The following is a 128,826-nucleotide window of genomic DNA, read 5'->3' as shown; positions in this document are numbered from 1 at the left end:
GATACACCATATTAACTAATTGAAGGAGAAAAACCATATGATCATCTCAATAGACGCAGAGAAAGCTTTCGACAAAATTCAACACCCATTTATGATAAAAATCCTGCAGAAAGTAGGCATAGAGGGAACTTACTTCAACATAATAAAGTCCATATATGACAAACCCACAGCCAACATTGTCCTCAATGGTGAAAAACTGAAAGCATTTCCATTAAGATCAGGAATAAGACAAGGTTTCCCACTCTCACCAGTCTTATGCAACATAGTTTTGGAAGTTTTAGCCACAGCAGTCAGAGAAGAAAAGGAAATAAAAGAAATCCAAATCGGAAAAGAAGAAGTAAAGCTGTCACTGTTTGCAGATGACATGATACTATACATAGAGAATCCTAAAGATGCTACCAGAAAACTACTAGAGCTAAAAAATGAATTTGGTAAAGTAGCAGGATACAGAATTAATGCACAGAAATCTCTGGCATTCTTATACACTAATGATGAAAAATCTGAAAGTGAAATCAAGAAAACACTCCCATTTACCATTGCAACAAAAAGAATAAAATATCTAGGAATAAACCTACCTAAGGAGACAAAAGACCTGTATGCAGAAAATTATAAGACACTGATGAAAGAAATTAAAGATGATATAAATAGATGGAGAGATATACCATGTTCTTGGATTGGAAGAATCAACATTGTGAAAATGACTCTACTACCCAAAGCAATCTACAGATTCAATGCAATCCCTATCAAACTACCACTGGCATTTTTCACAGAACTAGAACAAAAAATTTCACAATTTGTATAGAAACACAAAAGACCCTGAATAGCCAAAGCAACCTTGAGAACGAAAAACGGAGCTGGAGGAACCAGGCTCCCTGACTTCAGACTATACTACAAAGCTACAGTAATCAAGACAGTATGGTACTGGCACAAAAACAGAAAGATAGATCAATGGAACAGGATAGAAAGCCCAGAGATAAACCCACACACTTATGGTCACCTTATCTTTGATAAAGGAGGCAGGAATGTACAGTGGAGAAAGGACAGCCTCTTCAATAAGTGGTGCTGGGAAAACTGGACAGGTACATGTAAAAGTATGAGATTAGATCACTCCCTAACACCATACACAAAAATAAGCTCAAAATGGATTAAAGACCTAAATGTAAGGCCAGAAACTATCAAAATCTTAGAGGAAAACATAGGCAGAACACTCTATGACATAAATCACAACAAGATCCTTTTTGACCCACCTCCTAGAGAAATGGAAATAAAAACAAAAATAAACAAATGGGACCTTATGAAACTTCAAAGCTTTTGCACAGCAAAGGAAACCATAAACAAGACCAAAAGACAACCCTCAGAATGGGAGAAAATATTTGCAAATGAAGCAACTGACAAAGGATCAATCTCCAAAATTTATAAACAGCTCATGCAGCTCAATAACAAAAAAACAAACAACCCAATCCAAAAATGGGCAGAAGACCTAAATAGACATTTCTCCAAAGAAGATATACAGACTGTCAACAAACATATGAAAGAATGCTCAACACCATTAAACATTAGAGAAATGCACATCAAAACTACAATGAGATATCATCTCACACCTGTCAGAATGGCCATCATCAAAAAATCTAGAAACAATAACTGCTGGAGAGGGTGTGGAGAAAAGGGAACACTCTTGCACTGCTGGTGGGAATGTGAATTGGTACAGCCACTATGGAGAACAGTATGGAGGTTCCTTAAAAAACTACAAATAGAACTACCATACGACCCAGCAATCCCTCTACTGGGCATATACCCTGAGAAAACCATAATTCAAAAAGAGCCATGTGCCAAAATGTTCATTGCAGCTCTATTTACAATAGCCCGGAGATGGAAACAACCTAAGTGAACATCAACAGATGAATGGATAAAGAAGATGTGGCACATATATACAATGGAATATTACTCAGCCATAAAAAGAAATGAAATTGAGCTATTTGTAATGAGGTGGATGGACCTAGAGTCTGTCATACAGAGTGAAGTAAGTCAGAAAGAGAAAGACAAATACCGTATGCTAACACATATATATGGACTCTAAGAAAAAAAAAAGAAAAAAATGTCATGAAGAACCTGGGGGTAGGATGGGAATGGAGACGCAGACCTGCTGGGGAATGGACTGGGGATATGGGGAGGGGGAGGGGTAAGCTGTGACAGGGCGGGAGTTGTGGCATGGACATATATACACTACCAAGCGTGGAATGGATAGCTAGTGGGAAGCAGCCGCATAGCACAGGGAGATCAGCTCGGTGCTTTGTGACCACCTAGAGGGGTGGTGGTGGGGGGTCGGGGGGAAGGGAGATGCAAGAGGGAAGAGATATGGGAACATATGTATATGTATAACTGATTCACTTTGTTGTGAAGCAGAAATTGGCACACCATTGTAAAGCAATTATACTCCAATAAAGATGTAAAAAAAATTATAGATGAATACCATGCACAGTTGTAAATGAATACATTTTATGGCTCAAGAAAAGATAATTTAAAGCTAAAGGGCAAATGTACAATTGATATAACAAAAAGAAACTAAACAGATTAATAAATAAGGAAGAAATGTAAAAAGTTATTAGCAATCTACTCAAATTAAGGGATCAGGTCATTTTCTTTAGGTTTACTGGGTAAACAATTTCTGTAGAATTAAAGCTATTTTGGAGAAGGCGGGGGAATGACACCATTTGAGGGTCACACTGGTTTAACCCTCATCCTGACTTGCAACAAAATGGCAACATTAAATACATTGATATTAGTTAACCATCCTGAAGTTGAGTTTTCTGGGTTTTCTGTAGTGGGGTTAATCATATGTGCCTCACAGGTTGTAAGGTTGAAATGGGGCAGCTAACAAATCCCCGGAGATCACCCAGCACAGTGCTGATCCACAGGGGCTCAAATGTCAGCTCCCTGCCTACACTAGATCATGGCCCAGGGAAGAGAAAAATTTTAAAAGAAAGCTATCAGAAGGACTTTTTCTTACTATTATTAAAATTAAGTGTCTTCCTAAACCAAGAGTGATTGATGCAACAATGGAAAAGTTCTAGATCCGATCCTTTGAAAAATCAGAGATAAACCTACTATCATTGTTCTAAATGGTTTTTGAAGTCCTAGCCAGTCATTAAGAAGTGAAACAGAAATAAAAAACTATACTAAAAATAATTCAGTGAACACTTTAAGAATAAGAATTGGAGAGTGACAAGGGGAATAAATATTTGGAAATGACTACCACTTCTTTACAGCAGCAATTTCCAGTTGAAAAACAAGGAGGTAGTTCTATTAAAAAACAGCACTATAATTTTAATAGGAAATTGAAAGAACAACTATAAAACTTTACTGGGGGAATTCCCTGGTGATACAGTGGTTGGGACTCTGTGCTTCCACTGTTGTGAGCCTGGGTTCGATCCCTGGTCGGGGAACTAAGGTTGGGGCACTAAGATCCCGCAAGCCGCATGGTGCAGCCAAAAAACAAAAACAAACAAACAAACAAAAAAAACCCACCAAACAAACAACAACAACAGCAACACAAAACCCCAAAAGTTTATTGGGAAAAATAAGATTTCTTTCCATGTCTGACTGGCTGACCACTAATCATCCTTCGTGAATCAGCTCACAGCTTAGGGTGTCCAGGAAACAAGAGGTGCTGGAACAGAGGATTGTGAAAGGCATCTGGGAAGGACTGAACCATGACCTCATGGTTTTTCATGTCATTACTCATACCTGACTATAAAATCCCTTCTAGGCATAAAAGTCCTCTTCATCTTCACAATTCCCCCTCAAAAGTGCAATAAAGAATTAGTGTCAATGATGAATAATGGAAGAATAAATGATGTTAATAGGCCAGAGTACTGAGACAGTGGATTAATTTCTTTTAATTCCCATCCCTTGTCTTTTTTTGTTATAACACTGCTTGTATAATATAATACTGAGTGAAATATTAAAAATGCCTTAGTTTGGGTGTAATAGAACATACAAATTCAGAATGCTATTGGGGTAAGTTAAAAGATTTTTTTGATAACTGAGTTTTGGAGTTAAGACATATAAATTCCATAACAGATTAGATCCTAGACATTCTAGTAAACAGTTACTTACTGTAGGATATAAAGTCCTGCCTACTTCATTGGGCTCCTGTGAAAAATCAGTAACAAAAGGTTTTTAAAAATATTTTACAATTGGCCAAATGCTGGCAGAAAGTGAAATGTAATGTCTTGAACATGCCAATAGCTAAAATATTGGGGGGTTTAGGGAAAGGCACCCCTGCTCCCGTTCTTAAGCTACCAGATCCAATGGGTTCCTCAAAACAAGTAACAGCCACTAAACTGTCGTGTTCTCTGTATCCCCAGGCAACAAGTCTTTGCCAATTACTAGGTGCCAAGCACTGTGCTGGGCATGAGCAATACAGCAAAACGGGCAAAAAATCTGGCTGTGCTCGTATGGTGCTTACAGCCCAGTGCAGCACCAGCAGAAGGTGGAGAATAATTAAATGCTGAATGTAGGTACACGTGGATGAACAAATATGAAGGTGGTTGAAGAAATGTGCAATGTTTAGCTAGAAGAGCTGCCTCAGTAGGCACATGGTGACTGGCCCTGAGGACCAGAAGCTGCTCAGCTGTGTGTAACCTATGCTGTTCCTCCTCACTGGAGAAGTGTGAGTGGAGACTGCACGGTCAGATGCTGAAGGGAACAACAGGACACACAAGCACAGTGGGGAGCTGTCCATCTATGCCAAATAGAGAGAGAAGAAAAATCATGGGGAGGAGGATCCAGGGAGGCACAAACTGCCACAAGAAAGGAGTGCCACATGCACGTGGGGACAAATATGGCAACAAGGTATTGAGGTGAACATGAAGGGAAAAGATGCTCGTTTCTCAGTCCACAGGCCTGGCGCACGTGCTGTGTTCCTCCCAATGCCTCCCACATGCAGCATGCTTACCAAGACAGAAGCCTCCCAGGGAGTCCTCCGGCATCCATTCTTCCCCCTTTCCGAGCTGGGAAAACATATCTGGCTTGGGTCCTAAGAGTCCTGTTTTTGAGGGGGAAAGAAAAATGGGCCATATCTGTTCATACCAGAGATAAAATCATTGCAAGGATGAGGTATGGTCCATAGAACTTCCTGGAAATGGTGACCTGATAGGGGCCCAGGGTAGACAACAGTTCCCAGAAGGAGGAAAAGATGGTTTGGGCCTGACACAGAGAATCTGTTCCCGTCTTCCTCTCTGCTGGAAGGGAGGGAGGATTCGACCTCTAGTCACCTTTGAGACATCTGCACTTAGACTCCAAAGAACCCTGTGCCCAGGACACAAAGGATAGGCACTGAGATAACATCCTCAGAACAGCTCACTCCCAACCCAAACTTCTGTATGGAACCAGTTTACGGGTCCCAAAGAAATCTCCAAATATGAAGATGAGACTTCAGAGGCTCCCACTTACCCAGGGACACCAGGTTGCTGTAGTTCTCCAGCATTACATCCCTGTACAGGGCTCTTTGAGCAGGGCTCAGCTGCGCCCATTCATCCTGGGTGAAAAGCACGGCCACATCCTTGAAGGTCACTGATTCCTGTAAGGGCAAACCCATCCCCGTTGACTGGTGGCTACTCCCTCACATGACTCTCTGGGAAATGCTGTGACCGTCTGCAGGGCTGTTAGCACAGAAGGGGGATGGTGTTCTGTGACAAGGGAAGCACTTCCTCAGGGTCTCCTAGGGGTCAAGCTTTTATCAGACTTCGTTCCCCTGAAGAAAAATACCTTGTGGAGAGGACAGGCCTCCTCAGCACTGGGACTTCACACTGGCTGTTCATCTTGCCCAAAACATTTTCTCCCATCTCCATCAATCTGCACAGCCCTGCCTGTACCCCCACCCCTATGACCAATCCTACCCAGGTCTTGGCTTCAGCATTACCTCTTCAGCACCCCTCCTCAACTGCTCCCATATCACCTGTGCAGGGCCATCCAAGCACTGTCCCACTTGCTGAGTTTTGGTTTACTTTTGGTTTCCCCCACTAGACTGTTAACTCCAAGAAGCTATGGACCATTTCCACATCTCCCTTGTCTTCCCATCATGTCTTCTAGAACATGGGCCATGTACCCAGCACCTGTTACAAATGTGTTACTCAGCAACTCCTGCTTTTCTTCAGCTGAACCCAACACACATACATGGTTCCCATGGAAACAGTCCTTCTGGACAATGTGACCTTGTTCCCTCTGATCACAGCTGTACCTTCTGTGGAAACACTTGGCTGAGAGGCCAAGAGAGCTGGTGTGAACTGAGAAGGAAGAGTTAGGTAGAAGCCCAGAGAAGAAAGGCAAGGGTCCAAGAGAAAGGACTTTTAGATTATTCTAGACCCCACTTGCCTAGCTGAAGTACAGGTGCATTTTGGCCTTTGGATTTTGGGCAATATCCCAGTATCCTTCCAATAAAGACCTGCTTTTGCTTAAGGTAGTCTGAATTAGGTTTCTGTTACCTGCACCCAGAGCCTTGCACAAAGTAGGCTGAACCAAGGAACATTTGTTGGACTGAACCCATGAACCAATCTGTCAGGGAACATTGTTCACCTTTCTTTCATGGGCATAGATCTAATACCTGGCACATTTTACATCCCTAATACAGGTCTGCTGAATGGCAACCAAAATTATGGCAGCCTGTAAACACAAGATAATTGTGTGACACCAACAATGAATTTGAGGAAAAGGCTAGGGAAGAGAAATATCACAGTGGACTGGCACTGTGAAGACAGGTTTCAAAACAAGAGTGGTGCCTGAGATGGGTTCTAAAGGACAAGCTAGAAACCAAGGAGAAGGGTGAGCAACCAGTGAGCTGGGACTGGGTTGACATGGCACTTTCAATCGGCTGCTCAGCCCTTCCAGTGATTTCTGCCACAGATTCCTGCCCTGGACAGGTTTAAGTGTGAATGAATTAGAACAAATTTACCAAATTCATCAGAATTTGTACACTCAAATGAACGTTGTCTCCTTCAAAGTGGAGTCCATACCCTTATTCTAATGAAGTTAGCACTGCTCAAAGCTTTTCAGTAATTTATTGAAATTGAAAACATACCACTTGAATGATTTCATTTGTACCCAATATTCCTCTGAAGTAAAAAGCCAAATATAATTTTTTTTAAAGCCCAGTAAATCCCACCTTTCTAAGAAAGCATTCCAATTTCTCTCTTCTATCACTCCTATGTTAGGTACTGCCTTTACCACTTTAGACTCTTATTTTACTTGCTAGTGGAAAGAGTGCAGGTTTCCACTTTGGACCAACCTGGGTTTCACTTCCAGTTGTGTCACTTAGGTGAGCTTTAGCAAGTTCCTGAGCTCTGACACCCACCAGGATGTGCCCAAGATGGGGGGTGGGCAGGAGCGGGTCAGGCTCCTGAGTGAGACTGGACTGGGAGAAAAGCTCCTGGTCAGGGTAAAGAAACAGGCCCACCCTCCTCAACTACTACATTCAAATCTCCTAAGGCAATTTAGAGGGGGAAGCCCACAGCAATCCCTCACTCACCTGGACCACGGTTGGCAGGCACCTGACTGCCATTCCTTCTTCTCTGATGAGCCTCAGGCTGGTAACACCTTCTACTGTTTATGAGGAGAGGACTGGGTCAAAAGATACCACACAGCAGTCCAGAGTGGGGCTTTGAGCATTCACACCCTGGGAATCCTCCAATACTCCAGGTAGTGAATTCTTAGTCCCTATTTGCTCCCAATCCTCTCTCCTCCTGGAGGGTCTTTCTGATGGCCTCCCCTGTAAAGGGAATAGCTCACCTTGCAGCTACTCCCAGCACCCCCCACCAATTTTCCCCCTAGCAATCTGAGTCAGATCCTCCATATCTTCCCTTCTGTATTTAAATACTTTGACTTTTCTTGAAGAAAGCACCCTCCAGCCCGTTTTCACACTTTCTACACACTCTCCAGCCTTTTGCCCTTAAATTATGCTGAGAGATCTCAAGAAAAGTGTGTCTCCTGCCTGGACGGCTGCCTAATCCTTGGGCGGGGAGTGAAAGAAGTAGAGAAGGAGGGTCGTCTTCTTTCTCCTAGAAAAGAAGCTAAGAAGGCTGGATTTTCATTGTCGAGACGTCTCTCAAGGCCATGCCGTTCTCTGGCCTCAAGCCTCTCCTTCTCTGGCGCCCAGTTTGGGAGACCTGGAGTCAAAGGTGGGAGAGAAGCTATGTATTTGTGCGGGGTGGGGGTGGGAGTGGGCGTTGGGCGCCACGAATGTTAATCGTACAACCCACCCTCCCGCCCTCTGCCAGGTCCCCTGGGAAGCTGCTGCAGGGGCTGCGCAGCTGCTGACCCGGCCTTAGCGAGTTCCGGATACTGTGATCCGGACCACACCGGGAGCATCTACCACAGAGCGTAAATGGGCTTCCCGGAGTCGTTTCCAAAACACACGCCAGAGGCCCTGACCGCATCCTTTTCCACATGCACCCGCAGATTCGGACCCTAAACCCGAGAGCTCACACCTGGCCTTTTTGTCTTTGGAATCAAACCTTAGCCATACGTCCCGGGAAGTTTGGGGCATCAGATTACCGTCCTTCAGAACGGACCACGACCCAGACCTACTCGGTTTTCATCCGCCCTTCCCACCGGGCTCCACCACCCCAAGGCTGCTCCCGCTCTCCCGATGCGGCTTCGGCCACCGTGTCTAGTCACCACTGGGTTGCCCTTCGAGGAGCCTCTGCCCGCGGCGAGAGACCGCCACCGCCACATCGCAGGCAGAACACAATGAAGTGGAGTCTGCAGTCCGAATCCGAACTGCGCTTGCGCGTTGCCGGGAGACCCGCCGAGCCGGATTCCCTCAAGTCAGAGAGCTGCAGCGCTTCTGCTTCGCAGACTCCACTTCCCAGAGGGCGAATCGGCGGCAAACGCCCGCACCAGCGCCGGGCGGAGAAACTGATACTGCGCGCCTGAGCAGATTAGGGCCCCGCCGCTCAGCACCCCCACCCCCCACCCCACCCAGGCCAAGGGGGTTTCCTTGCAGAAACTACATTTCCCAGGGACCTCGGCGGAGGCGTCACGGTTCCCTAGGCAGGTAACCACCCGCGCGCTAACCCGCACGTGAGGATTTGGTTCCGTTTGGGTCAGACTAGGGAAGGCAGAGACCAACGAAAAGTTAACAAAGGGATGAGGAAGGTCAGTCCGAGGAAGTGGCACCTGATCCGGTGAGTAGAGCTGATCCAGGACGGCCCCCAAGGACTCAGAAGGAGGCGACAAGTCGAAAAGGAGCGTTCCCGACGGAGGACCGCGCGGAGATGACTTGAGAAGGCAGCGGGACTGTGCCTCGGCCACGGGGATGCAAAAAAAGCTAACAGTGTGGCCTGGCGTTGGTGCTGGGGCGTGGTTCGGGCGATGAGTGGGGCCCGGGGACCGGGAGGACGGAGGTGCGGGCAGAAGGCCTGCGGACCAGTGAGGAGGCTGCTGCGGCAGTTCAGGACCCAGCGGATAGTGGCTGGGACTAGAGTGGTGGCCACGGGACCAAGGGCACGGCGCGAGAAACGTCGACAGGTAGAATAAACTTGGTTCTCCACGACTTATCAGGAGGAAGGAGCTGGATGCCAAGGAGTCTGTCTTGTACAACTGGGTGGTATTTAGTGAGGTGGTATTTATTTTTGTGGACAGTATTTTGCGGAGGCGGGCACGGATGAGGTAAAATATAGAAAGATCCGACTGGAGATACTTAGTTGCCTTTGAATTTTCACGGAGCTCGGGAAGGAAAGATGAGAGAGTTTTAACTTTGTCGGTGGCGGAAAAAAAGCCAAGAATGGACCTCTCAGTGAGCAGTGTCAGTGACTTTACTTACGTAACACTATGGCATTCTGTTTTGGCTTTTACTGAAGATTTCATTCCATAGACACTTTTGGAGCATTTATGTGTCAGGCATTGTTCTAGGGGCTGGAGAAATAGTGAAACCCTGAACTTATGCAGGTGGAATTCTACTAGAGGGGGTACTCAATAAACAGAAAATATTGATGAGGTAGTGATGACACATTGAGGCTGTGTTACGGTTTAGAGTGTGACGGGGGTGGGGAGGTGGGAATTATTTTCAGCAGCGTTTTGAGAAGTTCTCTTTGAGGAGGTAACATTTGAGCAGAGATTTGAATGTAGTGAGGAAGGAAACCATGTGCATATCTGGGAAGAGAACAGAAATGCTGACCAGAGATAGAAGTGTGCTTGGTGAGCCTGTGGTTTAGCAAGGCCAGTGTGACAGGAGAGGGCATAGTGAACAAGGGAGAGTGGGAGAGGAGGTTGGAAGGGTAATTAGAGGGCTTGAAGGACATCGTAAAAAGTTTGCATGTATTCTCTGTGTGACAGAAAACCACTGAAGGGGTTTGAGCAAAAGAGTGGCTTGGCTGAACACATTTTGACAGAATCACTGGTCCGCTGTGGGGCGAACAGGCTGTGGTGCGGCTAGAGGGAATACAGGGAAACCAGTTAGGAGGCTGTTACACCAGTGGGGGTGGGGTGGGGGGAAGAGAGCCTCCTACAATTATATCACCTTCCTACAAGGCATTTGCTTTGAGAGCCTAAGATAATTAAGGGTTGTGGATGCCATGCTAAGGAGTTTGGATATTGTTCTGTTTTCAGATATATAAGGATAATAATAATAAAATATTTATTGAGCACTAAATAGGTGTTGGGCACTTTCATAAGCACTTTACATTAGTATTGAATGTAATCCAAAGCTATGAGGTTTGCACTGTTAACAAATAAGAAAACTGAGACAGCGATATATTAAGTGCCTTGCCCAAGGTCTCATGTCTAGTAAGTGGGACCAGGAGTCCTGCTCCTGCTGATAGAGGAAAGGTGCAGAAGTTTCCTCCTGACTTGTTGCCCAGAATGGCTGAGCACTGACATACAAGGGCCCGAAGCTTCCAAAACTCCTGAAAAAGTAGTGAAACCTTCTACTGACCCATTTATCGGACCCATTTCTCCTGCTGCTCCCTCTAAGTGTTAATATTTTACCAGTTTGGGGTTATTGCATCCATCTTAGGCTTCAATACATTTTATTCTTCCTATCCCCCTTGTCTTCTGCCTTCTTTTGAGCCTTTAATTTTGCTACTGTCTTTATAATCTTCCATCTGTTTTCTACCCATCTCTCTGCCTCCTTCTTCCCCTCCATTTCTGTCCCGAGATCAGGTGGGGAACAAGAATATACATGAAGAGAAAGGAAGAAGCTGGATGCAAGGGAGAGACATTATTTAAAATCTTAAGTTTCTGAGGTTACAATTAATTCAGTGTTTCATTCCTCCTTAGTCCTTGCCTTTTCTAATCCCATAGAGGTCCTGTAGCCCAAAGAAACCAAACTGCTCAAATTCCAAACACTCAGAGTCCATGGGGAACCTCCTCCACTGCCACCCACAGATATCTTCTGTACCCATCGTTTCTTGATTCCCACCTCTCCCAGTGGAAAGTTTCCTTCCTCCTGTTGAAAAAAGATCCCTGCAGCCTCCACCTGTGCCCCAAATCTTATTTTCCCACTTTGAGCTGCACATCCCCTCCTTTCTGCACCTTCAGACTCTCCCATGCAGTGATAAACATGCTCAGTTCTTCTACCTTAAATCATACAAATGCTCTTGGCAGATTATTCGTTGGCTAAATCAACACCTTTCTCAATCCCCCCTTTTCCTTGCCTACCTCCTCTATAGAGGCTGGAAGAGCTAAGTACTTATTTTTTTCAGCCTCCTTTGCTCCTAGCCTCCATGCAACACAGCTGTGGTCAGTGAGGTTTAGGCAGAAGTCTGCTGAGGGGCTTCTGGGAAAACCTTTTCTGATAAAAGGCACAGATGTTGCTGGTGCTACACACCCCCTTTCTTCCTGCTCTGAATGCAGATATTTTACCTGAAGCTATAGGAGCCATCATGTGACATGATGAAAAAGTCATGAAACTCAAGGCATTGAATTATTTTGTCTGAACCAATGCCAACCACCTCCAGATTTGTTATGGGAGAAAAACAAATCCCTATTTGCTTGTAAGCCATTGTTATCTGGGCTTTCTATTATTTGTAGCCAAAAGCTCTTCTGATATATACACCCTCTCTCAACCACAATCTCTCTCTAGTTATCTTCCTAAATCTCTCCTTTCTCAAATTACTAAGTCCTTTCAACCTTTAAGTCACTCTTCAACCCACTAAAATTTATAGAGGTTATCAATAACCAAAACCAAAGGCCATTTTCTATTTTTATCTTACTTTAATTGTCTGTGGCATTTCAAAATATGAAATATTCCTATCCCTATGCTAAAATTCTTTTTTCTATGCCACCACCTTCTCCTGATTTTTGTTTTTCATTTTTCTTTTGCCTGTTGTTTCCCCTCAGCTTCTACTGATGACGCCTTCCACTTACTGCATTCAAAGACAGTACTTCCAGAAAACCCTTTATCACTGCCCCTTCTACTTATTCTACTGCCTATCAGGAATCTTCACTTGGATACCCACAGACTCATAAAATACCCCCAGACCAAACTCATCATTGCCCCACAAAGTCAGTCAACGTTTTGTGTTAATTATGGCACCCATCCACCCAAATAAATTCAAGTGCTCACATTTAATTGATTACATTACCTAGATTCTGCCTTATTATTGCTTGAATTCTTCCCTTCCTCTCCCATCCCACTGCCAGTTTCTCGGTTCAGCCCTTGGAAAACAAAACAATCTTATGCAGTTTGATTTCCTAATCATATTTATCACCTATTTAGCACTTATTAAATGTGTATAAAATAAATTGCCTTAACTATTCTCATAACTATAGATGTATAAAATCTTTCTCTATGATTGTTTTGAGTATGTTGTGAGTAGCAAAGATTTTGTTAATATGTCAAATTTTCATGTCTGTTAGTGTTCAGCCTCTTCTGCTTTCCACTTTGATAGAGTACAACACAAAGATGTATTTGAATCCTGTGTACTCAAAGACTATATTTGTTATATTGTTTTTTAAGTAATTAGCTTATTTAACAATAGTTTAATGACTGTTGATTGAGAACTTAAAACAGCATGCTATTGCATTAAGATTTGCACAATTATTCTACCATCTGGTAGCAAGCAGCCAATATTTCAGAGGAGAAAATAACAGGGAGAGGGGGAAGGACATGGAGGGATAATAGAAGTTGGTAGAGGTAGAGAATTTTGACTCAAAACATTCAGGAAAACCAGATTGTGGAATAGGAGCATCTAGATAACATATATAACATGGTGAAAAATCAAGCATATTTATGTTTGTAGCATTTTAGATCTTATAGCGATCTTGGAGCCTTCTAAATCTAAAATCCCTCATTTACCAAATAAGGACACTGGGACCTGGTGAAAGTAGGTGACTTGTCCAAGTTAGTGGCAGATCAGGACTACATACCAGGTCTTTGGGCTATCCAGTTAAGCACTCTCACATTTCCTCTCCAGTGTGAAGTCTCTGATGTCCAAAGGAGAATCTGCAGTATAATACAATAGAACTTATCTTCAGCATGAATCCTCATTGCTTAGAACATTAGCTACTTAAACCTTCTGGTATAAAGTTTTACTTTCTGAATCAAGATTTCTCCACTTTTATATGGTTTCTCTGCAGTGGTCTGTATTTTCTGATATGGTATATTATACTTCAACTAAAAGATTACTATAATCGTTATATTTATTAGGTTTCTACATCACATGACTGATCTGATTATCACTGAAGAGTTCATCACGGTGAAGGATCCCACAGAAGCTTCCCTCACGTATGAGTTCTCTGATGCCGTGTAAGATTTGTACTCCGACTGAAGGCTTTTCCACATTCATTACACTGATAGGGTTTCTCTCCTGTATGAGTTCTCTGATGCACTATAAGGGATGAATTCTTAATGAAGGCTTTTCCACACTGATTGCATTCATAGGGCTTCTCACCAGTATGAATTCTTTGATGCTCAATAAGGTATGCGCTCTGGCTGAAGGCCTTTCCACATTCACTGCATTCATAAGGCTTCTCTCCAGTATGAGTAACCTGATGTACAGTAAGGGATGATCGCCCAGTGAAATGTTTCCCACATATCATACACTCATAAGGTTTCTCTCCAGTATGAATTCTCCGATGCTGAGTAAGAGATGAATTCTTACTGAAAGCTTTCCCACACTGATTACATTCAAAAGGTTTTACTCCAGAATGAAGTCTCTGATGCTCTATAAGGTATGTACTTTGGCTAAAGGATTTCCCACACTTGTTACATTTGTAGGGTTTTTCTCCAGTATGATTTCGCTGATGCAGGGTAAGAGCTGAGCTCTTACTAAAGGCTTTTCCACATTCACTACACTCATAGGGTTTTTCTCCAGTATGGCTTCTCTGATGTACAGTAAGATGCATACTTTGACTGAAGGCTTTTCCACATTCATTACATTCATAGGGTTTTTCTCCTGTATGAGTTCTTTGATGCACTGTGAGATTCATACTTTGGGTAAAAGCTTTACCACATTCATTACATTTGTACGGTTTCTCTCCAGTATGAATCCTTTCATGCTGAATAAGGGATGAATTCTTGCGGAAAGCTTTTCCACACTCTTTACATTGATATGGTTTCTCTCCAGTATGAGTTCTTTGATGAACAGTAAGATTCATGCTCTGACTGAAGGTTTTCCCACATTCGTTACATTTGTAAGGTTTCTCTCCAGTATGAATTCTTTGATGTACGGTAAGCGAGGAGCGTTCAATGAAGTGCTTCCCACATACATTACAGTTATAGGGTTTCTCCCCTGTATGAGTCCTCTGGTGCTTAAGGAGGGATGAACTCTGGCTGAAGGTTTTCCCACACTCATTACATCCATAGATTTTCTTTCCTGCAAACATTCTTTGAGTTTTAATTAATTCAGCATTTTGTTTAGTGTCTTTTCCATGTGAATTCCAACTGTGAGGACTTTTCCCCACAGGAATAGTTTGTTGTGTATCAATGATTGAACCCTGACTGAAACATCTTTCAAATTCATTACCTCCACATGTCCTTCTCACAGTGAGGGTTTCCTTATGGGTAATGTGCACTTGGCCCAGATGTCTATCCTGGTTTTTCTGTTGCCCCTCTAACCAATTATCAGGTTCCCAGGTTTCCCCTAAAGAAGAATGCCAGAGACCTTCTCTTTCCATTATTACCCCATAAGATAAATCTTCAGTAATTAGGGCTTTGTAGTTGACTCTTTGGTTTCAAGTCTTATCTCCCAGTCTGAAAAAAATAAAAATTCAAATACACATTGGTTTCTGTGCTGAAAACTGTATAAGGCAGGAAGAAGAGAATGAAACTGAGAATAACTATAGGGCACATCTGAGAGCTTTCAAAGATGTCCCTATAATTAGGAAGAGAATTGGAAGGGAGGGAAAAACAGTGAGCCGTCCATAAATAACAGGGAAACTAGAAGCAGCGTAAGCAGAGGAAAGAGTGAGCCTATGCAGGAGGGATAGATACTGAAATCACTGACCACTGGACAAGACTAAATAATGAAGATCAAACTAAGGGAAGATATACAGATGAGCTGGGATTGGGAGAGGCAGATCACAAAGCCCTGGAACATTTATCTGGTACTCCTACCAGCAGTTTCTTCCCTCCCGAAGGCTGCCTATAATTCTGATACTAAAACATCACAGTGTGACACAGTGAAAAGATTGTTTACCCTAGAGTCAGACAAACGTGGGTTTAAACACTGGCTGTTAATCACTTATCATCTTAAGTAGTTGTTTCTCTGAGTCTGAGTTTTCAGAGATATAAAATGAGGATAAAATAATCTGATAAGGATTAAGTAAATTAATGTATATAAACTATGCTTAGGGAACATACTTGTCTGGAACATAAAATACCAGAACATACTTGAAACTTAAACTCTCAAGGGAGGATGGCAAAATCTAAAAGCTCCTCTGCTCCACAAGGAGCATGTGATTTTCTCACTCTCTTTAGGTAAGAGTCCTAAAGGGCCCTACCCTTTCCTAAATATCCATTCCTTACAGATAAGAACTAGTGGCAGAGGCAGGTAGGGGAGAATCTGTTGAACTGCTTGAGATGGGGCTGGAGGAAAGGCCTTGTAGCCACTCAGACTTTATTTTCTCAGATCCCATTTCTTATCCCAGACAAAACATCCTGGAGGCAGAGAGGCAGAGGACAGGGACTACAATCCAAGAATCACCTTGTCGGCTTGATCAAAATGATCAACACTGAATCAACAGACCAAAGGTCTGTGGGCAGGAGGTTTACTATGAAGCAAAAGATACACATGAACTGGACTTCCTCCTTCCAATCTGACCTGGTTACATAAAACAGAAAAAGTGGAAAGCCAAGCAGGCTCCACCTGTAAAACACACACACCACCAAGTAACCTCAGAGAGGACCTATCCAGTCAAGCATGAAATACCAACAGGCAACACATGAACTGGAGGCTGCCTCCTGCCCCACTTCACTCTATCATATCCAGCTATCCAACTGAAGTTCTTTGAGATCATTCCAAGTGCTACCCAGTAAACAACATAAAGGACATGGGACATCTATTCACATTGTTAGACAAATACAATGTCCAGACAGACAAAACTATTCAAAGATGAATGACACACAGAAAATATCAAATTTGGAAACTAGGTAGAGGTTCAAGAAAATTTTAAAATAATAAAAGCAGGAGAACAAGGGGTTGGGGGGAAAGCATTAAAACCAAATGGGATAATAAACATTGGAAGAATAAATGCTTCCAGTCATCAAAAGATGTGAAAAAAAAAAAAAAGATGTAAAAAAAAAAAAAAGTTACATACTGGGAGAAGGGATTTGCAACACATGACCCAAAAAGAGCTCTAGAACTTAGACTTGGAAAACAATATCTGTTTAACACTAAGCCCACTAGAAAAATGGACAGAAGACTTGAATAGACACTTAAGAAAAGGAAACCTGGGGACTTCCCTGGTGGCGCAGTGGTTAAGAATCCGCCTGCCAACACAGGGCACATGGGTTTGAGCCCTGGTCTGGGAAGATCCCACATGCTGTGGAGCAACTAAGCCCGTGCACCACAACTACTGAGCCTGCACTCTAGAGCCTGTGAGCCAAAACTACTGAGCCCACATGCCACAACTATTGAAGCCTGTGCGCCTAGAGCCCGTGCTCTGAAACGAGAAGCCACCACAATGAGAAGCCCACGCACCACAACGAAGAGGAGCCCCTGCTCGCCGCAACTAGAGAAAGCCCATGCACAGCAACGAAGACCCAATGCAGCCAAAAATAAAAATAAATAAATAAATTTATTTTAAAAAAAGAAAAAGAAAAGGAAACCTGAACAGTGAGTAAACATAAGCAAAGATGCCAATCCAACAGTAACCAGGAGAAGGTTGAGTAAAGCCTCAGTGAGATACTATTACCACATCCACCTGAGAAACAAAATTCAAAAATTCAAACTGACAGCCTCAGAATTTAGAAAGATGTGCAGTATGGGGAACTTCACATACTGCTGGTAGGAGTGTAATTTTGTTCAAGTATTTGAAAAACAGTTTAGCACTACCTAGAATGCAGAACAGGCACATAGACTATAAGATTTAGCAAATCCACTAGTAGGTACATACACTTAGGTAAATATATATTGTAAAGGTTCACCATGATTCATAATTTTTAAAGTAGCATTGTGTACAATAGCAAAAAACTGGAAACAATCCAAATGTCTACCAACAAGAGAAAGGATAACTAAATTGTCAAATACTTATACAAGAGAAATGAAAACAGTGAATGTTACGGATTTCACGTCTGCTTCTCCCCAAAATTCATATGTTGAAGCCTAATCCCCAGTGAGACAGTATTAAGAAGTGGGAGTCTTTGGGTCATGAGGGTAAAGCCCTGATAAGATTAGTGCCCTGATAAGAAGTGGCACACATGAGGGAACTTGCTCTATCCTGTGAACCAGGAGGGCCCTCACCAAAAACCCATCCATGCTAGCACCCTGATCTCAGACTTCCAGCGTCTGGAACTATGAGAAATAAATGTCTGATAAATTCAGTCACCTGATCTATGGTATTATGTTATAGCAGCCTGAACTGCTTAAGACAGTACACATTAATAAACTAAAGCCACACATATCAATATAAATGAATAATTTAAACAAAGTCACAGAAAAATAAATACAGTAAGAGTCCATTTAGATAAAGTTTAAAAACAGACTATAACTAAATATATTGTTCATCTGTGGATAGCAATACTATAAAGAAAAGCAAGGGAAGGGAGTTATCACAGAAGTGAGAACAGTGGTTATGTCTTGGGTAGAGGAAGAGGATGGGAATGAGGAGGTGCATATAAAGCTGCTAGGGTACTAGCAGTGTTCCGTTTCTGAATCTGAATCTGGGTTCTGGTGCCTGGGTGTTTTCTTTTGTTATTATTCATTCATTTTTATCATCATGAACTATAAAAAAAGCAGTACAATTAAGACAACAACTTTGCATAGGCTCCATCACTGTTAGCTGTGCGACCTTGGGCAGATTACTTAACCTGTCCTGTGCTCCAGTTTCCTCATCTGTTAAATGGTACCTATCTAGTGTTGGTATGTGAACAATAATTAGTTGATATTTATAAAGGGCTTAGAAGACTAGGCAGGTTTTTGCTAAGTAGTACCCATATTTTACACATTCTTCTGTATATATGACATTTCAAAAAACAAATGAGAAGAACAACAAAATATTTTCTATTTTGGAAAATACTGATCATTTTAAGTTGAAACATATACTGCAGAAAACTTAATAGTAAGGGTTCAGTATATCTTCATGGAATTTAGAGACCTAACTTAAAAAATTACCTCTGAAGATTTGTTGCTTAAGAAAAAGAAAAAAAATAGACTGCCCTACAAATTTTTTTAAAACTGGCCTAAGTGATCTCTCCAAGAACATGGGATGGCAAAGGACAGTGGAGTCATGTCTACAAAGGATTGAGGAAAAACTGATGTGACTCAAGAATTCCACATAGCCAGTACTCTATACATGCATAGGAAAAAAACAATACATGTTCTTAAATATGAAAGATTCAGAAATTGCAATACTCCTAAAGCATTCCTGAAATGTTACTTAAATGTTTAAATGTTTGAACAAAGGATTTATCCAGGAATTCCAGAATGCTCACTATTAAGAATCTAGTAATATATTAATAGGTCATGGGAAAAAGGGCATATGATCAACCTGATGGATGCTTCAAAGTATTTGATAATATCCAACATCCAATCCTGATTCAAAAACAAAAATATTAGCATTGTACCAAGCATAAAAAGAAAACACCAGAAGAATTCACACTAAAAAACAGAATCAAGGGCTTCCCTGGTGGCGCAGTGGGTGAGAGTCCGCCTGCCGATGCAGGGGATGCGGGTTCATGCCCCGGTCCGGGAAGATCCCACATGCCGCGGAGCGGCTGGGCCCATGAGCCATGGCCGCTGAGCCTGCGCGTCCGGAGCCTGTGCTCTGCAATGGGAGAGGCCACAACAGTGAGAGGCCTGCGTACTGCAAAAATAAAAATAAAAAATAAAAATAAATTAAAAAAATTAAAAAAAATAAAAAACAGAATCAAGGAAAGGATGCTTACTATTACTGCAACTATTTAATATTGTTCCAAAAGTGTGACCACTAGTAGACAAATGAGAGGGGAGGAAATTTCATTTTTCCCAGATTACATAACTGTCTCTGTGGAAAACATAGAATTGTTAAGGTGGCTTTACTCATATTAGTGAAGTATTGAAGCCTGGAACTGAGCACTAAATATCAAAACCATAGCTCTTTCAGGATTGGACGACATTTCCAATCCTTACCATTTTGCTCTCATTAAATAAGGACCTGTGACATGCACAGCTTTATGCTTGGCCACAATAAGAGGTCAATGATTGTTAGAGGTTATCATTATTATTTTATGTCAAACAATATACAGCTCTCTCTTCCATTCCTTTATTCCTAAGCAGTTCTTTCAAGTGATGGCCCATACTCCCTTATAGTCTTAGAATGCCTAGTTAACTTTAGGATTTATATTAACTTTGGTACTCATCAGGACATAAGAGTCCCCAGGACCAAGGGGTATGGGAAAGCACAGCTCTTTCAGTATTTATGGCTGGGACTGGCCACAGTAGAGGCCAAGAGCCTGCAGAGTATTTGACCAGGGGTCGGGGGCCTGGGTGAGAGACTTGGGCAGCAGGCCCTGCTCTTCCTAGAGCAAGCTGATTTCTTTCTTTTCTGCTTTTATATTTCTTCCAGCCTAACAGTTAAGTTACTCCTTCCATTCAACCAGACTATTTCAGTACTCAGCTGACTGGACTTCCTACGTAACACTCTTGCTACCCTACAGTGCATTCTCCACAAAGCAGCCAGATCGATCTTCTGAACGTGATAAATCATTCATTCAATAACTATTTATTGAGTGAGGCACTGTTCAAGGTGCTAGGGATACAGCAATGAACAAAAGTGCCCTGGAGGAACTTATATTTTAGTGAGAGGAAGAAGGGTAATCAACATAATAAATAAGTAAAATACTTAGTATTTAAGTGGTATACCTTATGGAAAAAATAAAAGCAATAAAATGGAAATAGGGAATATGATGGGTAAGGGGAAAAGTTTGTAATTTTAGATACAATCTTCAGGAAAGGCCTCACTGACAAGGTGACATTGAAGACAAGACTTTAGGGGCCAAGGAGGGTGTCACAGGACTATCAAAGGGAGAACATCCCAGGCAGAAGGAACCACCAGTGCTGAGAGCCTGTGCAAGGATGAACAAACTTTTTGGATTCACCTACATTGATTACAGTCTTTTAGATTAGTTTTCCTACTGGAAGCAAAGATATGTGCCTGTACTAACCATTAATGAGGCTCATTATGAAGGTGGCATGAAGGTACATGGGAACTCGGTAAGAGCACATAAATTCTCTCCCTTTGTGTGTGCATGTATACACACATATACATTTACTCACACAGAGAGGTAAATCAGATGATAGCTGGGGAAGAGCTGAGCACAGCACTTGGTTGCCGCTTTCCCCTCTTGGTTTTGGACAGCATAATGAGACTAACTGGCAGTAACATCAAAGAAAATCTAGAAAGAACAAGATCTGGAATTTGCACATCATCATGTTTTCTGAGCTCCGTTCTCTTCCTCCACTTTTCTGTGTCTTTATTTCCTTCTCTCCAACAGGTACCTCTCTGCTCTTGTAAATACATTCAAGTCTCTATCTCAGTAAAAAACAAATCAGAGGCATTCTACATCTGACTTCTTTCAGGTCCTGCCCTTTCTTCCTTTTCCTTCAAAGTTAACTTTGTTGAAAGGATAGTCTGTACTTAAAAGTCTCTCCTTTTTGGGGAGGTGGGGGGCGGGGTGGTGGTGGTGGGACTTGCCATAAGGCTTGTGGGATCTTAGTTCCCTGACCAGGGATTGAACCTAGGCCCTTGGCAGTGAGAGTGCAGAGTCCTAACCACTAGACAGCCAGGGAATTCCCCATAAAAGTCCTCGTTTACTTCTTCACTCTTCTCCCCAGGCACATGTCCTGCAGCACCAGAGTGCTCCTCCCTGGGTTACAGGCCACTTCCTCTACACTAAGACCAACAGCGTTTCTCATTTCTTACTTGGCACTGTTGCACTCTTCTCTGTTTTTCTCTCTTCCCTTGGCCCAGCTCTCCATAACTCTCTCCTCTCCCTCTGACCACTTTTTCTGTCACTTTTGCTAGAGCATCTTTGGCCCCCAGTCAAATGTTATTCCTCAAGATTCCATCCTTGCTGCTTTGCCCTTCTTATTCGCTCTTCCTGATAATTAAAATATTCATTGATATGAGTGTAATAAATATAATTTTCAAAGCTATAGTTTTACCTGATTACTAAAAATTCTACTTGATGTCATCTAATATTCACTCAATAAAGATATTAAATACCTACTCTCACAGACAACATGCTAGGCAGGGCATATAAATAAAAGTAAGCTCAATCATGACAATTCAGTGAGCCTACATACTAGTGGCTAGATAGATATTCAAAGAGACAAGAGAAATACAGTGTGAAATGTAATCATATGCAAGTGATAAATCTTTAGGATTCAGCCCAATAGAGAAGTTGGAAGGTGGGTAAAAAACTGGGAGAGGAAAATCCAGTATGAGCAATACCTTTGTTTGCCTTTGATGCTTCTAGAAAACCCACCAACATGACAGTGAAAGAATGAAAAAGTCATAAATAAATGCACTAAAATAATCTAGGGAGCAAAATGCTGCAAAAGAAAACCAAAACCAAAACAAAAAACCCCTACCAAAAATATAATTTATATATCCTCATACAGACAAGAGAATTTAATACATGCATTTTAAAAGATTGCTATTAAAAAAGAAGGAGCACTTAGAGATGAGAAGGCTCATAGAAATAAAAAATATGATAGTAGAAATAAATTTTTCCACAGAAGGACTGAAAGACAAAGTTTAAAGAAATCTTCACATCTCACATTTTCCCTTCAAACAATGCCACGCAATTTACCACAAGGTCTTTGCACCTGCTGCTCCCTGTGCCCAGAATCTGCTCCCACATGACCATCACTTTGAGTATCTGTTCAGTAGTCACCTTAAAGAAGAGGCCTTCCCTGATCACCCCTATAAAACAGCACTCCTGTTAACTGATTACTTCCCTTATGATGCTTTGTTTTTCTACGCAGCACCTGACTCTATGAATAGTCAGTCCCTCCCTTCTTCCTTCCTTTCTTCTCCCTTCTCCTTCCCTGCTTTCTTTCTTGATTAATTTATTGTTTCCCCGACTAGACTATAAACTCCACGTGGAAACTCTGCCTGTTTGGCTCATTGCTCTACACCCAATGTTAGGAACAGGGCCCAGTGCTCAAAAAACATTTGTTTGTTATTTATGTAAGAATACAAATAGCAATAGTAATTGAATCCACAGAAATCTGTAATAAAGTTAATTAAAGCTACCTTAAGCAATCATTCTATACCTAAAAATTAGCATGAAAAGCATAAGATAATATCCAAAGTTGTACAATATGTAGCAAGAGCCAGAAAAATGTATATATCCTTTGACACAGTGACTCTTCCAGAATCCTGTTCTTTAGAAAGCTTAATGGAAACAAGCAGCGATGGTCACAAGATGATTTTTTTCCTATCAATGTTTTTTTACTGATTTCTTTTATTGCTCTGTACTTAGATAGCCATACACTATCCAGACATCAAAAAATATCTGCCTAACTCTTTAAACAGTGTATGAAAAGAAGTGATCAACACTTTCACATGAGCAGAAAAGATAAAGGTATAAAATGCATTTTTTCAGAGAAAAGTCATGATAACATCTAATAAAGAAATTTCAGTTGTGAGGGGGATTAGTAGGCAGATAACAAAGATTACAAAGCATTAAATGCTTAGAGGAGAATGGGATTAAATAAGTAGTAGATTCAGATTAAAAATTTAGGAATGAGAAAGGAAATACATAAAATGTAAGGTTACTAGTAAAAAGAACAGGGCTAAACTCACTCGTCATTTGTTTTTAAATGAAGACTGTATAAAACACCTATATAATTCACAGGAAGAGAAATGTTAGTCTCCTTTTAAAAAGCTGACAAATGTTTAAATGAATAATGGAAAGGAAGCTATGGATATAGGTAATGGCCGAGAAGATTCATGAAAGAAAATAAAGAGAATAAAGTAGAGCGGGAGAGAAAGACAGGGATTGAAAGTACAGATGAGGGAAATCCCTGGTGGTCCAGTGGTTAGGACTCCATGCTCTCACTGCCAAGGGCCCGGGTTGGATACCTGGGGTCAGGGAACTAAGATCCCATAAGCTGCACAGCATGGCCAAAAAAAAAAAAAAAGAAAGAAAGAAAGAAAAAGAACAGAAAGCACAGATGACAGAAGAGGAAATAATAACTGCTGATATTTACTGAATGTTCAGTATGTTCCAGGCAATTTAAAAGAGTCACAAATGTAGTAACTCATTTAATCCTCATAAGATATTACCTCCCACTGAGGTAAGGACACATGCAAGACCTCAGCAGGATGAGTGACATCAACAATGCAGAGGCATTTGAGAAACACACAGCAAATGGTACAGGTCTCAAGAGACCCAGGGACCTCTGTAGTGGTTTCTCCCCAAGGTGACACTCATGGAACAAGTTCTTGCAGCCAGATCCTTACCTGGGGAAATGCACCCTGGATGTTCTTTTGTCATCAGGCTCAGTTCTCAATCCAGCTGAGATATCACATTTGGTTTGGAAAGCTGATGCCCTGCTCGGGAGGAAAAACACTAAATTTGACTTCTGAACTGAGTATAAAAACCACTCCCAGCATATGTCTTATCCCTTCATCTTCAGGGCTTCTGTAACAAAGGAAGGTGTGGCTTCTGAGATTTCCCAGTTTTCCATTCTCTATAGAGAAGGCCTTTCACCTTGAAAGACAGGACACTAAGGAACTACCCTAAAACAATGTCCTGTAGTATCAGGATTTCAAGTCCATATTCACAAATTTCAGAGGCTGTACAAGATGTCAATAGTGGGAAAGATGGCAATAGGTAGGTTTTGAGTTACAAGGAGAAGTCCTTACCCAGCGAAAGCAGGTTACTGTATCACTTTCCCATACAAGTTCCTCTGAGCAGAATTTAGATTGGACCCACTCCTCCCAGGTAAGATCTACAGACACATTCTTGAATGTCACTGATTCCTGAAACTATAAATTTCTACTGAACAAAGGATTATGCCAATAACACCCTCTATGGAAATTAAAAAACAAAAAACAAAAAAACAAGCAGCATTAGAAGGGACAGAAGAGATCTGTGAGAGAAAAATATTATCCTCCAAAAGAAACTAAACACCTGCAACAAAAACCGACATTATCATGAAATAATCAGAGACAAATATACAAAGTGCTCTGACATTTAAGGACAGGAAGAGGAGGTATAAGGAGTCATAGGGAAGGATAGTGAAGGCTGCTCTAGATTAGCACTGGAGAAGAGTAGGTGGTGTTCTGATTGTATCCTATTCACTCCATTGATGAAGGAGGGATTCCCCACCCTAAATAGCACACGGTGACCGAATATATGACACCCAGCACTGGACAGATGAGCCTGACAGGAGTTCATTAGTCACAAGTTGGCCTCACAACCCCATGCCATGCAAGACCACTCGGGGCCTGTACTCAGGAACAGTGAACCGCAGGGGCTGTGGGAGGCAGACTTGGTACTGACAGGAGGCTGAGGTGACCCTTGGTTCCCACGGGAAGATGTGACTGGCTTGTTTGAACACTTTCGTGGGCTGCTAGGGAGGTGAAAACCATTACGTTGAGGATTAGGAGGGGTGTACCTGGCCAGGCTGACAGGGGAGCTAGTTGGGTGTGGAGCCTTTCCCAGTGGGTGGGGGCCTATCCAGATAGAGCAGGGGAACTCACAACGAGGTCTTTGGAGCTCCCTAAGGCTCAGAGTTGTAGAAGCAGCACATGGAATTTTAGGCTTTACAATCACTGGGTGGGAATTCCAGTTAATGCGGGGAAAGCATGTGCAAACAGGATAAATCTAGACTGTGGTTGGTCTATGAGACAACCAACAAAACACCCAGCTGGACTTGAAAATGGCATTTCAAATTTATAAGCCCATTTGAGCTTTGTTTTCTAGCCCTTAGACTAGGAAATAAAACTCTGTAAGCATTCACTATCTGATGCGTATGATGGTTAATTTCATGTGTCAACTTGACTGGGCTAAGGTATGCCCAGAGAGTTGGTAAAGCATTCTTTCTGGGTATTTCTGTGAGAGTTCTCCCATTTGAATCAGTAGACTGAACAAAGAGGTGAGAGGGCATCATCCAATCTGCTGAGGGCCCAAATAGAACAAAAAGGCTGAGGAAAGGTGGATTTGCTCTCTCTGCTTGAGTTGAGATAGCCATTTTCTCCTGCCCTTAGACATAAATGCTCCTACCTCTTGAGCCTTCAGACTCAGACCAGGACTTACCACCATTGGTCCCTGGATCTCAGGCCTCCGCGTTTGGAGTGGGACTGCAGCACTGGCTTTCCTGAGCCCTACGAGTGTAGATGGCAGATCATGGGGACTCTTTGTCCTGCATAATTGTGTGAGCCAATTCCTCATAATCTCTTTCTGTATATCTACATATATCCTATTGGTTCTGTTTCTCTGGAGAACCCTAACTAATACAAGGAGGGAACACTAACTGAGTGGCAGTTACCATACATGATAACTCACATTATACTCAGTTCTGTACTAATAGGAGGTTCGTATGCCTCAGCTCATTTAATCCAAAGGACAACCTGCTAAAGTGACAGAATTAAAGTCATCATTTTACAGATGAGGAATCTGAGGAACAAAAAGGTTAAATAACCTCTCCAAGATCATAGAGCTTGAACCCAAGGCCATTCAACTCCTCATGTTGTGAGGAGAAGGCCAAGAAAAGACCCTAGCAATCCTCAGCAAGAGGAAGAGCGAGAGAAAGACAGAAAGGGAGATGGAAGGAGACTCAGGATTGAAGCTCAGGAGAAAGAGGGTTTCAAAGAGGAGGGACTAGTCAACACTATCAGAAGCTGGGTGGGTCAAACAGAATGATGATTGAAAAGAATCTGCTGATTCGAAAATTAGCTAATTTCAGAAGAGTCATGAAGGAAGAAGTCAGCTTACAGTGGAGAAGATAAGGAAGATAGGATCAGGAATCAGAAGCAGCCAGATGAAATTACTTCAAACTTTTTGTGAAGATGAGAGATAACACTGTATGAAAAGAAGTAAGGAATAAGTCGTGTAAATAAAGCAATGGAAAAGGTTTTCCTTTAAGGACAGAGAGCACTGTAATATGTGAATAGGCAAAGGGGAGAAAGTTAGTGGAAAGAAAAGGACTGGAGAGACCAGAGATGGAATGAAACCAATTTCCAAGCAAGTTGTGTATTTTACATCCTACTGGCTATGAACTCCAGAAGAAAGTGTCAACCCTGAGGCACAGAATTTATCATATATCTTTCTACCTCATTATTTTCTCCTAATACTTTTAAATCAGTATATCAAAATAACAAAAATATGTTAAAAATCACTGACAAATAGTGTCAAGAAAAGTAAAAGTAGCTACTAGCAGGATATAAATACATGGCAGAATTTTCATTTTATGAAAGGAAGAAAAGGAAACAAGAAAAATCATCAGTTCAAAAATTTAAAGCAAGGAGAAGAAAGGAAACAAGAAAGCATAATAAGGACAAATCATTAAATAACCAGAAAAAGACTTGATACATGCATAACAACAAATGTAAATGGGTTGACTTTGTCTATTAATAGACAAAAACTGTAAAATTGGTTTAAAACACAATTATATGGCACATACAAGAGATACACCTAAAACACAAACCAAAAAATTGTTAAAAAGGGGTGGTGATAGAGACGAGATATAGCAGACAAAAGCAAACAAACAAAAAGGCATGGAGGAGACCATATCAATATCAAATAACGTAGAATATATGTGGAAACAAAACATAAGCCCCTTCTTTCTGAAAAACAACAGAGCAGAAATATGACACTCTTTCCAAAAATTACTCTACTTTCAATAAATTAATTACAAGGCAATTGCCTTTTTAGCTGAACATATTGGGCAAAATTAAAAGCCCAAACTCAGACTCCTATGGGCTATATGCTCGTCTTCCCCACTTCCCTAGATTCTTCTATTCCCTAGATTCCCTTAAGTGCAGAACCTACCCACCCCCAACCTCCAGCCCTCGTGCTGCAGAGCTTGTCCCTACTATGTAACGTACTATGGAGCCCTGGGTAGATTAGTACAGAAAGGCATTTTAAAAGGCTGAAGTGAAACTTAACTGTATCGTTCATAAAATGTATTTGTTGTTAATCCCTTAAAATGTTTTCTGCCTTTCTCCTTTCCACTTATTATGCGTTTTTTCTCCCCAGCACTACATTAAGCATGGGGTAACTCAGGGTGTTTGAAATAAGCAGCTTCATGGGTTTATCTCCTTTATGCAGAGGTTTTCTTAAACCTGAAACACAGGCTTTTTTGATATTGTTATTCTTTAAAAAGATGAATTATCAAATGGAATAAATAGGGATATTTTAATAATGAAAGTATACTTTATAAAGAAGATACAATAGTGATGAAGTTTTAGGCACCACAACAGCAAAGTGTCTTCAAATATAATTCTTAGCAACCCAATTTCTTCTTTTTTTTTTAACAAAGCCACAATCATGGATAAATCCCAATCACAGTGCAACAAAAATGAAACACCTCAGAATATACTTACTAGGAATAAGCAAGAGCCTCATGATCAAAGTTAACAAAATCCATAATGAAAGATCCAAATAAAATGAAGGGTAATTTTTTTACTCAGTAGGAAGAATAAACATTGTAAATATGGTAATCTTCCTCAAACTGATACAGATTTAATGAATCCAAATCCAAATTGCATATTTTTTCTTTTTAACTGTTTCTGTTAGAACTTGATTATAGTTAACAAAATTTGACCCTAAGGATAAATGTATAAGAACAGTACAGTAACCAAAATTTTGAAAAGAAAAACAAGGGGGGGTGGATTTTCTTTATAAAATAACAAAATAAATTCTAAAACAAATAGTGTGTTACTATAGTAGAAATAGAGCAATAGAACAGAATCCAGAAAAATAAACTCATGCATGTATGTATGTGTGTGAATATATTATATGTGCACATCTTATATACATATATAAATTTAGTATATTTTAAAGGTAGCATTTCAAATCAATGGATAATAAGCAGATTATTCAATAGATTATTTCAACAGATTTACAACAGTTTGAATGCCATCTCCTCAAAGGTGCCCCGTCACACTCAGCCAGGCCACCCTGCTGCGTGGCCATCACAGCATGTAACCTCGTCCTCAGCAGTATTTCTTCTTCACTGCTGCCTCCTCTTTCTAGAAGAGAAGATCCAGGAGGAAGGGGTGTTACCTGTTTCATTCACTGCTACCTTCCTAGAACCCAGAACGCTGCTTAGCACATGGTAGGGAGGTGCTAAAAATCTGTTAAATGAAAGGATGGATGATGAAATGCCTCACCACACCATGTTAAATGAAGTTAGAATACAACCTCACATATATACAATAAATTCCAGATAGCTCAAGAATCTAAATTTAAAATGATAAAACTAATAAAAAATGTAGAAAAGTATTTCTATAACCTTAGGGTACAGAAAGCCTTTCACAGCAACGATCCCAAAGCCAAACAAGGGAAAAGGAAAGTTAACTGCATAGGACTTCAAAACTTATTTGTAGAAGATTATAAAAAATTTTAGAAGAAAAATGACAGAGAACAAGAATGACAATTTATGGGAAAGGACAAATATCCACATTATATAAAAGGCTTCTTTTATATATAAACAACTCAATATAAAAAGGGGCAAAGGATATAAAAAGCTATCTTAAAGGCTAGAAGAATGTACATCCATAGTTATTTTTGAGGATTTGACACCTAGAAATATATCTTATGGCCTTAATTTCTTTTTAGAACTATATGCCTAATATTTATATTCAGAAGAGGAAGATAAAATTTAAAGGCAAACACAAGTCATACTCGGGCAATTCACAGGCACATCACTGGCCAATGTAGGAAAGATGAAAATATTAGTAAAGATGACAAAAGGAATACAGCTCTAATGATGCACTGATACCTCCTAAATCAATCACTATACTCTTTGAAAGTGTCAGAAGTCATCAAAGACAAAGACTGAGAACTGTTCCAGGTTAAGGGAGACTAAGGAGACAGGACAGCTAAATGCCAGATGTGATCTGGATTAGTTCCTGGACCAGATAAAGGACATTTGTGGCAAATTAAGAGTAAGGTCTGTAGATTAGTTAACAGTAGTGTATCAGAGTAAGTTTCCTCATTTTGATAATTATATTTTGGCTATGTAAAACACGGTCCTTTGCTCAGCAAATGCCTTTTGGCTAAACTATTAAATATTTGTCAAGTTAATAATAGCCAATATATTCTCCACTGCATTCCCTGGGTGGGGCTCAGCACAGCCCTTACACTATATATATTTTTACTGCAGGCCTCAATCTATTACCATTCCCACCCTCTGACACTATGACAGCCCTTATGCTGGTGGGTCATGCCCCTCTCCCAGGAATGACCTTGCTTTGCTTATGCCTGAGTGAAAAATAAACATGTACCTTTTTCTACAAAAAAAATCCAGGGTCCTTATTTTTAGGAAACACATACTGAAGTATTCAGAAATCAAACCAGTGGTTGCCTGGGATGGGGATCGTGGACAGGAAGGGTATGGATACTTTCTGGGGTGATAAAAATGTTCTATAGCTTGACTGGGGTGGTGATGATGTTGGTGCATAAATTTGTCAAAACTCAATGAATTATATGCTTTAAGTGGGTTCTTTTATGTAAATTATACCTGAAAAATAAAGCTGATTTAAAAATTTAGTTAGTGCCATTTTAACTAAATAAAATAAAATCAAGGCTATTGACAACCATACCACAACCTACATCAACCAAAATCTTCTGAGTGCTCCCCCCTTAAAGCTTCCCCTCTTCCAGAAACTCCCTCTCTCTGATACCTATTTTTGTGAGTTATGTTGCCTTTTAAAACTGAGCTTGATAACATTGAGAAGAGAAAGTAGTACAAATAGAAATCACAACAGTTGGACTTCCCTGGTGGTACAATGGTTAAGAATCCACCTGCCAATGCAGGCAACACAGGTTCAAGCCCTGGTCTGGGAAGATTCCACATGTCACGGAGCAACTAAGCCCGTGTGCCACAACTACTGAGCCTGTGCGCCTAAAGCCTGTGCTCCTCAACAAGAGAAGCCACTGTAAGCCACACACCACAACAAAGAGTAGCCCGTGCTCACAACTAGAGAAAAGCCCGCGCGCAGCAACGAAGACCCAATGCAGCCAAAAATAAATAAATAAATAAATTTAAAAAAAAATCACAACAGTTAGTGCTTGTCTTCATGAAGCCTTTAAACTGGTTCCTCTTGTAAATAACCAAGTGACATATTTAAGAGAATCCTAACATATGATCTTATGAATAAAGAAAAACCACAAGTCCTTTGGGATGGGAGACAAAGTTAAATAAACCTAACCCTAAAAACAAAAACAAAAACAACCAAGAACTTAAGGTTTCCTGGGTAAAGTGCCCTGATGTCTTATTTCCTTTTCCAGAGAAGGAACAACTCCAGGTTCTAGCAAAAACTAGCAGGTTCCATTTTCAAGCAATCTCACAGGGCAAAAAAAGCCTAGGCTCCTTACTCACTTTTTTTCCTCTATGATTTCCTCTAGCTGACAGACACTGCTTCTTTTTTTTTTTTTTTTTGGTTATGCAGGGTCTTTGCTGCAGCATGCGGGCTTTCTCTAGTTGCGGTGAGTGGGGTGCGGGTTTCTCATCACAGTGGCTTCTCTTGTTGCGGAGCACGGGCTCTAGGCACGTGGGCTTCAGTAGTTGCAGCAGGCAGGCTCAGAAGTTGTGGTGCTCGGGTTTGGTAGTTGTGGCTCACGGGCTCTAGAGGGTAGGCTTAGTAGTTGTGGTGCACAGGCTTAGTTGCTCCGCAGCATGTGGGATCTTCCTGGACAAGGGATTGAACCCGTTTCCCCCGCATTGGCAGGCAGATTCTCAACCACTGCGCCACCAAGGAGGTCCAACACTTCTTCTTAGAAAAGCTCTTATCATGCCAACTCCCTTATTTAAATTCCTCTGACTCCTCCTCTACTCCCATGCCTACCACCCCACCAAACACACAAACTCCTCCTTCCTGGTACTTGACCCCAAACTGTATCTGATTCCCTCTCCCTTCCAGTCCCTTCTACCTTCGCTCCACCTCTAAAACTTATCACCTACAAATTGGCACTTGCCATCTACCCCTACAAGGATCCAATTACGAGCCACTACAGCTGCTGACTTTCAACATCCCCTGAAAGGAGTTCAGGGTGGAGATCAGCACTCTGCTCTGGGAACAACTGATAGTACAGGTCTTCAGATAGTTAGATATTTTCAAGAGACAATTTTATGAGCCCAATTCTTATATCTCCTCACATCTAGAAAAGCACTAAAATCCTTCATGGTGACGTCTGCTCCTCGTGACTAGCAGTAACCTTCACGAGACTAGCAGAAACCTTCTACAAAAAAAAAAATATGTGCTTGATTGCATGCACCTCCCCCACCTCACCAAAATCACATATATACTGACCTTCCCCCCTGCTTCTTTGGAGCAGTTTCTCAGAGCTATCTGAAATGCTGTCTCCCAGGCTATAGTCCTCAATTTGCCCCAAATAAAACTTAACTCACAACCCTCATGTTGTGCTTTTTTTTTTCAGTCGACAAACTCTAAAACACCAAGTTAGTGGCTGGAATAACGCTAAGAATGCCTACCGCTGAGCTAGTACCTTCAACATTTCAGGAACCAAAGCTGGGCTCTTTTTACTTACATTACTTATTTCATTTAATAATACCTACTTCATAAGTTTGTTGAAAGTTCAAATGAAATAAGTCCGGTGAAATTCTTATCAATGTCAAGTATGTGGCAAACACTCAGTTAACGCTGTTATTTCTATCATCACATGAGGAACAGATGCTTCAAGGGAAGTCAAGTCACTCGCCCAAGACAGTGCAGCTATTAAATGGTAGTCGGAATTTAAACTTGGGACACTCTGACTCCATTACAGCAAATCCTCTCCAGGTATCCCTACCCAACCCTACTTCTGGTCACCACACTGATCTTCTCTCTTTCCAGGTCTTGGAACACTGACAATGTGGGTACTTAACCATACTTGTTCTTATTATCATATACATGTACAATCATCATGACTGTTCCTTGTAGAGATGTGACCTCTTTTATGTTCCCTGAAAGTCCATAGCCCTATAAGCACCAGGACCATCTCTCACATGATTTTTGTTCCTTTTCTGACACTTGGACAATACCAACAGCTCAGCAGGCCAAGGCATCCTGCTGAATAAGGAACTGGAAGCTGAGAACCTAGCTGAGGAATGCTGAGGGGGAGTTTTGTGGAAAACATCCAACATTCAGAGATCTCAATGGCCCTGTTTTCTGTGGTGAGGCCCACCTACAGTACAGGAACAAGGAGTAAGGGAGAGGTTTAAGAGAGAAAAATGAGCTCACCTGAACTCCCAATAGTAGAGGCCCAGCAGCCATTGCCTTCTCCTTCCTTCCTGTGGTGTCCTTCCCAGGGGGTGGGCAGGATCAGAGGAGGCAGAGCTGAGGGAAGGAAAAGATGTGAGAAACAAGACTCCAGCAACAACAAAAAATATTCAGAAATGGAATACTGCCTGCCATATCAGTAAACAAAGGATGTCACAGTCATCAGCGATTGCAGCCACCACCAGTGAGTTGGTGAGCCCTGAGGGAACTTAGAAAGGAAGAGAATACCTGTCGTCAAGCAGCCATCAGACTGCAGCCACTCCCCACAGTGAGCCCTGAGGAAACTCAGGATGTGAAAACACAGGATACTGGCCCCAGATAGCTGAGGTACGTATCAAAGGAATGATTTCAGTGAACCCAGACTCTTATAGAAAAGTGCTAAATTCCTCAACTTGAGGTATCTGGTTTTCTTTAATTAACCATAATCTTCTGCCATTCAGACTACCTGCCCTTTGTTGCAAAACTCCTATATATCCTGCACCCCCCCAGCCCCCACCCACCCCTTGCCTCCTTGGGGCAGTTCTCTCAGGGTTACTTGAGATGCTGCCTCCTGGGCTTGAAGTCCTAAAAATTCCTGCGGAATAAAACATAACTCTCAACTTTTAGGTTGTGAATATCTTTTCTCATCGACAATATAATACCTACAAATAAACCAAATAAGAAGTGTATAGTATAAATGTAGAGAAAACTATACTTTTTATTTATTAAGCTTATTTAGATATATAAAGTAAGCTGAACAGAGAGAGACATACCATACTCCTGGATAGGATGTCACAGTATCCTAAGTTGTCACTTCTTTGAAATTAATTTATAAACTTAACATATTCCCAACCAAGTTACAGCTAAATAATAATCTTGTAAAGTTAATTATGGAAAAAATGATTTTTTTAAAAAAGTTAATTGTGTTGTATAACAATGGATGTGAGAACTTGCCCTCCAGATATTATAAAGCTATGATAATTAGAACATAGTGTTACTGTATAGTGTCACTCATTCACCAGATATCTTATTGACCACCTACTGTGTACCAGGCACCATTCTTAGGGCAAGGGATGAATACAGCTGTAAACAAAATAGATAAACTCTCTACCATCGCGGATGTTATAGTCTACCAGGGAAAAGGGTGAATAGAACAAATTAAAATCCTACCAACACAATCAGTTCAGAAAAAAAATTTATATATAAGAATTCAGGATATGAAAAAAGTGACATTTCACATCAATGAAGAAAGGATGAATGATTCAGTAACTTGGAACAAGGACTTACCATTTGGAAAAGAATAAAAATTTACGTATAAAGTGAAACTAAAGTACTACAAGAAAATGAAGATGAACATTTTGTGACATATGGAATAGAAGACCCTCTAACAATGATGTCAAAGACCCAAACATGAAGGGAAGGTTTGCACATCTGAACATATGAAAATGTAACATTTCTGCATAGAAATTGGAAATATACTTGTGTATCAGACACAATTTAAAAACACAATGCCAACTGCATAAAAATATTCACTAGTTTTCAATAAGCAAATCTAAACAACACTATTGTTTGCACCTCTCAGAAAGTTAGAGAATAGTAACACTCAGACTTGCTGTGGGTCAATCAGGCACCCTTACCTTGCAATGTTTATAAACTACTACTTTTCTAGAGAGAATAGGACAGGAGGTATCAAAAGCCTTACAGTATGATCTAGAAATTTCACTTGAAGAGATTTATAGAATGAAACAAGAATGCAAAGATATATGTAGCCAGATGGCCTATATTGTTTATAATACTAAACAAACAAAAAACCCCACAACAGCCCTGAGAAAGAAAACAAAGGCCTAAAGAGAGGATTAAATATGGCACAGACATACTTTTCCTCATGTTCATTAACAAGCAGACTTAGCTGTTCTTAAAAATTGGTATAAGTAGATAGTTTCAAAACTTACAAAAGTTTATTCTGCATCTTAAGTGGTACTACACAGATAAAAATATTTATTAAAAAATCACGGAGCTTAAGACTTGCGCACTCATTTTTGAAGTAAATGGAGAAAAGAACACTAATATCCATATATTTGCTTAAAAACAAAGCGTTTCTGTGTTTATACGTATATACATGCCGACATGCAGATTCTGACAGTTTTCAAATGATTTTTTCCTTTTTGCTCCTCTGAATCTTCTAGTTGTCCTACAGTGAACTTTTTTTTTTGGTAAGAGAAAAACTGCTTTAAATAAATAAAGGAAGAAAAGAAAGAAAAGGATTCCCTGAAGCAGAAATCTGCACAGGGTTGGCCTCCCCATTCTTACAGAGAGATGAGTTAAGGGGAGCCCACGCCATCACCCTTAGGAATCGGAAATCACTGAGGGCGGCCCCCGAGATGCGGTTTACACAAAGGGCAGGTGCTGGAGCCCGGAGACCCGCACCCTGGTCCAGCATCCCCCGAGACTTTCGAGGTTGGTCCGGGGGACAGCCCGCGACGGGAAGGAACCCAGGGTCCGAGAGACTTCCAGAGCCTTCGGTCCCTCACTTGCCCCTGGGACCCGTGGCCGCCGCGTCGGGTCCCCTGCCCTCGCCACTCGGGGGACAGGTGGTGGAAGGACCGCGTCCGGCGCCTCAGCTCTCGGTGTTCCCAACCCGGCTGGGCCCCCGGGGCGAGAGGAAGAACATCTGGAACTAGAAGCCCGGCGCTGCGCAGGGTCCGAGAGGTCGCGGCCCACCTGCAGCCCGCCCCGCCCCGCCCCTAAGGGGCCTGCCCGGCTGTACAGGACTCCTCCCGCCAGGCCCTCCGGCGCCCTCCAGACCCGGTGCCTCCCGCCGTGGCCCCGCACTCACCCTCTCCCAGCAGGAGCCAGGGCAACCAGCGGACCAATGCCGCCCCTCCCAGCATCTCCACCCCGGGGAGCCGGACTACATTTCCCACAAAGCTGCGGGGGCGCGGCGCGGGCGTCAGGAGTGCGCAGGCGCGGGCCTCGGATGGTGGGGGGAGGGGCGGTTCCAGCGGGACGGAAGGTGGTGGCTTCCCGAATGGCTACCTCATTTTGGTGGGGTTGTGGCTTGCCAAGCCAGGAGTTGACTGCGCGGTAACCTTACCCCGGCAACCCTAAAGAAGCCTCTCATTAGAACCTGTGGGTTCCTAACCCATGGGTAGGGAAGAAGGGGCAGACAGCCTTGGCTAAGCCTCACTTTCCTCCTCTGAAATAAAGGGAGCCTAGAGGAATCCCTTGCAAAGTTGTCAGAAGACTGAGTAGGTGTGGTAGTTAACATACCAGATGCAGAGTGAGCACTCCATGAATGGTGGCTACTGTACCTCCTTTCCTAGCTCAGTGTCGGGTGCTGCCGTATTTGCTTCAGAATTATCACTGTATAGAATGCAGACAAGGGCTTCGCTGGTGGAGCAGTGGTTAAGAATCCACCTGCCAATGCAGGGCACACAGGTTCGAGCCCTTGTCCGGGAAGATCCCACATGCGGCAGAGCAACTAAGCCCGTGTGCCATAACTACTGAGCCTGCGTGCTGCAACTACTGAAGCCCATGCGTCTAGAGCCTGTGCTCTGCAGCAAGAGAAGCCACTGCAATGAGAAGCCTGAGCACCACAACAGAGAGTAGCCCCCTGACCACCGCAAACTAGAGAAAGCCTGCGCGCAGCAAAGAAGGCCCAATGAAGCCAAAAATAAATTATTTTTTTAAAAAAAGGAATGCAGACAAAACCTCTAATTAAATGTGTGGCCAGAGCTGTCAGTTACAGCTGGGTCTGCCGCTGGAATTTGGAGAAGTACATGACATTTGGGGCAGATCTATATGGTAGCTTAGATTGTAATATTTGTTTTTCTAAAAATAACCGGTAGCTTCATCTGCCTCTTTCTATTGATGTGACAAAGACTCCACCTTTGACTAAACTTTAGGAAGGTTCCTATGAGACTTCTTTTCTACTAGGTCTCCTCCTTGAGCCCTGTCCTTGGCTTGTGGAGCCCAGTTTTAGCAAGAATACTGCTAAGTCAGCTTAGGTAGAATCCCGCATTATTAATATCTGATCAAATTCCTCATCCCCTACTCTTGATGTCTAAGTCCTTGGCCAGCCTTTGGCAAGGATCCCCCCAAATTTGCTGTCTCCTTTTTAGTAATTTTCCATCCACTGACCCCCTTTACCCTGCTTGTTGGAGCTGTAAATCCCCAGCTGTCTTTGCTCTACTGGGAGTTGAGTTCAGTTTTACTGAAGCCCCTATTGCAATAGTACTGAATAAAATATGTCTTTACTCTGTTAAACTAGTGTCCAACTCTGTTTCTTTTTGAGAGATGTTTGAACTATTTCAAAATATTGAAAAACATGAAAATCTTCACAGTTCATTTAATCAAGTGAAGGTAACCCAGATAGCAACAAACAAACAAAGTAAAAATCTACCACTGTATTTTTCGATTCAAACACCTTGAATCAGACAGTTGTTCCAGGACTACAAGGTCATTCGTACATCAGAAACTGCATGAACATATTCATCATGGTTTGGTGGAGAAATGGCCCTTGATAAAATTCACAACATAAGAGTGTGCAATTTCCCAACAAGTAGGCAGAGAATGTAGAATAGGGAGAGGGAGAAGGACCAAAAGAAACCAACACCCCCCCCACAACGCAACAACCCACAAACATAAAAACTCAGGTAAATAAAAAATATGCAAGAAGATGATAGCAATAATGCCAAGTCTATTAGTAATCACTACACATGCACATGAACCGAACTTTCCAATTGAAAGAAAAATACTGGCAGACTACATTTTTATAAATCTAAGCTATATGCTAAAACATAAGGATACACAAACGTTGAAAGTGGAAAACTTGCAAAAGATATACCTGGCAAATATTAACCCCAGAAAGTTAATGTAGCTACTAACACACACACACACACACACACACACACACACACACACACACATTAAAGCAAAAAATATTGCTAGAGGTGGAAAAGGTAATTACATAACAATAAAAGTTAATTCACCAAAAGAAAATATTCATAAACTTTTATGTATTTAATAATGGAGTTTCAAAATATATAAAGCAAAAATTGACAGAAGAGAACTGACAAATCTACTGAGTTATTTTTAAACTATTTTTCTCAGAAATTGACAGAAAATCTCACCAAAAAAATCACTAAAGATATAGAATATCTGAAGAACAAAATTAACAAGTTGTACTTAATGGACAAACACATAGAATATTGCATCCCCAAATTAATGAAAATAAGTTTTAATCATATGGTTATAAAAAAATGACCTTATGCTAGGTTATAAAAGTAGTCTCAACACATTTCAAAGAACTGGTATCATAAGTACCACATTCTTTGACAACAATACAATTAGACATTTTTAAAAGTACCAGAAAAGTTTTTAAAATTTAGGTAAATGGAATATTTAGAGATTAGGCTGGTCACACTCTAATCAGGCTCCTCTGAGCTCTTTTTCAACTAGGCCTCAAGAGTTGGGTTCTCATTTTTGTTTCTGCATTGTCAAATTTTAGCAAGAATACTACTAAATCAGTTTAGCCAGAATACCCCATCCTCCATATCTTATCACTCTTGATATCTGGTAATTCCTCCTCCACCATGCCTCAGGTGATGTCTGTTTTCAGCAAGTATTCTGTTAGTTTGGTCCCCCCTCACCCCGATGTTTCCTCTTAGTAATTATCTATTCTCTGACCACCCCCACCTGGCTCATTGGCTATAAATTCCTACTTGCTTACGCTGTATTTGGAATTGATCCCAGTCCCTCTTCCCAACTGCAAGATTCCATTGCAGTGGTCCCTATACCCAATCACAATGGCCCCCCTTGAATAAACTCTGCCTTACTGTTCTTTAACAAATATCATGAACAATTTTTTTTAACAGGTAGGATAATACTTTTTTCTCTAACAATATATCAAATTTTGTTCCCTTCCAAAACCTACTAAAGCCAAAATTAAGGTATTATTTGAAAAGTTAACTCACAAGTTCAGGAAAAACCAGGCAAGGACACACCAGCAACATTTTGGACCTGAAAAGTAGACAGATGTTATTTTCTTTGCAAACCTGAAAAATGCCAAATCCCCAGACAGCTATAAAAAAAAGCTGAAAGCCAGTTTGACTTTATATCTCAGAAACCTCAAACAGGAGTGGTAATACCAGATACTTCTGGAAGTGGGACTGAAGGTGGAGGCTAAAACAAAAAAAAGATAAAGAGGGCAAGGAGAAAACTCTCTGAGGCAAATCTTTAGATCTCCTTTCCCAATCAACATTACAGTCAATTTCCCTTGCCCCACCAAGTAGACATCTGGATAGTTAGTCTCTGGAAGGGGGAATTGGGAAGAGGGAAGTAAGACAGAGGCCAGCCATGTGGCAAGAGGTTGAAGCTTTAAAGAAAGCTGGTCAGTGCGGAAGTCTCAGGAATTTAAAGTAGCCTTGGGGAACACCTGAGAAAGCTGATGCCTGTTTTACAGAACTCTCTATTTTCCTTTATTTAATTTTATTTTTTAATAAACTTTTTTTAAATGGAAGTATAATATACAGACTGACAACTCTTAAGTTATGTGAAAGACTGTGAAATGGACCAAAAGGATTATTTGGTGTCTGCAGGAGAAAACTATGTGTCTAGAGCATGCCCTTCCAGGTTATCTGATTCCATAAGGTATGAACATTTCATTATCTTTGAGCTATTTTAAAAGTTTGTAAGTTTAAATATCAGTAGACAGCTGAAAACAATACAAATTACTCTTTTCTGTACACTGGCAAATAAATTGTCTGGTGGAGCAACAACTGATTTCCCTCCAGCCCCCTGCCCCCCACACACACAAAAACCAGTTCTGTATCTGTTTATAAATTCATTTCACGTCTTTTGCACCATTTGTAACTTTTTGTTTGTTCCTTCACTAGTTAACTTAAAATCTGTTCATTTTATACCTATATGACAGTCATAATTTTACCTTAAAAAAAGAAGCCCTATTCTTTAATAGCATACTGCTTAATGGGTCATCACAAGTTAACACTGCTAAATAACTGTAACCAAGCAGGACCCTATGGGACCTTCCTGGGACAGACCCCTCCCCTATATCCTCTGCTGTAGCTCCTCTCTGAAGTACCTATATGATAGTATCTGATGCACATTTCCTGAGTTGTTTTGCAAATGCTAAAACGCCTCCAAATGGAAGAAATTAACTACCTGATGACCATGAGCATGTTGCCACCAGGCCTACTGGCGGCTGAGGATTGGTAACGTTAACCCCAGTGATACCACCCTGTTACCTCACCATCAACCAATCAGAAAATTGTGCATGAACCGATCACAGACCTGGGACTCCTCCTCCCTCACCTTGTCTTTAAAAATGTTTTGCTGAAACCCATCCGGGAGTTTGGGCTTTTTGAGCACTAGCTGTCCCAGACTCCTTGTCTGGTACCTTACGGTAGACGCCGCACTTTCTTTCACCACAACCCAGTATAGTAGCTTGGTTTACTGCCTGCAGGCTAGGAGACCAAAGTTTGATTCCATAACACAACCACCACCCAGCTATATAACTGCCATCCAGGGAAATAGAATGTTTTCAGTACTCCAAATACTCCCCTCATGCCCTCCCAACAACTACCTCATCCCTTCTACCCAAAGGTAACTGTTACTAGACACTATTGGTCCCTCCTTGGGGTGCATAGCCAATGAACACACTAAGTACTTTCCATTAAAACAGAGGCATTTATTACTTTTGACAAGTAAGGAGACAGGGACATAACTCTCCATGAACAGCTGGACAGGGGAAGTTTTAAGCCTGGGGGTATCACACATATTCATGAAAGGGTAGGCATGATCGTTATAATGAGGCAAAGGTTACGCTAGGTTGCCAAAAACTGCAAGCAAGCAGGTTCTTGGTTGTTAGCACTGTGGTATCTTGACTGGAATGCACTGTAACCTTTTTGGAACATGGTGTGCTTCTGCCATTTAACTGATAGTTTCTGCAAAACAAATCACACTTTGGTTTAACTCTATCCTTTCCCTACTGCTGCCTAGCTAACATGACCACTATCTTGACTTCTAACACTGTAGATTATTTTTGCATTTTAAAAACTTTAAATAACTACAGTATACAGTATATATTCTCTTGTGTCTGACTTCTTTCATTCAACATTATATTTGGAGATAAACTCATATTGTTGTATATTGCAGCCCATTACTCTGTTATGTGAATACATCATAATTTATTTATCCCTTCAAACATTTGGGTTTTTTCCAGTTGCTGGATATTAAGAAGAATGCCGCTATGAATATTCTTTCACTTGCCTTTTCGTGTATATATATATAAAAAATAAAACTTGATCCTTTCCTTATCTTACTCACAAACTTAATAGTGTTGTTGAACCCTAGTTAGTGTGCTCAAAACACAATGAGCCCAAACCAAAACATCGGAGTTTGGAGCAGAGAAAGGTTTACTGTAAGGGCCAAGCAAGGAGAACAAGTGACTTGTGCTCAAAAAGACCAAACTCCCCAATAGTTTTCAAGGAAGAGTTTTTACAGGAAAAAGTTGAGGGAAGGGCTGCAGGGTGTGTAACCTTCCTGATTTGGTTGGTGGTGAGGTAACGGGGTGGGGTTCCAAGAATCTCAATCATCAGCCTCCTGGTTCCTACCAGTCTGGGCCCAGGTGCTTGTGCTCAGCCTGAAGTTACCATCCTCCACCTGGTGGTGGGGAGGCTAGTTCCTGTAGAAGAACGCAGAGACATATTGTTATGTATGTTCCTTGAGGAGGAACCAGGACCCTGCCCCATGCTGTACTCCCGTTTCTTTCTGTATTCTTTCACTGCCCTAATTAGTAACTATTTGATAATGCTCTTTGGAACTCAGGTAAGGTCTAGGAGGCTGAAAACCTTTTTCCTACAAACCAGAAACGGGGGACACAAAAAGTCTTTTGGGCCCAAGAGGGCCCCACAGGGGCCTGCTCAGTTTCAACCCCCGCCCCCCACCTTTTCTTTGATACTCTTCAATCTTGAGGGGAACAGGTGTTGAAAAAGAAAGAGAATAACATTTTGGATAGAGAGGTTAATCATAAATTTGTCAGCAGAACTCGATTTTAGGAGGACTCAGTTTCAATAGTATGTGGATTATAGATCTAAAGGTGAATGGTAAAGAAATGTAGATTCTAAATCAGTGCTGTTCAATAAAACTTTCTGTAATAGACATATCTTACACCTGCACTTGTTACCGAGTCCAAGCTTGCTCTGCTCGCCGCAGACAGGCCAATGAATCGGAGACGAGGTGTTGATGTTGCCGAGATATCGGCTTCCCTGTGCACCGATGCCGAACAGAAACACAGAGGCAGAGATTTTGGAGGAAGAGAGAGATGGCTTTATTTTTCTGCCAGGCAGAAGGGAAGACACAGCAGGCTAGCGCCGCAAGAACTGTGCCCTCCTGTCCTGGGGAATCACAGGGTGTCTTATAGGTGGAACTCGCAGTCCAGGATAAGTGATAAGGATCAAAGTGGTGAAGGTCTTGCATTCTTCTTCTTCTTGCAGTATTTTAAAACAGTCACTGCTGGCATCAGGCAACCTGGTAATTGGGTCCGTTTATCTCTGGGTTATGGCCTGAGTAAACAGTTACAAGGGGTGATTTGCTAAGAGAATGCAGCGAGGGTAAATGCTAGAGGCAGGGAACAATTCATATGGAATGAGAGTAATTAGCTTTGTTTAGCTTTGTGAAGTACAAGTCTAGTTACAAGTGTTCATTAGTAGTAACAGCTAAAGAATAACCAAGATTGCTTAACTCTTTCAGGCCTGTTTATGCTGTTTTCCCAGCCTGTTCACTGTTGCTTGTTTTCCTTGTTTATCAGAAAAGTCTCATTTCTATTTTTGCTGCAACAAATTCCCCACTGCTAGTTCATTCCCTCCATATCAATGGAGGAAGGGAAACGGGCGCCCTTCTTGTCTGACTGAGGACAAAACTTCAGTTTTGCTCCATTTGACAAACACCAGCTGTCCAGCCCAGAGGCCAATCTATCTTCCATTTCAAATCCCCCCTGAGACATGAACCCCAAGAAATCTTTATTGGGAGGATGAGGGACTACGGTCTGTCTTCTGTAGCTTCATCAGGCTGGCAAGGGGCTCGTAGACCCCACCTAGTCGGGGTCATGGAGCTCTTGCCCTGTTTTATAAAGGGGCCCCACGGTGACTTCTGCTGTTATTTTGGCAGGATCTGTTCTTAGAAATAGCTGGAATCTTTGCATCATCATTATCTTGATGTGAACCTGTTGTACCCTGGAGGAGACAGAATTTAACAAGTAGTTCAAAAAAAAAAGAGGCCAAAGATTAGTAAAAGAATTATTGTAACCAGGGGCCCAAGCAAGCCTAAGAGCCACGTTTCGTTTGGTAGTAATTTTGATCCTAGTCCAGATAAAGTCAGCACTTGTGTTACCCTGTCCAAAGGAATGGAGCCATTTGGCATGGTCATGTACTTTTTTTTTTTTTTTTTTTTTTTTTTTTTGCGGTACGCAGGTCTCTCACTGTTGTGGCCTCTCCCGTTGTGGAGCACAGGCTCCGGACGCGCAGGCTCAGCAGCCATGGCTCACGGGCCCAGCCGCTCCACGGCATGTGGGATCTTCCCGGACCGGGGCACGAACCCGTGTCCCCTGCATTGGCAGGCGGACTCTCAACCACTGCGCCACCAGGGAAGCCCTTGAGCGTTGTTTTAAGGTGATTTTGAGGTCAGCCATTCTCTCTGATAAGGGTCCTTTCATCCAGGTTGGAGATAGTCCTTTAAATTGTGTCTTTTCCAGTATGTATAATCCCCTGGTTGTAAGTCATAGGGCATCCGATCTTCATCTAAAGATAGACTACTGAGATAAGCTTTACAAACAAACTTAAGAGTTTCCTTTAATAATCTAATTAAACTTTTAGCAATATAACATAACAGCAAGGAACTATCTGGGAAGTGAGTCTTGGTAAACACAGACGTTAATTAACAAAACTAGAATTTAATATTTAGTGAAACATAATTTTTTTTCCATTGTGAGGGCATTAATCTTGTAGCCAGGGAAGGCTTTATCCTATCAAATAAAATGAGATTTATCAGGGAGACAGAAAAAGCCAAGTGGCCATCTTGGATTTTCCATAGCCCTGTTTAATTTACAGCTATTGTTTACCCATTTTAAACTTTCTGACTTAGGATAGACCGTTGCCATGCTACAAAGACATCAGGATAGCAAAAGTCTGACAATGAGGGGTTAATTTGTGTAGAAGCCAAATGAACTTTACGTGTGTCAAAATCTTCATAGATCATTGTGAAATAATACTTATTTACTTAACCAAAATAACGAGAGATTTTAAAAGCACATACAAATCACTTGAAGGCAAAGAAATTTACATAGTCTGTTATTAAAAGCAACACTCCAAGAAAACTTTGTTCTCTTAACAGAGAGAGAGAACCAAATTTCAGTCTGGTCTCAACAAACTTGGCCTGATGATTTATATAACTGTAATTGATCATATAGGCTTTTTTGCTTGCTGAAATTTTTATAAGGGGTCTCAGAGTGAACTTTTAAAAGACCTCTCAGGAAAGTCACACCAAGGGCTTGTCACAGATTTTGCTTACCAGATCTAGGTGAATTCCTCCCTTTTCAAGTTCTCCGAAATACCTTGAGGTTTCTGTACCTGTGAGATAGCTTTCCTAATTTATCTGATAAAGCTGCTGGGGACCTAAGAGTTTCCAATCTCTGGAGGGAGCAGATAGAGAGAAAAGATAAATGCTTTAATTTTACACACAGATGTAAATTACCAAATTATTGTAAATCATAAGTAGCTTGAGGAGAAGAGCTTCTTTATATCCAGTTTATCATTATGGTCTGAAAGTCAGAAACTTGTGTTTATGCAAAAGTCCTTTTTATAAATCTTCTTGAAGAGGAAGCATTTTTGCAAAGGCATCAGAGTAAAACCGTGTAAGTGTCTATAATGACAAAAGACTTAAGGCACGTTTAAAATCTGATTACAATGTAATTAACAAGGTAACTTGGTTACTGTTGAGACATATGACACTTAACGATAATAACTAGAATTATAACTGATAACATTTTACCACGACATATCAGAATTTTTTGAAATTCCATATATAATTTCTAGAATATCTGTATTAGTAACAATTACCATACAATATAACCTAAGGAGATTTATTACACATTTGACAATACTTCCCATGTACTTTTAAAATACCAAATGAACCTAATTAGTGTAATATCTCTCTTTGGGATGTTTCAGGGGCCCTTTGAAGCATCCCAAAGTTAGCTAGAGGTCAAAGAAACTCCACTACAGTTTGGTTTGGGAAGTTTTATCAAAAAAACAAAAGGGTTTAGAACACTCAGTCAGATAAGATCATATGTCACTGTGAAACAACAGTTATTCACTTAGCCAAAGTAACAGTAAAAGATTTTAAAGGCAAATATAGACCTGATCACTTAAAAGGTAAAGAATTAAAATCTGTCATCCAAGGCAGTTCAACATCTTAAGAAAACTTGTACCATGCACAAAACTCTTTTCTTGGGGTCCACTTTCCACAAACTTTTTTTATCACTTTCTGTATCCATCACTTTATTTTCCCATTCAGAAACAGCCACCTGTAAGTTAGTCCTACTTCCTTTTTCCTTAATAAAATGCAATTCCATTCCTCATACCTTTTTTAAAAATAAATTTATTTATTTTTGGCTACATCGGGTCTTCGCTGCTGCACTCGGGCTTTCTCTAGTTGTGGCGAACTGGAGGGCTGCAGTAAGCAGGCTTCTCATTGCGGTGGCTTCTCTTGTTGCAGAGCACGGGCTCTAGGTGCGCGGGCTTCAGTAGTTGTAGCTCGCTGGCTTCAGTATTTGTAGCTCACGGGCTTCAGTAGCTGTGGATCGCGGGCTCCAGAGCGCAGGCTCAGTACTTGTGGCACACGGGCTTAGTTGCTCCGCGGCATGTGGGGTCTTCCCGGACCAGGGCTCGAACCCGTGTCACCTTCATTGGTAGCGGATTCTTAACCACTGTGCCACCAGGGAAGCCCCCTCATACCTTTTTTACTAAAAACATACATCCTACTTTCCTTAAGCAACCATGAACTATCCTTTATATCACCACTCTGTAGGTTGGTAAATATACATCCAAATAATAATTTTTGAAGAATGTGCTTTCTTATAGAAAACATCTCAGTGTGGCACCAAACACATTTTTTAATAGTTCTAAACCTTTTGTTTCTCTGTAAAAGGAAGCCAATGTTCAGTAATTACAGTTTCAGTATCTTATTTTATTTGGAAACGGACTAGTTATTTAATAAACTTCCATCCTTTAACTTAATTTAGCACAACGCTAAATGTTTTAAGTTGTCGAATATCTAGAGAGATTATTCTTAAGTAGACGTTCCTAAAGCATAATTATTCCTAAAAAGTTCACCCAAGGCTCTTATCTTATTTGCATTTTTTTGTCTTGGAAGTTTCTTCACATCGAGTTATTTTCATTGTTGACAAATTTGTAACAGATATAATAAGATCTTATTTCATTTATATTAAACCTAGGCACAATAAAAGTATTATACTTAATGTTGCTGGCTCTAAAGACATGTCTATATTGATTAGATCAACAAACTTAAACATTAATACCAGGTATTAATTTAATATTGAATATTTCCCAGGTCACATGAACCTGAAATTTATTTAGCCTAATTTTTCTTGTATTTAGAATTGTTTTCTTTTAAGCCAATTAAATAGAGCTCATTTACAAATTAACCGCAGCAATATTATCCAAAGACAAAAACACATACTGAGACATACACATATATCCAGACAGAGAGAGCTCTCATAGTTTTCGCTTGAGATTTAAAATGTCTCTTTGCCTCTTTTTTTTTTTTCTTCTTGGCTTGAAGTTCTACTAATTAACTCAAGGCTGAAGTCTCAGGTAAGTGGGCTGTGTTTGTAGCTCAAGGACATGATAAGAGTTAACTTCAAGCTTTGTCCTAGGTATATTTTTGTTCTCTCAGGGTCAGAATTTTGAAGAGAAGTAGTTTAACAAGGTAGCTTTTTCTAATTGCACATGCCAAAAGGACTGGTTTTTGCAATTTTAAGAAAAAATTTATTTTAACCAATTTTCTCTGGAGTCTAAACAATATTGTGGCCATACTGTCGAAAATCATCTTTCTCTTTCTGTGGTCATGGTTTCATAGCTAAAAGTTAAACCAGATAGTGCTCAAATTGGCTCTGATAACAGGGGCAGACTGGTTGATAAAATGTTGTCCTAGCAGGGATTGTCCCTCTGGGGAGGTGGGGTCTTAGTTTGATCAGAAGAATCTGAAGGAGTAAGGGAACTTGTAGGAGTGGGGGAAGCTTGGTTCCCCCATCCTGAGAGTTGGGAGAAGTTAGAAGGGGATCATTTAGAATGTCAGGAGAGTTGGGTTTTTTTCCCTCAGGCTTTTGATTATGCAGCCACCCAGAGCAGGATTATAATAAAAGGGACATAAATTCCTGAACATAAGGGAACCTCAGTCCATTTTCCCATCGTGTGGCAATAGAGATTTAATTGTAGGAGACCCATTTTCAGGTCATTTTTCTTTGTCATTGGATCATAGCTATAGGTCGACCAGTCATTTAAAATTTTCCCCAAGGGTTCCCATGTTGGGGTGGAACCTTAGGGGAAGCGCTTCCTGTTTTGGCTCGAGCAGTTGGTAACAGACGTTAGATGTTAGCGCGCTCAAATCAAAACATAAACCTTCACCTCGTCAGCTGGAAGTCGCACATAAAACATAAACCGTAAAAGGAAACAGCAAAGGGATACTCAAAAAGAAAAAGGAGAAACATATGGCGGAGACGCACCCAAACGTGACTTCCGAGTCCCACTCAACCTGGACCGTTGCCCCAAAGCGGCGCCTTACATCAGAATCTCCCTTTGCAAGGAGAATTCCACATCAGAATTTTCCCTTTGCAGGGAGAATTCCACATCAGAATTTTCCCTTTGCAGGGAGAATTCCACATAAGGATTTCCCCTTGCAGAGAAATTCCCAAATTGGAACCGAAGTTCCCGTACGGGGACAGTCAAAGGTCATGGAGTGCACTCCGGGAGACTCACCGTAGGTGCTGACAGGTGCGTCTCGACTTCCAAACGCCCTCTTTCTGATCCTCCAATATTTAGTGTGTTCTTGGAGTGGAAGTCCAGGCCGACGCGGGCATGAGAAGAGAAGGTGTCCTCAAGGCAAAAGGAGCCTCGGCAGCTGCTAGGTTAGCCTCTCCCCCATTCTACGCCGCAGCCTCGGAGTTCCACAGCCGAGTCGGCGGGCGGGGTGTTACCCGGGCACAGCCCTGTGGCAGGGAGTCCCTGGCAATCTGGACTCAGAGATATTCTCCGACCCTCTGCTCTCCTGAAGGAGGCTGGCGTAGAGAGAGATCCCCGAGCTTCCGATCAAGCCCAGCGGCCCTGTGGGGCAACCTGCCCGTGAGCAGATCCCCATGTTACCGTGTCCGAGCTCGCTCTGCTCGCTGCACGACAGGCCAATGAATCGGAGAGGAGGTGATGAGGCAAGGAGTACGACTTTATGCGGAATGCCGGCAGACGGAGAAGATAGCAGATTACTGTCTCTGAAAATCCGTCTTCTCAGGGTTTGGAAGCCAGTTTCTTTTATAGCACAGAGAAGGGGAGGAGATGAGGAAGTAAAGTTAAAAGGCCATAAGTTTTGCAAATATCTCCTGGAGTGGCCAGCCTCGGTGAGGGGATGTGTAGATTTCTTCTTTCTTGCAGCCATCCACAGGTGGGCGGGGTCAGATTGTCTTCCGGTGAGCTGAACAGAGGCACTTTAGTTTAACATTCAGGCAGAGGGGCAGGGTTCCCTGAGGCCGGCCATTATGTATGATTATAATAACAAAAGCAACGAAAAGCAAAGGGTAAAGTGAAAGAAACAGATCACATAGAGTCCAATTTAGCTCTTCCCTGTTACAATTCCCCACTGTCAATGTCCAATCCACGATCTTGTGGAAAAAGGGGTGACAACGCTTTAACTGCTCAGTAAGATGGATCTTTCTGGGAGTGTCTGCCATCGGTGTCAGAGTTCCAAATGTTGAGATTTGTCTTTTGTTCCGCTTTGGAAGAGTCTACTTTACACCTGTAGACTTAAAAATATTTACAGCCTAAAAGTTGAGAGTTAACAGGAATTTTGAGGTCTTCAAGCCCAGGAGGCCACATCTCAAGTTAAGGAATTTAGCATTTTTCTATGTATGGGAAGATGCAAGAGTCTGGGCTCAATGAAATCATTCCTTTGATATATACCACAGCTATCTGGGGCCTGTATCCTGTATTTTCATATCCTGAGTTTCCTCAGGACTCACCATAGGGAGTGGTTGCAGTCTGATGGCTGCTAGATGGCAGGTATTCTTCTCCTTCCTGAGTTTTCTCAGGCTTCACTGGCTCACGTTGGAGGGCTGCAATCCCTGATGATTGATCTTCTCCTCTTGGTCAGGAATTTGACCAATATTTGGGAGACATTTTATGACCAAATTTTGTCCCACAGTGCTGGGAGGCTTATCCGAGGTCAGGTGAAAATTCTTGATATGCTACCCCAGATGCTAATTTTCGGATTAGGCCCTATTGATAATTAAAGATTCTCTGGATCCTCTGTCTAATTATGATCCAGAAGACATTTTCCCTTGTTGCTTCTTCCCATACCTAGAATCACATTATTACAATTATTTTATGTTATAAATGTGATCTATTTCCTTAAGATGTTTAGCCATAGAAGAAGTTTTGTTGGAGGCCTGGTTACACACTAGGTACTACAAGAGGCAACAATCTTATAAAATAGACAGGATATAAGTAATGTAGCTAGTAATATTGACAAAGATATAGTGCAGCAGGGAGACACAAAGCACAAACAATTTGGAAACAAAGAACAAATTAAAACAATAATTAGCATAATATTAAGTCCACAGGAGAGCCAGCTAGGGACAACAAATTCTGGCAGGATCAAGTAGAGAGAAAAAAAAGGTTTCATCTTTGTTTACAAAGGCATACTTTATCAACTTGTTGTAGGTCATAGCATAAGAGAAAAGGTTTTTCCGAAAAACAAAGATTAAAGCCAGTATATTTCCCAAAGTCATAAAGTTATAAATCATATTTACCAGTTCATTCAGTGCCATGTAATTAATTCCCGTTGATCTGGATGAAATAATCAGGTTTCCCATTAGTCTTGTCATTTGTTACCCAGTCCAGTGATATTATCTAAAGGCTAACAGAAACTTATATTTGTTTAAAAGTTCATTTTTTATCAGCCTTCTTGAAAATCTTCATTTTGTAAAAGCATCAGGACAAAACTTAAAATAGCATAGTTAAAGATTTGAGTACAATGCAATTAGCAGGAAACTTGGGTATACCACTTTAGAATAACTAGTATTATGATTGATAACATATCAGGACATATCAGATGTTAGGGATTCCATATAAATTTTGGAATATCTATATAAATGACATTTATCCATACACTATAACCTAAGATTCATCTCCAATCACTTGACAATGTTTTTGAAGTAGTTTAACATACCAAATAAACCTAGTTTGACATTTCTCTCTGAGATGTCTAGAGATGTTCTTTCGAAGTATCCCATAGTCAGCTGGAGGCTAAAAAGCTTAGATTTGATATTTGGGAAGTTTGTTAAAAATATCAGAACAGTTTTAAAACACAACAGGTCACTGTGAAACAATACTTATTCATTTAACTAAAGTCACAAAACGATTAAAAGAAAACAAATACGCATCACCTAAGGGCACAGAAACTTATATAATCTGTTATCAAAAAGAGCATGTCTAACAGAGAGAAATCAAATTCCAGTCTTGTATTAGCTTACTTAAAAAAAAATCCACTTACTTAGTTAACTTCAATCTAAATTTAGTTAATCCTGACCAGGTACAAAACTTTCTCAGCAAAATGTAATTCCATTTCTCATACCATCTTAATGGAAAACACACATTCTACCATACTGAAATGTTTTATTATTTTCAGTAGCTTTAATTATGTATTTAAATTAGAATCCCTTACTCTTAAAAACCTTGATTTCTAGTGACAACCAAGAGGCAAGTAATAGTTACTAAAATCTATGTCCATTGATTTTAGTGTTTTTCTAGATATGAGAAGATGCAAGAAATTGGGCTCATAAAATCTCTCCTGAAAATATCTAACTATCTGAAGGCTTGTTCTGCCGGTTTTTTTCCCAGAGCACAGAGTGACTCATTCCTGATCTCCACCCTGAACTCTTTTCAGAGTGTATTGAAGGTCAGTGACTGCAGTGGCTAATGACCTAATTCTTGTAGAGGCAGATGGCAAGTGACAATTTTTAGTTGGCATCACCATGCGTTCAAATTAGAATTTTCTGTTTATCAAAAGATAGTTAAGGTAATTCAAATGCAAGACACACAATGGGAAGAGATATTTGTAGCACACTTAACTGACAAAGGACACATCCAGAATATATGAAAAGCTCCTAAAAATAAATGAGAAAAAAAGCAGAAAATCCAATTTAAAAAGAACAAGTAATTTGAACAGAAAGATATCAAAACGGCCAATAAACTTTTTTAATTATCAGGGAAATGCAAATTTAAATCACAACACAATATTACTACATCCCCAGCAGAATGGGAAACATTAAAAGACTGACAATATCTAGTGTTCATGAGGATGTGCAGTAGCTGGCTGGATACAAAATGTGTATTGTACAACTTCTTTGGAAAACTCTTTAGCTGTAACTACTCAAATTGAACATTTACATCCTTATGAGCCAGCAATTCCATTAAGATGTCCATAAGATTCTTTGATTTTTAATAGTTTGAGTCTGTCACCAAGGGTATGCTCATTTTTGTTTGCCCTCAGAAAGTCAGTTTGTGAATCTGAAAGAGAACTGGACTCAAATCTGGAAATGCAGTTAGAAGCTGCCTCTAAGAAGGGCCTTCAACAACAACTAGCATCCCTTCATCAGAAGTCCTCCAAAAGGTAACCTAATTAGTACTTGAGGAAGTGGGCAGACAACTAAGATAATGAGAGGCAGGCAGTTGAGTGGAGAAGATATTTGTAATACTTACTTAAATATCTACAAAGACTTGAATTCATGAAATATAAAGGACTCCTAGAAATCACTAAAAAACAGACAACCCAATAGAAAGATGGGCATGAGACATGAATACACAAGGATATCAAAATGGAAAAAAAAAAGTAGGATATCCAAATAACCAATAAACATAGGGAAAGATGCTCAACTTGATTAGACACCAGGAAATCATAAAATAAAATCACAATGAGGTACCAATACACACCCACCAGATCCATTACAATAATAGATAGGCAACACCTTGTTTGCAATGATAAGGGAAATATAAATTGGTACAATCACATTATAAAATTGTTTGGCAGTATTTATTAAATATTAAAGCTGACACATGTCTACCCTACTATTCAGCAATTTCACTCCTATTTCCAACAGATATGGATACCTATACTCTCCAAAACACATGCAGAAAAGTGTTTTGTAGATCTAGTCCTTTTATTTTCTAGGAGGATAGTAATTAATCCTCAGTTAACATCAATTGATATTGGGCTTTGATAAATACTAATGCATGTGGTGCATTTCTAGGCTAATCACTAGAATAAAAATGACAGAGTGAGTAACTTCTGCTTGGAAGAGAGAAAAAAGATAGAATGATTAAAAGTTATTAATCCAAAAGAGTTCAAGGATGGGGCTTCCCTGGTGGCGCAGTGGTTGAGAGTCCGCCTGCCGATGCAGGGGACACGGGTTCGTGCCCCGGTCCGGGAAGATCCCACATGCCGCAGAGCGGCTGGGCCCGTGAGCCATGGCCGCTGAGCCTGCGCGTCTGGAGCCTGTGCTCCGCAATGGGAGAGGCCACAACAGTGAGGGGCCCGTGTACTGCAAAAAAAAAAAAGAATTCAAGGATGGAGAAAAGAGAGGGGACACAGAACAGATGGAACAAATGGAAAGCACAAAGTAATATGGCCTATTTAAATATAAACGTATCAGTACTTATGTTCAATGTAAGTAAGTGGACCAAATCTTCCAGTTAAATGACTTATTAGAGTGGAAAAAGTAAACAATATTTAATTATATGCATTTTATAAGCAAAACATCTAAAACAAGAAATAAAGGTTGAAGTTGAAAAGAGATTTGAGGGACTTCCCTGGTGGCACAGCAGTTAAGTATCCGCCTGCCAATGCAGGGGACACGGGTTTGAGCCCTGGTCTGGGAAGATCTCACATCCCACGGAGCAACTAAGCCCGTGTGCCACAACTACTGAGCCTGTGCTCTAGAGCCCACAAGCCACAACTACTGAGCCTGTGTGCCACAACTACTGAAGCCCACATGCCTAGAGCTCATGCTCCACAACAAGAGAAGCCACCGCAGTGAGAAGCCCGCATGCTGCAACAAAGAATAGCCACCGCTCATCACAACTAGAGAAAGCCCACATGCAGCAACAAAAACCCAATGCAGTCAAAAATAAATTAATTAATTAATTTTTTAAAAAAGAAAAGAGATTTGACTGCAACATTAACAACAACACATAAAGCTTGTGTATCTAAATGAATAGACTCGGAATACCAGTTCTGGAACCAGCTGCCTTTGCTGGGTTCCCCAAAGCCAGCAGGAAGACGGCAGGAACATTGGGTGTGTGCCCTGTGGCTGCAGGGGTTGCTGTGCCTAAGACCACTCTGGTCCTGACTCTGACACCAGTGTGGACTTTGAACTTTTAAGATTTCTGTCATATGCTCTTGCATTTGCCACCAGCTCTCCTAGCAGCCACTCTTCTCTACACAGTGGGGACCTATGCCCGAGTTGGAGCACAGTCTCTATAGGTGATGGCTTTGATGCTCATCAGCTGCAATTATTTGTGATTATAAAAAATAAAACCTTTAAACAACAAACAGTATCAATAACAAAAATTTCCACTAAGAGAACATTGCCTGTTCTCTGGGCAATAGAATAGGCCTTGAAAATGCAGAGAAAAGAAATACAGACTGCTCTCCAGAATTTCAGTGTTAAGTGCAGTTGAAATCTCAGCAATAAAGGAGGTACAATAGAGCTATCTACTTACTCTGCTTATGGCAGGTCACTGGCTTATGTGTCTTTCAGTTATTTCATATGTATTTATACAGCCCTGAAATATCTTCTATGTTTATAACAAATATTAAGTCACTTGTTTTCATAGAAACTTACAAGGAAGGTATTATTACAATCCCTATTTTCCAAAATAGAAAACTAAGGTCCAGCATGTTTTCCTCACTGGAGCAGGACTCCACAGTTGTAATTTTCAGAGCTGGGACTAGAACTTGCCACTTGGCCCTGGAGTGCATGACCTTAACCACTGTGCTATGCTACCATTCTAATTTTAATGAGAATGTGAAGGTGCTTTGATTTTTCAGCTCAGTTTATGTCTTTCACATCTCAGTTATTTATGTAATAGTTATTTTCAAGTCCTTGTCTACTAATTCTTTTATAAGTATCACTTATGGGTTTGTTTCTATTGACTGGTATCTCTCCTTGTCATGAATTGGATTTCTTGCATACCTTGTAATTTGGGCCTGGAGGCTAGACATCATTAATTTTATGTTGGTGGTCGGTAGACTGTATATATATATATGTGTGTGTGTGTGTGTGTGTGTGTGTGTGTGTGTGTGTGTGTGTGTGTGTGTGTGTATTTGTATTAGTCAGGGTTTTCCAGAGGACCTATTATATGTAATATACATATATCCCATTGTTTCTGTAACCAATATTATATTATATATAAAAGGAGATTTGTTATAGGAATTGGCTCACACAGATTTGTAGGCCAAGAAGTCTCATGATCTACTGTCTGCAAGCTGGAGAACCAAAAAAGCTGGTGGTATAATGCAGTCCAAGTCCAAAGGCCTGGGAAGCAGGAGCTTGGATGTTCAAGGGCAGGAGAAGATGAATGTCCCAGGTCAAGGAGGGAGAAAGAAAATTCACACTTCCTCCACATTTTTTTGTGCTATTTCGGCCCTCAACAGATTGAATGATGCTCGCCCACATTGGTGAGGGTGGATCTTCTTCGCTGAGTCTACCATACAAATGCTAATCTCTTCTGGAAGCATCCTCACAGAGACACCCAGAGATAATGTTTGACCAGCTATCTGGGCATCACTTCACCCAAACAAGTTGACGCATAAAATTAACCATCACAGAATTATTTTAAATATTTTTAGACTTTTAAAAATGATGCAGTTGCTTTAAAGAGCTTGGTCTTTTGAGGATACTATAAAAGCTTTGTAAGGCAGGACCAGGATAGGCTAATGTGGCTTTGCTAGTGGGGCAACACATTTCTAAGGACTCTATAGCATGACCCACCAGGTAGGAGGTTTTACATTCTGACTTCTGCGGACACAGAATGACCCACTTGAGTGACCCCGGGGATTGTTCAGCTTGCTCCCCTATCCATGGTTCTTATCCAGCCTGGATAGTTTCCTCATGTGCATATACTCATTAGTGCCTGTGCAAAGAGTTCAGCAAACACCCATGAAGATCTCCAGAGTTCTCTCTGTGCTCAGGAACCTTCTCTTTATACTGTGGCCCTAGATTTATAGCTGCCTTTCCCTCCTCAAAATTTTATCCCTGTTTCCTTAACTTAATTCACTCTCTGCCTGGATCTCCTCATCACTGTATCCTGGAAGCTCTGCAGGCTCTGAGCTGGGGCAGCTTTGGGCCTCCCCTCACTTGCTACCTGCCTCTAGACCACTGTCCTGCGCTCTTCTCATCCAGTGTCTGAAATATTTCCTTTACATAGTTCATCTGGCTTTTTACTCATTTGATGTTGGAAGGAAGTCTGGATCTTATTATTTCATTAAAGGCAGAAGGGGAGGCTCTGAAAGGATTTTGAAATAAATTCTTGATTATTAACTTGGGACTGAGAATCTTTGTTACTTTTTTTAAAAAAAAAATTTATTTATTTATTTTTGGCTGCACTGGGTCTTTGTTGCTGCATGCAGGATTTCTTTAGTTGTGGCAAGTGGGGGCTACTCTTTGTTGGGGTGTGTGGGTTTCTCATTGCTGTGGCTTCTCTTGTTCCAGAGCATGGGCTCTGAGCATGGGCTCAGTAGTTGTGGTTCGAGGGCTCTAGAGCACAGGCTCAGTAGTTGTGGTACATGGGCTCAGTTGCTCCGTGGCATGTGGGATCTTCCCAGACCAGGGCTCGAACCCGTGTCCCCTGCACTGGCAGGTGGATTCTTAAACACTGCGCCACCAGGGAAGTCCTGTTACTTTTATATAATGTAATTCTAGCTTACTTCTTAGTGTTAAGAATGTTAGATTTTTATTTTCAATAGTGTGATTTTCCATATTTTAACAGATTCACAAGCAAGGATTGTGAATTAATAGTGATTACCTCATGTTAAAATATCTTCATTTTTAAAAATTAGGTGATGACTGAAATATTAAAAATTTTAAGTCATTAAGAAAGAAAAGGAAACTCAGGGACAAGAGAAGCTTTCTGGTTACAACATTCTTATCAGTCACTTTTCTTTCTCTCTAAACTTTCTGTCTCAGCCTCAGGACCTGCACCAGCTCTAAATTCCCCTCCCAGGCCCACAGGGGCATCTCTGAGGCTGACAGGGCCTGTGGCTTCCTGTACCTACAGCTCCGTCTTTGTCTACAGAGTGGTAAGCAGAGGGTAATCAAGGCCCCTTCTGAGGATAGATTACATTCCTGAAACAAAGGATGAGCCCTTTCAGGCAGTGAAATACTTAGTCAAAGTCCTTGTGTTCTGTGAGTTTTCAGATTTCGTTATTCATTAGTGAACTTGAACAATACCCAGGCACACAGATGCTTCCTGACAAGCCCTTGAGTACAGGGATTGGACATTACTTTTCCCAATGATGCTGGCTTCTGACCTTCTTGTTAATGTTTTATCCTCTCCCACTGACAGACACAAAGGCATGTGTGGGCCTTGTCAGTGTAGGGGGAGGGTCTCTGAAAACCACTTGAATATACAGAGTGAGTCATGCCAAGGTGCATCCACATTTCTCTGTCCCTTCCTGGCCAGTCCTTGCTGTAAGAATGGGGAATCCTTTGGAAGTTTCATCTTGAGTCAAGGAAGAAGAATCATGTACAGCAAAGACAACTGCCCAGAGTCTCAAGCCCAGGGCCACAAAGAAGAACTGGAAACAATGTCCCCAGATTAGTTTGTAAGACTTGAATATTCAAGAGGCCAAGTGAACACTGGCCCGTCATTATGGAGAAGCCCTACAGCAGAACCTGGGCCAGATTGGGAGGAACATATCCCCTCAGGTGTATGTCTCTTCTATATTCCACTTCATGATCCTTAGGTGACCAACATGGGCTGGCCTAGCTCATCACACTGCCCGGAGCAGAGTAGAGAATTATGAGACCAGCCTCTGCCTATGGTCCTGTCTTCACAAGACTGGAAAGGACTTCACACACTGAGCTTGCCCTGCCTCTCTCTCCTAGCTGCTCCTCAACAACTGAGGCCCAAAGCAACAATGCTGAGGGAATCATCTGGGGATATTGTGTAGAATGTTCATGGCCCCTGAGAAAGGCAGGTTCAGAGGCAGAGAGCCAAGGAGTAGGTCTGGGCCATCTAACCCAGCCCTGATGGTGTTTGTTCCAGCCAGCTCTTTCCTGTGCACATGGCCACCTCCCACTTCCCAGGACCAGCTCCAGGCTTGGTCCATCCACATTTCTGAGGTTCAGAGCTCTGGATCTGCCCCCTCAAAAGTGAACTATATTGAGACACTGGAGTACTGTTATGGGTTCTGTGAACCTTGGGTCCTTTATGGTAATCTCGACACCCATTTCCTGGTCTTCTGTTGACAGACCTCAGGCCCAGCAGCAGTGGTAGACTCCATCTGATTCTGAACCAGATCCTGGTCTTAAAGACAGGACTTAAAGTCATGTAAATCTGGATCCCAATTCTGTTTGAGAGACAAGTGTTGCATCCATTGAATTGTATAATATCAGAAGGTTAACACCGTGAGTGGGGGGTGTGTGTGTGTGTATGTGTGTCTCTGGGGGGGGGGTAGAGTTTGCTAAAATAATCCAGCCAGTCATTAACAGTATAAATATGAACATAAAAGTAATGATCTACAGGTATTAGAAATACTCAAAAAATACAACAAAAGATATTCCAAAATACAACAAAAGATATGAGACACACAAAAAAATAGAAAAGCATGGCCCATACGCTGGAAAATAAGCAGGTACCAGAAATTGCCTGTGAATAGATGTCAGATGAAACAGAAAAATACTTCAAAATAGCTGAAAAAGTACAATTGAGATGAAAAACTTGCTAGAGTGTCTCAATAGATTTGAACTAGTAGAAGAAAGAATTAGCAAACTTGAATGTAGATAATAAAAATTATGTAATCTGAAAAAGAGAGAGAAGAGAGAATGAAGAAAAATGCAAGGAGACTCACATAAATGTTGGCCATGGTTAAGTACACCAATGAATGCATAATGGGAGTATCAGAAGGATAGGAGAGAAGGGAGCAGAAAATTATTTTGAGGAAACAATAACTGAAAATAACACAAATTTATTAAAAAAACACAATAACCTACACATTCAGGAAACTCAACAAACTCCAAGTAAAATAAATGCAAAGAGAGCCACAATTATATACATCACACTAAAAATACTGAAAGCCAAAACAAAAACATAATCTTGAAGACAGCAAGAGAATAACCCCTTGTCACTTATAAGGGAAAGCTAATAAGAATAACAGCTAACTTCTTATCAGAAACAATGGAGTCTAGAAAGCAGTGGGATATTCAAAAAGCTAAAGGAAAAAAAAACCAAGCTGTCAACCAAGAATCATATATTCAGCAAAGCTATCTTTTAAAAAATGATGACAAAATAAAGACATCCCCAGATAAACAAAAACAAAAATTTGTTTCTACCAGACCCACCTAGCAAGAAACTTAAAAGGAAATTCTTCAGATTGTAGTTCAAATCCAAATGAAAAAAACAAAGCACTGGAAAAGGTAATTATGTAATTCTAATAGATAATATATATACATATTTCTTATATGTCTCAACTGATTTTAAAAAGTAGTTGAATAAAACAGTAATCATGTAATGTATTGTCAAGCCTAACATTTAGAAAGGTATTATATTTGTCAATTATAGTACAAAAAAGGTGGGTGGAAACAAAGCTGTATTGGGATAAGAAGATAATTCCAGATGGTAATCCACAGGAACAAATGATGAGAACCAGAAATGATAAATAATGAGGTTAATATAACAAAAGCTACAAACATTTACTTGTACTCCTTTCTTTTCTCAGCTTCTTAAAAGTCAAAACATTACATAAGATAATCATTATAACAATGTACTGTTGGGTTTGTTATATTTATAGATGTAATATGTATAACAATAATACTGCAAAAGGGGGGGAAAGAGAATATAATTATATAGAAGTAATGTTTCTATACATCACTGGAATTAAGTTAAAATAAATTTGAAGCTTATTTTGATAAGTTAAGATGTGTAAGGTAAGCCCTAGAGGAAGCATGAAGGAAACAACTTTAAAAATTATAATGAAAAAATCATAGAAATTAAAATGCTATTATGGAAAATATCCACTTTAATGTAAAAGACAGCAGTGTAAGAGGAATAGAGGAACAAAAAATACCTGAGACATAGAAATCCAAAAGTAAAATGTAGTTTGTAAATAAAATATTTTACATATGAGTAGATTACACAAAACATAATAAAAAGGCAGAGATCATCAGTCTAGATAAAAAAACAAGATCTATCTATATACTACCCATAGGAGACAAATGCTAGATTCAAAGATACAAAAAGATTAAAAGTAAAAGGATGAAAAATATATTTCATGAAAAGAACAAAGATAATTGCTGGAGTGGCTATACTAAAACCAGACAAGGTAAACTTCAAAACAATAAAGTTAGTAGAGATGAAGAGGACATTAATAGTGATAAAAGAGCCAATCCACTGAGAAGATAAAATAATTCAAGGTGCGTGAACCATTTTTAACCCCTCAGCTGTGTGAGTGTTCTATTGTACTATATCCTTGTCTGCACTTGGTATTATCAGTTTTTAACATTTAAGGCATTCTGGTGTGTGCGTGGTGGTGTCTCATTGTGGTTTTAATTTGCATTTCTCCAAACTTGCCTCCTTAGCAAAGTAGGCACTGTATCAGTCTCATAATTTTCATTTCTCCAATAACTATTTTTGAATAGCTTTTCATGTACTTAATTGACATTTATGTATCTTCTTTGGTAAAGGGTTCAAATAGTTTTTTAGGGGTTATTTGCCTTCTTATTTAACTGTGAATGTTCTTTATATATTCTGTGTTAAAGCCCTTAATCAGAGAAAAAGAAAATATAATAATTCAAAACATATATGAACCTAATAACAGAGCACGAGGCTCAGAGACCTCAGGGACAACATTAAGCACACCAACATCCGAATTATAGGCATCCAGAGGGAGAAGAAAAAAGAAATGGTCTCAGAAAATATGTGAAGAGATTACAGTTGAAAATTTCCCCAACATGGGAAAGGAAAGTGTCAACCAAGTCCAAGAAGTGCAGAGTCCCATACAGGAAAAACCCAAGGAGAAACATGCCAAGACATAAATTAATCAAACTAACAAAAATTAAAATCAAAGAAAAAGATATTAAAAGCAGCAAGGGAAAAGCAACAAATAACATAAAAAGGAATCCACATAAAATTAACAGCTGATCTTTCAGCAGAAACTCTACATGCCAGAAGGGAGTGGCAAGATATATTTAAATGATGAAGGGGAAAACCTACAACCAAGATTACTCTACCCAGCAGAATCTCATTCAGATTCAATGCAGAAATCAAAAGGTTTGCAGACAAGCAAAAGTTAAGAGAATTCAGTAACACCAAACCAGCTTTACAATGAAGGTTAAAGGAATTTCTCTAGGCAGGAAACATAAGAGAAGGAAAAGACTTACAAAAACAAACCCAAAACAATTAAGAAAATGGTAATAGGAGCATATATACCAATAACTACCTGAAATGTAAATGGATTGAATGCCCCAACCAAAAGACACAGACTGGCTGAATGGATACAAAAACAAGACCCATATATATGCTGTCTACAAGAGACTCACTTCAGACCTAGGGACACATACCAACTGAAAGTGAGGGAATGGAAAAAGATATTCCATGAAAATGGAGATCAAAAGAAAGCTGGAGTAGTTATATCTTCTTCTTCAATCCAAGAAGAAGATATAACAATTGTAAATATCTATGCACCCAACACAGGAGCACTTCAATACATAAGGCAAATGCTAACAGCCATGAAAGGGAAAATCAACAGTAACACAATAATAGTAGGTGATGTTAACATCCCACTTACACCAATGGAAAGATCATCCAAACAAAAAATAAATAAGGAAACACAAGCTTTAAATGACACATTAGGCCAGATGGACTTAATTGATATTTATAAGACAGTCCATCCAAAAACAACTGAATATACTTTCTTCTCAAGTGCACATGGAACATTTTCCAGGATGATCAAATCTTCTGTCACAAATCAAACCTTGGTAAATTTAAGACAATTAAAATCGTATCAAGCATCTTTCCTGACAACAACTCTATGAGACTAGATATTGATTACAGGAAAAAAAACTATAAAAAATACAAACATAAGGAGGCTAAACAATATGCTACTAAACAACCAAAAAACCATAGAAGAAATCAAAGAGGAAATCAAAACATACCTAGAAACAAATGACAATGAAAACACGACGACCCAAAACCTATGGGATGCAGCAAAAGCAGTTTTAAGAGGGAAGTTTATAGCAATACAATCCTACCTCAAGACACAAGAAAAATTTCAAATAAACAACCTAACCTTACACCTAAAGCAATTACAGAAAGAAGAACAAAAAACCCCCCAAAGTTAGCAGAAGGAAAGAAATCATAAAGATCAGATCAGAAATAAATGAAAAGGAAATGAAGGAAACAATTGCAAAGATCAAAAAAACTAAAAGCTGATTCTTTGAGAAGATAAACAAAATTGATAAACTATTAGCCAGATTCATCAAGAAAAAAAGGGAGAAGACTCAAATCAATAGAATTAGAAATGAAAAAGAAGTAACAACTGACACTGCAGAAATACAAAGGATCATGAGAGATTACTACAAGCAACTATATGCCAATAAAACATACAACCTTGAAGAAATGGACAAATTCTTAGAAAAGCACAATCTTCTGAGACTGGACCAGGAAGAAATAGAAAATATAAACAGACTAATCAGAAGCACTGAAATTGAAACTGTGATTAAAAATCTTCCAGCAAAAAAAAGCCTAGAACCAGATGGCTTCATGGGCGAAATTCTATCAAACATTTAGAGAAGAGCTAACACCTATCTTTCTCAAACTTTTCCAAAATATAGCAGAGGGAGGAACACTCCCAAACTCATTCTACAAGGCCACCATCACCCTGATATCAAAAGGAGAAAAAGATGTCACAGAAAAAGAAAACTACAGGCCAATATCACTGATGAACATAGATGCAAATATCCTCAACAAAACACTAGCAAACAGAATCCAACAGCACATTAAAAGGATCATACACCATGATCAAGTAGGGTTAATCCAAGAAATGCAAGGATTCTTCAATATGTGCAAATCAATCAATGTGATAAACCATATTAACAAATTGAAGGAGAAAAACCATATGATCATCTCAATAGATGCAAAAAAAGCTTTCGACAAAATTCAACACCCATTTATGATAAAAACCCTGCAGAAAGTAGGCACAGAGGGAAATTTCCTCAACATAATAAAGGCCATATATGACAAACCCACAGCCAACATCATTCTCAATGGTGAAAAACTGAAACGATTTCCTCTAAGATCATGAACAAGACAAGGTTGTCCACTCTCACCAGTATTATTCAACATAATTTTGTAAGTTTTAGCCACAGCAATCAGAGAAGGAAAAGAAATAAAGGGAATCCAAACTGGAAAAGAAGAAGTAAACCTTTCACTGTTTGCAGATGACATGATACTATACACTGAACAGCCTAAAGATGCCACCTGGAAACTGCTAGAGCTAATCAATGAATTTGGTAAAGTAGCAGGATACAAAATTAATGTATAGAAATCTCTTGCATTCCTATACACTAACAACAAAAATCAGAAAGAGAAATCAAGGAAACACTCTCATTTACCACTGCAATAAAAAGAATAAAATACCTAGGAATAAACCTACTTAAGGAGGCAAAAGAACTGTATGCAGAAAACTATAAGGCACTGATGAAAGAAATCAAAGACGATATAAACAGATGGAAAGATATACCATGTTCTTGCATTGGAATAATCAACATTGTGAAAATGACTATGCTACCCAAAGCAAGCTACAGATTCAGTGCAATCCCTATCAAATTACCAATGGCATTTTTCAAAGAACTAGAACAAAGAATTTTACAATTTGTATGGAAACACAAAAGACCCCGAATAGCCAAAGCAATCTTGAGAAAGTAAAACGGAGCTTGAGGAATCATGCTCCCTGACTTCAGACTATACTACAAAGCTACAGTAATCAAGACAGTATGGTACTGGCACAAAAACAGAAATATAGATCAATGGAACAGGATAGAAAACCCAGAGATAAACCCACGCACATATGGTCACCTTATCTTTGACAAAGGAAGCAAGAATACACAATGGAGAAAAGACAGCCTCTTCAATAAGTGGTGCTGGGAAAACTGGATAGCTACATGTAAAAGAATGAAATTAGAACAGTTCCTAACACCATACACAAAAATAAACTTAAAATAGATTAAAGACCTAAATGTAAGGCTAGACACTACAAAATTCTTAGAGGAAAACATAGGCACAACACTATATGACATAAATCACAGCAAGATCTTTTTTGACCCACCTCCTAGAGTAATGGAAGTAAAATCAAAAATAAACAAATGGAACCTTATGAAACTTAAAAGATTTTGCACAGCAAAGGAAACCATAAAGGAGACGAAAAGGCAACCCTCAGAAATGGGAGCAAATATTGGCAAACCAAGAAACTGACAAAGGATTAATCTCCAAAATATACAAGGAGCTCATGCAGCTCAATATAAAAAACACACACAACCCAGTCCAAAAATCGGCAGAAGACCTAAAGAGACATTTCTCCAAAGAAGACATACAGATTCCCAACAAACACAGGAAAAGATGCTCAACATCACTAATCATTAGAGAAATGCATATCAAAGCCACAATGAGTTATCACCTCACACCAGAGTGGCCATCATCAAAATATCTACAAACAATAAATGCTGGAGAAGGTGTGGAGAAATGGGAACCCTCCTGCACTGTTGGTGGGAATATAAATTGATATAGCCAATACGGAGAACAGTATGGAGGTTCCTTAAAAAACTAAAAATAGAACTACCATAATACTATGGTAGTTCTGATGGTGCATTCTCTATGGTATAAAAATAGAACTACCATGAGCGGCCATGGCTCACAGGCCCAGCTGCTCTGCGGCATGTGGGATTTTCCCGGACCAGGGCACGAACCCATGTCCCCTGCATCGGCAGCTGGACTCTCAACCACTGTGCCACCAGGGAAGCCCTGTTTCAAACATTTTTGAAATTGCTCATCAAAGTATTTTTATGATGGCTGATATAAAAATCTTTGTTAGATTATTTTAACATCTCTGTCACCTAATTCTTGATGTTTACTAATTGTCTTTTTCATTCAAGTGATCTTCCTGGTTCTTGGTATGATGAAAGTCTTTTGTTGAATCCTGGAAAACTTGGGTATTATGTTATGAAACTCCGGATCTTATTTGAATCTTTTGCTTCAGCTGACTTGCTTTGATACTGCTACAGCAAATATGGCATTATGAAGTTCCACCTCATAATGGCCATGTGGGGTAGAAGCTCAGCTTTCCTATTTGGCCTCCCTAGACACCCAAGGAGTTAAGGGTCTCCTTTTTATTCCTTGATGAGGGTGGGATTTCTAGTTCCTCACTAAGCCTTCACTGATACCACTCTGGCTGAGACAGATAAGAGTGCCTTGTTTGCTCCCTACTTGGCCTCCTATGGCACTATTGGGTGGGAGTGTGGCCTCATCACTGTTGAGCAGTGGTAAAAATTCTGTCCCTACACTAGGCCCCCTCTGATACCACCCCAGCAGGGAGAGGATGCGATGCTCTTAGTACTGAGTGGAAGGGAGGGTGGTGTCCCAGTTCCCCATGTAGTGTCCACTATTATTGCTGGGAAGAGAGGTTGTTTATTACCACCGGGCACGAATGAATGTCCTAGCTCTTGGCACTACACACACCAGCAAAGTTTTATGGCCCCTCTTTACAGCCTTATAAGGGTGGAAGTCTAGGCTCTCCATTCAGCCTTTGCTGGTGTGTGTAGTGATGGGACCAGTTTTTTCCGTGTTGTTTGGCTGGAGTAGAGTGTTATTACCTAAGAGTTTTCTGTCTTGCTAGGGCACCCTGTTCCTGGTCCTTTGGCTAATGAAAGTAGGCTTTGTTGGGGTTTTGTAAATTTTTTTGTGTCTATGTCTCTTGCTGTTTCTGGGTTCCTGCTTCTTCAGCTCTACACTTGGGATATATGAGGCAAAAAGAACTACCGTTATCACCGGTCCTGAGGTTCCTAGCTGGCCTATATGCTTCTCTCCATTCTTCAGAATCTTCTTATGATTGTTTTAAATATAATATACAGGGGTTTAAAATGTACTTAGTGGGCAAATAGCAAAAAGTATATATCTGCCTACTCCATCTTCCTAGAACAATTTGATTTTTAGATTGAAAATTTTAGTTTGTAATCTATAACTTGATTATTTTATCCAATAATATATGCTAATATTGTTACTAATGATGTTTCTACCCCCAAAATACATAAGATGAACATTTAAAAATTTGAGTTAATCTATACCATTAGGAACCGTGGAAAAACACCGTGGAATTTCTAGGGTTGAAAAGGCCAGGGACTATGTAACTTGAACCAGAATGGGGACAGGAAAACACACAGGTCTCTTGACTTTTTGTCCAATGCTCTCATTGAAAGTTCTCTCTCTCAAAGAAAACAACAAAAAAAACCTTTAAAAATAGTTCTTGAAAGTTGTATTCCTTAAACAACTGTTTTTATAACCTGAAGCATACTGACTTACAATACTAACTGAAATTATATGTTCTCATTTTGAAAGCATAACTGTACCTTAATTAAAAAGAAAATAACACTGTCAGCTTGAAGAATTTTAGCATCTGTGGTATGTCAGTTTGTGCAGAACAATTGTCAAGCACTAAGAGCAGAGCTAACCTCTGGTTTTGTTTTTGTTTTTTTATCTTCTCACTAAACATTTCTCACAGACTGTCCCAAACTACTATTCTCAAGAATCCATCCTTCAGCCAGTTTCTCAAGCCAGAAACTTTGAACCTTCTGTCCCATCAGTCTTCCTAAAACAGGTTTCAAATTGGCCATTTGCTCCTCAGAAATATACTGATTTAATATCTAAGGATCATATCCAAATTCCTGTACTCTCAGATAGCATTTAAAGTTTCTAATAACCTAACTCTAGTTTTCATTTCCAATATTATTTTTTCTTCTATCCTACCAGGAATCCTCCACATCAGCAAGGCTTGTTTACCTGCTGGTCTCTACAGATGCTACATACACTCTCCTTCTGAGCCTTTTGCTCCTGTGGTACTCTTGTCCTTGCCATCCCTTTCCTCTCTCTAGGTATTATGATTCCATTCATCCTTCAGATTTGGATGATAAAAAAATTTGCTCTGAGTTCTTAAACACATATTGGTCACTTCATCAAGTTTCTACTTATTAAGGAAGAAACCTGATCTTATAAACACATACAACGTAGATGATGATGTATCATGACCAGGTAGAATTTATTTCAGGAACACATCGGTTAGCATAAAAATTCAGTCCATATAATCACCTATTAAAAGTGTGAAGAGAGAAATTATGATTATTTCACTAAATGTAGAAAATAAATATGACAAAATACTACTCCCATTTATGATAAAAACTCATAGCACACTGGGAATACAGGGGTATGTTTCTATTTTGATAACAGATATCCACAGACAAATTAAAGGTAACATCATTAAATGGTGAAAAATGAATGCCATCATTCATATTCAACATTGTACTGGCTTGTATATAGTACTATAATGTAAGAAGAAAATTTTAAATGTATTACAACTAGAAGAGAAAAGTAAAATGGTCATTATTTACAGATGATCATTGTGTTTGCAGAAAATTCCAAAGAATCTACAAACAAGCTATTAGAAAAAGTCAATTTAGCAAGGTTATTGGCTATACGGTCAATATATAAAAATCAATTTGTTTCTATGTACTAGTAACAAATAATTGGAAAATGAAGTTTAAAAAATACTACTTACAAGAGTACAGTGAGGACATCATGTCCTCTTATGCTTCCTTTCCATTGCACAAACCTTTCCCCTATGTGAATGTCTTTCCATCTACCTCCACACACTTGTTGAACTCCTATAATCCTTTCCAGTCTCTGTTCAGACTTATCACTCTTTTAAAGCATTCTTTCTTATCCTAAGTACTTTCTAAACTTTAATTTACCAGCAAATTCTTTTCTTAAAAAAAAAAACACAAAAAGTAACACAGATATCAAACATATAGAATAAAAGTGGAGCTTTCTTACTGAAACATGAGTATAGAGTGAACTCAGAGCCATGACTTCCTAAAAAGTCTCCAGAACACAGATTGAAACTCATTAACATTTTTAAGCACCCAAAGATCCAAAAATTGCTACTATAGTCAACATCTTAAAAAAGTGAAATCCTTCTCCGGCTTTACAGAAAATAAGGTCGATAGAAATTCCTTCACCTTCAAATTAAACAGAAACTTATCTGCATTCCTATCTTTCTGTAGGCTACCTTTCTCTCCAGCCTAAGGTAAATTCTTCCACCTATGCTCTAATTCTTTCAGAATCTCTCAGAAAATATGTTCCACACAATGATCTCATTAGTTCATCTTCAACATGTGTATACATTGCCTCAATTATTAACACAGAAATGCTCCCTAAGTAATTTTCTCCCTTCTAAATGCAACCTTCTTTTCTTCCCTTTAAACTTCTTGAAACATAGTGTAAAACAGCCCACTAGTTCTCATCTTCTAACCTAGAATAATGTGGCTTCTGTTCACCCTAATTAACAGAAATTGCTCTTGCCAAGGTCTCCAACATTCTAGCTACCAATTCCAATTTACTCTGTTATGTGATCTGTGGCACCTGACACTCCAGAGATTCAGTTCTCCTTTGGGCTCAGTAACATCACTCTTCTGGCTTTTCTCCTACCTCTAGGGCCATTCCATTTCATCTTAGTTAAATTCCTTTTCCTCTACCAACTCCTTATTTACTGATATTTTTTGTGGGGTTTATCCATGATCCCTGCTTCTCATTCTAATCTGTACACTCTGCTGGCCAAGTTCACATAGTGTGGTTTTGACTACCAACTGTGTATTTTAATTACTCTGAATTCTAGTCTTCTGGCTCTAGTCTTCTAGGTTTGTCTGTTCAGCTGTCTTCAACCTCCTAAATTCAGTCTCTACACCTTACTGCCAGAACAATTTCCCTTATGTAAAATCTTTCATTGGTTCTAGAAATTTCAGAATCAAATTCAAGTTCTTTAGGATGGCAGTAAGACCTTCAGTTCTGCCTTCTTCTCAAGCTTCAACCTGTCATTCTCACAACTTGATGTTCTACAAACATGTCATGCTGTCACCCACCTTTACCTTTGCTTATGTGGCTCCCTCCCCTTGAAGCACTCATCTCACTCTCTGGAGAATTCCCATTATTCTTCCAAAATTGGGCTCAGAAATGACTGTCCCTGCTCCTTTGGGGCTCCCTTCATTAGGTCCATTCCTTCTTTCCGCATCCTGCACAAATCTCTACAGTATTTGTGTTCTGTAACATAGTATCATTGTATCATCTATTTCTCTGTGAAAACTACTCTAACACATGGTAATTTACTTACTTTGTTACCTCTTCAACCCCCTCCTTTTGCCCCTCAATTCATGACTTCTTGAAGGCCTGTTCTTTTCTCCTGAACAATTTCCAGTGCCTGGGATAATACCTGGCTCAGGGGTTAAAGAAACATTTACTGAGTAAACTGGCTTTTAAATGGTTTAGAATTCTTTCCCTTCTTTTATTTTCCTTTGGAGTCTGAGATTTTTAAAAATTAGAAAACCTCAAGTGGGGAAAACATGCTTTTATTTCATGAAGTTGATCCCTTTTTAAAACTTTGCTACAGGTGATAGGTTCTTAGGAATTCTTCTGCAGTGAACTAAAAAAATAGCTTTAACTTTAAAGTGATTACCTAATCAAAGTATATTTTTCCTACTTAAATTAGCACGCTGTATAGAACATAGCAAGTACAGTTATAGAATAAATATGACTTCAATACAACAAAGAAAAATAATTCAAAAAACAAAATTAGAAATTGCATAAAAATTTGGGAAACAGGTGTAGTTTGGAAGTAACTAGAAAAATAAAGGAGGAAGAGAACAGAGGGTTTTGTTTTTGTTTTGCCTCTTTTTTGATGAAAACCATGTACAAAGTTTGACAACAGTTTAAGAAAAGGCAAGTTCCAGACTGAGGTAGTTTGCAGTTTATTTTTATCTATTATTTGGTCCTTGGCTCTATAAATGCATATATTTTAAGATTTTGTTTGCTATTAAAATGTTAGTTGTAATAAATATGCTATTAGCTTATACAGTTGGTTTCTAATGAGAAATCCAGCACCCCTGCACCCAAATTTTTCTGTTTATATGTTGCATAAAGTGTATAACGCTGTATAAGAGAAAAACCTTACCTTTTATCTTACAAATGGCCAAAATCAATATTTTGTGATTTGTCTCAAGATATTTAAAAAAGTGACTGACAAGTATGAAAGTGTCCCACGTATTTATTACACAGTTAAGGTTTATCCTTAGACTTTAATAACTGTGAAGACTAAATTAAAATAGAAATTTTATCATATTCATTACATTTACTAAATCATTCTCTAGTATGTATACAGTTGTCCCTCATTATCTATGGGGGACTGTTTCCAGGACACCCCCCCAACAGATACCAAAATCTGAGGATGATCAATTCCCTTATATAAAATGGTGTAGAATTTACATATAACCTATGCACATCCTCTCTAAATCATCTCTAAATTACTTGTAATACCTAATACAATGCAAATGCTATGAAAATAGTTGCCGGTGTGTGGTAAATTTAAATTTTGCTTTTTGGAACTTACTGGAATTTTTTTTCTGAATATTTAAAATTTGCAGTTATTTGAATCAGTGGATGTGGAACCCAGAGATTAGCAAGGCCAACTGTATTCTAATAAGCTTTGGTTTAAGGATTTCACACATGCAAATCCACTTTGAAGGAGTTCTCTTCAATGTGAATTTTATAATGGTTAGTAAGGGACGACCTCTGGCTGAAGAGTTTCCCACATGCATTACATTCATAGGGTTTCTCTCCAGTATGAATTCTTTGATGCGCAATAAGTGATGAGCTCTGCCTAAAAGTTTTCCCACATGTACTACATGCAAAGGGTTTTTCTCCTGTATGAATTCTTTGATGTTGAATAAGAGCTGCACTTTGGCCAAAGGATATCCCACATTCCAGACATTGATACGGTTTCTCTCCTGTATGAATTCTCTGGTGATTACTAAGGGATGAGTTACACCTGAATGTTTTCCCACACTCATTACATTTATAGGGTCTTTCTCCAGTATGCATTCTCTGATGTTGAATGAGAGCTGAACTTTGTCTGAAGGCTTTCCCACACACTTTACACTTACATGGTTTCTCTCCAGTATGAATTCGCTCATGAATAATGAGTGTCGAGTGGGAACTTAAGGCTTTACCACATTCATTACAATTATACAGTTTCTCTCCCGTATGAATTATTCGGTGTCTATTAAGTCGTGAAATAGAAGTGAAACCTTTTCCACATTCATTACATCTATAAGGCTTTTCTCCAGTGTGAATTCTTTCATGTTGAATAAGAGATGCACTCTGACTGAATGCTCTCCCACATTCACTACATTTAAAAGGTTTCTCTCCTGTGTGAATTCTCTGATGATAACGAAGAGATGAACTAGACTTAAAGGTATTGCCACATTCATTACATAAATAGGACTTCTTTCTGAGATGAATTCTCTGACATCCAGAAGGGGATGTGCTACAACTGGATGCCTTCCTTCCTGGGTTATATTTGTGGGGATTCTCTCGAGCGTGGATTTTTTGATGTATAAAAAGGGTAGACCTTCTGCTGAAGGATTTACCACATTCTTTACATCTATAGGATTTTTCCACAGTATGGGTTCTTAGGTGTTTACAAAGGGATGCACTATGGCTGAAGGCTTTTCCACATTCTTTACATATATAGGGTTTCTCTCCCGTATGAGTTCTTTGATGTTGAATAAGAGCTGAACTTTGGCTGAAGGCTTTCAAACATTCTTTACATTTAAATAATTTCTCTCCAGTATGGTTTTTCTGATGTTTACGAAGGGATGAATTGTGAATGAAGGCTTTTTCACAAATGTTACATTTATAGCGTTTTTCTGCTGTCTTGATTTTTGGTTGGTTAAGTAAATTTGAATCCTGCCTGAAGCTATTTCTTTGTATTTCATATTTTGAGGGTGTTTTTTCTCTAGCAGTCTTTTGTTGCTTAACAAACACTGATTTCAGGCTGAAATTCTGGCCAAAGTCATTATTTTTATGGCTTCTTTCTACAGTGAGGATCTTTGTATGGGTGACTGAAATTATTTGTAAACTTTCATTTTTGTCCTTCTGTTTCTTTATTCTGTCTTCATATAAGCAGGATTTTTCTGATATGAAGTTCCAGGGTTCATTTTTTTTGAGTCTTTTCCTTACTGGCCCCCAAAATGATGAGTCTTGAGTTTGAGTTGACTTTGTGGTTTTAGGACTGCTCTTACATCCTGAAGAAAACAAAAAAAGAAAGAAATTGCCAATGATCCACATGATTAGCTGAGACTAAATGTGTAGAAGGACTAAATATTAATGATATCTAAATAAGGCATTGCTTTCTGGCTAAAAGAAACTAGCAAGAGGAAAAAATAGGAAAGTAACAGTGTTACCGTATAAAATAATAATGGATGAGAGCTGGAGTACTAGGGTGAATAAAACAAAGATGCTCATTTAAAGAAGGTGAGAGTATACACATTACCAGGAGAATGGAGAGAAGGCATCAGAGGAGGAGTATGAATTGGGAAATGCAGTCTAGTATCCAAAGCCTATGACAGACTCATACATTATCTCCATGACATCACTCTCATTTCTGTAATTATTTCTAATCTTGAATGTCTTCCCTACTTTTCCTACATGTCAAACTTCTCTGTAGCCTTCAGATTCAGTTCCAGTGTTAAGCTCCTCTTTGCACCCTTTCCTGACTCTGAGCTCCAAAAATCTATTCCCCTTATTATACCACTTAACCACAGTATATTATAATATGTACCTAAGGGAAAAAATTATGAGTATAGAGATAATGAGAAAACCTTAAAAAAATTCAGCACCACTGATAATAAAAATATTCAAGAAAAACAGGAATTGAGGGATGCTTCCTCAACAAGATAAATATATATACTTTAGTCCTAAAGCCAGTATCTTATTTAATGAAGAAACTCTAGAGACATTTCCACTATGATCAAGAACAAGGCAAGGATGCCCATTACTTTCACTTCTGTTCAACATTGTACTAGATGTATCAACCAATACAAGTACACAAGCAAAATCAATTAGAGGCATAAGCATGAGTAAAGAGGAAATAAAACTATCTCTATTTGCTGATGATATAATACTATAGCTGAAACTAAACCTCAGAGAATCAATGATAAACCTTGATCAGTGACATACCAGGATATAAAATTAACACACTAAAATCAATAATCTTCATTTATACAAAGATTTAGGGAAATGAATTCACAAGAAATATGAAAAACTTATATGGGAAAAAATTTTAAAGTCTTTAAAAATTTTTTTTAAGTTTTTTTTTATTGTTGTTGTGGACCATTTTTAAAGTCTTTATTGAGTTTGTTACAATATTGCTTCTGTTTTATGTTTTGGTCTTTTGGCCCCGAGGTATGTGGGATCTTAGCTCCCTGACCAGGGATCAAACATGCACCCCCTGCATTGGAAGGTGAAGTCTTAACCACTGGACTGCCAGGGAAGTCCCTAGAACAGTCTTGAATAACATTAAAGTCACCTGAAAAACCTCTCCTATTCTTGGATAAAACACTTCAATGTTATAAAAATATAAGGATTAAGAAATATAAAGATATTTTAAATCCTGCTGTAATTAACAACATAACTTTACAACTTAAGGAACTAGAAAAAAACCCAAACTAAACCCAAAGCTAGCAGAAGGAAGAAATAATAAAGACAAGAACTTAGATACATAAAACAGAAAATAGAAAAACAGTAGAGAAAAAAATCAACAAATGCAAAATCAGTTATTTGAAAAGATCTACAAAATTGACAAACCTTTAGTGAGACTGACTAAAAATAAAAGAGAAGACACAAAGTACTAAAATCAGAAATGCAAGTTGGCAACATTACCACGGAGTCAAAATAAAAAGGATTATAAGGAAAAACCATGGATAACTGTATGACAAAAAATTGTATAGCCTAGATGATATGGACAAATTCCTAGAAACACAAAACTTACCCAAACTGAATTATGAAGTAGAAAATCTGAACAGACATATAACTAGTAAAACAATTGAACCAGTAATCAAAGCCTCCCAATAGTAAAAATGCTCTGTACCAGCTAGTTTTATTGTCTATCAAATATTAAAGATGAACTAACACCACTCCTTCTGAAACTCTTCCAAAAACTAAAGAGGAGGCAATATTTCCTAACTTATTCTATGGGGCCAGCATTGCCCTGATAATAAAGCCAGACAAAAACCCTATAAGGATAGAAAACTAAAGACCAATATTCCTTGTGAATATTGATTTTAAAATCCTCAATAAAGTACTAGGCAAAGAGAATTCAGAATATTAGAATGATTATACACCATGAGATTTATCCTTGGAACGCAAGAATGGTTCAACATATGAAAACCAATTAAAGCAACACATCACATTAACTGAAAGAAGACACAAAATCACATGATCATCTCAAGTGATGTAGAAAAAAGCATCTGACAAAATTCAAAATTCAACACCTTTTCATGATTAAAAAAACCCCAAAACACTTAATAAACTGGGACTGGAAGGAAAATACCCCAACACAATAAAGACCATCCTTAAAGAACCCATAGTTAACATCATACTCAATGGTTAAAGACTATAATCTTTTCCTCTGAGATCAGGAAAAAGATAAGGATGCCCACTTTTATCACTTCAACCCAACACAGTATTGGAATTTCTAGCCAGAGCAATCAGGCAAGAAAAATAAATAAAAGATATCTAAATTCGAAAGGAAAAAGTAAAACGATCTCAGTCACAGATGACATGATCTTTCTTAAAAATTTATTTTTTTGAAGTATAGTTGATTTACAATGTTGGGTTAATTTCTGTTGTACAGCAAAGTGATTTGAGTTACACATACATACATTCTTTTCATATTCTTTTCCATTATTTATGGTTTATCACAGGATATTGAATATAGTTCCCTGTGCTATATGGTAGGATCTTGTTTATCCATTATATATATAATAGTCTGCAACAGATGACAACAGATGATCTTATATGTAGAAAATGTAAAGGTTCCACAAAAGAATTGTTAGAATACACAAATTCAGCAAAGTAGCAGGATAAAAAATCAACACAAAAACAGTTGTGTTTTTATCCTCTAACAATGAACAAGCCAAAACAGAAATACAGAAAAGGATTTCATTTACGATAGCATCAAAAAGAATAAAATACTTAGGAATTAACTCAAAGGAGGTAAAAGATTTGTACACTGAAAACTACAAACACTGCAGAAAGTAAAGAAGACATAGGTAAATGGAAAAACATCAGGTATTTACAGACTGTAAGATTTAATACTCATAAGATGGCAATACTACCTAAAGTGATCTAGAGATTAAATGCAAGCCCTATCAAAATTCCAATGCCGTTTTTTTTGCAGAAATAGTAAAACTCATCTTAAAATTTATATGGAATCTCAAGGGACCCTGAAAAGCCAAAATAATCTTGAAAAAGAAGAACAAATTTGGAGTACTCATACTTCCTGATTTCAAAACTTATACAAAGTTACAATAATCGAAGCATTGTGGTACTGGCATAAAGATGAACATATAGATCAATAGAATAGAATAGGAAGTCTAGAAATAAACCTTCACATATATGGGCAAATGAATTTTGCCCATAAAAAGGTGCCAAGACTATTCAATGGGGAAAAGACAGTCTTTTCAACAAATAGTGCTGGGAAAGCTGGATATCCACTTGCAAAAAAAATGAAGCTGGACCCTTTACATAACACCATACACAAAAATTAACTCAAAATGAATACATGACTTAAATGTAAGATCTAAAACTATAAAATTCTTAGACGAAAACATAGGGTAAAAGCTTCATGACCTAGGATTTAGCAATGATTTCTGGGATAGGATACCAAAAGCACAGGAAACAAAGGAAAAAAATAGACAAATAATTGGATTTCATCAAAATTAAAAGCTTCTGGGGGAATTCCCTGGCAGTCCAGTGGTTAGGACTCAGCACTCTCACTGCCAGGGCCAGGGTTTTATCCCTGGTCAGGGAACTAAGATCCTGCAAGCCAAGCAGTGTGGCCAAAAAAAAAAGAAAAATTAAAAATAAATAAAAGCTTTGGTACATCAAAGAACACTATCAGCAGAATAAAAAGGCAACCTACAGAACAGGAAAAAATATTTTCTAATTATGTATCTGATAAAGGGTTAATATCCAGAATATATAAATAATTCCTACAACTCAACAATAAGAAAACAAACAATCCAATTCAAAAATAAGCAAAGAACTTGAATAGACATATCTCTATAGAAGACATACCAATGGCCAATAAGCACATGAAAAGATGTTCAACATGTCAGGAAATAAAAATTCAAACCACAATATTCCACTTCACGTCTGTTAATATGGCTAATATATATGTGTGTGTGTATATTTTATATACATGTGTGTATGTGTGAGTGTATACACACAGAAAATAACAAATGTTGGCAAGGATGTGGAGAAACTGGAACCCTTGTGCACTGCTGTTGGGAATGTAAAATAATATAGCCACAGTGGACAACAGTATGGCAGTTCTTCAAAAAGTTAAGCAGAGAATTACCATGGGATTCAGTAATTCCATTCCTACAGATATACCCAAAAGAATTGAAAGCAAAGACTCAAAGAGATATTTGTATACCCATGCTCATAATAGCATTATTCACGGTAGCCAAAAGGTGGAAACAACCCAAATGTCCATTGACAGATGAATGGATAAACAAGAAGTAGTATATACATATAATGGATTATTATTCAGCTTTACAGAGAAATGGAATTGTGATAGATGCTACAACATGCATGAACCTTGAAGACATCATGCAGTGTGAAATAAGCCAGACACAAAATGACAAGTGTTATATGATTCCAATTCTGAGGATTCTAGAACAGTCAAATACAGAGACAGAAAGTAGAATAGTCATTACCAGAGGCTGGGGAGAAAAGCAGATGGAGAATTATTATTTAATGGGTAGAGAGTTTCAGTAAGGGATTATAAAAAACTTCTCCAGATGGATAATGATAATGGTTACAACACTGTGAATGTACTTAATGGCATCAAAGTGTATACTTACAAATAGTTAAAATGGTAAATTTTACATTATTTTTATTTTACCACAATAAAAAAAAATAATTTGGGGACAATAAAATGTTTTGTCGAGAATTTGGGTAAACTGGAACCTACATACATAGCTGGTGGGAATGTAAAATAGTAAATACAACTGCTCTGGGAAACAGGTTGGTAGTTACTTAAAAAGTTAAACATAGCCTAAACATATGACTCAGTAATTTCATCCTAAGTATACACCCATGAGAAATGAAACATATGTCAAAATAAAAACTTTTACACAAATGGTCATAGCAGCATTATTTGTAATAACCAAAAATGGAAACTCAAATGTCCATCAACAGATGAATGGATAAACAAAAGGTGATATATCCATACAATGGAATATTAGTCATCCATAAAAAGGAATGAGGTACTGATACATATTACAACATGAATGAATCTTGAAAATATGCTAAGTAAAAGAAGCCAGATAGAAAGAGCTACATATTATATGATTCCACTTACATGAAATGTCCAGAATAGTCAAATCCACAAAGACAGAAAGTAGATTAGGAATTCCCAGGGGTTAGGAGGATGCAGGAATGTGGAGTGATTGCTAATTGGTACAGGATTTCTTTCTGGGGTAATGAAAATGTTCTAAAATTAGTGGCAATAGTTGAAGATCTTTGTGAACATACTTAAAACCATTAAATTGTACACTTTAAAAGCATGAATTTTATAGTATATGAATTATACCTCAACACAGTTGTTTAAAAGAGAGAGAGAGAAAAAGCAACAATTCCCAGCATCATAGCCCTGTATGCTCCTGATCCTCACTTCCCCAGGTAAAAGGCTCTGTGATGAGCAATGGTAGACTGAAAAAAAAATGCCAGAGAAAGGAAGAACTCTAGCAAAGAGCCTGAAGAAGAGCTGAAGTGACCACCAGAAAGATTAATCCCACTTTGAACTGAAAAATATGAAACAAATAACCAAGAAGATCGGAACAGGAGCACAGGAAACATAAAGTACAGCTTAATTTAAATTCCCAGCTCACAACACTAGAAAAACTAAGTAAATGGAAAGAAAGCCATGGAAGAAAAAAGTAAGGATAAAAACAGGAATTAATAATGAAGAGAACAGATATCTCTATTCAAATCTATGAAAACCTATATGAAACAGATAATTCTCTAGAGAAATGCAGTTTACCAAAACTGACCCCATTACAATTAGAAAGCTGGGACAGACCAATTATCATTGAAAAAATTAAGTTATTAAAGAGCAATCCTATAAAAAAGCACTGGAGAATTCTACCAAATCTTGAAGGACCAGGTAGTCCCAAGGCTCTATAAATTATGCCAGTGCATTTAAAAGAAAGGAAAAGTTCCTAGTTCCTTTTATGAAGGAAATATAATATGAAAACAAACCAGATAATAATACAAAGAAAGAAAACTACATAACAGTATCAGTTATCAATATCAGTGCAAACATTCTAAGAAAATTATTTTTAGCAAACAGATTCCAACACTGCATTATTCCAGGAATGCAAGCAAAGTTGCTTCAATATTAGTATATCCATTAATATCATATAGTTTCCTCTTCTACCTTGTGGGCTATGACCAGAAATCATCCCCTACTCACTATAAATTCCTCAATATGGCACTCAAATTACAATTTTTGTTTTACTAATCTCCTTTAAACACAGTTTTTTAATCTTTTTGAACAATGTCAAATACTCTTAGTTGATATACACACATCTTTTAAACTCATATTAGAAATTGTATTATAGAATAGTTGGGTTGTGGGGAGGTTTCAGGACCAATCCAAGCAGGGAAACAGGTAGGCATTATTGAGGTAGTGTATGGAAGTGTCAAAATATAAGATGAAGCCAAAAGTTGTGAGCTAGGAAAAGCCAGTATGTGCCTCAAGCAAGAGGCAATAATGAATTGCATGCAATACTGAAAAGTCAAGGGTCAGTAATATGGACAGCCAAGGACAGAAGGAGGTAAAGGAGGGCTAACATGATAATAGTAAAAAACTGAATTCAACTAAAATTTTATTAAGGCCATAATTCAATGATTTCAGCTAGAATATTTATATGGTTCACTGAACTATAAAAGATAGCACAGGGTTTCCCTGGTGGTGCAGTGGTTGAGAGTCCGCCTGCTGATGCAGCGGACACGGGTTCGTGCCCCAGTCCAGGAAGATCCCGCATGCTGTGGAGCGGCTGGGCCCGTGAGCCATGGCCGTTGAGCCTGCATGTCCGGAGCCTGTGCTCCACAACGGGAGAGGCCACAACAGTGAGAAGCCCGTGTACCGCAAAAAAAAAAAAAAAAAAAAAGATAGCACAGTTTTAGTTTACAAAAAGTCAGATTTCAATAGGTAAGTTTTAAAGTAATGTTGGAACTAAAATGGAAAATAAAATATCCTGTAAATAAATCTCTGGCTCTGTTTTCTAAAGGAGCTCTAAACAATATCATCCCACCAGTACATGTGTGTTACAGTCTTCAAGATTTTGATCTCTAACACTAAAATGAGTGAGGACTCCTTAGAAGGATGGCTATTTCCTTTATGGCCTATGAGAGGTACAAAATATGTGTGAGATTTCTTTGTATGGGCTCTGGAAGGTGGTACACAGTGAGTGTGGGACATACTGATATTAGTAGAAAGCAAGGATGCTAACAAAATTTATAAGGTTAGTAAGATACACATTAAATTCATTAGCATGTTTGCCTATCGTGGTGTGGGGTGAGATAGGGAATAGGGAAGAGAATGGAGTAGAAATATAAGAATGAAAAAATGGGCCTTGTAGACATGAGTGTAAAAAATGTGCTACTAAACAGAGTGTGGCTAACTCAATCCTCTGCCCTTGAGATTCAAAAACATATATACACAAATATATACGTGTGTGAGTGTGTGTGTGTAAGGGCTGTGTCAAGGGACATAGGACCTGCTTTAAAAGAGTTCCTGATGACTAAGTCGACAAGCTGTATCAAAAATACTACATCATAAAAAGCCATGAGTTCATAATGATAATAGAAAGAAAAAAATATAATTCTTAATTTTAAAAAAAGAACTATAACTAGATTAATATTTTTGAGAAAATTATTATTCAGTTTTAAATATGTTATCAAGATTGACAGATGACTACCCACACATAAAGACTTGTATATTCATCAATAAAAAGTTTGAAGGAAAAAAAAAAGCTTCAAAAATCTAAAAGGAATAGTGTCAAGGACGCTCACTTTATATGCCAAATTATAAAGGTGTAGACTATTACAAAGCATTAAAAAACCATATCAAGACGTTCCATTCAGATAAGAGGCCCTATCAGTCGGCTTGGATGAAAAAAGGTCATGATCTGCAAGATAGGATGACAATCTTGTAAGCCTAGCTACAAGGTGCTGTATCAGTTCTACTCATCCCAACTACACCATCAAGTGCTAACACCAGAGTCCTAAATTCATGCAAAGAAGAGCCTTGGACCATGGCCCTGAAGCAAAGAAGAGCCTTGGACCATGGACCTCCTAAGTGTTCTTTATGACCAGCTTAGGGTTTTCTTCCTTTTATTTTGGTTTTAGCAAGGCCTACAAATCTATCTCCTGAAATGCAGATCAAACATTGGTCTATCTTAGACCAAGCCTGAGCTACCTCATGAACAAGTCAGAAGTTTATAGATACCAAAATGATCTTGCTTATCTCTCCTCTGCCAGGGGGCAGAAAGTCTAACAAATGACAAACAGTTGTCATCTGTGCATGGTTACCACCCTGACTAGTTTCTGTCATTAGGTCTAGATTCTCTCTCCTTGGCTCTTAAGACTCTGAGATTCTATCTTCAACCTTCTTCTTTCCCTAGTTGATTTTATCCACTCTAAATCCTGCTGCATGAATGACTATCCCAACTTTCCTCAAAATACTTTAAGTGGTATGTCTAACTGCCTACTAGCATTTCCATTTTAGTATTTTTCTTATACTTCACATTCAGTCTGTCCAAATCTGAACCTGGCACATGCTTTTTCAAACCTTTTTACTATTTTCCCTAGTTCAGAATGACATCATAACCTTACAGTTGCTCTGCCATAAGTTCTTAATCCCATCTCAAAACTTTCTGCCCCCTCCCTGCATTCCAAGCCTAGTCATCAAATGCTCTTAATTAAATTCCATCACTGAAATGTCTCTAACAGCCATCCCTAAAGTATGCCTAGGTTGAGGGTCTCATTACCCTATAATGGTTACTGCTGACTCTCACTATGTTCCTTTGATCCCAGTTTCCTACCCATCCAGTATTATTTTCCACTGTTTTTATCCTTAGAGAACTCATCTTGTGTATTAGTTTCCTATGGCTGCTGTAACAGAGTATCACAAACTTGGTGGCTTAAAACAACGCATTTTATTCTCTTACTGTCTAGAGGTCAAAAGTCTGAAATCAGTTTCACTGGGCTGAAACCAAGGTGTTACTAAAGCTCAAGGGGAGAATCCACTCCCTTTCTTTTTCCAACCACTAGAGCTGCGTTCTTTGGCTCATGGTCTCTTCCTCCACCTTGAAAGCCAACAGCATAGCATCTTATTTCTCTTTGCTTCCATCATTATACTATCTCTGCTTTCTTGTCAAATTTCCTTCTGCCTCTCTCATAAAAAGTCAACTGTGATTACACTTGGGCACCCCTAGATAATCCAGGATAACTTCACCATCTCAAAATCCCTAATTCAATCATATTAAGGTAACTTAAGGCGATATTAAGGTAACATCACAGGGACTTCCCTGGTGGCGCAGTCATTAAGAATCCACCTGCCAATGCAGGGGACACGGGTTCGAGCCCTGGTCCGGGAAGATCCCAAATGCCGTGGAGCAACTAAGCCCGTGCACCGCAACTAGTGAGCCTGTGCTCTGGAGCCCGTGAGCCACAACTACTGAGGCCCAACGCTCCTGGAGCCCATGCTCCGCTACAAGAGAAACCACCGCAATGAGAAACCCATGCACCCCATCGAAGAGTAGCCCCTGCTCACCACGACTAGAGAAAGCCTTCGTGCAGCAAAGAAGACCCAACACAGCCAAAAATAAATAAATTTAAAAAACAAAACAAAACAAAAGGTAACATCACAGGGTCCCAGGTTATCTTTAGGGGCCATTATTCAGCCTATCACATTCTGTTATTTAAAAGACACTGATTACTCTTTATTTTATTCATTCAACAAATATTTACTGTGTTGCTACAATGTGCCAGACTCTATTCTAGGCACTGGTGCTCTGTAAGACACCAGAGATCTAGTAATGAAAAGAAATAATTCGTTTCCTCCAGGAGCCTAATTTAACATTAGAAATGAATAATTCAACATGCAGTCACAACACAGTGTGATCATTTCTACAACAAAAACAAAAGATAGAAACAGAAGCAAATGTGAGCTTTGAATAGTATCCAAACTATCCTAAGATAGTGGAGGATGTAGGCAGGAAAGAGGTACAGGCAGTGGTTACAGTTTTCTAGGATTTTAGGGGATTGGCAGTTTGCTAGTGAAAATTTAAAAATTGAATCTTCCCTTTTGCCAAAAGGGAAAGATATGTGCCGCTACCCCTGCCCTTTTTCTTAGAATATTCTTTGAGAAAATTTGTATTTGTAAATCCTTCCTCTATGCCTTTGATATGTATGTAAACTTGTAAAGCCTCTGTGAGCATTACAAACCAGGAATGTTTTTCTTGAGAGCCTGGGAGCCATCTCTTTGAAATGTAAACATCAAGAAAGATAGTGATCCTATCTCCCTGTCATTGTGGAAGTTTACCTAGTGCCGAACTCCAAACTGTTACCACCTGCTCATCATAACCAGTTTTCTTTTCACTAGCACAGATAGCCCAACTGCCAGGTGAATTTAGGATAAATATGAAAGAATGTATAGCTAACTGTGTTGTCAGTCCCCTTAAATGAGGACAAATTACAATTAACTTCGAGAACATGTATATAATTGCTCAGCTACATTACAAAAACAGAAAGAAGGCTTCCCTGGTGGCGCAGTGGTTGAGAGTCTGCCTGCCGATGCGGGGGGCACGGGTTCGTGCCCCGGTCCGGGAGGATCTCACGTGCCGCGGAGCGGCTGGGCCCATGAGCCATGGCCGCTGAGCCTGTGCGTCCGGAGCCTGCGCTCTGCAATGGGAGAGGCCACAACAGTGAGAGGCCCGCGCACTGCAAAAAAAAAAAAAAAAAACAAAAACCAGAAAGAAACCCCACCCTTTTTAATCTCATCAGCAGGTTACCTATGATGCATGTGGAAATCTGGTTTAACGTTTATTCAATAGTAACTGTTTTCTGTCTTTTGGAGAGGTTTTTCTGAGTTGGCAGGAGATAAAAAAAAAACTTTCCCCAATACTACATGAAGGAATACGGGTGAGGGTTGAAGGCAGAATCAATATTTTTTTTTACCCCAAATGGCTTTTTGGCCTTATTTCCTGAAGTATTTCCCTGATTTATCCAATAATCAGTCAGATTCAATGTCATATCTCAATAAAAATGTGACTTTAATTGGCACTCTCACAGGGCTTTCTTGAGAACCAGAGGATTGAAAGACTTAAAATTGGTATGCTGGGAATTACACATAACAGTATAATTATAGATGGGTGCACATTTTGTGAACATCCTGTGTCTTACTGAAAAAAGGAATGCTGGTCTAGACAACTTGTTTTTCGTAACTCCAATTTTTAAAACTTTTTATTATGGAAAAATTTCAATATATACAAAAATAGAATTGTACAATGCAACAACAACCACCAACACTTCATATATAAGCTCTTACTCCTCCTCCAACAGACTGGCTAAAGCAAATCCTAAACATCATATCATTTCATCTAATAATGTTTCCAAATGCATTTCTCAAGGATAAGGTCTTAAAAAAAAAACAAAAAAAGCAAAACATCTCACAGCCAATGAACTTAACACTACTCACTAGTAGCATCTTATATACATGGAAGTGTTTGAAATTCCCTAATTGCTTCATAAATTTTTTCAATTAGGAAACAATCAAGGTTCACCCACTGTATTTGGTTGGTATGACTCTTAAATCTCTTAGTCACTATGTTATAAATGTAATCTGCTGAAGTGAAGGTCATTTGGCCTCCCAGAAAAATATCTTAACCTGATAAAGAGCATCTGCAGCAACCTAGAGCTAACAGTATACTTGATGGTGAAAGGTTAAATGCTTTATACTTAAGATTGGGAACAAGGCAAGAACGTCTGTTCTCACCACTCTTAATCAGTATAGTACTGAAAGTCTACTTAGTACAATATGGTAAGAAAAGGAAATAAAAATCATACAAATCAGAAAGGAAGAAATGAAACTATCCCTATCTTGAGATGATAGTACATTAAAAAAATCCCTAGGAATCTACAGAACATTTCCTAGAACTATTAGGAGTTTAGGAAGGTCACAGGATATAAGGATAAACATACAAAAATCAATATTATTTCCATATACTATGGACATGTGGACACTGAAATATTTATAATACCATTTATAATTACTCAAAAAATACTTAGATGTAAATGTAACAAAATATGTACAGGACTTGTATTCTGCGAACTACAAAACACTGATGAAAGAAATTAAGTAAGAGCTAAATAGGGAATTCCCTGGTGGTCCAGTGGTTAGGACTCAGCCCTTTCACTGCTGAGGGCCTGAGGGCCCAGGTTCAATCCCTGGTCGGGGAACTAAGATCCCATAAGCTGCACATTGTGGCCAAAAACAAAAACAAAAAAGAGCTAAATACATGGTAAGATACACCATATTGATGGATTGGAAGATTCAGCATAGTAAAGATCTGTCTCCAAGTTTACTTGGTTTACTGCAATATCTCAGCAAGATTTTTTCTTAGATATAAATAAGATTATTCTAAAATTTATATGGAAAAGCAAAGAAACTAGAATAGTTAAAGCAACTTTGAAAAAGAATAAAGAAATAATCAACCCATCCAATATTAAAGCCTATATATAGCTACAGTAATCAACACTGTGTGATGTGGGTGGAGGGATAAACACACAGATCAGTGAAACAGAACACCTAGAAACAGACTCACAAATGGGCTCAACAGCTTTTTGACAAAGGTGTAAAAGAACTGAGTGGAGGAAGATAGCTTATTCAACAAATAATGCTGGGACAACTGACTGTCCATAAGCAAAAAAAAAAGAATCTTGACCGAATCCTACATCTAATACAAAAATTAGATGCAAAAGAATCACAGAAATAAATGTACAGTGTAAAACTACAGCATTTTTAGAAAAAACACAGAAGAAAATCTATAAGATCTGAGGATAGGCAAAGAGTTCTTAGACTTGACAACGAAAGGACAATCCATAAAAGGAAACACTGATGAACCAGACCTCTCAAAATTAAAACTTTTGTTCCTCAGAGACACAATTAAGAGGATGAAAGGAAACTAAAGACTAGGAAAAAATATTTGCAAACCACATATCCATCAAATGACTACCATCTAGAATATATAAAAAACTCTCAAATCTCAACAGCAAAAAACCAAACAATTAGAAAATGGACAAAAGACACGAACAGACATTTCATCAAAGAAGATATACAGATGGCAAAAAAGCACATGGAAATAACATCATTAGAACTTAGGAAGATGCAAATTAAAATCACAGTGTATATCACCACATACCTATCAGAATGGCTAAAATAAAATTATTGACAACACAAAATGTTGGCAAGGATGCACAGAAACTGAATCACTCATATGCTGCTGCGTTGCTGGTGGAATGTAAATTGGTACAGCCTCTCTGGAACACAATTTAGCTGTGTCTTTCAAACTAAACATGCAACTACAACATGACCCAGTAATTGCACTCCTCCACATTTATCACAGAGAAATAAAAACTTACTTTTGCACAAAAACCTGTACACAAATGTTTACAGCAATGTTACTTGTAATTGTCAGAAACTGGAGACAACCCATATGTCCTTCAACAGTGAATGGTTATGTAACTGTGGTATATGTGTTTTACAAAAAACTATTCAGCAATCAAAAGGAATGAAATATTGATAAGTAACAAGGAAACACTGACAAGGAACTACTTGAATAAATTTCCAGAGAATTATGCTGAGTGAAAAGAAAAACAGTCCTAAAAGGTTGCATACTGTATGACTCCATTTAAATAACATTCCTGAAATGACAAAATTATAGAAATGGACTAGTGGTTACAAAGGGTTAAGAATAAGAGGAGGTGAGGAACAGGGACAAGGAACAAGATGAAAGTGGGTGTCTAAAAATGAGTAACAGGAAGGATCCTTATGGTGACAGAAGGAATTCTTCCATATCTTTGCTGTATCAACATCAATATCTTGTTTGCAGTCTTGAACTATAGTTTTGGAACTGGGTAAAGGACCAATGGGATCTCTCTGTACTACTTCTTATGTGAATCTAAAATTATCTTAAAATCAAAAAAAATTTTTTAAAGTAAAATTCCCTCTAAAGTAAAAAATCAAATTGGTATCATTCCTCCAAATCTGATCTCCTACTACCACTATCTCAGTGAATTATATCATTATCCATCCCTGAACAAGTCACAAACCAAGCAACCATCCTTGACAACTCAATCTCCTTTATCTTCCATATCCAATTCATCGTTAAGTCCTGCTGCATTTATCTCCTAAATGTCTCTGAAACTGGTTCTCTTCTTTCTGTGTCCATCACCACTAACCCAGCCAAGTCATTCATGCATTCATTAGCTGGAAGCCAACTCTGACCGAGCACTATTTTAGGTACTGGAGAAATGGGTACAAATGAAACAGACAACCCAGCACAAGAGAGTTTATAATTCAGAGGAAGAGCAGATTATAAATAAGTATGTACTATTTTGCAGTGATAAGTACTCTGAGCGAAAATAACACATGGTGAGGGCATAAAGACTGTGGAAGAATGCTGGAGAGGGTGTGGAGAAAATGGAACCCTCTTACACTGTTGCTGGGAATGTAAATTGGTGCAGTCACAATGGAAAACAGTATGGAGGTTCCTCAAAAACTAAAAATAGAGTTGCCATATGATCCAGTAATCCCACTCCTGGGCATATATCCAGAAAAAACTATAATTTGAAAACATACATGCACCCCTAGTGCCCACTCTTGCCACTATTATTCAACGTAGTTTTGGAACTCCTAGACACGGCAATTAGAGAAGAAAAAGAAATAAAAGGAATCCAAATTGGAAAAGAAAAAGTAAAACTGTCACTATTTGCAGATGACATGATACTATACATAGAAAATCCTAAAGATGCCACCAGCAAACAGCTAGAGCTAATCAATAGATTTAGTAAAGCTGCAGTATACAAAATTAATACACAAATCTCTTGCATTCCTATACACTAACAATGAAAGATCAGAAATAGAAATTAAGGAAACAATTACATTTAGCATTGCAACAGAAAGAATAAAATACCGAGAAATAAACCTACCTAAGGAGACAAAAGACCTATATGCAGAAAACTATAAGATACTGATGAAAGAAATCAAAGACTACACAAACAGATGGAGAGATATACCATGTTCTTGGATTGGAAGAATCAACATTGTGAAAATGACTATACTACCCAAAGCAATCTACAGATTCAGTGCAATCCCTATCAAATTACCAATGGCATTTTTCACAGAATTAGAACCAAAAATTTTACAATTTGTATGGAAACACGAAAGACCCCGAATAGCTAAAGTGATCTTGAGAAAGAAAAAGGGAGCTGGAGGAATCAGGCTCCCTGATTTCAGACTATACTACAAAGCTACAGTAATCAAGACAGTATGGTACTGGCACAAAAAAAGAAATATACATCAATGGAACAGGATAGAAAACCCAGAGATAAACCCCCACACATACGGTCACCTAATCTATGACAAAGGAAGCAACAATATACAATGGAGAAAAGACAGCCTCTTCAATAATTGGTGCTAGGAAAACTGGACAGCTACACGTAAAAGAAGAAAATTAGAATACTCCCTAACACCATACACAAAAATAAACTCAAAATGGATTAAAGACCTAAATGTAAGGCCAGACACTATAAAATTCCTTGAGGAAAACATAGGCAGAACACTCTTTGATATAAGTCATAGCAAGATCTTTTTTAACCCACCTCCTAGAGTTATGAAAAGAAAAACAAAAGTAAAAAATGGGACCTAATTAAACTTAAAAGCTTTTGACAGCAAAGGAAACCATAACAAAACGAAAACCCTCAGAATGGGAGAAAATATTTGCAAATGAAGCAACTGACAAAGGATTAATCTCCAAAATATACAAACAGCTCATGCAGTTCAATATCAAAAAAAAAATTAAAAAATGGGCGGAAGACCTAAATAGACATTTCTCCAAAGAAGACATGTAGATGGCCAAAAAACACATGATAAGATGCTCAACATCACTAATTATTAGAGAAATGCAAATCAAAACTACAATAAGGGGCTTCCCTGGTGGCGCAGTGGTTGAGAGTCCGCCTTCCGATGCAGGGGACATGGGTTCGTGCCCCGGTCTGGGAAGATCCCACATGCTGCGGAGCGGCTAGGCCCGTGAGCCATGGCCGCTGAGTCTGCGCATCCAGAGCCTGTGCTCCGCAATGGGAGAGGCCACAACAGTGAGAGGGCCGCGTACCGCAAAAAAAAAAAAAAACTACAATGAGGTATCACCTCATACTGGTCAGAATGGCCCATCATCAAAAAAATCTAGAAACAATAAATGCTGGAGAGGGTGTGGACAACAGGGAACCCTCTTGCACTGTTGGTGGGAATGTAAATTGATGCAGCCACTATGGAGAACAGTATGGAGGTTCCTTAAAAAACTAAAAATAGAACTACTATATGACCCAGCAATCCCGCTGCTGTGCATATACCCAGAGAAAACCATAATTCAAAAAGACACAGGCACTCCAATGTTCACTGCAGCACTATTTACAATAGCCAGCACACGGAAGCAACATAAATGTCCATCAACAGAGGAATGGATATAGAAGATATGGTACATATATACAATGGAATATTACTCAGCCATAAACAGGAGTGAAATTGGGTCATTTATAGAGACTTAGATGTACGTAGGGACTGTCATACAGAGTGAAATAAGCCAGAAAGAGAAAAACAAATATCGTATATTAACACATATATATGGAATCTAGAAAGATGGTATAGATGATCTTATTTGCAAAGCAAAAATAGAGACACAGACGTAGAGAAGAAACATATGGATACCGAGGGGGAAGGGAGAGTGGGATGAATTGGGAGATTGGGATTGACATATATACACTATTGAGACTATGTATAAAATAGATAACTAATGAGAACCTACTGTATAGCACAGGGAACTCTACTCAATGCTCTGTCGTGACCTAAATTGGAAGGAATCCAAAAGAGAGGGGATATATGTATACGTACAGCTGATTCACTCTGTTATACAGTAGAAACTAACACAACATTGTAAAGCAACTATACTCCAATAAAAATTTAAAAAAAAAGTAGACAGCTAGCCCTCCCCTCCACAAAAAAAGGAGTCAAGCCACTGAACTGTAAAGGAAATGAACAAAATTAAAACTATAAGTGAAATGGAGATTACACCACTAAAATTCATGTCCACATTTATTTTTTAGCTCTCTGAGAATGGAGACCTTCTTATAACATTTAAGTCTGTTGCTTGGATTTTACATATTTAACTTGCATGCATGTTTTAAAGAATGCATTAAGTATAAAAATGTTGTGTTTCCTTTGTCAAAAAAAAAAAAAAAAAAGAAAGAGGCGATACATGCACCCCTATGTTCACAGCAGCACTACTTACAATAGCCAAGACAAGGAAACAACCTAAATGTCCATCAACAGATGAATGGATAAAGAAGATGTGGTATATATACACAATGGACTACTACTCAGCCATAAAAATGAATGAAATAATGCCATTTGCAGCAACACGAATGGATCTAGAGATACTAAGTAAGCCAGAAAGAGAAAGACAAATACCATATGATATCACTTACATGTGGAATCTGAAATATGACGCAAATGAACTTATCTATGAAACAGAAACAGATTTGCAGATATAGAGAACAGACTTGTGGTTGTCAAGGGGGAAGGGGGTGGGGGAGGGTTAAATTAGGAGTTTGGGATTAGCAGATGCAAACTATTATATATAGAATGGATAAACAACAAGGTCCTACTGTATATAGTACAGGGGACTATAATCAATATCCTGTGATAAACCATAATGGAAAAGAATATGAAAAAGAATACATATATGTATAACTGAATCACTTTGCTGTACAGCAGAAATTAACATAACATTGTAAATCAAATATACTTCAATAAAATTTAAAAAAAAAAGAATGTGGAGGACAGAGGGCCATGTTCAGATGTGCTGTGTCTAATAGACAAAGTGCCATCTGAACAGAAACCTGTGCAACTCAAGGAAGTCAGTCATGTGGGCTTGTGGCTCAGGAAGAATGGTCCAGGAGAGGAAAAAACAAGTGCAGAGGCCCTGAGGTGGCCTGTCTGAAGAACTACAAGGAGACCCGGGGATTAGAGTTCTTGAATGAAGGGCAGAGAGGAAGGAGGTGAAGGTGAAAAGGTAGCCAAGACCAGACCACGAAGGCCACACTAGGGGCTTTGGATTGTGTTCTATGTGATAAAAGCTACTAAAGGTTTTGAGCATGGGAGTGAGATAACCTGATCTACCTTTTAAAAAGACCATTCTGGCAGCTACAAGGACAACAGATGTTGGTGGCAGGGGATGAGAATAAGACTAAATCAAACATATTAAACAGGACTACAGAGCATTTGGGCTCAACTTTCACCTTGTAAATTAACTCTTTAAAACCACTGCATGTTATGTTAAAACCACTGCTGCTCTAACCCCTACAGCACCTTTCTGCAAATTAAAAAAATTTGCAGATGCAGCCTCATCAAATCTTGGTGGGTGGAAGGCAGCCCACAAGGGACCCCTCAGCCAACGACCCTGCCAGGTTCAGTCTGCCCTGAATTCTAGCATAAATATAACAAAGAACGAGAAAAAGACAAACACTTTTTCATTGGAGGTAATTTACCTAATCATCCCTGAATTTTTAAATTTTTGATTTTAAGAATATTTTCACATTGGGTGTCAATCAAACTCATGAGACGTTCAAGTTGATTTAATCACATTAACCATATTATATATATATGTATATATGTATGTATGTATACATATATATATATACATATAAAATATTCCAGAAAAACGATTAGACTTTGGGTTCATTTCTTTTCTCATTTTTTTTTTTTTTTTTTTTGTGGTATGCAGGCCTCTCACTGTTGTGGCCTCTCCCGTTGTGGAGCACAGGCTGCCGACGTACAGGCTCCCGACGCTCAGGCTCAGCGGCCATGGCTCACGGGCCCAGCCGCTATGCGGCATGTGGGATCTTCCCGGACCAGGGCACGAACCCGTGTCCCCTGCATCGGCAGGCAGACTCTCAACCACTGCGCCACCAGGGAAGCCCTGGGTTCATTTCTTAAGGAAGAGACTCAGATGAGTCTCTTTGAGCCATTTCCTCCCATTTCTCAATATAATACATACAGAGCCAGGGGCGACACAGTTTGTTTTTTCTGTTCGTTTTATTTTTCCTAGTTGTAAATAGTTTTGATGTGAAAATAATATTTTAAAAGCACATTTGGAGGCAATTAGAGGTTCTAGGAGTCCTATCCTGGAAGCATAAGCTTTTCCGTCACCGGCTGTTCAAAGGGTCGGTTTTTGGTTCTGGTCTAGAGTTAATGATCAAGGTGCTTCCAAGAACATCCAGGTCCTTCACCTGAGCTCACAGGGAAGTGAGCTCCCCTTGGAAGGGAAACTGTTCCAAGGGCACTTTAGTCCAGGTAGATGGGAGATTCGCCAGGGTTGCAGGAGAGACACAACCACAGGCCAGCACTCCCAGGACGCTCCATCTGACTGTCACCTTTGACCAAAGAGAGGAGGTTCATCCCATCCAGAGAAACGCACACACTTATTGGCTCTGATGTCCTTACTTCCTCCAGACACCCAGAGTTTTCCTTCAGGGACAGCTTCCCAAACCTGAGAAGGACTTGACATCACCACTAGGTGTCTTCAGGGTCTCTCTGGACAGCTTTCGACTCCAGTCATACTTTCTATTCAGTTTAATCCAACTAACACTTCACTCAGGAAGGGGGACTCCTCATGGATCAGAGGCTCCCGAGGTGAATGGAAAGTGAACAATTCTTCCTTCTCTTCCTTTGATCTTCCAAGCCATACTCAGTCCACACCTGACGCCCCTCCTAAACTCTCCACTGGTTCCCTGCTGCCTGCGTTCTCTGTTTACTTTGTGGTGGTCTCCAGCAGTTCCCACAAAATTAGAATATTTCTCCCAAATGACAGTTAAAAGATATAAGGAGAGATAAGTGTGGTTCCCACATCAAAAGATCTCACCTTATATGGGAAAGGATGAGCTCTACTAAAGGTGTGGGCGCTTTAGGGATCGAGACAGCCTGTCCCACAGCCCTTCTGCTGGGCCCCCACTGTGAGGGGTCATCACTGACTTGTCTGGACCCGACAGCAACCTCAGACAAGTCCTACCACGTCTATGCCAGGTGGCTCCACATTGGTTGCAGGCTGATCCTTGCAGAATATAAACCTGGGCCCGTGGCCAGGGTACTTCAACTCCTCAGAGGCTGTGCCTGGCTCTCAGGTCCCGGCCCCCTCTCCCCGCTCCCGTCTCTACATGACGGCTTCCTTTGTCTGGACTCTCGGACATGCTCTTCCTGTGCCTGAACGCTTCTCACAACGTGGGATCCGGCCCTTCCTCGGGAAGCCTTGCCCACAGCACCCCTCCTGTTCCACGTTCTCACAGCACCTGTGGCTCTTCTCCCGAGGTCCTCACCGGAGTCTGTCATTCCACAGCCCTGTGTGCGCTTAGCCTCCCCCTCCACTGAGCTCCGCCAGGGCAGGACCTGCGTCCTTCTGTCCAAGGTTGCACTGCTGTTTATCACGGGACAGGAAAGCAGTGGGCGAGGGTTAGAACCTGGCTCCCCCAGAGCCTTGGCCTCCCCAATTCAACAGCTCTCAGTCCTCAACTTCCATGACAGCCGAATCTGCCAGTTTTCTCCTCTGGTGACTTCTTCTCAGGCTCAGCCACAGATTCTTCCTTCTTAACTCACCTCATAAACATTGAGGTTTCCTGGGACTCTGTCCTCTCCTCCGTTCCCTCGTCTGCTCAGCTCAAGGTTTCAAATGCTGCCTTCTCACTGACGGCTCCCTGACCTCCCTGTTGAGTTCCAACCCTGTATACCTTCTACAGCTGTCCACTGGCGACCTCTACCCATATTTCACTCACATCTCAAATGAAACCCATGCCACACCGAACTCATCCTGAACCCTTAACAAAGGGACCTCTCCTTCTTCCTTTTTTTAAAAAAAATGTTATATTTATTTATTTATTTATTTTTGGCTGCATTGGGTCTTTGTTGCCGCGCACGGGCTTTCTCTAGCTGTGTCAAGTCGGGGCTACTCTTTGTTGCAGTGCGCAGGCTTCTCATTGTGGTGGCTTCTCTTGTTGTGAAGCTTGGGCTCTAGGCACGCCGGCTTCAGTAACTGTGACGCGCAGGCTCAGTAGTTGTGGCGCACAGGCTTAGCTGTTCTGTGGGATGTGGGATCTTCCCAGACCAGGGATCAAACCCATGTCCCCTGCATTGCCAGGCAGATTCTTAACCAGTGCGCCACCAGGGAAGTCTCTCTCTCCTCTTTCCTGAACCCACTGCACGTGCCTTCCTGCAGGTAACATCTTGCCTGCATTACACAATAATCTCCAGACGGTTCCCACCTCTAGTTTTTCCTCACTTCAAATCTAAGACCAACAGTGTTTCCAAAGTGACCATTCTTATTAAATTGAAATTGCATAATAAGGACTTTATGAATATATTCTCTGTGAAAATTTTAATAACATTACATGTAAATAAAATCCCCTTTCATCAATACTCATTCTCGATCCTAATCCAAATGTAACTAGTTACCACCTTAGGTGTCCTGCGACCTTTCTCTCAGCACTTACATGCATATTATGCATATAGACAAACAACCACGTAATTTTCTTTACACATAAATGGCGACATGTCATAATCATGCACTGTAACTAGCTTTAGTCCTTCACGTGCCTTGGAGCTCCACCCACACCAGTGCTTCTTGTTTCTGGCTGTGGTGCTGTGTGCCAGTGTAGGGACCCACCTCAGCTTCTTTAGCTATGCCTTTACTGAAGGACATTTAAAGTGTTTCAGACTCTGACCATTTTTTCTAAAATATCATGGACCATGTAATTCTTCTGCTTAAAATCCTTGAATTATTTCCAGTCACCCACGGACAGTTCCCATCTCTAAGAACTGTACCAAAGCACTTCAGAGTGTGGCCCCCACCTGGCTTTCTGATCTCATTTCCTTCCTCATCTCTTTCTTTTCCCACAACCCTGGGCTTCAGTCAGAACGAATTATCTGCAGTTCCTTAAATGGACTAAGTTTGCTCAGTGAATACATGAAAATGCAGCCCTCCTCTGAAACAAGAGGAAAGAATAAAGATCCTGAGAGATTTACCTGTGAAGTGATTATCAGACATGACGCAGAAGTTTGTGACCCTTCTCCAAAACTTCTTGAGGACTGGGAACTTGGAGAAATTTCCCTGACCAACATCTCCAAGTTGCACATGCATTCATTTACCAGACTGCTGCGTGCAGAGATTCCCCACCCACTCACCTACAGAGGAGCCTCCAGGGCTTTCTTTCTCTACCTTCCAGGGATCTTCTCCTTGCTGCAACAGGGAGATCACCTCAGGTTTGGAAAATAGGAGTCCTGCTCATAGAAAAAAAAACAAAAAAATAAAAACAACAACAAACTTGGTTTTGACACGAAGAGGTATCTGAGATCTGAGCGGAAACTTACAGGATGATATAAAGAGCTCCTTAGGGTGCTCAAGTTCTGCCCCCATGATGTGAGGGCTGTGTTAGGGAAAAAGCAAGGGACTTGTAAAACATAACAATGTAATAATTAGTTGCATGTTAGGAAAATACAATAAACATGTACCCTTGAAATAGGGTACCATTAGCTTTCTATAAAAGAGGAAATATAGGAGATGTACAGACTAAATTCATATTTATAAACAGGTATCTATGGAGAAGATACCAGGTAGACTGTTTAAAATGAGAACACACTATCTGGTTCCCTTTCAAATATGGATTATACAGTGTTCATCTAGCTGGAAAAGTGAACGGGAAAGGCAAGTGGTGGGTCAAAGAAGAGGGATGAAAGATGCTCTCTGCTTAGAGATGAGCAGACACATCATAGAACAATCATAGTGGGAAATGCCTGAACTATGAGGGAATTTCTAATGTGCAGCTCTGTAGACTGGCCCATCCGTGGGGCATGAGGCATCCATGCCTATTAGCAGGAAAAAGTTTTTCAGATTTATTTGTGGAGATCCAATTTGTACAGTGCTAAGGCAAAACTCAGCTAAAGTTTTGATGATCCATGGCTTTTATCCAGGGAATCAGATGCTGAGTTATCCCAATTTCTAAACAGAGGAAATTTCCTTACCCAATGACACCAAGTTGCTATAGTTCTCCAGCATCACATCTTGGTACAAGTTTCTCTGTGAAGGAGCCAGCTTTCTCCACTCATCCCGCGTAAAGAGCACAGCCACATCTTCAAACGTCACTGACAGCTGTAGAGACAAGCATCCCAGCTCACCCAAGACCACCCATCACACAGGGTGAAGAGGGCGGCAGTGGGAAGTAGACAGGCTACCATGAAATGCTTCTATATTATTCTAGGTTCTTAAGGTTTCAAGTCACTGGTTTAATGAACACTTGACCTGTGACAAATACATACTGAGTACCATGAAGTATGAACCAGGCCCTGTGTTAACCACACAGAGATGTGTGGAGGTATTAAGACCATTAGTGGGAGTGTTAATTAGAATAATCTTTCTAATAGCAATTGGGTAATACATATTAAGAGCTTTAAAATGTGCATACTTTTTAACTCTCCAATTACTATATTTGTTTGATAACGAACAGTGCAAAAAAATGCACACAAAAGGACATTTATTATGGTGTTAGTTAACAGCAGAGAAACAGAAACACCTACAACCTAAATAATCACTGACAGAGGCTTGGTTAAATAATTTAAGGCACTATCTGTGTGCTCTCTGCAGCCTGAGGACAGTAATAATGGAAATTAAAACAGCTATCATTAACTGAATGCTTTCTTCAGGACAAGTACTATTCTTAGAGCTTTATATTAATCTTTAGTGTAAATCTTTATTTTACCTTCACAACAACGCTAGGAAGAAGGTACTATTATTGTCCTCATTTTACACAAGAGAAGTCACAGAGAGGATAAGAAATTTGTCTAAAGTCACACAATTGGTCAGTGGTAGTGCTGGGATTCCAATTCCAGGTGGATGTCTAAGGCTCCATTCTTAACCACTCTGTAAAACTGCCTCTCAAAACCTACCAAATAGTTAATAAATAAATGAAATAATCCATACAATGTACTTAAAACCATACATGGCTCATATTAAAGCTTCAGATCTTACCTATTATCATGTCAATATAAAGTACTATGAATCATTAAAATTGATGGTGTAAGTCAGTATTTTTGACTTAAAAAGGCGTTCATAATAATGTTAAGTATAAAAAGCAAGTTACATATCAGTATGTATAGTTTGGTTCCATTTTTGAAAAAAAATTATATATGTACATAGCAAGTGATGCTGAGAGATGCAGAACAAATGGCTGACAGCGATCATCTCCAGATGGTGGGATTAAGGGTGATTTTACTTTTTTTTTGCATATACGGAAAAAATATATAGACAAATACATGTACATACACACATCTATGCACATATGTACATTTACAAGCATATATACATATACCCATATATATATATGTGCATGTTTTATTCTCTATAAAGTTTTTTGCCATGATCATGCAATATTTTTATAGTAAGAAAAGGCATTAAATTATTGGCACATTGGGAGGAATATAAGAAATGATCTCTGCTCTCAAAGAACTTACAATCTAACTGGCAGACAAGAAAAGTGCATGAATTTGAACACTAAAAGGAAAATGTGTAGCTGGATAGGACCATACACCATATCTGCTAATCCTCATTTTAGAGACAAGGAACACAAGATCCAGGACAGTCAAGATTCCAGGTCACATACTTTATTAATGGCAGAGACAGGATGATAACTAAAGTTTTCTTCCAACACAGCACTTGGTATACTCTCTCTCTTATCTTAAACATCCTATTACTGAGTTTTACACACAATTCCACACAGCAGGTGAGGTTAGGGAGAAATGTCACACAGGACTCACACACAGGGACAGAGAAAATTCTGGGCAAGAGAGCAGCTTGGCTCTGTTGGAATGGAATGTGAAAGCCTTAGAAAAAAGCAGTCCAAATATGCAAAGGCAGGTCCTAGCCATAGCCTCAGAAGATCAACCACCATGACATTTCGTGGGTCCAAATGATATACAACATCGCACTGCAGAGAGCTCTGGTAACACAGGGGCTGGGCCTGCCATGTGTTCTGAGAGATGCACCAGAGGAATGGCTGGACAATAACCAGCATGAACTCAGAGGCCAGACATACCTGGGTTTGATTTCAGGTCACTTGACTTCTTTAAGCCTCAGTTTCCTCATGTGTAAAATGGGGGTAATAACTGCTGCGCTGTTATGAGAGTGAGAACAAAGGTAAAGCCCTCGGGATATTCCCCCAGCAACATTAACTATTATTGTTAGATGAAAATGAGTACAGAATGAACAGTATTTTCTGGTTCCTAAAAACACTGTACAGTTAATTTTTATCTATCAACAGTAATAGTATCATGTACTAGAATAATATTGTTCAGCTACCACAACCACCACATATTCAACATCAACTATGTGCCCGGCCCTTACTGAAACACTTGCCATGCTGCAATTCCTCTCATCTACCCTATGAGGTACGCATGGTTGTTATTCCCATTCTACAGGTGAGGAAACTGAGGCACAGAGAGATGCAATTGCCTAAGGCCCATAAATGGTAACAGAAGATACGGGTTCAAACTTGGCTGTCTGGCTTGAGAGCCCCACTTCTAACTGTACACCCTGTATACCTTGCTTCTCCACTACTGATATCCCACAGCACCCTCCCTGCCACTTCCTGAGGAGTCTTCTCTCAGCTCTTAAAGTCAAGAGACCTCTCCATCTGTGTCCCCACCAAAATGGCTATCCTTTGTTCACACACCGCCTCACCTGGATGGGGTCCCACCCTCATTCCCACAGAATAAAGATGACAATGGCAGGTCAAGATCAGTTTTCAAGAGAGTGATAGAAGCAAGGCACATGATCCAGAAAGTTAAGAGGGAGAAAAAACTAAAAACTCTGGACTGGGAAAAGCCTGGGTAAGGTATCATGAAGATTCTCGGGGTGGAAAGAAAAAGAAAAGCATCCTGGCCAAGGGTAGGGAGGGGGACATGACTGAGCAAAGGAGGCAGGCCAGAAAGGAACTCTGCCAAGTGCGCATGTTTATTTGTTCTGACCCCAAGTGGTATAAGATATGTGGCATCTTACCTGTCTATTCAGTAATCATACAGTGAATTGAGATTAATGAATAAAAGAGTGTCTATCAGAAAAAAAAAAAGAGAGAGACACAACACATGGATTGGGGGGTTGGAGGCAAGCAATCCCTATGCAATCCACCATCTACCAGGATGGACCAACTCTTCAAAGGGAGAAGGACATGGGCTCCAAATCCTGGTGAAGACTGTACTGGGGACAGAACTTCAGTTTGAGGGTTAAAAAACAAACCTATTTGTCCGTAAGACTTGAGATGGTAATGCACTCACCTGAGACCTTGTTTCCCTCTGTTCAGTAGCCATGTCCTCTTTCTGGGCAGTTTCCCCTTAGGATGGGAGAAGTCTCCAGAAGCCAAATCTGAGAGAAGAAAATGGGAGCCAGGAGGAAGGCCCTTCTGCTTTGCACCCCTCAGAATCAGCAGCTCTGAAACCTTTACACCACCTGAGAATGATGCCATGTGCCCTCAGGAAGGAAGTCAGGAGCTAGGAGTAGAGAGGACCAGAGAGAAGGGCTGGGTCCTGGTCCAGGCCCAGCTCTTTCCCTGGCTCAGAGGAAAAGGTCCTAGGACTCCATCAGCAGTAGCAGCAACTCCCTGAGCCTCACCGCGTGCCAGGCACTACCTATCAATACATCATCAAGTCCCACAGCACAGCTGGCACTGTCAGCACCCCATTTTATAGATCAGGACACTGAGGGCAGAGTGGGAGCAACTTGCCCCAGTCCACACAGCCAGGGAGGGTGGCACCAGGATTCCAAGCACCGCAGGCTCCAGAGCACCTGCTCTAACCTCCCTGCGTGCATGTGACAACTTTTCTCCACCTCAAGCCTTCCCACCCAATTCCTCCCCCTCCTATCAAGGAAACAATTTCCAGATTTCTAGAGAAAGCTGCTTCGGAAAGGGAAAACATCAGCTCTCCTATGGCGGGGAGAGGGCTGCTGTCTTGAGGAAAGGGCACAGAAAACCAAAGACCTGGGTTCCAGTCCTGGCTCTGCCACTGGGGGAAGCCGGCGACTCACTTCTCGCGCAAAACAAGCCTGTCACTCGGAAGTGCAGGAGTGATGGTAAGGGGAGGAAATTTCTCACGTTCACTGCCGGCCCGAAACAAATTCAAATGCCGTAAGGCGCTGGGCAGGTAGCGCACTGGGAATGGGTCGGGAGGAAGCAGAAGGGTGGCTGGGTCCAGCCAATGGGGACGAAGTGCCCGACCTGTCTCGTTCAGGGGTACTGTGGGATGGCTGGTGGCGGCAGGCGGACAGAGCCGGGGTGCCCGGCCCTCGGCCCGCCGGCGCCCACAAAGGCCCGGCTCGCGCCTCCTGGGCCTTTGTCCCATACCCCGGCGCCGCATCCTCCCGAAGCCCGGTCCTCCCTCCCGCATCCTGCCGAGCCTCCGCCGCTCACCTCACCCAGGCCTCGGGTGTTCCGCGGGCCGCAGGCAGGAAGCTCCGGAACTGCCACGGCCTAACAGCAACTTCGGGTCGGGACTCCCCGGGGTGCTGTCTGGGCCGACCCCAGCCCAGAACGCCGCTCACGCCAGCGACAAACGCCCAACTCCCTGTGCAGGTCCGGAGCCGGGTAGTGAGGTGGAGGCGGGGGAACGGTCGCTAACCCCCTGAGAAATGTAGTCCACGCGAGAACCCAAGGATTCTGGGAAGTGTAGTTCTCCGCGCTTGCTGCGTGGAGAGGCCCGGCTGAGCCTGTCATGTGCCCGGGTACTCATTCTGGGCTAGTGGCCGCGCTCCGTGAGTTGCCGGCTCCTGGGTTCCCGGTTCTTCCGAGAGGAAACGGAGTTTCGCCGAGGACAGTGTATTGTAGCTCTGCATCTGCGTAAATGATAGTAAGGCAAGTAGACAACCTTCAAAAAACAAACCTATTTCCTCTTCAGTCTTTCAAAAAGTATATTGAGCACCTGCTACGCGCCAAGCCCTATTGTAAAGGATTTGAAATACCTCAGTGAGCAAAACAGAGATCATTGCTCTGGAGAACTTTTTTGGGGGGTGGGGGTGGGGAAGGAGGGAGGGAGCAGACAGTAAGCCATGAACATAATTATATAGCATTTTAGAAAATAAGCATTAACGCATTAACAGAAAAAGCGAAAGGAAAGCAGGGTTGGAAGTGTCTGGGGTAGGTACGGAGGCAAGTTGCAGCACGGATTAGGGTCACGAATACTGCTCTTTGTTAACATATTAGGAAACAATCTCGGTAAGGTAGAATGAGTATCCTTCCATAAGTTTTTGTTCAACTGTCTTAGCTATAATCAACTCATATGAATAATCATCATCGTGTCAACTTGTAAATAAAAATGCTGAGGCTTTGACTGGATTCTTTGAATCCATAAATCAACCTGAGGAAAATTAATATCTAACAATATGGACTTTAACAATCCATTAACATGGTACAGCGATCTTTTTATTTAAGTCTCCATATATTTTCTCCATAGCAGTATTACATATTTTTTGAGTTTTATTTGAGTATGTTTCATACTTTTTGAAGCTATTGTAAGTGGTATCTCTTTTTGAATTTCATTTGTAAAGTACCGGTTTTGTGTATAGCTTAGTGCCTGAAGTCTTATAAATTCCAATAATGAATTTATTGTGTTTTCGATTTTCTATGTAATATACTATGTGAATGACAGTTTGTTTCTTTTGCAAAACTTTTGCTTCTTTTATATTTTATTTCTTTTAATCGCCATATTGAGTGGGCTGTGATTTCTAGTACAATGTTAATATAAAGTCAAAGTAGAGGCACGTCAGAAAAATGGCTTAGCAGGGAACTCCAAGCCCACAGCCCCCCTTGGAAACATAAACAGCAACTAGAAACTGGCTAAAATAACCATATGAAAGCTCTGGAAAACAGTAAAATATCTACAGCAAAAAAACCCCGAAAACTCAATCAAGGAAAAAACCACATTTGAAATCATGGTAATACTGTGATGTTTTTACTTGCCCTTGCCCCATTCCTTCCTCAGTGTAGCAAAATCTTGGTCTGGAGTGGCCAAAGCTAAGTTCCCAATTCCTTGCTCCAACAGAGAGGGAACAGAGGAGCTTTTATTTGTAAAGTTCTACCCTGTCTGAGGGCTGCCAGAAGTACTGGGCTCTATCTTGTCTATCTCGGAACTCAGATGGGGAGAAGCAGTAGGCACTGCTCCTAAAAGTTGTGGGTGGACTACAGTCCCACAGACACCTGGGGCAAGACAGTGAGGGTAGAAACATAAGATAGACCATCTAAAACCCTGAGGAGAGGCTATGGTGAAGCTTTGGGAAATCAAGACTTAAAAGCAGCTGAAAAACCAACATAAGGCCCAACCACAAAAGATGTAAGGAGCTCTTAAGTTTTCACCTCCATCTGATCCCTAGGCTGAGAACAAGCCAGCTAATTAGTAAAGGACAGCTCTAGCAGAGAACCAGTCTGCAAAGACTGGGAGAGGTGACTAGTTTCTCGTTTTGTTCTGTTTTTTAAGAAAAGACAAAAAAGTACTAAAGAGCAGTTTTAGGTTCACAGCAAAATTGAGAGGAAGGTATAGCGATTTCTCATTTATTCTCTACCCCAGCACATCATAGCCTCCCCCATTATCAACATCACTCACCACAGTGGCACATTTGTTACAATTGATGAACCTACACTGACATATCCCAGTTACCCAAAATCCATAGTTTAGAGCTCACCCTTGGTGTTGTACATTCTATAGGTTTGAAAAAATGTATAATGAATGACATGTCTGCCATTACAGGGTAGTTTCACTGCCTTAAATCCTCTGTGCTCTGCCTATTCATCCCTCCCTGTTCCCTAACTGGCAACCACTGATATTTTTACTGTCTCCATAGTTTTGCCTTTTTCAGAATGTCATATAGTTGGTATCATAAAGTATGCAGCCTTTTCAGATTGGCTTCTTTCACTCTGTAATATGCATTTAAGTTTCCTCTGCGTCTTTTCATGGCTTGATAGCTCGTTTCTTTTTAGAGCGGAATAATATTCCATTGTCTGAATGTACCACATTTTATTTATCTGTTCACCTATTGAAGGACATCTAGGTTGCTTCCAAATTTGGGCAATTATGAATAAAGCTGCTATAAACAGCCATGTGCAAGTTTTTGTGTGGACATAGCTTTCAACTCTTTTGAGCATGACTTCTGAATCATATGATAAGAATATGTTTAGTTTTGTAAGAAACTGCCAAACTCTTTTCCAAAGCGGCTGTACCATTTTGCATTCCCTTCAGCAAAGTATGAGACTTCCTGTTGCTCCACATCCTCCACAGCATTTGTCAGTGTTCTGGATTTTGGCCATTCTAATAGGCATGTAGAGGTATCTCATTGTTGTTTTAATTTGCATTTCCCTAATGACATACAATGTAGGGTATATGACGATCTTTTCATATGCTTATTTGCCATATATCTTCTTTAGTGAGGTGTCCATAAAGGTCTTTGGCCCATTTTTTAATCTGGTTGTTTATTTTCTTATTGAGTTTTAAGTGTTCTTTGTATATTTTGGATAACATCTGACAGGTCCTTTATCAGATATATTCTTTTGCAGATATTTTCTCCCAGTCTATGGCTTGTCTTCTCATTATGTTGACAGTACCTTTCACAGAGCAGACATTTTTAATTTTAATGAAGTCCAACTTAACATTATTTCTTTCATCAATCATGTTTTTGGTATTGTATCTAAAGTCATTACCATACCAAAGGTCATCTAGATTTTCTCCTATGTTATCTTTTAAAGTTTTACATTTTGTGCTTTACATTTAGTTCTTTGGTCCATTTTGAGTTGATTTTTGTGAAGGGTGTAAGGTCTGTGTCTAGAGTCATGTTTTTTGCATGTGGATGTCCAGTTGTTCCAGCACTGTTTGTTGAAGAGACTATCATTGCTCCATTGTATTGCCCTTGCACCTTGTCAAATATCTATTGGCTATAGTTATGTGGGATTTCTATTGTGTTTCACTGATCTATTCTTTCACCAAGATCGTGCTATCTTGATTGCTGTAGCTCTATACAGGCATATCTTGTTTTATTGTGCTTTGCTTTATGGCACTTTGCAGATATTACATTTTTTACAAATTGAAGGTTTGTGGCATTGTGCCTGGAGCAAGTCTGTCGGCGGCATTTTTCCAACAGCATTTGCTCACTTTGTGTCTCTGTGTCACATTTTGGTAATTCCCACAATATTTCAATTCATTATGAATTCACAGTCATATTCATTACGATTATATTTGTTATGGAGATCTCCAATCAGTGATATTTAATGTTACTATTGCAAAAAGATTGACTTATTGGAGGCCCAGATGGGTTAGCATTTTTTAGCAATAAAGTATTTTTTAAACCTAAAAATAGAACTACCATATGACCCAGCAATCCCACTACTGGGCATATACCCTGAGAAAACCATAATTCAAAAAGAGTCATGTACCACAATGTTCATTGCAGCACTATTTACAATAGCCAGGACATGGAAGCATCCTAAGTGTCCGTCGACAGATGAATGGATAAAGAAGATGTGGCACATATATACAATGGAATATTACTCAGCCATAAAAAGAAACAAAACTGAATTATTTGTAATGATGTGGATGGACGTAGAGTCTGTCATACAGAGTGAAGTAAGTCAGAAAGAGAAAAACAAACACCAGTTGCTAACGCATATATATGGAATCTAAAAAACCGGTACTGATGAACCTAGTGGCAGGGCAGAAATAAAGACACAGACATAGAGAATGGACTTGAGGACACAGTGGGGGAAGGGGAAGCTGGGACGAAGTGAGAGAGTAGCATTGACATAATACACTACCAAATGTAAAATGGATGGCTAGTGGGAAGCTGCTGCATAGCACAAGGAGATCAGCTCGATGCTTTGTGACGACCTAGAGGGATGGGATAGGGAGGGTGGGAGGGAGGCTCAAGAGGGAGGGGATATGGGGATATATGTATACTTATAGCTGATTCACTTTGTTGTACAGCAGAAACTAACACCATATTGTAAAGCAATTATACTCCAATAAAGATATTAAAAACTATTTTTTTTTTTAAAAACTATTTTTTAGTTAAGGTATGTACATTGTTCTTTTAGACATAATGCTGTTGCACACTTAATAGACTACAGTATAGTGTAAACATAACTTTTATATGCACTGGGAAACAAAAAAATTCATGTGACTTTATTTTGATATTCAGTTTATTGCTGTGGTCTGAAACCAAACCTGCAATATCTCTGAGATATGCCTGTAGTAAGTCTTGACGTCAGGTAGCATTAGTCTTGCAACTTTGTTCTTCTCCTTCAGTATTGTGTTAGCTATTCTGGATCTTACGCCTTTCCATTAAACTTCATACTCAGCTTGTCAATATGCACAAAATAATTTGCAGGCATTTTGATTGGGATTGCACTGAATCTATAGATCGATTTGGGAAGAGCTGACATCTTGACAGTACTGATCCTTCCTATCCATGAAAAAGAAATATTTCTCCATTTATTTAGTTCTTCCCTGATTTTGTTCATCAGAGTTTAATAGTTTTCTTCACATAGATCTTACACATATTTTGTTAGATTTATACCTTAGTATTTCATGTTGGGGGGTGTCAGTATAATGGTATTATATTTTTGATCTCAAATTCTACATGTTCATTGGTGGTATAGAGGAAAGCAATTGATTTTTGTATATTAACCATGCATTCTGCAACCTTGCTATAGTTGCTTATTCTAGGAGTTTTTTGCATTTTCTACATAGATGATCATGTCATTGTTGGAGGAGGTCATCAAGAAGATGTGACTGCTAGTTGACCCAGGCAATCAGAGGCTCCTTAACCTCTCCCCCGTCCTTGGAATTTATGTTCCACCTACTATTTCCATACCAGTAGCCATTTTGAGGATGCAGCCTTGAGAGAGTAATGTGTTGTTGAGACCATCTGGACTGGATGTGTGACGAATCCCGTTAAAGCCTCTTTATAAACTTTTAAGATTCTGGCGGGAGGATGCAAAGATCTACTTGTCTTGCAACTGACGAAGATAGGCCTCATATGTAAGTTCCGTTGTTTATTAAAACTGCCACCTACTAGCCTGGAGTGCTCTGCCTCTTTCTTCAGTCTCTCCTTGCCCTCTGTGTATGGGGGCCAGTTTAAAATTTCAACCAGTGAAGTCCTGACTTTGCAAATGAACAGTCATCTGTGAACAAATATAGTTTTTTTCCCTTCCTAATCTGCATGCCTTTTATTTCCTTTTCATGTCTTATTGTATTAGGTAGAACTTCCAGTATGATGTTGAAAAGCAATGGTGAGAGGAGACATCCTTGTCTTGTTCCTGATCTTAATGGAAAGCTCTGAGTTTCTGACCATTAAGTGAGTTAGCTGTAGGGTTTTTATGATAGTTTTTATCATGAGTGGATATTGTTTTTTGTCAAATGGTTTTTCTGCATCTATTGATATGCTCATGTGATTTTCTTCTTTAGCTTGTTAATATGATGTATTACGTTAATTGATTTTCAAGTGTTGAGCCAACCAACCTTGTATACCTGGGATAAATCCCACTTGGTACTGGTGTGTAATTCTTTTCATACATTGTTGTATTTGATTTGCTAATATTTTGTTGAGGATTTTGCCTGGTATGAGGATATTCGTGAGAGACATTGGTCTTGTTTTCTTTTTATCCTGTATTTTCTTTGTCAAGTTTTGGTATTGGGGTAATGGTAGCCTCATAAAATGAGTTACCATTTTATGAGAATTAGAAGTATACCCTTCTAATTCTATATTGTGAAAGATATTGTAGAGAATTGGTATAGTTTCTCCTTAAATATGGTAGAACCCATCTGGGCCTGGTGCTTTTCATTCTAAAGGGTTATTAATTATTGACTCAATTTCTTTAATATAGGCATATTCAGATTGTCTATTTCTTCTTGCATGGGTTTTGGCAGATTGTGACTTTCAAAAAGAGTTAGTCCATTTTATCTAGATTATCAAATTAGTTGGCATATAGTTGTTCATAGTATTCCTTTATTATACTTTCAATGTGTTCTGTAGTGATGTCCCCTATTTCATATCTCATATTAGTAATTCATGTCCTAGCTCTTTTTTTCTTAGTTGGCACAGCTGGAGACTTTTTGATATTGATCTTCTCAAAGAACCAGCTATTGGTTTCATTGATTTTAACTATTGATTTCCTGTTTTCAACTTCATTCTGCTTTTTTATGATTTCTTTTCTTTTGCTTACTTTGGATTTAATTTGCTCTTCTTTTTCTAGTTTCCTAAGGTGGAAGCTTGGATTATTAATTTTAGATCTTTCATCTCCTCATAGATGTATTCAGTGCTATAAATTTCTCTCTAAGCACTGCCTTCCTTATACCCCACAGATTTTGATAAGTTGTGTTTTCATTTTCATTTCATTCAAAATATTTAAGAATTTCTCTTGAGATTTCTTCTTTGACCCATGTGATATATAAAAGTGTATCGTTTAATCTCCAAGAACTTGGGAGATTTTTTCAGCTATCTTCTGTTACTCATTTCTAGTTTAATTCCATTGTGATCTGAGAGCAGACATTGGTGTTATTTTAAATTTATTAAGTGTGTTTTATCGCCCAGAATGTGGTCTATCTTGGTGAATGTTCCAGGTTAGTTTGAGAAAAAAGTATATTCTGCTGTTGTTGGATGAAGTGTTCTGTAGATGTCCATTATATCCAGTTGATCCATGGTGTTACTGAGTTCAGATATATCCTTACTGATTTTCTGCCTGCTGTATCTGTCCATTTCTGATAGAGGAGTGTGGAAGTCTCCAATTATGATAGTTGATTCATCTACTTCTTGAAGTTTGATCAATTTTTACCTCATGTAGTTTGATGATACATTGTTATGTGCATTCATGTTAAGGATTGTTATGTCTTCTTGGAGAATTAACCCCTTTATCATTATGTAATTCCCTTTCTTTATCCCTGATAATGTTCCTCACTTTGACATTTCCTCTGTCTGAAATTAATAGTTACTCCAACTTTCTTTTGATTAGTGTTAACATATTATGTTTTTCTCCATTTATTTACTTTTACTTTGTGTGTCTTTATATTTAAAATGAAAACAACATGTCTTACAGACAACATACAGTTGAATCATGTTTTTGATCATGTTTGATCCATCTGACAATCTCTGTCTTGGTGCATTTAGACCACTAACATTCAAATTGATGTAGATTAATATTATCATATTTGTTACTGTTTTCTATTTGTTGCTTATGTTCTTTGTTCCTGTTTTTGTCTTCCACCCTCTTTCTGCCTTTGAGATTTTAATTGAGTGTTTTATTTATTTAAAAGTTTTTCTTTTAATTTTACATACTGTTTACTGTTTTTTTTTAAAGTTTTAATTTTTTCAATTGAAGTATAGTGGATTTACAATGTTGTGTTAGTTTCTGGTGTGCAGCAAAGTGATTTGGTTATTTATATATATATATTCTTTTCATATTCTTTTCTATTATGGTCTATTACTGGATATTGAATATAGTTCCCTGGTCTATACAGTAGGACCTTGTTGTTTATCTATTTTATATATAGTAGTTTGTATCTGCTAATCCCAAACTCCTAATTTATACTTCCCCCACCCCATTTCCCCTTTGGTAACCATAAGTTTTTTTTCTATGTCTGTGAGTCTGTTTCTGTTTCATAAATCAGCTCATTTGTGTCATATTTTAGGTTCCATGTGTAAGTGATAATCATATGGTATTTGTCTTTCTCTTTATGACTTACTTGACTTAGTATTATAATCTCTAGGTCCATCCATGTTGTGGTAAATGGCATTATTTCATTCTTTTTTATGGTTAACTAGTATTCCATTGTGTATATATACCACATCTTCTTTATCCATTCATCTGTTAATGAATGTTTAGGTTGTATCCTTGTCTTGGCTATTGGAAATAGTGCTGATATGAACATTGGGGTACATGTATCTTTTGGAATTATAGTTTTCTCCAGATATGTGCCCAGGAGTGGGATTGCTAGATCATATGGCAACTCTATTTTCAGTCCATTTTCTCCACACCCTCTCCAGCATTTGTTATTTGTAGACTTTTTAATGATGGCCATTCTGACTGGTGTGAGGTGATGCCTCATTGTATTTTTGATTTGCATTTCTCTAATAATTAGTGATGTTGAGCATCTTTTCATGAGCCTATTGGTCATCTGTATATCTTGTTTGGAGAAATGTCTGTTTAGGTCTTTTGCCCATTTTTTGATTGGGTTGTTTGTTTTTGCTGTTGTTGTTATTGAGATGTATGAGCTGTTTGCATATTTTGGAAATTAAGCCCTTGTTGGTCGCATTGTTTGCTAATATTTTCTCCCATTCCGTAGGTTGTCTTTTCATTTTGTTTATGATTTCCTTTGCTGTGTAAAAGCTTGTAAGTTTGATTAGGTCCCATTTGTTTATTTTTTATTTTATTTCTATTGCCTTGGGAGACTGACCCAAGAAACTATTTGTACTATTTATGTCAGAGAATGTTTTGCCTGTGTTCTCATCTAGGAGTTTTATGGTGTCATGTCTTATATTTAAGACTTTAAGCCATTTTGAATTTATTTTTGTATATGGTGTTAGGGAGTGTTCTACCTTCATTGATTTACATGTGGCTCTCCAGCTTTCCCAGCACCACTTGCTGAAGAGACTTTTCTCCTTTTATATTTTTGCCTCCTTTGTCGAAGATTAATTGACCATAGGTGTGTGGGTAATTGAGCATTATATATGGTTTCATTTTCTCGTTTCATAGCATTTCAGTAATACTTCTTTTTTTTTTTTTTTTTTTTGTGCCGTATGCGGGCCTCTCACTGTTGCGGCCTCTCCCATTGCGGAGCACAGGCTCCAGATGCGCAGGCTCAGCAGCCATGGCTCATGGGCCCAGCCGCTCTGCGGCATGTGGGATCTTCCCGGACTGGGGCACGAACCTGTGTTCCCTGCACCGGCAGGCGGACTCTCAACCACTGCGCCACCAGGGAAGCCCCGTAATACTTCTTTTATTATTTTCTTTAGTGGTTGCCCTGGAGTTTGCAATATACATTTACAACTAATACATGTCCACTTTCAAATAACACTGTACCACTTCATATGTTGTGTGAGTACCTTATAACAATAGCAAAATAATTCTAATTCCTCCCTCCTGTTCCATGTATCATTGCTGTCATTCATTTCACTTATATATAAGCATACAGAAGCATCTATCTGTCTTTTTATCTACCTATCTATATTATGTACACAAGCATACAAAATCAAATACATTGTTAATATTATTGTTTTGAAAAAGCTGTTATCTATTAGATCAATTAAGAATTAAAAAAACAAAAGTTTTAGTTTTATCTTTGCTTAATCCTTCTTCAATGCTTTTCCTTTCTTTATGTAGATCTGAGGTTTTGACTTATATTATTTTCCTTCTCTCTAAAGAAGTTCTTTTAACATTTCTTGAAAGACAGGTGTCCTGACAGCAAATTCTCTTAGTTTTGTTTGTCTGATAAAGTCTTTATTTCTCTTTCACTTCTTAAGGATAGTTTGCAGGGCACAGAATTCTAGGTTGGTGGGTTTTTTCCTCAACACTCTAAATATTTCGCTCTTCTCTCTTTTTGCCTGCATGGTTTCTGAAAATATGCTGTATGTATTCTTTGTTCCTCTAGGTAAGGTGTTTTTTCACCATAAAAGTTGCAGGGGCTCAGCTCTATTTGTAAAAGCTGGTTGATGTGAAAGCTTCTTCCCACAGAAGGGTAAAGACTGTTTCCCATAGAGAAAATGTATTTGTCTTACAGAGTGGTAAGACAAAAGTTTATACAGTTTGTACTTTCATGGTACGGAACACGTCCATAGGATTTGGAGTAGCTAGGGCCATGTTTGAGACACCTGAAAACCAACATTTTGAAACATGGCATCAAAAGTGGCGAGATGGTCTGAGATTGTAGGCAAGATAAGAGTGAAATCTTTGCCGATTGCATGCCAAGGCCTGCTTAACCCTTAGTAAGAGTATTTGTTTTAAAAGACGGATGCAACAATTTTTAGGGCACAGTGCTTTTTCAGGATGTGGAATGTACATCAAGTGAGTGAAGTGGAAAGTGATTTATTTCACAGTTGTCTATCACCACTGTTTCCAGGCTACTTTGAGTCTCTGCAAAACAGGTGTGAGAATGTAATCAATGGCCTTGTCAAGCTGCAAACCAAGAAGAGGCTCCTGAGCAACCGGAAGCCTTTTGGATCAGGCTACCAGCACAGAGTTCTTCCAGCAGTGTTTTCCCATCAAGGAGAGTTCTACCTTGTATGTGATAGAGGCAGACGTGTGTCCCTGGAACTTGTAAATCTAGCAACTGTAATTGCTAAGTGAGGTTGCGCTCAGTTTAGAAGGTGGCTTCTAAAGCTGCAAGATGCTCAGTGGTCCTAGGCGGAATGAGAGTGAAATCCTTGCAGACTGCGTGCCTAGGCTTGTTTCACCTGTAGTAAAAGCATTTGTTTTCACAAGATAGATGCAAGAATTTTTAGGGACAGTGGTCTTTTGGTGTATGGAAGGTAACCGAAGTCACTGAAGAAGGTAGTGATTTATTTCACAGACTTACAAGATGAGTGTTTTTTACAGACCACTTTGAGTCTTCCTCAAAACAGGTTTACTACCTGAGAATATAAGCAATGGCATCCTCAACCTGCATCCGATGAAGAGTTTCCCATGGTAACTATAATACTTCTTTTTGAGATATCCTTTAAAACTGTGCTCAGCTCTGAGTGTAAAGCACGTAAGTGTGAAGTAAGGAAAGTCCTGTTTCCCACAGAGATAATGTACATATCATACAGAGTAAAAGTAGCTGCTAGAGGCTCTGTGTTCAGAGGCAAAATGAGAGTGAAATTCTTCCAGACTTCATATGAGGGCTTGTTTCCTCCATAGTAAAAGTATGTGTTTTTCACAAGGTAGACGAAAGAATTTTTAGGCACAGTGTTCTTTCGTTGTTCATAACTGACCTCGAGTGACTGAAGCAGGTAGTGTTTTATTTCACAGATAAGAATGCACTGTGTTTTTTTTATTGAGTGGAAGTTATATTTGTTTATGATGCATGAAGTATGTTGTTAAGAGATCTGTAATACTTCTCTTTGGAGAGGTACTTTAAAGCTGCTCTCAGCTCTGTGTAAACCCCAATAGGTGTGAAGTCCTTTCACACTGTGGAATTGTCCAGATTTCCATAAGAAAATGTACTTGTCATACACGTATGAGGACTAAGTTTTATACATATTTTTCTTCCAGTGTATGGAATTTTTACCCATGATTTGGAGTAGCTAGTGAAATGTTTCAGAGACTGACAAACCAATCCTTTGTATAGTTGCATGGAAAGCTGAGAGAAGCTCTGTGTTCAGAGGCGAAATGAGAGTGAAATTCTTGCAGATTACATGTCAAGGCTTCTTCCCCCTTCTACCCCCTTGTGTGATTTTCACAAGATGGACTAAGGAATTTTTGGCACACTGTTCTTACACTGTATGGAACTTACTGCAAGTGACTGAAGACGGTGGTAATTTAATTCTCAGACATATATAACAAGTGTTTTCCAGGGCACTTTGAGTCTTTCCTCAAAACAGGTTACTAACTGAGAATATAATCACTGGCCTTGTCAACCCACATGCAATGAAGAGTCTCCCATCACAACCAGAACCGCTTTGCACCAGGCTACCATACCAGTACAAAGTTTCTCCAACAGTGTTGTTTCCATGAAGGAAAATTATACCTTGTATGTGATACGGGCAGAGGTGTGTTCCCTGAACGTGTAAATTGGCAACTGTAATTGCTAAGTGAGGTTGAGCTCAACTAAGTGTGCTCAATGCAATTGGAAGGTCAGGCCTTTCAGATGGCATAAACATGATTCTCACAGAAGGAATGTAGCCAATTGTTTCTGTTAAACTTCTATGCACTGTAGGTTTTTTTTTTAAGAGAGTAGAAGATGTATTTGAAGTGTGATGCATGAATTGTATTGTTTAAGAGATGTAATACAGTTCTTTCGAGGGGTCATTTAAAGCTGCATTCAGCTTTGTTTTTATGCCAGTAGCTGTGAAGGCCTTTCCCACGTAAGGAAAAGGACTGTTTCCCATAGAGAAAATATACGTGTCCTACAGTGTAGAAGGATGAAGTTTTATACACATTGATCTTTCAGTGTATGGAACATGTACCCAGGATTTGGAGTGAAATGTTTGAGAGACCTCAAACCACCCCTATGAAAAGTGGCATCAAAAACTGCAAGAAGCTCAGGGTTCAGAGGCAAAATGAGAGTGAAATCCTTGCAGACTGCATGCCAAGCCTTGTTTCTCTCATTGTAAAATATGTGTTTTTCACAAGATAGGTGAAAGAACTTTTAGGCACAGTGCCCTTTCAGTGTTTGCACCTTACCTCAAGTGCCCGAATCAGGTAGTGTTTTATTTCACAGCTGTCTTTAACACTATGGTTTTACAGGCTACCTTGAGTCTTTTCTCACAACAGGCTACTAAATGAGAATGTGATCAAGGGCCTCGTCAACCCTAATACAATGAAGAGTCTCCAGTTGCGACCAGAAGCATTTTGTGCCAGGCTACCAATACAGAGTTTCTCCAACAGTGTTCTTTCTCTAAAGTAAAGTTATACCTTGTATGTGATAGAGGCAGAGATGTGTTCCCTAAACCTGTAAATCTAGCAAATGTAGTTGCTAAGTGAGGTTGAGCTCAACTAAGTGTGCTCAATGCGATTGGAAGGTAAAGCCTTTCTTCAGAAGCCATAGTTAAACATGATTCTCATGGAAGGAATGTAGCCAACCGGTTTTTTACCATAAGAAAGAAATCCTATGCACTCCGTTCTTTCATTGTGTGGAAGATATATATGAATTGTCATGCATGAAGTATATTGTTTAAGAGATCTGTAATACTGGTCTTTGGAGAGGTACTTTAAAGCTGTGGCAATTGGTGTGAAGGTCTTTCACACTGTGGAACAGGCCTGGTTTCTATATAGAAAATATATGTATCATACAGAGTAGAAGGACAAGGTTTTATACAGATTGTTCTTTCAGTGTTTGGAAATTGTTCTCAGGATTTGGAGTAGCTAGTTAAATGTTTGAGAGACCTGTAAACCAACCCTTTGAAAATTGGCATCAAAAGCTGCGAGATGCTCCATGTTCAGAGGCCAAATGAGAGTGAGACTGTATACCAAGGCCTCTTTCCCCCATAGTAAAAGTATGTGTTTTTCACAAGATAGAGGAAAGAACTCTTAGGCACAGTGTTCTTTCAGTGTTGGGAACTGACCCCAAGTGACTGAAGTAGGTAGTGTTTTATTTCATAGCTGTCTAACACTATTGTTTTACAGGTAATTTGAGCCTTTTCTCAATACAGGTTACTAACTGAGAATATAATCAATGGCCTTGTCAACATGCATACAAGGAAGAGCCTCCCATCACAACCAGAAGAACTTTGTACCTGGCTACCAGTATAAAATTTCTCTGACAGTGTTCTTTTCATGAAGGAACGTTATACCTTGTATGTGATAGAGGCAGAGATGTGTTCCCTAAACTTGTAAATCTAGCAACTTTATTTGCTAAGTCCTGTTGACCTCAACTAAGTGTGCTCAATATGATTGGAAGGTAAAGGCTTTCAGAGGGCAGAATTAAACGTGATTCTCACAGAAGGAATGTAGCCAATGTTTCTTACCATAGGAAGGAACTTCTGTGCATTGCATTCTTTTATTGAGTGGAAGATGTTTTTGAAGTGTGACGTATGAATTATATTGTTTAAGAGATCTATAATACTGCTCTTTTGAGATGTACTTTAAAGTTTTGCTCAGCTCTATGTGTATACGTCAATAGGTGTGATAACCTACAGTGGAAGAGAATGTAAAAAAATATGTGTGTGTGTAACTGAATCACTTTGCTGTACACCTGAAACTAACACAATATTGTAAATCAACTATATTTCAATAACTATTAAGCTAATAATAAAAACTAAAAAAATATAAAAGGATTAATAAAGAGTCAATACCTGTCCTTCTCAAACTATTCTTAAAAAATTGGAAAGAACATTTCCAAACTCATTCTATGAGGCCAACATTACGCTGATATCAAAACCCAAAACACTTCAAAAAAAGAAAATTACAGGTCAAACATAAATATAAAAATCCTCGACAAAATATTAACGATCTGAATTCAACAATATATTAAATGGATCTTACATCATGATTAAGTGGGATTTATTTCAGAATGCAAGGAAGGTGCAGTATCCTCAAATCAATCAATGTGATACACCACATTAGCACCCTGAAGCATGAAAATCATATCATCATCTAAATAGAAGCAGAAAACTATTTGATAAAGTTCAATATCCATTTATGGTAAAACCTATCAACAAAATGGGTATAGAGGGAACATAATAAGGGCCATTTGTGGCAAACCCAGAGCCAACATTATACTCAATAGTGAAAATCTGAAAAATATCCTGTAATGTCAGGAACAAGACAAGGATGTCCACTCCTATTTAACATAGTATTGGAAGACCTAACCACAGCAATTAGACAAGAAAAAGAAATAAAAGGCATCCAAGTAGGAAGGGAAGAAGTAAAAATGTTACTGTTTGCAGATGCATAGGAAAAGAATAAAATGCATAGGAATAAATTTAACCAAGGAGGTGAAAGTACTGTTCTCTGAAAAATATAAGACACTGAAGCAAATTGAAGATGATACAAATAAATGGAAAGATATCTGTGTTCATGGATTGTAGGAATTAACATAGTTAAAATGTCCATACTATCCAAAGCAATCTACAAATTTAATGCATTTCCTATCAAAATACCCATGACATTTTTCTCAGAACTAGAACGAACAATCCAAAAATTTGTACCTAAATACAAAAGACCCCAGATAACCAAAGCAATCTTGAAAAAAGAATGCTCCCTGGCTTCAAACTATACTACAAAGCTAAGTAATCAAAACAGTATGGTACTGGCGCACACACACACACACACACACACACACACACACACACACAACACACACACAGATCAGTGAAACAAAATAAACAACCTAGAAATAAACCCATGCATATATTGTCAGTTAATCTATGACAAAGGAGGCAAAAATACATAGTGAGGAAGAGACAGCCTCTTCAATAAATGTTGTTGGGAAAACCAGACAGCTACATGTAAAAGAATCAAACTGGACTACTTTCTCACATCATACACAAAAATAAACTCAAAATGAATGGAAGACTTAAATGTATGACCTGAAGCTCCAAGAAAAAAACATGGGCAATAATCTCTTTGACACTGGTCTTAGCAACATTTTTTGGATATGTCTCCTCAGGCTAGGACAACAAAAGCAAAAAAACAGGTGGGACCAAATCTAACTAAAAATGTTTTGCACAGTGAAGAAAACCATCAACAATTTGAAAAGTCAACCTATTGAATGGGAGAAGATATTTGCAAATGATATGTCAGATGAGGAATTAATATCCCAAAATATATAAAGAACTCATACAACTCAATATAAAAAAATCTGATTAAAAAATTGGGAAGATGACCTGAATAGGCATATTTTCAAAGAAGACCTACAGATGGCCAACAGGCACATGAAAAGATGATCAACATTTTACTGAACTTAGATTGGGTCTGCTCACCAAATGCACAGCAAAGCCAGTCTGCTGATACTGAGTTGTATTAAAGGAAGGTACAGCTTTTATTGTAAGGTGCCAAGCAAGGAGTTCAGGTCTTTTTTGAGCATGAGCTGCTGATTCTCCTTGCTTGGTTCCCTGCAATAAATGCTTTACTTTCCTTAACCACAACCCAGTGTCATAAGACTGACTTTGCTGAGTGTCATGTGAGTGGACCCAAGTCCAGGTTCAGTAACAAATATCACTACTCATTAGGGAAATGCAAATCAAAACCACGGGATAGCACCTCATACCTGGTAGAATGTTATTGTCAAAAAAACTACAAGGGCTTCCCTGGTGGCGCAGTGGTTGAGAGTCCGCCTGCCGATGCAGGGGACATGGGTTCGTGCCCCGGTCCGGGAGGATCCCACGTGCTGCAGAGTGGCTGGACCCGTGAGTCATGGCCGCTGAGCCTGTGCATCCGGAGCCTGTGCTCCACAATGGGAGAGGCCACAACAGTGAGAGGCCCACGTACTGCAAAACAACAACAACAACAACAAAAACAAAACAAAACAAAAACTACAAATAACAAGTGTTGAAGTGGATGTGGAGAAAAGGCACCCTAGTACACTGCGATGGGAATGTAAATTGGTACAGCCAATATGGAAAACTTCATGGCAGTTCCTCAAAAAATTAAAAATAGAACTACCATACAATCCAGCAATTACACTCCTGGGTATTTATTTGAAGAAAATGAAAACACTATTTCAAAAAGATATATGCACCTGAATGTTTACAGCAGTACAATACTCAAGATGTGGAAGCATCCTAAGTGTTCATCAACAGATAAATGGATAAGAAAATGTGGTATGTATACACAATGGAATATTACTCAGCCTTAAAAAAGAATGAAATCTTGCCGTTTGTGACAACATGGATGAACCTGGAGGGTATAAGTCTTAGCGAAATAAATCAAAGACAAATACTGTATATTTTCACTTATATGTGGAATTTTAAAAAACCAAAGCAAATGAACAAATATAACAAGAGAGAAAATTACTCAGATACAGATAATAAACTACTGGTTACCAGAGAGGAGGAGTGGGGGAAGAGGTAAAGTAGGTGAAGGGAATTAAGAAGTACAAACTACAAGTTATAAAGTAAATAAGTCAGTGGAATGTAATGTACAGCACAGGGACTATAGTCAATATTTTATAATAATTTTGTATGGTTCATAATCTATAAAAATATTGAATCACTGTGTTGTACACCTGAAACTAATATAATATTTTCGTGAACTGCACTTCAATTTTAAAAAATTAAGTGAAATGGTAAGACACTTGTAATAAAAGGTGTTTCTAACAACCTGCTTGCCAGATGCATTCAGTAGAGTATTCTTTCAGTGAATGGAAATGATTCCTGTTCACTAAGGCATGTAGTGATATGGTTAGAATCTTGTAATAAAGGTATTTCTAACAAGCTACTTTGCATTATGCATTAAGTACAGAGTTCTTTCAGTGAAAGAAAGTGAAACCCACTATATAATGACTGTAAAGAATTGTGTCAAAAATTGAACTAAAGATTTTTCTATAGAGGTGTTCACAGGTGTGTTAACCATGGTACTCTTTCAGTATATGCAAGTGAAATCCATTCTTTAATTCATGTAGTATAGTGTTACCAAGACTTGTCATAGTTTCTAACAAGTTAATTGCAAGATGTGTTTGATACAGTGTTCTTTCCGTGATTGGAAGTGATAGTCATTCTGTAACGCATATACTGAATTGTTTACAATACTTGAAGTAAAGATGGTTATAACAAGCCACTTGCAAGTTGCACCACAAGCACAATTTGTTTTTCAGTTCATGGAAGTGATACTCATTCTGTAATGCATATCATGATTATTTAAGAGACATAATAAAAGTGTTCCTAAAAAGGTATTTGCATGCGATATTCAGCACAGTATTCATTCATTGAATAAATTGATATTCTTCCATAATGCATGGAGTGAAGTGTTTAAGAAACTTGTAGTCAAGGAGTTTCTAACAAGCTGCTTGCAAAATGCATTTGCTACGGTGTTTTTTCAGTGAATGAAACTGATACCTGTTGTGTATTGCATTTGAGAACTGTTTAGAGGACGTATAATAAAACTGTTTCTGAAAACACTTGCAAGCTGTGTTCAGTGCAGTTTCTTTCACTGAATGGACGTGATACTTATTCTGTAACGCATGTAGTAATGTGTTTATTTTTAAAAGTAATAAAGATGTTCCTTTCAGCCTACTAGCAAGCTTTGTTCAGCAGTTTCTTTCAGTGAATGGAAGTGATACCCATTCACTAAGGCATGCTGTGTGTGTTTTAAGTTCTTGTAAGAAAGGTGTTTCTAACAAGACACTTGCAAACCATGTTTATCACAGAGTTTATTCATTGGATAGGAGTGATATTTATTCTGTGATGCATTTAGTAAGGTGTTTAAGCGACTAGTAATGAAAGTTTTTCTAACAAACTATTTGCAAGCTGCTTTCAGCATGGTATTCTTTCAGGGATGGAAATAGATCCTGTAGTGCATGTAGTGAAGTATTTATGTGACTTGTAATAAAATTGTTTCTAACAAGGACTTGTAACAACAGTGTTTCTTAAAAGCCACTTGCAATATGTGTTCTGCATAATGTTCTCTCAATGAATGGAAATGATGTCCTTTCTGTAATGCATGTACTAAAGTGTTTAATAAACCGTAATAAACGTGTTTCTAGCAAACTACTTGCAAGATGTGTTCAGTTTAGTTTTCTTTCAGTGAATGGAAGGGAATCCCATTCTTTACTGCATATTGTAAAGTGTTTAAGAGACTAATAACAGTGTTTCTAATAAGCCACTTGAAAACTGCATTCAGCAAGTGATACTATTCTGTAATGCATGTAGCAAAGTGTTTAAGAAATTTGTGGTTTCTAACAAGCTTCATGCAAGCTATATTTAGCACATTATTCAGTGAATTGATGTGATACCCATTCTGTAATGCATGTAATGAAATGTTTAAAGTCTTGTATAAAGGCATTTTTCTAACAGCAAGATATTTTCAGTAGTGTTCTTCAGTGAATGAAAGTGATACCCCATGTGTAATGCATGTTGTAATATGTATAAGAGACTTGTAAGAAATTATTTTCTAAAATACCACTTACAAGCTGCATACTGCACATTGTTCTTTCAGTGGATAAGACTGATAACCATTCTGTAATACATGTAGTAAAGTTTTTAACTTTACAGGCATGGGCTGTTTGGTTAACCAGCTCTTTGCCCTAGGCATTTGGACTTTCCCTCAGCACTGGACTGGTAAACCAGTTGTCCATCTGAAGCTTCCAGATCACCAAATTATTTGCCTTGAGTGCCAGGCTGCCTGGGTGACCAGCTTTTCTTCCAAGCCATCCCAAAGTTGACCATGGACTCCAGGGTGCCAGATGACCAGCAGTTCTTCCCAAGCATCCCAGACTTAGAGTTGACCAGCTGTCTGTCCCTGGTGTCATGTACTTGGCCTCAGATGCTATGCTTTTGAGTCGACCAATTGTCCATCCCAGTCTTGGCCTTCAATGTAGGATCACCAATTCAACCAGATGTCAATCTTGGGCATCCCTGAGTTGGCCTCAGTTGCCAGGCTGCTGTGTTGACGAGCCTACCATTTGGGGTGTCCTGGATTTGGCCTCAGAGAGTGCTGCTGGATTGACCAAGTGTCCATCCCTAGCATCCTGGACTTGAGCTGTGGCACCACGCTGCCGAGTAGACCACTTGTCCATCTTGGACTTGACCTCCAGTGTTGGGCTGCCAGGTCAACAGGGTGTCCTAGACTTGGCCTCCAGATTCAGGCTAATGAGTTGACCAACTGTCTATCTGAGGCATCCTGAGCTTGGCCTCAGAAGCCAGGAAGTCAGGCCAACCAGCTGTCCATCTTAGGTGTCCTGGAATTGGCCTCCAGTGTCAGGCTGCAATGTCAAATAGCTGTCTTTCCCAGGCTTCCCAGGCATCCAACACTTGGTCTTGAGCTCTGGACTTTTGGATCAACCAGCTGTCCATCCTGGAATCCTGGACTTGGTCTTAGGTGCCTGTTTCCAGGTTGACCAGCTGTCATTCTGGTACATCCTAGACTTGGCCTAATGTGCTAGGCTGCTGGATTGTCCATCTTGGATGTCCCAAACTTGGTTTCAGGTGTTGGGCTGGTAAGTCAACCAACTGTCTATCCCAAGTGTCCTGGTTTTGGCCATGTAAGCCAAGCTTCCAGGTCAACCAACTCTTTGTCTGATGCATTCTAATTTGGCCTTGTGCACTGGCTTTCTGGGTTAATGAGCTGTCCTTCCTCTCTGCCCCAGAATTGGCCTTCCTTAAGTGCCAAGCTGCTGGGTTGACCAGCTATCCATCCTGTTTCCTGGTCTTGGCCTCAGGAACCATGCTTCTGGGTTAACAAGCTGTTTGTCCCAGCTGTCAAAATCCTGGCCTCAGACATCATGCTTCCAAGTCAACCAGCTTTTTGTTCATCTCACATCTGGTCTCAGTGTTGGGATGCTGGGTTGACCTGGTGTCAATCTCAGGTGTCCTGGGCATCCCAGACTTGGCCTTGGGTGCCAGGATACTGGGACAACTTTGGGCACCAAGCTGCTGGGTAGTTCAGCTTTTTTTCAGGCATCCTGAACTTGGCCTCAGGCGGCAGGTCTGAGGTTGCCCAGCTTGGGCATTCCATAGTTGACCTCACCACCAGGTTACCAGGTAAACCAACTGTCTGTCCCAGCCTTCCTGGAAGTCTTGGACTTGGTCTATAGTGCCAGGCAGCTAAGCTCTCCAGCTCTGTGTCTCAAACATCCCCGGCTTGGCCTTTGGTGACAAGCTTGGGTTGACCAGCAGTTTGTCTCATGCATTTTGGAAATCCCAAACTTTGCCTCAGGCACCAGGCTGCCAGGCCAATGAGCTGTCCATTCTGGTGGTCCTACACTTGGCCTCTGCCTTCAGGCTGCTGGGTTGGACAGCTGTCTATCCTGGGCATCCTGGACAACTCTGAGTGGGCCTTAGGTGCCAGAGTGCCAGCATGACCAGATATCTTTCCTGGGCCTCCCAGACGTGGCCTCTGGCACTGAGCTACTGGGTCAGCAAGCACACAATACTGGGTATCCTGTACGTCTGAGACTTGGCATCAGGTCAGGCTACTGGATTGACCAGCAGTCCTTTCAGGATGTCCTGGACTGTTTGAGAGTCCCAGACTTGGCCTTGAATGCTGAGCTGCCAGGTTGATCATCTGTGCATCCCATGGCATTCCAGACTTGGCCTCAGACCCTGGGCTGCCAAGTTGACCAGCTGTCCCTCAGAAGCATCACAGTCTTGGACTCCTGTATCGAGCTGCATTGACCAGTAGTCTGAGGTGCCCCGGACTGGGCCTCTGGTGCTGTTCTGTGGGGTTGATGAACTGTGAATTCTGTGGCATAGGGAACTTGGTCTCAGACACCCAGCTACCAGGTGAAACCAGTTGTTTTTCCCAAGCATCACACACGTGGTACAGTGTTGGGCTGCTGGGTCAACCCGGTATCTATCTGGGGTGTCTCAGACGTGGCCTCAGATGTTGTGAAGAGTTGACCAGCTGTCAATTTGAAGTATCCCAGACTTGGCCTCCAGTGTTAGGCTGCCAGGTCGACAAGCTGTCCTTCCTGAGCACCCTAGTGTCCTGGATTTGGTTGGCAGTTTCACCAGCTCTTTGACCTGGGCATCCCAAACTTGGCCTCAGGTGCTGGTCTGCCAGGTGACTAGCTGTCCTGTTTGGGCATACTGGATTTGGCTTTAAGTGTCAAGTTTCTGGATCAACCACATGTCAATCCTGGGCATCCCTTGTATCCCTGACTTGGCGTTGGGTGCTAGACTGTCAGGTAAACCAGCTGACAATCCTAGGAGTCCTAGACTTGGCATCAGGCACTGGGCTGCTGGGTTGACTTGGGTGTCCTGTGTGTCTTGGAGGGTCCCAGACTTGGCCTTGGGCACTGAGCTGCCAGATCGAGTTATCACTGGCATCTCAGGCTTCCTGAACTTGGCCTTGGATACTGTACTACTGGGTCAACCAGCCGTCCATCCCAAGTGTCCTGGACTTGGCCTCTAGTGCCTGACTTTAGTTGACCACCTGTATGTCCTGGGCCTCCCAGACTTAATCTTGGGTGCTGGGATACTGAATCATCCAGCTCTTTGTCCCATATGTCCTAGACTTGGCCTTGGGCACTGAGCTGCTGTGTCTACCAGCTGTTTTCCCTAGGCCTCCCAGACTTGGACTTGGGCGTTGGTCTTCTGGGTTGAAGAGCTGTTTGTCCTGGGCATCCCAGACTTGGCCTTGGTCACCACATTGCTGGGTCGGCCAGCTGTCTTTCCAGGGTGTCCCAGACTTGGCCTTTTGTGCCAGGCTGCCATGTCAACCAGCTGTCTGTCCCAGGCATCCTGGACTTGACCTCTAGTGCCAATGTGTGAGGAGACCACTGTCCTTTCTGGGAATCCTGGAGTTGGCCTCAGGCTTTAAGCTGTCGTGTTGACTTGTCTGATCCAATCATCCTAGATTTGGCCTCTAGCACCTGGCTGCCAGGTCAATCACCCATCTTTCCAAGGTGTCCCAGCCTTGGCCTTGGCCCTGGGCTGCCTGCTCAACCAACTTTTTGTCCCAGACTTGCCCTCTGGAATCAGGCTGCTGTTTTGACCAGTAGTTTGTCCCAGGCATCCCATATCTGGCATCAGGTGATGAGCATCCAGGTCAACCAGCTGCCTGGCACCCTGAACTTGCCTTAGGTAACAGGCTGCTGAATCAAACAGCTGTCTGTCCCAGGCATTCTGGATGTCTTGGACTTAGCCTCAGGCATGGGGCTGCCCAGTCAAACAGATATGTATCCTGGTCATTCAAAACTTTCCTTGGGTGACTGTCTGCTGGGTAGACCACCTTTCTGGTCCCAGGAGTCACGAACTGGCCTCAGGCACTGAGATACCAGATGGACCAGCCATTCATTCTGATCTTGGACTTGGCCTCGGGCACTGGGTTGGCCAGTTGCCTGTTCTGAGTGTCCCTGTCTTGGCACTGGCACCAGACTGGGGGGCCAACAGTCATCCTGGAATTGGCCTCACAAGACAGGTTGCTGGTTTAACCAGCTGCTCATCCTGGGCATCCTAAAATTGACCTCAGGTGCTGGACTGCCGGGTTGAACACAGTCCAGGATGGGCATCCTGGACTTGGCCTTGGGCACCAGGATACCGGCCTGTCTAACCATCAATCTTGGGCATCCCAAACTTAGCCTCTGGATTCAGGTTGCCATGTCAACTAGTAGTTTGCTTTAGACATTCCATACTTGGCCTGGGGCTCTGGGTAACCAAGTCAACCAGCTGTCCATCCTGGGCCTTCTGAACTTTATGTCAAGTGCCAGGCTGCCAGGTCTACCAGCTGTTTGTTCTGGGTATCCTGGACTTGGCCAGAGTTTCCAGGCTGCTGAATAGACTGGGCTATTCATTCTGAGCCTCCTGGGTGTCCAAGACTTGGCCTTAGACTTCAGAGTCCTGGGTCAGCCAGCTGTCCACCCAGAGGATCCCACCTAGGGTGCTGGGCTGCTGGGTCAATCAGTTGTTTGTACCAGTTTTCCCAGACTTGGTCTTGGGCACTAGGCTGCTGGGTTGGCGAGTTATCCATCCTGAGCTCGGCCCTGGGTGCCAGGTTCCAAGTGACCAGCAGTCTGACGTGGGCTCCTGAGCATCCAAGACTTGGCCTCAGGCACTGGGCTGCCAGGTCAATCAGCTGTTTGTCTTGGACATCCTGGACTTGGCCTTGGGCACTGGTCTGCTGGGTTGACTAGCTGTATATCAGTCCAATTGCCTTCCAATTCTGATGAAGTCCATTTGTTTTATATTTTGTTGCTTGTACCTTTGGTGTCATGTTTAAGAAACCATTGCTAAATCAAAGGGCATAAAGATTGGCCTCTATGTTTGTTTGTTTGTTTTCTTTCCCCTAAGGGTTTTGGAATTTTAGCTCTTGGATCCATTTTGAGTTAATTTTTGCATATGGTGTGAGATAAGGTTCCAACTCCACTTGTTTGCATGTTGAAAACTGGGATATCCAGTTTTCCCAATGCTATTTGTAGAAAGACTGTTTTTCCTTCATTGGATGGTCTTAATGCCTTTGTTGAAAAATCCACTGGCATGGGTTTAATTTTTAAGTCTCAATTTCTATTCCATTGATCCTGCAGCTTGACTGAATTCGTTTGCTAGCTCTAACAGTTGTGTGTATGTGTGTGAATTTTTTAGGATTTTCTACATATAAACTTTTGTCATCTGTAAATAATTTTACCTCCTACTTTCCAATTTGGATGCTTTTTGCTTTGCTTGCCTAATTGCTCTGGCCAGAGCCTCCAATGAAATGAATGTTGAATAGAAGTGGTAAAGGTGGATGTCTTTGTCTTGTTTCTGATTTTAGGAAGAAAGCTTTCAGTCTTCCAAAACTGAACATGATGCTAGTTGTGGGGTTTTATACATGTCCTCTATCATGTTGAGGATGTTCCCTTTTATTTCTACTTATTGAGTTCTCTTATTCTGAAAGCGTGTTGGCTTTTGTCAAATGCCTTTTCTTCATCAGTTGAGATGATCGTGTGGATTTTTCCCCCCTTCATTTTACTAATGTGGTATAGATTGCATTTCATATATCGAGCAGTACTTTAACCCCTGGGATAAATCCCACTTGACCATGATGCATAATCCTTTAATATGCTGCTGGATTCTGTTTGCTAGTATTTATCAAGGATTTTTGCATCTATACTCAAGGGGGATATTGGTCTCTAGATTTTTCTTGTGAGATCTTTGTCTAGCTTTTGTATTAGTGTAATGTTGCTCTCACAGAAATCCTAAGTGTTCCCTCCTCTTTTACTTATTGGAAGAGTTTAAGAATTGGTGTTAGTTTTTAAATGTTTGGTAGGATTCACCGGTTTTGTAATTTGTGTGCTTGTTAGAATTTTCCCATTTCATCTAGAGTATGCAATTTGTAGGTGTATAATTGTTCAGTTTCTTATAAACCCTTTTATTCCTGTGGGGTTGGTAGTGTTGTCCCAACTTTGTTTCTGACTTTAGTTACTTGAGTCTTCTCTACTTTTTTCTTAATCAATCTAGCTAAAGGTTCATCAATTTTTTCATTTTTTCAGAGAAAAAACTTTTAGTTTGTTGATTTTCTCTATTGTTGTGTTGTTCCCTATTCTATTCATCTCGGCTCTAATGTTTATTTTTTAGGTTTACTTTGCTCTTTTTCTGGTTCACAAAGGGCATCTTCTAACTGACTCCTGGCACTAGCTAGCCTCAGGATCACCCTCTCCAGGGTGAGCTAAAAACTTACAGACTGGAGTGGCCCAGGCCAGACAGGCACCGTGCTCCCAACGTGACAGCCCAGGCCACCTCCAGGCTTGTTTCACCACTGAACCTCTTCTGGCTGGGTATGACACCTAACAGTTGACAGGCTGACCTGGACTCCTGTGGACCTTCTTACTGCCTTAGTTGCCTTCTGCTCTCTGGGAACCAGAAGGCTAGTTAAGTTTAGCTGAGGAGCACTACCAATGGGCACAGTGCCCTGCCTGCTGCCAGATATTGCCCTCTGTACACGTCTCTCATTGCTTCACAGGTACCAGTCGTTGTCATCTGTGCCCACAGGCATCCCAGAACACTCACGCACCCAATGGGTCTGACAACTTCAGTTCTATCTTCATGACTTACAGCACCTGCCTGTTACCCTCCCAGGGGTCCTGGCCCTGCCTCCCACCGCGTTCTCAGGCTAGATTCCATCAAGGCCAACTGAGAGTGATGGACTTACCTACCCCCCTCCCCCAGTAGAGGAGAGACCCCACTTCACATACCTTGCTCTTCACCAGGTGAGGGGCAGCTGAGTCCCACTGATGTTGTCTGGTGCCACTGCAAGTGCCAGACACCAAGGACTTTATGAGACCACAGGAGATGGGGTCAGTGGGAAGGGAATAGTTCAGAGGAGGTGAGAGGGTGATTGATTTTTTTGTATAAAAGGTAAAAAAAAGGTTTACTATAGTTGTAAATAGCAAAAGCTGTACTGGAATATTATATTAAAATCCCATTTCTACTATAGCCTGGGAGTTGTGGTTTTGTTCTTTCATTTCTTGTGTTTCAAAAGAGATAGATACTCTCACTCTTCATTCAATAAGTCTTTAGGGCCATCAGTTTATTGTACGTGGGAGAAGTAGGAAGGGCCAGCTACCCTTCTCTGAAGGACATGCCCAAGTCCATCTTTCACAGAGATGTTTGTTTCAGTATCATTAAACTGGGCAAGGAGCTGAGAAAGCCCCTCAGAACTCAGGGGGCTTGGAGGGAGGTTGAAGGTACTTTCACAGGCATAGCAACAACCACTGAAAACTGGGCATCTTTAAAAGTAACTCTTGCCAGGACCATTTCCTGTCCCAGGACAATGGCTGCTTTTCTACACTCTGGCGAGAGCTTTTTGCTTCTCTCGCTGAGGTATCTTTTGACCACCAATTAGGAAACTGTAGGTCAAACTCTGGAATTCTATAAGCCCTAAGTGGGGAAAATGGTAAAAAAAAAAAAAAAAAAATACAACATGGAAAGGAAAAAGCCAGAGGAAGATTATTTGCAAACAGACTGAGGGCAGGCAGGATTTTTCATCATCCCTCCCCACCAAGGTCAGCACTTTACCTAAATTTGAATACTCCTCTGACTTCAGAATTCCTTTTCCTGCTTATTTCTTATCCAGGGGAAAGATTTGTGATGCAGAGTTTAGGCCTATAGCTGGGTGTCATTCTATAAGCATCCCTGCAATGCCCTGTATAATTGTTTTAACCCAGAAATGCCCTAGATGGCCCCCAGTCCACCATCAGGTACACTGATCAGGTACATCAGGTCACTCCTCTCTGGCTGGGGCCTGATGAATGTACTTTGGTTATGTCAAGGGGATGTCAACCTTTCATGTCGGAAGGGCTAAAAGATGCAGCCTGATAAGCAGGGGAGGAGGTGTACCACCAGGACCAACAATCCATGGGCAGCACAGACACAGCTCTACCAATTAAACACTACAGTGCTTCCAATCTGGGTGGGAAACACACACTGCCCTGCACTCACCTGAGTGCCCTCCTGGGGCTTCTCCCAGGATTGGAAGCTAAAGGGCTAATGCCAGGCACAGGGAGGGAGCCCCTGAGACCCTATACAGCCTTCAGCCTGCACCCTGTCACCTATTTTCAGTAACATCCCCTAAATATACAGCCTATAAAGGCAAGAGACAGATGAAATGCAGGGCAATTCTGAGCTACCTTTTCCTCCGTGACGGCTCTGTCACTCAGACACAGAGCAGGGCTCACCTCTGCCAGGCCCTAAGTGATTTGTGCAAGTGACTGTTGAATGCAAGTGGAAGTGCAAGAAGCGGACACAGAATAGAGCAAAATGGAGCAAATGGTTGTTGAACTACAGATAGCAATTGCAAAGTTGATTATTGATGGCTTAGTGGAATTAGGATGGCGCAGAATGTGCAAGGAAAGATTGATAAGTTGACAGAAACGTGCAAAAGAGTAGTTGTTTTGCAGTGAGTGCGCAAGCACTGACTTAAATGGCACACAGTGGCTGTATAGGAGGGGAAGCTGGAAGAATAGTGAAGAGTAGTTGATAACATGGCCCCAGGGAGTATTCAGTGACTCTTGCAGTGGGTGCAACAAGACTTTGTTGAATAGCACACAGTGGGTGTGTGAGAATAGAAAATTTGATGGTGAGCATGGGAGGAGCAATTGTTAAATGCTGCAAGAGTGTGCTGGAGTGAAAGTGGGATGCACATGCATAGATTGGCTGTTGAACTGCACATGGTGAGTGTGTAAACACTGAATGGCAGAGGTGTGCAAAGTGTGAAGTCAAATGGAAATGACAGTCATTGGCTTTTGAATTGCACAGTGAGTGAGCAAGGAGACACTGGTCAATATCATAAGAAGTGGGCACTGGATGAAGCAGAGTGACCAGTGAATACGCGGGGAGTGATTACAATGGTGCATTTTATGTGCCAGTGTGGTCAGGTCATGGTGCACAGTTGTTTGGCTAAATGCCAGTGTCTGGATGTTGCTGTGAACTCAACAGACTTTAAGCAGATTACCTTCCATAATGTGGGTGGGCCTCATCGAATCAGTTGAAGATCTTAAGAGCAAAGGACCTAGGTTTCCCAAAGAAGCATTTCTGCCTCTAGACTGCAACACAGAAACCATGCCTGAGTTTCCAGCCTTCAGACTCAAGACCGCAAGGTCAACTCTTCCCTGGGTCTCCAGCCTATCCTGCAGATTTAACAATCAACAGCCCTTAACACCTCTCTTTCTACACATACTCTATTGGTTCCATTTCTCTGGAGAATCCTGAAACTCTGACTATTGGGTGTAATATAGGTGTGCAAGAAGTGGAAACTGGATAGTACATACAAGTGTAAAGAGTCTGCAATGACAAAAAATTCTGGACGGGGCAGAATGAGTGCACAAAGAGTCGTTGTTGAATCAAACACTGTTTGCAAAGTGACTTTAGATGGCGGATAGTGGGTGTTCAATGAGTTGAAGTAGTATGGTGCAGAACAGGTGTATGAAGTGTGGAAGAGGCCCAGGTTCCAGCTGGCCTTTTGGGCCCTACCTGGCCTGCAGGGAGACCTTGGGCAAGGCCCTCTCCCTCACTGGGTATGCAGCTGCTAGGGTTGGCTTAGTCTCTGAAGGGGAAAGGTGGTGCTGTAGCAAGCAGGAGGGGGATGAACTCACTGGTGCTTTGCCTTG

General features: G+C 40.0%; 2 protein-coding genes and 1 non-coding gene across 5 annotated transcripts in view; all 3 read right to left on the bottom strand.

Moving 5' to 3' along the window:
* Window positions 1-8,848, bottom strand: part of ZNF454 (zinc finger protein 454) — a 24,540-nt gene extending 15,692 nt beyond the window's left edge. For both annotated transcript variants that reach the window (XR_004479227.2, XM_004284039.3), the window contains exons 1-4: window positions 8,584-8,848; window positions 7,526-8,162; window positions 5,455-5,581; window positions 4,958-5,047 (exon numbers count right to left, since the gene is read on the bottom strand). Coding sequence is in view for 1 of the 2 variants with exons in the window: in XM_004284039.3 (XP_004284087.1) it covers window positions 4,958-5,047; window positions 5,455-5,581; window positions 7,526-7,558 (250 nt within the window). In the remaining variant the exon portion in view is untranslated. The remainder of the gene's footprint in view (window positions 1-4,957; window positions 5,048-5,454; window positions 5,582-7,525; window positions 8,163-8,583) is intronic.
* Window positions 8,849-9,794: 946 nt separating this feature from the next.
* LOC101270920 (zinc finger protein 354B) lies at window positions 9,795-100,118 on the bottom strand. Its single transcript, XM_033413519.2, is given in 7 exon segments — window positions 9,795-13,780; window positions 13,783-14,816; window positions 70,508-72,055; window positions 94,615-94,710; window positions 95,452-95,578; window positions 98,755-98,967; window positions 99,885-100,118. Coding segments are annotated over 6 exon segments (2,964 nt in total). The 5' UTR covers window positions 98,788-98,967; window positions 99,885-100,118; the 3' UTR covers window positions 9,795-13,654.
* On the bottom strand, window positions 24,258-36,024 carry LOC117198198 (uncharacterized). Of its 2 annotated transcripts, none has more exons than XR_007476735.1 (3): window positions 35,915-36,024; window positions 33,061-33,156; window positions 24,258-28,950 (listed from the first exon to the last, which is right to left on the bottom strand). It is a non-coding gene; the product is annotated as an uncharacterized LOC117198198 (transcript). The 2 variants fall into 2 exon arrangements; XR_007476734.1 differs by having other exon boundaries at window positions 24,258-28,845.
* Window positions 100,119-128,826: the final 28,708 nt, after the last annotated feature.

Source organism: Orcinus orca, chromosome 3 (assembly GCF_937001465.1).
Source record: "Orcinus orca chromosome 3, mOrcOrc1.1, whole genome shotgun sequence".
NCBI classification, from domain to species: Eukaryota; Metazoa; Chordata; class Mammalia; order Artiodactyla; family Delphinidae; genus Orcinus; species Orcinus orca.
Note: the sequence above shows the minus strand (reverse complement) of the source record. Positions and strands in the feature narration are given on the sequence as shown.